Source organism: Rattus rattus, chromosome 8 (assembly GCF_011064425.1).
Source record: "Rattus rattus isolate New Zealand chromosome 8, Rrattus_CSIRO_v1, whole genome shotgun sequence".
Classification (NCBI taxonomy): Eukaryota; Metazoa; Chordata; class Mammalia; order Rodentia; family Muridae; genus Rattus; species Rattus rattus.
This window is the reverse complement of record NC_046161.1, coordinates 110,634,929-110,777,056: the sequence shown is the minus strand read 5'-3', so window position 1 is coordinate 110,777,056 and position 142,128 is coordinate 110,634,929. Positions and strand designations below refer to the sequence as shown.

General features: G+C 51.6%; 4 protein-coding genes across 14 annotated transcripts in view; 1 reads left to right on the top strand and 3 right to left on the bottom strand.

Annotated features, from left to right (window-relative positions):
• The window catches only part of Scn5a (sodium voltage-gated channel alpha subunit 5), a 98,092-nt gene extending 41,222 nt beyond the window's left edge, over window positions 1-56,870 (top strand). For 2 of the 9 annotated variants that reach the window (XM_032911121.1, XM_032911123.1), the window contains 22 exons: window positions 286-516; window positions 2,118-2,181; window positions 3,492-3,633; window positions 4,068-4,265; window positions 4,975-5,154; window positions 5,675-6,046; window positions 9,624-9,756; window positions 10,589-10,827; window positions 17,296-17,469; window positions 18,636-18,992; window positions 22,736-23,176; window positions 24,425-24,583; window positions 27,361-27,481; window positions 28,121-28,275; window positions 39,510-39,683; window positions 41,929-42,051; window positions 44,953-45,234; window positions 47,024-47,077; window positions 48,084-48,221; window positions 48,764-48,868; window positions 50,260-50,530; window positions 53,413-56,870. In XM_032911121.1, coding sequence (XP_032767012.1) covers window positions 286-516; window positions 2,118-2,181; window positions 3,492-3,633; window positions 4,068-4,265; window positions 4,975-5,154; window positions 5,675-6,046; window positions 9,624-9,756; window positions 10,589-10,827; window positions 17,296-17,469; window positions 18,636-18,992; window positions 22,736-23,176; window positions 24,425-24,583; window positions 27,361-27,481; window positions 28,121-28,275; window positions 39,510-39,683; window positions 41,929-42,051; window positions 44,953-45,234; window positions 47,024-47,077; window positions 48,084-48,221; window positions 48,764-48,868; window positions 50,260-50,530; window positions 53,413-54,653 — 5,354 coding nt within the window. In that variant the 3' untranslated portion in view covers window positions 54,654-56,870. Of the gene's footprint in view, window positions 1-285; window positions 517-2,117; window positions 2,182-3,491; window positions 3,634-4,067; window positions 4,266-4,974; window positions 5,155-5,674; window positions 6,047-9,623; window positions 9,757-10,588; window positions 10,828-17,295; window positions 17,470-18,635; window positions 18,993-22,735; window positions 23,177-24,421; window positions 24,584-27,360; window positions 27,482-28,120; window positions 28,276-39,509; window positions 39,684-41,928; window positions 42,052-44,952; window positions 45,235-47,023; window positions 47,078-48,083; window positions 48,222-48,763; window positions 48,869-50,259; window positions 50,531-53,412 lie in introns of all 9 variants that reach the window. The other 7 variants (XM_032911120.1, XM_032911122.1, XM_032911127.1 and 4 more) reach the window with 5 other exon arrangements.
• Window positions 56,871-75,666: 18,796 nt separating this feature from the next.
• On the bottom strand, window positions 75,667-96,491 carry Exog (exo/endonuclease G). Its single transcript, XM_032911119.1, is given in 7 exon segments — window positions 75,667-77,020; window positions 77,022-77,060; window positions 86,986-87,100; window positions 89,228-89,304; window positions 90,516-90,655; window positions 94,407-94,556; window positions 96,302-96,491. Coding segments are annotated over 7 exon segments (1,107 nt in total). The 5' UTR covers window positions 96,465-96,491; the 3' UTR covers window positions 75,667-76,597.
• Window positions 96,492-98,949: 2,458 nt separating this feature from the next.
• On the bottom strand, window positions 98,950-109,305 carry LOC116908269 (40S ribosomal protein S27-like). Its single transcript, XM_032911518.1, has 3 exons — window positions 109,299-109,305; window positions 107,976-108,151; window positions 98,950-99,207 (listed from the first exon to the last, which is right to left on the bottom strand). Exons 1-3 carry the CDS (start codon window positions 109,303-109,305, stop codon window positions 98,950-98,952), a joined length of 441 nt encoding a protein of 146 aa, XP_032767409.1.
• A 2,305-nt stretch (window positions 109,306-111,610) lies between these two features.
• On the bottom strand, window positions 111,611-141,732 carry Acvr2b (activin A receptor type 2B). 3 transcript variants are annotated; one of them, XM_032911116.1, is made up of 11 exons: window positions 141,230-141,732; window positions 117,453-117,660; window positions 117,037-117,146; window positions 116,763-116,914; window positions 116,547-116,690; window positions 115,233-115,376; window positions 114,888-115,036; window positions 113,941-114,055; window positions 112,628-112,766; window positions 112,409-112,539; window positions 111,611-111,942 (listed from the first exon to the last, which is right to left on the bottom strand). In XM_032911116.1, the coding sequence occupies exons 1-11, from the start codon at window positions 141,279-141,281 to the stop codon at window positions 111,748-111,750; spliced, it is 1,539 nt and encodes a 512-aa protein (XP_032767007.1). In that variant the 5' UTR covers window positions 141,282-141,732; the 3' UTR covers window positions 111,611-111,747. The 3 variants fall into 3 exon arrangements, with proteins under 3 accessions (XP_032767007.1, XP_032767008.1, XP_032767006.1); XM_032911117.1 differs by having other exon boundaries at window positions 116,763-116,890; window positions 141,230-141,620; XM_032911115.1 differs by having other exon boundaries at window positions 116,547-116,914; window positions 141,230-141,620.
• Window positions 141,733-142,128: the final 396 nt, after the last annotated feature.

Here is a 142,128-nt window from a genome sequence, read left to right as displayed (position 1 = left end):
TTCCTATGCTAGGCTGATGGAGAATAAAGAGTTCTCATCTCCTGTGAAAACACGAAGCTGGGCTGGGCTCTTTGCCCTTGGCAGTCAGGAGAGACTCCGCTGGCCTTAAAGGCCCAGGAAGCCACCTCCACTATACCCCTTCATTGTGGTTACAGTCCCTAGCCACAGCCCATTCAGTGCAGGACTTGGGGAGGCCCAGTGCCCTTCTGCAGGCCCAGGTGCCATCCAGAAGATCATAGAGCGGTCTCTCTGTGGGTCACCCCATGCTCCGTCTCGCTTCGCCAGGCCTGAAGACCATCGTGGGAGCCCTAATCCAGTCTGTGAAGAAACTGGCCGATGTGATGGTCCTCACTGTCTTCTGCCTCAGTGTCTTTGCCCTCATTGGCCTGCAGCTCTTCATGGGCAACCTGAGGCACAAGTGTGTGCGTAACTTCACCGAGCTCAACGGCACCAATGGTTCCGTGGAGGCCGACGGCCTAATCTGGAACTCCCTGGACGTCTACCTCAATGACCCAGGTATGTACTCACCATGCCTGTGGAGAGAGAGAGAGAGCTAGGAGACCATCGAAGCTGGTGTTTCCCACCCAGGCGGGTCTCCAGGACCATCCCAGTGTGGCTGGGACTCAAAGGAGGCTAGAGGAGGATCCTCCTGGGTTCCCAGGTTAGCTGGAGAGATAGCATTGAAAGGATGAGAGGAGAGGGTAGGAAGGTGGCTCAGTCAGCAAAGTGCTTGCTTTAAGCATGAAGACCTGAGTTCAGCTCCCAACGCCAGCATCATAGATAGATAGATAGATAGATAGATAGATAGATAGATAGATAGAAAGATAGATAAATAGATAGATAGATAGATTTAGATAGATGTAGATAGAGAGAGAGAAAGAGAGATAGAGGTAAGTAGGTAGATAGGTAGGTAGGTAGATAGATAGATAGACAGACAGACAGACAGACCCACCACAGGGGAGGTATGGGACAGGGACATTCATGGAGGCTAACTTGCCAATCAGACTATCCAAACCAGCAAGATCCAGGTTAAGGAAAAGACCGTGCCACAGTTTGGGGATAGGCTGAGTCCAGACAGCTGGGGATGGTGAGGAGACCAGCTTCCCTGGGGCCTGTGAGACGTGAGTGACGCCATGCCTGAAGTAAGAGCCTTCACCTCAGTGTCGGTGCTGAGTGCCCAGGCTGCTACTCCAGTGTGCACACACCCTAGTGCGCTTCGAGAAGGATGTGGTTAGCCTGGCTTGTGTGGGAATGGGCACCCTCCATTCCATCACTTCTCTAGACGGCTGGTCACCTCCTCTTTCAGTAAATACCGCCCATCCAGATCAAAGAAAGACCCTGGGGCAGGGCCGGATGCCACAATGTGCAGAGGGCTCTTCTGAAGTCAGGGCCCCTTACATACACGAACTAGCACCCACTGGATGGATGGATGTGGGTGTGGTTCTGTGGTGGCCTCATAGAAAAAAGAATGGCTCCAAATTTCAGCATTTACCAGAGTCACCGCCTGAAAGGTTCCAGAAAACAGACTTCAGGCCCTGGTCTACTTCTGAATCAAGTGTAGCTTGCATTTGGGAAGCTTTAAACCATCCAGTCCCCAGACACTAACATTACAACACTTAGTGACCACACATCAGGACCACACTTAGAGAAGCGCTTCCCAAGACATAGGTGGGTCGTGGTGACTGGTGGAGAGACGGCAAGGAAGGTGGGCTCGGCCTCACCTGGTCTGGACCCAGCCCCATCTGAACAGACCGCAGTGCCCTCCCCAGACCCTTGCCTCCTGGCTCAGGGCTCTCTTGGCCCTGGCCGACCCCCTGAGTAGCTTGGAGCTGGGTTCGGAAGCTGCTTATCGGGACAGAGAGACACCTGAGCCCTGCCCGGGACTTGCTGCGTCTTCAAGAGTGTGTGACACTGGCAGAGGGGCGTCGGTGAAAGGGACGGATGGGTTAGAGAAGCAGCCAGGGCCACCAAGTCCTGGCCGGGGGGCCATGAGTGAGGATCAGGACAGTGGCCAAGGAGAGTGAACAGTAACGATGTCTTTTCCAGAACCTGGTATGAGGTGGGGCACCCTGAATTGGGCCACCCAAGCCACTCACACCCAGGCTTTTTCTTTGCAGCCAATTACCTGCTCAAGAATGGCACCACGGATGTGTTACTGTGTGGGAACAGCTCTGACGCCGGGTAGGTGGGACAGTCCTCCCGGTGGCTTTCCGTACCCCGCTGCTCTGAGACGTTCCCCAGCCAGGAGCCTGAAAGTTTCTCGCACCCCTGCCCTGTCACACAAGAGAGAACCGGTAAAGACAGACAGGTCTTGAGGGACAGGAGAGGCCTAAAGATGGGTTGGGGTAAGGAAGTCACCCAGGGTCCCCACAGAGTCCTAACCAGACCTTGTCTCCATCTCTGCTGTTCTGCCCTTCAGGGGCGAGTGTTACCCCAGGCTTAGCAGCTGGACTTTGCTCGTGGCCAAGCAGAATGTGAGCCCACAGCCTCGCATGCCCTGTCTCCAGGGGCAATCCTCAGGGCTCTGCATGGCGGTCTGGGGCAGAATGGGGGTCGAAGGCTCACCACGTGGCAGTGGGTTCTGCTGGGAGGCTTCGGACTCGCTTTGCTGTCTCCTTCCTCTGTGGGGGAGATGTCCGCAGTGTCTTGGGTTTTCAGCATCTTTAGGTTCCTGACGCCTGCCAAGTTTCTCCAGCAGATTTCCCTCTACTCTCGTCCTCTCCCCCCAACCTCGGCACATACACACGTACATACCCTGTCAAGGAGAGAGACTAAATAAGACGTCTCTATGTGTGTGCACATGCACACACACTCATGCATACATACACCACACACACACACACACACAAACACACACGTGTTAAATAGTTTTCCAGATGCAACCCAGTCCAGCCCCTCACCTGCCTCCACACACACTTACCCGAGCCTTGCGGGTCCTCTTCTCCCTCTGGAGCTCTGAGTGTGTTCATCTCCCCAGGGGGTGGACAAGTCAAGGAAGGAAACCTGGGCTTCCTCCAGGGGAGGAGGCAACAGCAAAACAGCAGCAGGAAGGGCATGTTGTGCAGATGGAGGGGAACTCGATGTGGGCCTTAGAAATTCCAAGTAGGGCTGGAGAGATGGCTCAGCGGTTATGAGCACTGACTGCTCTTTTGGAGGTTCTGAGTTCAAGTCCCAGCAACTACATGGTGGCTCGCAACCATCTGTAACAGATTCTGGTGTAGCTCAAGACAGCTACAATGTACTCATATACATTAAATAAATAAAACATTAAAAAAAAAAAAGGAATTCCAAGTAGGTCTAGGGGAGAGAAAGATGGTGACCTGGCCAGTCGTGAACGTGGCAAGAACAAGATCGTGGGTGCAGGACCCCAAAACCCTGGCACTGCGTTGGTGATGCAGCCTCAGAGCTCATGAGCATAGGTTGGGCTGCCCAGGGAAACGAACCAGGGTCCTTCACAGCATGAGACAGAGTGTGTATGTGTCTGGCTATAGGACATGTCCTGAGGGCTATCGGTGCCTGAAGGCAGGTGAGAACCCAGACCACGGTTATACCAGCTTCGACTCCTTCGCCTGGGCCTTCCTTGCACTCTTCCGCCTGATGACACAGGACTGCTGGGAACGCCTATACCAGCAGGTGCACGGGAGCCCGGGCCAGCAGAGGGGTGCTAGGCATGGGCTCCAGGGCAGGCCACACAAATAGCCAGCCGGAAATGTCCCCAGTAGCTTTCCACGGGTGAGGGTTACGGAGGGGGCAGAGGAAAGGTTTGGTGACTAAGTTCCAGTCCGTGATAGAGGACACTATTCTGTGGATGAACTATCCCTTTGCCCTGTACAACAGAACATTCTCTGTAGATACAACAGTCTCCCCGTAAGGTGAGGTACCTGCCTCCTTCTAAGTGGGACTCTCTCCTGTGGGTTGTTAGCAAGTGACCTTCCACAGGTGGGACACGCTTTTCTCTGCCTCCAGGCTTTAGGACACTGAGCCCTTGGCCTAGCCACACTGATGACTTAGAAATACCATGACTTGGGCCCTCAGTGAGGGTGACCTCTGGCCCCTTGCTCCTCCAGACCCTGAGGTCCGCAGGAAAGATCTACATGATCTTCTTCATGCTTGTCATCTTTCTGGGCTCCTTCTACCTGGTGAACTTGATCCTGGCTGTGGTGGCCATGGCCTACGAGGAGCAAAACCAAGCCACCATCGCCGAGACGGAGGAGAAGGAGAAGCGCTTCCAGGAGGCCATGGAGATGCTCAAGAAGGAACACGAGGTGAGCTCTCGAGCGGTGGCTGGAGGTACGGTGCATGCTGGGTAAGACTGGCAGGTGGTGCATTCTGAGTGGCAGGCAGTGCATGCTGGGTAAGACTGGCAGGGGGTGTGTTCTGAGTGGCAGGCAGTGCATGCTGGGTAAGACTGGCAGGGGGTGTGTTCTGAGTGGAAGGCAGTACATGCTGGGTAAGACTGGCAGGTGGTACATTCTGAGTGGAAGGCGATGCCTGCTGAGCGAGATGGCCCTGTTGGTGTGGTGTGCAATGGGTAAATTTGGTTCCTATGCCACTATGTTTTCAAGGCAAAGGTAACACAGAATGGGTGGGGTGCAGGGGACAGTGTCTCGGTAAGCGTGGCCTCTGTGGGCGTAGCCCGTGCCTGGTCAAGATCCTTGTCCATGCGTGTAGTCTGCTCTGGTGGAGGGATACTTCCCGATAGGCTAGTGAGGAAAGTCCAAGGCTGAAGAGGAGCATGGGCCGCCCTGCCCTGGCTCCCACATCCAGCTTCCCTCATGGTAGCTATCAGACTTGGCTACTTGCTCTCCCTTCCAGGTTCTTGGTCTTCCTCAAAGCATTGTGGGTCTGCCTGGGATCAACTCTGTGAAGGCCACACTCTGAGTCGATCGTGAAGTCTGATGGGGCAGCTCGCCTAGGCCTGAAGCTAACCAGAGTTTCTCCATGACCAAACACCCTTTCTCCATCCTTTACCAGGCTCTCACCATCAGGGGTGTGGATACCGTGTCCCGTAGCTCTCTGGAGATGTCTCCTTTGGCCCCAGTAACCAACCATGAGAGAAAGAGCAAAAGGAGGAAACGACTATCTTCGGGGACGGAGGATGGTGGGGATGACAGGCTCCCCAAGTCGGACTCGGAAGATGGTCCCAGAGCATTGGTAATCCCGATGTGGTTCTGGCCTCTGCAGAGCCCATCATGGTGGGCCCCTAGTGTGGTCACAGCCCTAAGCTTAATCTCCACAAAAGACAGGCTTGGACCCCTCCCATCCCTTCCAGTTTCCTGTAGTCATTCTTAAAGTGGGGGAGAGTTAGGGTGGATTTATGTGTTAATGCTCCTTCTACCTGGAACTAGTCCTCAAGTATGGGGGCCAGCACTGGGAATGGGGGCTTGTGGGGTGGGGTGAAAGGGGCCCAAGTGCTGATCCTAGCTCTCCTGCCCAGCCAAGACCCCCTCCAGGCCCAGAGCAGCTTCAGAGCCAAGCCCAGAGATACAGGGATGAAGTGAGCAGAGACCCCACAAGATACAGGGGACACCCCATCTCTTCCTAAGTCCCTACCTCAGTCCTCCCAGGCTCCTGTGGCCAGCAGAAGCCTCAGTGCCCTCAGAACATGAACTGGGCTGACACCAACCATGATAGTCTGAGCCCTGTGGGTCACGCACTATCCCTGTGCCCTCAGAATCAGCTCAGCCTCACCCATGGGCTCAGCCGGACATCCATGAGGCCCCGCTCGAGCCGAGGGAGCATTTTCACGTTCCGAAGACGGGACCAAGGCTCTGAGGCGGACTTCGCAGATGACGAGAACAGCACTGCGGGGGAGAGCGAGAGCCACCGCACATCGCTGCTGGTACCCTGGCCCCTGCGCCATCCCAGCGCCCAAGGACAGCCCGGCCCTGGAGCCTCAGCTCCCGGTTACGTTCTCAATGGCAAAAGGAACAGCACCGTGGACTGCAATGGGGTGGTTTCCTTGCTGGGGACAGGTGACGCAGAGGCCACCTCCCCAGGGAGCTACCTTCTCCGCCCTATGGTGCTGGACCGACCCCCAGACACGGTGAGCCAGCCCCCGGCCTACGAGCACCAGCCCAGATCTGTCTCCCAAACTGGTGATAGGTACCAGCCTCAAAACTGCCTGCTGAAGGTTGATCGAGCATCTAGCGTGTGCTCCATTCCCAGAACATCTCTTCCCTTATAGCTTCCGTGCCAACTGGGCAGGCAGACAAGTCAAGAGGAAAAGGAGAAGACCGAAAGAAAAGCGTCTATGTAAACATGTGTGGTGTAGAAGTGAGGGAAGGAGTCAGGTTTCACACCTGATGCAGAGTCCGTGCCAAGGTGCCACAGTAGAGCAGTGTCCCAGACCCCGTGTGCTGTATCATGTGCCTTCTGCATCAGAGGGACAGGAACAAGACATCCAGGCAAGCCCGGGACCAGGGCTAGGTCGCAAAGGGGCCCCACAGAGGATTCTAGACAGCACTCACTCAGTGAGTAGGAAACAGTCCACTACTTTACTTTGGCTAACTCCGTGTCAGCCAAAATAGTAAGTGCTGGGAGTGGGGAGCAGGAAGAGTAGAGGCATTTAAGCAGCAACCACAAGAAGAGGAGCCGGGGTTGTTTTCTATGTCTGGCAGGGCTGGTGGGTAGAGTGGTTAGTGCCCAAGCTCCGGACATTAGCCTAGGTATGGATTCTAGATCGCAGCTCGACCACTCTTGGCACGTGTTTTTGCTCCTCTGGATTTTAAGTGCCTCATCTGTAGAATGGGAGAGAAATACCCAATGTGGCCAGTGTAGGCAGGGCCAAAGACATAGAGGAACATAATCAGCACTGTTAAAAATGTCACTTTCCATGCCAAAGTGCGCCACACGCGGCAAAAGGGCAGACAGCCCGGGGAAGAGCCTGTCTGGCTTGTGGCACCGTGAGGGCAGTGAGGCTGGAACGGAGGCAGCCAAATGAGCGGTTGTCAGCAAGGTGGTCACAGTCACGGAAGGTCTCTCGAGGCACACTGGTGACTGCCCAGTCGGCCCCTGCAACTCCTCATACCAGTGCCTGAAAAGCCCGCTCAGGAAAGGCCTGAATGTGTGGCTCACACATACACAGGCAGGATACAATGATGGGAAAACCACAGGATGATGGGATGTTGGTCAGGAAGGTGGAGGGCCCGGTCCACATGGCCACTAGCTGTGTGTGGGTCTTTATATGGGTTAATCATCCGAGCCTCAATTTCCTGCAAAGTGGAAATCAGATTTAACACGTACGTCAGCAGGTGGTAGTGGGACCAAGGGAGCTGAAACAGGTCCAGGGCTTAGGCCAGATCTGGCCGCTTGAGCATGTTACTGGTTACCGTTACTGTGTGCTGCTGACACGAGTGAGCAAAGGCTTCTGGGATGCTTCGCCAAGAGTCCAAGCCCTACATAGGGAGTGAGGGGAGGAACTTCAAGACCCCTAAGGGCTGCGGAGTCATCTGGGTCCTTCAGGACCGGTCACCTGGAGGGTGAGGTATCTGGCTTCCAGTCTGGCTCTGGAGCCCCAGCCTCAGGCAGGCAGAGCTGGAGCGCTAATAGAATTTCCTAATCCCATTAGGGAGAAAATCATCTCATTGTGCTGCACATGTCGGGAGGAATCCAAGTTCACACACTTCATTACCGGGAACTCTGACTTCACCCATTCTCACTTCTGCAGGGCCCATTTGTAACTTTAAAGGGATTAGCAGGCCGAGGCGGAGTCGTTTGTAAGGTTAAAGGAATTAGCCGTCCAAGATGGAGACATTTGAAAAGTCAAAGAGATTAGCCAGGCAGAAGCCCCTGGGAATGCCTTCCCCACTCCCTGCTGGTCCCCTGTGAACCCATTTCTAGTCTGCAAACAGAGCCCTGTGCTGGGTACACAGGGCCCCAGTCAGCGTGGGGGGGGGGCTGGGGGTGGGAGGAGGCCTCTTGGTTCAGGGTGGGTTGGAAGGAGCCTAGGGAGTGCCCGCCCCGCCCCTTAGCCAGCAGTCAACTCAGCGACTACTGACTACACTGAAGCTCATAAAGTGAGCAGGGACCTGTCTGTCACTTTCCACTCTGCTCAGGCCCCAGTTCCACAAGTATCAGCACTTTGACAACTGGGTGTTCATTCTCCAAACCTTTGTCTTGCTCTTACGTCTAACTCTGCCTTGGAGACACGCTCGTGGGCGTGTACCCAGATCAGCTCCTCACTGTTGTCTGTGTCAGAGTTCAGGGTTGGGCTGGAGCCATGATGGATTTTAGTAATCTTCCATCGGCTGGTCGGTTCGTTTAGTTACTAGGAACAGTGCGCGCGAAGGACTGTGCCTCTCTGCATCTTGGGTGTGTGTATAAAAGTGTTTATGAGGGCAAATTGCAAGACAAGGGATCTCAGGACCATTTAAAAATTCTAAGTAGGGGCTGGAGAGATGGCTCAGTGGTTCTGAGCACTGGCCGCTCTTCCAGAGGACCAGAGTTTGAGTCCCAGCACCCACGTGGAGGCTCACAATTGTCGACCACCCCAGTTCCAGGGATCCAATGTCCTGGTCAAGTGTTTACGGACACCCAGCACACACATACACACACACACACACACACACACACACACACACACACACGATGCACCGACATATACACGCAGGCAGAACACTCATGCATATGAAATACAATCATTAAAAATTAAAATCTTCTGGTTTAGACCCAGGCACATCTCCATATGATGCGGCTGCCACCGGTCTCATCCGGGCACCGTGCTGGTTTCGTGTTTCTGTGAATGCCATCCTAGGGCATGTCAGACCTTTTCAGTCTCTTTCTGTCCTTGACAATACAGAGCTTTGATTAGGATCATTGCTGTGCGTACTGACGCTTGTGGCATGCTGGTCCTGGAGGGGCCTGTGTGGTGTGTGGACACTGAGAACACAGAAGGAAGGAGATATGGTGGTGGACGGGAGGAGCAAGGATCGGGGAGCTATCAGCTGGAGAAGGGTTGGTTCTCCGAGTCCAGCATTCCTTATCCCAGCAAGACCTCCATCCTCAGGACTATGTTGTAGCTCCGTAGGGAGAGCAGTCAGAATGCTTGCCTAGCATGCATGAAGTCCTGGGTTCGATCCCCAGCAGAGCCTGAACTAGATGTGGTGGCACACACCTGTAACCCCCGGTGTAGGAAGTAAGGATAGAAGGATCAGGAGTTCAAGGTCATCCTCAGACACATGTCAAGTTCAAAGCCAGCCCGGGCTATATGAGACCCTGTCTCAAAAATAGGTAGGTAGGTATGTAGGTAGGTAGGTAGGTAGGTAGGTAGGTAGATAGATAGATAGATAGATAGATAGATAGATAGATAGATAGATAGATAGATAGATAGATAGATAGATGGGCCAGTGGATGGTTAAGCGGGCAAAGATTGCAGCTGCCAACCAACCTTTACAACCTGCGTTCAATCCCCGAGACACACATGGCGGGAGACAGCTGACGCCCGCTGGTCGACCTCTGACCTCTGCATGTGCACACACCCACAAGAGTGAATGGATAAATGAGTGAATGCAATTTTAAAATTAAAGAGCGAAAACCCAGGAACAAGACTTCCACTCGTCCTGAGTCCTCCCCAGCCTGAGCCCCTCCCGGGTGCCTGACGCATGTCTCCTGGTTGCACGCAGACCACTCCGTCAGAGGAGCCCGGTGGGCCCCAGATGCTGACACCTCAGGCTCCGTGTGCAGATGGTTTTGAGGAGCCCGGAGCACGGCAACGGGCACTCAGCGCCGTCAGTGTCCTCACCAGCGCCCTGGAAGGTTGGTGTCCTTCGCTCTTCCCTCCCCATTTAACCACCATTCCAGCCTCAACATCTCAACATCTTGTCTGCCCTCACCCCTGGACCCCCGATACCTCTTCCAGGTGTCTCTTCTTCCAGCTGTGAATGTCTTTGCCTGTTCTCTGGTCTCCTCTCTGCTTCTGCTACTCCTTCCCCAGGTACCCCCACATCTATCCTGGACTACCCCCACCTCATCCACCCCTCTCCCAAGCATGCCTCAGTCTGTCTAAAGCCACCCTGTCTCTTCCTGCCTGCCCTTCCTGTACTAGCCTGTCGTCAGACATGTCCACATCCACGTAGACTATTACAGCAATCCTGGATGCTAGTCCCACCCTAGGCAACTCCACACACCCTCCAAGCCAACTGGGCACCATGTCTTGTGTCATCCTGCCTCAGGTGTTCATGCTTGTGTTTCATACCCTATCCCAGCACCTCACCTCAGACTCCCCTGTGTACTCTCACATCAGAACTTGGCTGTTCTACTCCCTGCCCTCACTTGCAACCTGCCCTGCTCAGAGAGCACCCATATCTGTGGGACGGAGTTGTCTACATAAACCTACACTGGCCTACTCTGTCATAGCCTCCTTTCCCCACATCCACCTTAGTTTCTTATCTCTGCAGCCCTTTCCTCCCACATCTCCAGAGTGAAGAGCTGAAACACAGGCCACCCACTTCCCTAGCCTTCCCTCAGCGTGCCACAGCCACTTAGCCCCCCTGCTAACCTCCTCCCAACCCCACTTGAGTCACAAGACCTTTCTAGAACGCCACCAGACTTGGTGGATAAACCTAGTTAACCCCCTGGCTGTCCCCAGAGTTGGAGGAGTCCCATCGGAAGTGTCCACCATGCTGGAACCGCTTTGCCCAGCACTACCTCATCTGGGAGTGCTGTCCACTCTGGATGTCCATCAAGCAGAAGGTGAAGTTTGTGGTCATGGACCCATTTGCCGACCTCACTATCACCATGTGCATCGTGCTCAACACGCTCTTCATGGCTCTGGAGCATTACAACATGACAGCAGAGTTTGAGGAGATGCTGCAGGTCGGAAACCTGGTAAGGACCGCCTGCCATCAGCTCTTAAGTAGGCATCCCTGAAGGGCATGGCTCTCAAGGGGAAGGGATTCTGAACATCGAAGGGGCTTTTCTAGGGAGCGGTCCTGGAGACACCTTGGAGGAGGGAGTTTTGGAGTCTGGTTTTAAGGAGCAAAGGTATCGATTTGAGTGGGAGGGTGGGGTTGAAGCTTGTGGACATGCTCAAATGCCGTTAACAAAAGTGAGTGGGCGCGTCTGAAATGCGTGGAGCCCAGCCAGAGGTGAGCAAACGCAGGAGGGAAGCACAGGAAGGACGGGCTGCTCTGCAGGGCAGGGATTGCACTGGATGCTGAATGCGGAAAAGGAGGGGTGAGTGAGTGGGCAGAGGAGAGAAGGGAAGAATAGAGAGATGAGTGGATGATTAGAATTCATGAAAGATAAAGGGATGGATGATTCAATAAAGAACAGAACAAAAGAGGGATGGTGGGTGTATTAAGTATGGAGGAGAGTGAGAGACAAATGGGCGGGTGGGGGGATGGGTTGGAGGATGGATGAGAGGTGGGTGGGAGGATGAATGGGATAGGTGGGAGGATGGATGGAAGAATGAATGGATGGTGGGAGGATGATTAGAGAGGAGTAAGACTAGAAGGATGGACAGATGGATAATTGGGGAGAGAAGAAAGGAAGGATAAAAAGATAGACAAATGATTAGAGATAATGGGATGAGAGGCGGATGGGTGAGTGCATCAATAATTAGATTGGGAGAGAGATAGAAGGACGGAAGGAAAGATAGTTGGATCTGTAGTGATGGTGAGCAGATGATTAGAGGGCAGCAGAGAGTGGGAGCAGGATGGATGGGTGGTTGGGTGGGTGGATGGGTGGGTAGATGGATAGATGGATGGATGGGTGGGTGGGTGGATGGATGGATGGATGGATGGATGAATGGATGGATGGGTGGGTGGGTGGATGGATGGATGGATGGATGGATGAGTGGGTGGATGGGTGGATGGATGGATGGATGGATGGATGGATGGATGGATAGGTGGATGGATGGATGGACAGGTGGGTGGATGGATAGATGGATGAGTGGGTGGGTGGATTGATGGGGTGGGTGGGTGGATGAATTGGTGGGTGGGTGGATGGATGGGTGGGAGGATGGATTGATAGGTGGGTGGATGGGTGGATGGATTGATGGGTTGGTGAATAGATGGATGGGTGGGTGGGTGGATGGATGAATGGATGGATGAGTGGGTGGGTGGGTGGATTTGATGGGTGGGTGGGTGGGTGGATGGATTGATGGGTGGGTGGGTGGATGGATGGGTGGGAGGATGGATTGATGGGTGGGTGGATGGGTGGATGGATTGATGGGTGGGTGGATGGATTGATGGATGGGTGGGTGGGTGGATGGATGGATGAGTGGATGGGTGGGTGGCTATATAGAGGAGGAAGAAAAGAGGCTGGATGTGTGGATGGACTGTAGGGGCCTGTGGGCGGGTAGAGATGGCAGCCCGTGGGCGGGTAGATAGCCGATGGATAACTGAGTGTGCTTAGTCAGTCATGGACATGCAGAACCAGGTTTGAATTCTGACTCAGCTCTTACTGACTGTGAACCTCAAGCAAGCATGACTTAATCCTGGTAATTGGCACGATGAGTATTTGCTGAATTTAATAAATGCAAGAATCAGACAATATGAACTTCATCAGAAGCTAATGAGGCTGAATAAGATAATGCCTGTACCGTGCTTCCCTCCAACTTGCACGAACAGCAAGCCATCAGCATACATGATGGCTGTAGTAGTTGTTAGACAGACTGACCCCACATCTCCATTTTGCAGACAGAGAGACTGAGGCAGGAGGGGTGGCATGGGGGGAGTGGAATCAGCCATGCATCTACTGTAGGCTAGCACATGGACACTGCCAACCTCTCTAGAGGTCCTCAGCAGAGCTGGCCAGAGCCCACTGCGCCAGCCAGTGGGAAGGACCCTGGCTGGATCTCAGGTCCGTCTCACAGTAGACCTGGCCCTCTCTCAGACCCAGCTGCTCCGATGGCTCACACGGGCACGTAGACCTCACACATACTGTGAGCTGTGGATATTTTCTTCCTTAACTGCCTTTTATAAACCCAGGACTTTAAGTGGTCATTTGCAGAATTTATTCAACATTTTTACAGTCGTTTAAGCCCATTTAGCTATTCCTGTACTTTTCCTTCTTGTAAATCAAGGGGGAGGTACATCTAACGTGTGGCGTCTCGTGGTGCAGCCGGGGGATATTTATTGAGTGGTCTTTGGTACATCTCGGCATGCAGTCTCCTGTGCAGATGTTACATGCCCATCGGATGGCCATTGCAGGACATAAAGAGTAGTTTGCTGGGCTGGACTGGGCAGTGGTCGGATGTGATGGAGAACTTACCTGCTCTCCCAAACTGTCAGCGCGTGACTGACAGCTGTACTAAACCGATGTTCGTCACTGGCAACAGCTGCGTTTCGTGCTGTTTGGATAGCGTTATTGCTGATATGAAAGGCTTTGGTTTTCTTGGATTTAATATAGTCCAAGTGGCTTAAATATTAATGTAAAGAAACAAAATCACCAAAATAAACACAGGTAGGTAACTCTTGGCGCGGCGGCAGACTCTTCAGGCAGATTCCATAAAAGAGGAGGCTGGCCGATTAAACCGCTCAGGCCATTGCATAATCAAAGGCAATATTGAGGAGAAGATAGCCTCCCCTTGTGAAGGTTGGGTTGGGGTTGGAGAGGTGGCTCAGTGGCTAAGAGAACTTGCTGCTCTTGCAGAGGATCTGGGTTCAATTCCCAGGTGGTGGCTCACTACTGCCTGAAGCTGCAGACTCCTCCTGCCCTCAGCAGGCACCTGCATGCACACATGTGCCTGTGCGTTCTCTCTCTCCCACCCTCCCTCCCTCCCCCTTTCTCCTCCTCCTCCTCTTCCTCTTCCTCCTCTTCCTCCTCCTCTTCCTCCTCCTCCTTCCTCTCTCTCTCTCTCACACACACACACACAGACAGACAGACAGACAGACAGTCTTGGGGGAAAGGTGGAAGTTTTCTACCATCTATTAAGATATTTTATAAAACCCCAAAAAGTTATGGCATCTATAAAATGTGATCAGAGCTGCAAGACTACAATATTAGGAGTAAAGCAATCCTGTTGGAGAATTGGCAACAGCACTATAATCCATAAGCAAAGGCTGAGTGAACTGCTCCACAGAGGATCCTGGGAGGAACGGGTAATCTACACAGGGAAAAACTTGACCTGGGTCCCTCTGTCAGGCCGCGCTCACTAACGGGAAGCTGAGGACTTGGTTTTGACAGTTAACTATGATAAAAACTTCTTTAAAGTTTACAGCATGGACGGTCATGGTCATTCCCAGTTTCACTCTGTTGCTGTGGAGTGGAAACCACTCAGACCAGAAGGAACTTCAGAGAGTTTGTTTGGGCTTACGGTTCCTGCGGGTTAGGTGTTCATAAAGGAAGGAAAGGCCTTGGTGGCAGGAGCAGGGAGCTGAGAGATCCCATTTCTACCCCCAAACAGGAAGTAAGGCAAGCATTTAATACGGAGGGCCAGACATTTAATACAGGAGCCCGTGAGGGACATTTCTCTTTGGCTTACGCTTCCAAGTCACCTATTACCTATTGTTCTTGTGCATTTGGTAGGGACATGGATAGACGCTACACATCAGATTTGGGGTAGCGATTACCTTGAGGGAACTGCAACACCGTGAATGGTTTTGTAAGTTACCTATGGTGGGAGATAGGAGGCAAAACCACAGTGGGAGCTGCTATTCGGGCCAATGGCTTAACCTCTCTATATCTGTTTGTTTATTTATAACAGGGGAAACAGCAAACATACATATCACACAGGGTTCCTGTGAGGATTAAATGGTGGAAAGTATGAGGAACACTAGAGTGCCCACTGTAGCGTACCGCAAATACAGGTTCAGTCTACTACTTCTACCACCACCATCTTGTGAGAGTGAATAAAACAGCATTGGCTGTTAAATTAAAGCATTGGCTTTAATCCCAGCACTCAGGAGGCAGAGGCAGGGGGAGCTGTGAGTTGAAGGCCAGCCCGGTCTACAGAGTGAATTCCAGGACAGCCAAGGCTACGCAGAAAACCCTGACTCAAAAACAAAAACAAACCAAAAACCAGCACTGGAAGCAAATAAGAAAAACGTTAACATGTTATTGCTTTGTTTGAGGCAGGGTCTCATGTCCCTTGAACTGGCCTTGAACTCCCTTTAAAGCTAAGCATGACCTTGAATGCCAGATCCTCCTGCCTCTACTCCCCAGTTCTGGGGTTATGAGCATGAACTATCATACCCAGCTTCTAAGTTATTTCTTGACTTAAAAAATAAAAATAAACAAACGATAACAGCAGTACGTATAGTGGATTGGGAGATAACATCCCTAATCTAAAAGGTATGTTTATATACAATTCAAAAACGAGCAAACGCCGTGATGGGACGGTCAACAACGACTGTGAACAGCAGTTTGTCAAGAGAAGAGGCACAGAGATAAGGAATGGCTGATAAAACAGCTGCATGTGAGGGGCAGCAGCACAGGATTAGCATTAGAGGGAGGCAGTTGTCACACGCTGCCCGTGGAGTTGGTTCAAATCTGTCTCTGGGGACCAGTTAACCATATCAGAGTCCCCACCCATGGCCATTGACACCGGTCCAAATTGAACAATACATCTGCAAAATGGTACTTACTGTGACAGTCCTTCTAGAGGAGATTGCCTGCGGTCGAGAATTGGTTGAAATGGTGTGGCACATCCCTGCTGCAGGATGTGCCACAGATGCTAATAACAATACTAGAAAAGCAAAGGGAGCCGTAAGCTGTATTTAATTAGCATGGGAAGGAGTCACGGTGTCACCTGTTCAGCCGGGGTTTACACTGTGCATCGTCGTGTAGTCTCATGAAAGATGAACGCCACGGTCGAGAAGAGTCAGGATTGAGGCCCGTCTGGGCTCCGTGAAACCTTATCTCAAAAGGACCCCCACCCTTGTAAAAAAAAAAAAAAAAAAAAGATTCTTCATTGTGTATGAGTGTTTTATCTGTATGTCTGTATGTGTGCCATGTGTGCGCAGTGCCCAAGGAGGCCACAAGAGGGTGTCACACACACACACACACACACACACACACACACACACACACACACACACACACACACACACACACACACGGACCTGGTGTTATAGCCAGTTTTAAGCTGCCATGTGGGTGCTGGGAATTGAACTGGATACTCTGGAAGAGCAATCTGTGCTTTTTTTTTTTTTTTTTCCAGAGCTGGGGACTGAACCCAGGGCCTTGCACTTGCTAGGCAAGTGCTCTACCACTGAGCTAAATCCCCAACCCTCAATTTGTGCTTTTAACGATAGAATCATCTCTCACACTCCAAACTCCACTGTCTAAGCAGTGAGGATGGGACCAGAGCCCACTTCCTCAGAGTGCCATCTGAACAGAGACAAAAGGCCATGTGGTCTGTGCTTTGGCAGCGTTCCTGAGAGTACCCGGCTAACCTCCCAGTACCCATGCTGACCCCTATGTCTCCATGTCTGCTACAGGCCTGGTACAGTTCCCAGGGTGTGCCACCTAACACCCTTCCCTTCCAGAAGCTCCCAAGTGCCTCCTTGGGCCAACCACCAGCTCCTCACCATGACCAAGCTGCCCCTACCCTCAGCAGATATACCTTCCTCTGGGGATCATGCCGGTAGGACCTTGGGTGGTCATGGCTGCCTGCCAACACTACAGGCTCCTGTATTTGGAGCTGCAGAAGCCAAAGTTGGGCTGTTTTGTCACAAGTCAACAAACCTGGGAAACCGGCCACATTGTTCCTTCCCTCAGGAATGTCTCTGGGACAGCGCATCCAGCCTTAGACATTGCAGCATGACGTTGTCATCTAGGAAGCTCACACTCAAGAACTAGGAAATTAAAAAAAAAAAAAGTTTAATTTCAACTTTTAAGTTTACTCGTGTTGGGCCTCAGCCACATGTGGGCTGCAGGCCAGCAGTCGGGCCAACCTGTGACAATGGCCTTCAACAGGCTCTTGAGCTCTCTAACTGTGTGACCCTAGACAGCTGCTTCATCTCTCGTTGCCTCGATGTCCTTACCTGTGAAATGGGGACAGTGATACTGTCTGGCTTTTGGATGAGTTTTCTTAAATACACATGGGCTGGGGAGATGGCTCTGCGGGTAAGGGTGCTTTCTGAGGAGAAAGGTGGAAACCTGGGGAGAAGAAGAAGCAAAAGCCAGGAGCTCTGGAGCTGTATAAGGATGCTACGGCTGCCCCAGCTGCCCCTCCTGTTAGACCCTCCTGTCTGCAGAGCCCGTGATGAGTACAGGTTTTTCTGAGCCGATGAGCCTAGCCAGTCGCCAAGAGGCCCTGGGGAAGACACTGGCAAGGCAAGAGTCAGGAAGCATGGTGCTTGCTGGCCAGGGTCTTCAGGCCCCACCGACTCCTTCTCTCTTCTTCAGGTCTTCACGGGAATCTTCACAGCGGAGATGACCTTCAAGATCATCGCCCTTGACCCCTACTACTACTTCCAGCAGGGCTGGAATATCTTCGACAGCATCATCGTCATCCTCAGTCTCATGGAGCTGGGGCTGTCCCGCATGGGCAACCTGTCTGTGCTACGTTCCTTCCGTCTGGTATCTGCCTGGACCCACTGCAGAGGGGGGTGGGGGCTTGAAACACCTCTCTACAGCCACTGTCCAGATACTCTTGCTCTGCTCTGTCATGTCCTGGTGAGGTCAAGACACTGATAAGTGTTCCTGGGTGCCTGCCCCAGTGTGGGGATGTCAGGTGGAGGTGGGCATTCCTCGGGGGTAGACAGCTGGCAGTTTCATAGCCTTTCATGTACCTCCCTAGTCCCAACAGGAACCAGGAGTGGGGTGCGTGTTAAGACATTCCCAGCTCACAGATGAGAGACAGAACTCAAGAGATAAAGCCATAAGCTAATAGGCACACCCAGGTCTATGGGTGACCCACTCAGGACATTGCATTTTTTTAAACTTCCAAGTGCTTAAATTACCCAGGATCTTTTGACACTGCAGAGGCAGATTCGGTGGGTCTCAGATGTCACTGAATCTGCCCTGTGGATTTGGAGCTCAGAATGCCTGAGGTCCACTTGGGACTGGTGGTATGATCAGGGATAGTGTCCTAGAGGACTGTGGCTGTTCTCGTGGGGTATGTGGGAGCAGCAGGGAAAGCCCAGAATCTAAGCTCTAATCTTCGTCCCATTCCTGTGAGCCACAGGACTTAGAGTCACTTTTCCTTTGAGGACCAAAGGAGGGCAGTAACCATGCCAACCTTACGTGGTTATCAGAAATTGAGATTAACTCAATCCATCCTAAGCAGGGGTCTGGGACAGCCCGGGTGTGCAATAAATAGGAAGTACCCGCCATCTTTCTCTGTGCTTGCAAGATGAAAGAAAGATGGCGGTGACTGGTGAGTCAAATGGCCCATGCTGGCCTAAAGTATCTGATGGGAACAGTTCCAAAAAAGGAAAGACACACCAGGCTGGGAGAATCCACTAGGAAGGTCCTGGAGATGAGAGTAACAGGTAGGAGGTTTAGTGTGGGGCAGAGAAAGGGCTAAGGGCTAAGTGGGCTAAGGGCTCAGACTGGAGCCCAGCAGGCTTTCCACAGACTGTGCCGAAATCTAACAGGAATTCCCTAAGTGAAACTAATTGGGGTATGCGTTAGGAGAACAGGCCTCCCAGGGCTTTCGGGCAAGAGCTGGGGACATTACAGTGTCCTTGAGAAACAACAACCCAGGTCTACCACAAAGACACCTCCTCTCCCTCCTTCTTCAGCTGCGGGTCTTCAAGCTGGCCAAGTCCTGGCCCACCCTGAACACGCTCATCAAGATCATCGGGAACTCTGTTGGCGCCCTGGGGAACCTGACCCTGGTGCTGGCCATAATCGTCTTCATCTTCGCCGTGGTGGGCATGCAGCTCTTCGGCAAGAACTACTCAGAGCTGAGGCACCGCATCAGCGACTCCGGCCTGCTGCCCCGCTGGCACATGATGGACTTTTTCCACGCCTTCCTCATCATCTTCCGCATCCTCTGTGGGGAGTGGATCGAGACCATGTGGGACTGCATGGAGGTGTCTGGGCAGTCACTGTGCTTGCTGGTCTTCCTGCTCGTCATGGTCATTGGCAACCTTGTGGTGAGTCAGCCAAGGGCCTCAGAATGCACCCTGAACTTCCCCAACACATCCATCCCATCATCCAGTTACCACCATTTCCTTCTCTCTGGCCAGTCACCTAGCTGTCCGTCAAACTGTCCACCTTCCCATAAGCCTCTGCTCCATCAACCCCCTCATTCTTCTGCTTGCTCATTTACCCATCTTTTTCTTTCTACTCAATTGTCCATCCTGGTGCCTGTGCACACACTTAGCCATCCACCTGTGCAATTAACATGAGCATATCAATTCACTACTCACTTTCATCTGTCGACCTGTGTCAGTATGTTCACCTGTGCAGCCGTCTATCCTCTTAGTCACCCACTCACTATCACTGTCTCATCAGTCTGTCTGATCAGTACCAACCATCCATCCATCCATTCATGCATGCATGCACCCATCCAACCAGCCATCCATCCATCCATCCATCATCCATCATCAATCCATCCATCATCCATTCATCATCCATCATCAATCCATCCATCATCCATCCATCCATCACCCACCCACCCATCCATCACCCACCCATCCATCATCCATCATCCATCCATTCATCCATCATCCATCACCCACCCACCCATCCATCATCCATCATCCATCCATTCATCCATCATCCATCCATCATCCATCCATCCATCATCCAACCATCCATCCATCATCCATCATCCATCCATCCATCATCATCCATCATCCATCCATCATCTATCCATCCATCTATTCATCCATCATCCATCCATCATCCATCCATCATCCATCAACTTATCCATCTATCATCCATCTCCATCCATCATCCATCATCCATCTATCATCTATCCACCCATCTATTCATCCATCATCCACCCATCCATCATCCATCCACCCATTATCCAACCTCCCATCCATCATCCGTCATCCACCCATCATCCATGCATCCATTCATCCATTTGCCACATCCACTCATTCAGTCATCTGTCTGCCGACTTCCCATTCTCTCTCTCTCTCTCTCTCTCTCTCTCTCTCTCTCTCTCTCTCTCTCACACACACACACACACACACACACACACATTCATGTCTGCTCATAGACCCACCCATCCATTCATCCCTCGCTCATCTCTCTCCCCTCTCTTCTCCCCTCCACTTATTCCTCCACCGTATCCATACCCATTCTTTGTTCATCCTTTTCCATTCATCCCTTATTCAGCCTACCCACCCACCCCTCGTTCACTGCTGCCATTCATTCATTGATCCACCCAACAAGCCGTTCACACTGACTCGGTCACCCTTCCCTGCGTTTTGCCTGTTAATTCATCTACATGCCATCTACACGTGTGTCCGTTATTTGCTTGTTTTTGATTCATTCACTTGCTTATTGATTTGTCCCTCGTTACCAGTGAATTACTACATGGTTTTCAACTCAGAGTAACAAGTCTCATTAAGGTTTCTTGCAGGCCAACCATTATGGTGGTGTCGGTGGGCTTTCAGAGGGAAGTGTGGCCTAGCCCACACACTCTTGGCACTCAACCAACTTGAGAGATGTGGGGGAATGACCCTCAGACAGAAAGAACTGGTCAGTGCCCCAAGGGAGAAGCCCTGAGAACCACCCCTCCCCAGCTAGGAACGTTAAGCAAGGCTTCCTGCTCAGAAGAGATGAGATCAAAGTTAGTCATCGGCTCAGGATGGGAACCACCTTATTGGATACATAGGTGACCAGCACAGGACACTTGCACAGTCTGACCCCACATGACTACCATGTCCCTTCTGAGCAGCACAGTGCCTCACCAGCCAGCACATAGGCACATAGGCACATAGGGGCTTTAGATCCACTTTCCAGCCTGCTGTGGAATCAGAACTGCAGAGCCATTCCCCAAACCTGCCTGTTTTCAGTATCCAGGTGCCTCAGTCAGGCCCGGCCAGGACCCAACAGATTGTCCACCCTCTCAGTCCCCAGACATAAAGCTCAAGGCCCCATCATCCTCTTTGTCCCCTCAAAAAGCTGCCCCTTGGGGTGGAGCCTCACTTAATCCCTTACCTGACCCCAAGGGCTGCCAGATTCTTTTCTGCTCCAAAAAGAAGCAAAAGCAAAATGTGCCCGCGGCGCTCAGGCCAATGCCAGGCTGAGCCGCCCCTCACACAGAGCCTGCCATTTCTGAGCGGATCTGCCTGGGGACAAGAAGATTAGAGGCTCTGGAGGAGGGACGATGCTACTGCCAGCCCACGCTGCCGCCTCGGGAACTGGGCCGCTGCTGGGGCCAGCCGCGTGGGTGGAAGCGAGCTCGCTGCTGAAATGGGAAGGGACCAGGCAAGGCCGGGAGCCACACATGATTGACAGGGGAGCCCTGGAAGAAACCAAATTTTGGAAGCTGGAGATGGGAGGCCCTCGGGTCCCGAGTGGGTGGACAAGGCCTCCTACCTTGCCTGAAGCTTGGATCCAGGGCTCCCTGGGGAGTCAGGATTTGTGGGACCAGGAGTTGGTGAGGGACGTGGGCCACAAGGAGGACCTACAGTGGGTGGTGGGGACATGCAGGCTGCGCTTAGACTCGGAGGAAGCCAGAAGCCAGGGGCCAGGCTGGAGGTCAGCGGTTTTGATTAGTACTAAATCCTGAGTCCCTGGTAAGGACATGAAAAAGGTCCTTCTGACCAGGCATCGGAAGCGGTCACTTCTCTGTAGAGTTGGCCCAGAAGCACCTTTAGCTGTTGCTGGCTGCGGGGATGCATGTTAGTTTATAATCAATGGTTCCTTGCCGAGGCCTGGTCCTCACTGTCACCACCACCTTCACCACAGTGCTCACCCTCTGTCTCCTGGCAGATATGGACTCCCTGAGGTGGGACGCATCCCTCTGGAGCTAGAGAGGGAGAGGGGCAGGGGCTTGGAGATTCCCGTGGCCACCTGGCTACAGGGCCCTTTCAGCTGAACTCTTTCCTGGGGACTGACAGGAGATACCTGGTGCCAGGGAATGCCTACAGGCCTACTGCCATCCTCTTTCCCCTCAGTGGGGCCAGGCAGTATCCTTGTCCCGGGACATCCATCCAGATGTGTCACACCCCACAGTCGGTCTGAAACACACGTGTTCCCCACCTCCTTTCTCCGCTCGCTTCCCTGTGACCCTCACATGGATAGGTGTCAAGACCACCTTAGGACAGGCAGAATGCTCCACAGGTAAGCCCACCTCTGCTGGGAACTGGAGCTAATGCCTCCCTCTTACCCAGGCTAATGACTCCCCAGCCCTTCCAAAGCTCTTTAAGTTGGGAGTGGTTTCTCCGAGGACCTTTTGCCTTGTCTCCTCACTTCCCAGGGGGGAGCCCTGAGGCCTTCCCTCCGTGCCCATTGCCTCATTAGTCCAGAGGGGCCGGGAGAGAAAAGGAAAGGCCAGAGTGTAGAGGCCGGTGCCTGGTTAAAGCTCTTCCTCCACCAACCTGTGTAACCGTGGCCAAGTCCCTCATTGTCTTCTCATCTCTAGCCCTCGACACTGGATGACAGATGCTCTCCCCATGACCCTGAGCTGTAATACAAGGGACCTGAATCTGCAGTCGGGCTGCCTGAGCTTTTCGCAGAAAGAATTTTGATTCACTTTCCTTTCATAGATAAAGCTTCCGTACAGAAGAGAAGGAGAGGGGTGGGTGAGAGCCCAGTGTCCTGGGCCCTGTGCTTCTGAGCTTTTGTCGTCAGGAGTATTCAAGTCTCTTAGGGCCTCAGTTTCCCCTCCAGAGTCCAGCAGTGCCTGGGTGAACTTGAGCCGTTGCCTCAACAGGTCCTGAATCTCTTCTTGGCCTTGCTGCTCAGCTCCTTCAGCGCAGACAACCTCACGGCTCCTGACGAGGACGGGGAGATGAACAACCTCCAGCTGGCCCTGGCTCGCATCCAGAGGGGCCTGCGCTTTGTCAAGCGGACCACCTGGGACTTCTGCTGCGGGATCCTGCGGCGGCGACCTAAGAAGCCCGCGGCTCTTGCCACCCACAGCCAGCTGCCCAGCTGTATCACAGCCCCCAGATCCCCGCCACCCCCAGAGGTGGAGAAGGTGCCCCCAGCCCGCAAGGAAACACGCTTCGAGGAGGACAAGCGACCCGGCCAGGGCACCCCTGGGGATTCGGAGCCTGTGTGCGTGCCCATCGCCGTGGCTGAGTCAGACACTGAAGACCAGGAAGAAGATGAAGAGAACAGCCTTGGCACAGAGGAAGAGTCCAGCAAACAGGTCAGCCACCCCTCCATCCCGTCCTGATGGGACAGCCACCTGCTTGTATGGAGTCCAGAGTGCAGCTCCTAGCCTCAACCAGACTACCTCAGCCATGGCACAGGAGGGGAGAGGAAGCCCCATGGCAGCTGGCCCCTCAGGAGGGAGCCAACACCAGCTTGCCCATTTATCCTGTTAATCAGTATTCACCCCTGGCTAACCTTACAGACCGGCATGCCTAAGAACTCTTGATGAATCTCCCAGTCACCCACCCCACCCCCAGCTCTGACCGTGGTCCAGCCCCAGGCCAGCAGAGACAGATGTCCCTGTGAGAGAGGGCCACGGTTCGGTGACCTCACAGCCATCTCTTCCCCTCCTCCCATGCCTGAGGCTGATTCTGAGATTTAAAAATAAGTACCCCTGAGACGGAGGTGTCAGGGACACCACTATCTTATCTCTCAACCTGTTATTTTTAACACTTAGGACCAGAGTCTGGACAAAGCAGAGTGTCTGCCCCCCAGGTTTCCCTTGACCTGAGCTGGGCTCCGTGCAGCTCCTTAGGTCCCTAGGTCAAGCGTAACCAGTTCTCCCTCCGTGTCAGCATCCCTTCCTGGCTGCTTCCTCAGCTGGCATTAGCTGGGCCAGGCCCCGGGGCTCTGCCTCCTCCTGCCTCAGTTGGCCTCACAGACCAGCCTTGGCTCTTTTACTCGAGTTGTAGGGCTCTAACAGGGGTGGTTGAGGGAGGGAGAGCTGGGGTCACTAGGACCAACATAGTGTCTCCTGCACAGGAGATGAGAGTTGGATTCTGGCTGTTCCCTCTTTCCCTTTCCCCTGGGGCCAGGACAAACGTGTGTGCTTGGGCACACTCACGTGTGTGTGTGTGTGTGTACGTGTGTGTAGACATGCGTGCGTGCTTGTGCGTGTGTGCGTTGTGGGAATTGATGCAGGCTAACTGCAGTATCTTCAGAACTTGGGAAGTCAGGGCATCCTCCTGAGGAGAGTTGGTAGCATTTGTAAGATGGGCATTGTGGCCGGGCCACACCCGTTCAGGGAATCTTAAATAAGTTGAGCTTTGGCCATGGGGCCTTTCCCATACTTTCCCGGAACCTCTCACTTACTGACCTAAGTCTGCAGAAGAAGGGTCTTTAGTAGACGGAGGTTCATGAAGAGGCCAGGAAGCAGTGGGCAGAGGCTGCAGCCCACATGGCCAGGGCCCTGGAGACCCTGTGCCCGGGTGTTTGGGCTCTGCTCATGGGGTCTTTTCAGCAGGAATCCCAAGTTGTGTCTGGTGGCCACGAGCCCCGCCAGGAACCCAGGGCCTGGAGCCAGGTGTCAGAGACCACGTCCTCTGAAGCTGGGGCCAGTACATCTCAGGCAGACTGGCAGCAAGAGCAGAAAACGGAGCCCCGGGCCCCGGGGTGCGGTGAGGTAACGGCGGGGTCTGCTGCTGGGGCCAGGGCCAGGCCATGAGGCCACAGAGCCAGTATGTCACAGACAGCATGGAGGCGTGTTACAGAGAGGAGGGTGGGAAACCAGTGTCCTGACAGGGAGAGACGGTACCCACCCCACGGCCACGCCATGAGGAAATTGCGAAATCAACCAGCTCAGGACTCTGAAGCCCGACTGAGCCCGCGTGTTCACCCTTCTCCTCACGCTTTGCCCTCGTGTGTTTGTGCCGATCAGCAAGCGTTTGTCCTGTGACTCCCCGTATCCAAGGAGGACTTGACTGATCTTCAGAACAGTCCTCACCACATCAGTCAGCTTATGTCTTTCCCCTGTCTTCCCTGCAAAGAAAAAAAAAAGGGGGATGGGGCGTCTCAGCCTGTCATCAGGATTTACTGTGGCTTTCCTTTGGATTAATTGCCACACACTTGGGAGCTTTTGTGGGTTTTTTGTCCTTTTTTTTTTCTTTCTTTTAAATCTGCATTTCTTGTTTCTCTTGAAAACTTGAGAATGGCACTCCATGTTGCAGACAGGAGGTAGCCATTCTTCAGCCTCCCGCTGGAGCTCTCTGGTTTGCCTCAACACCGCCTGCCCGATTGCATGTGTGACCTGCCTGGCCCCTCTGCCTATCTGAGTTTTAAGGCCCCAAGTCAAGGGCCAAACAACCGTGCTGTTCGGCCTCACTTGCTTCAAGCGTGTGGAAAGGAAGTCATGTGCTCAGAGAGTGCAGGGTGACCTCCCTCCTCAGCCCTGTGCTTGTGACTTTGGTCCTGTAAGACAGGTCCTAGGATGCTCCGCCATCATGGCTGATCTTGGAGCACGAGGCCCTGGTGAGTGTCCTCACTGAGTGGATCAGCCTTCTCCCTAGATGGCCTAACACTTGACGTGGAGTAGGAGGATCCAGGATCCCAAGCCTCGGGAGAGAGTGTGAGCTTTAAGGCTTCTTCCCTTCAGATGCTTGTGTCCCGGGAGAAGAGGCGAGAGAAATGCTGTGGTAGTCCCAGAGAAAGGACTTCTTCCAGGCTGGGCCTGTAGCTGAGTTGGTAGAATGCTTGCCTGGTGCACAAGCCCTGGGTTCCAGCCCTCGGACAGCATAAACTGGGAGTCACGGTCCACAGTTGTAATCCCAGTGCAGCCTCAGGCCCAGCGGAGGCCGGAAGACCAGAAGTTCTAGGTCTACAGCAGCTGCAGTGAATTCCTGTCTCAGACAGGAAGAAGGGAAGAGGCAAAGGGAAGGAGCTTCCTCCCTCCTGCAGTAGGATCCCAAGAACTCCCTGACAGCCTTCCAGGCCTTGCTCAGCTCAGAGCCTGCAAAAACCCCACTTGGGATAGCCAGCCTCAAAATCATGGGCCAGGAGACACAGCCCCACCCCTCTGGCCACTCCAAGCAGGCTGTCCCCTCCCCTGAGACCACCAACCTCAGAGGTGATGAATCAGGAGAAACAGGAGGTGCAGATGGGCAGATGGGGATTCATCCCAGGAAGGGGAAAGAAGGCAGCAGGAGCCGCAGGGCCAGGCCCCAGCCTTCAGTAGAGAGCCTAGACTGGCCGCAGGCAGCCAGCTGAGAGGGGACCGAAACAGGATGGAAAGAGATGGGGTAGGGATAGGAGGGTGGGAGTGGAGTAGGACGGGATGAGGGGGTCCTTTCTCTACAGAGGCCCTCCTGACTCTTATGTTGTTAAGTTCTGTTTCCCACAAGCAGAAGTAGGGACAAGGACCTCTGTGTAAATGACTTATAGGGTCAGTGCTCCCTAGAAAGGCCAAGAAGGACACAAGCGAAGCAGATTCAGAGAAGAAAGGAGCTAGACCGAGGCCAAGAGCAGATTTGCTGAAGTAGACTTCAACGTGTGCTAGTGCAGAGCTACAGAGTATCAAACCGCACCCTTGTGCTATCACCAACCGGCAGTCCACTGGCTAAAGTGTTCTGGAGAAGGGGCCAGCTAAGCAACAGGTTTCACAGTGGTAGGGCAGGGTGTTCTACCTACCCATAGACATGTGGCATTACCCACAGTCACGAAGCGCAGACACTCACAGGTTATCAGATGTCCTATAGCAGGGGTTCTCAGCCTTCCTAATGCTTTTTGATACAGTTTCTCGTGTGACCCCCAACCATAAAAGTTACTTTGTTGTTATTTCATAACTATAATTTTGCTACTGTTACCAGTGGTGATATTTGGGGAGATAGAGGTTTGCCGAAGGGGTTGCAACTCAAAGGTTGAAAACTGCTGACCTAGAGCCTCCCTGGGGACCAAACAAGTTATCAAGGTCTAGGGCCAGGGTGGAGAGGTTCCAGCGCTTTCTCTGCCCCAGTTCTAACACCTGTGTGAGCTGAGTGGGAAGCATGGTCCGCTGCTGGCATGTTCTCTGCATGTCTGACCTGCTGCTGTGTGCCTGTCTTGGTTTTGATTCTGTTCTGGATCTGTGTCTGTGTGCCAATGGGTGCTCCTATAGTCCCCCCACTTTGTCTGTCCTGTCCAAGCTAGATGCATTCCTTACCCTGAGTAATCCCCAATCCCCTCACTCCAACACACCCCAGCCCTAAACCCCACACACCAGAATCACAGACCCTGGAGTCCTGAAGCCCAGCCTCCACTCCTCCCTCCTTCAGTAGCTCTGTGGCAGGCATTGACCCACCTCCACCTCAGAATCACGGTGTGCAAAGAGGGAGCCCTCTGGACTCAACCTAGGCTTCCCCCAGATGCTAGGCTGGCGCTGGAGGCTGGTCCTCAGCCCACCACGGCTATCCCTCCCCTCCCCCACAGACCCCCGAGGACAGTTACTCGGAGGGCAGCACCGCTGACATGACCAACACCGCCGACCTCCTGGAGCAAATCCCAGACCTTGGTGAGGACGTCAAGGACCCAGAGGACTGCTTTACTGAAGGTAAGGGGACAGGAGAACCAGAGTTCCTCAGCACCTAGGCCGTGCCATGCCTCACCCTGAGCTGGAGTCTGCTTTCCTTTAACATTCTCCTGTGACGTGGGTCAGAGTGGGCCTGCTCATGGTGCAGGGCTGGACAGGATCACTAAGGGATGACAGCCCCGTGCTTGTGGTGTGGCAGGCACGTGTGAGCCAGCTTACCCCAGGTCTGCCGCGCCCTGTACATGGAGTTTCCCTGTGTAGCCAAGGGACTGTGGTCTATGGCCAAGTTGGTGACTGACACCCACACCTTTGTAAATGGGATCATAGCTAAGGTTTTTCATCATATGCCTGTCGCTGCAGTGCTGACGGTCACTTGGGGCTCTGCCATTCCCAAGGGGGTAGGTCATGGGAGATAAGTATTTCCAGAGTTCATTTCCTAAGGGGAGCAGGCCGGCACCCATGCCATTGCCAGCCCTGCCCCCTGCTCAGTCCAGCCAGTCCTCTGAGTGTGTGTCTCTGCAGAGAGCGCCCACAGACCTCCCGTACTCTGACCCCACACCATGCACCCCATCATCCCAACCTCTTGGTCATTCCCTCAAACAGGCAGCCTTCTGACAGTCAGACCAAAGTGTTCACAGGCCTGTCGCCCTTCCCTCACAGGCTGCGTCCGACGCTGTCCCTGCTGCATGGTAGACACGACGCAGTCCCCGGGGAAGGTCTGGTGGCGATTGCGCAAGACCTGCTACCGCATCGTGGAGCACAGCTGGTTCGAGACTTTCATCATCTTCATGATCCTGCTCAGCAGTGGAGCGCTGGTACCTCCTGGGGATGCAGGGAGGGACAGGGAGGGCTGTGAGGAAAGGGGGGAAGGGACAGAGGGAGACATCTCCAGCTAGAGCACCTGGTCAGAGAGTGGGCAGCACCTCTGTGCTCCCCAGGCACCTTGGGGCAGAGCAGGCTCAGAAATCCAACACCCACAGCAGCTATTGCAGGCCAGAGCAGAGCCCCTGCCCTGTGTCCAGCCCACTGCCTTGTTCCATGAAAGGGAAATTATTTTCTCTGGATCTCCAGCCTCCCACGTTAGAGCTCATCCACCTGCCCTCTTCATCAGATGTGCTGTGAGGCCATTAAATTACAGCCATGACTGATTAGGCATAGCAGCTCCACACCACCCATGTCTTCTGTGTGGGCCACAGACCGATCCATGTAGTTCACACGTTGACACATTCTGTGGGTGCATCAGCTTCTATGGAAACACCCGTCACTCACCCCTACTATTCAAAAGCCTCTGGTTAGGTATATGAACACAGGCAGGTGTGGCCTTAACCTTTCGTTTATTCAGTGGTCTTCTCTAAGCTCTCTGTGTTTCTGGCCTCAGGGTCTTCCACTCACCTTGGAGAACCCAGACCCCACAGGTTTGAAATGTCAAAGATCCGAACGAGGTAGAAACAGAGTGAGAATGGAAGGGAGGACTCTGAGTTGTGAGGTCAAGTGGAGGAGGAGCAGCTGGGGAGGACTCCCTGGAGTAAGCATGGAGACTCACGGTGGAGGACAGCCGAGGAGGAGCCGAGAAACACTCCAAAGAATTCCCATCTGGCTTTCAGGCACCAGCTCTGGGCCTACAGACCTTCTACAAAGATGGGCCAGCCCTGGAGGTGGTTGAGGGAGGTGCCAGTGAGCAGGGAGTAACTCAAAGGAAGTAGGGTGCAGGCATGTGTGTAGTTGGCAACAGGAGAAGAGGGAGCACCGTGCTCACCCCTCCCTGCCTTAGAGCGGGCCTGGAGCCATGACTTTGCAGCCCGCCCCGCTGTTTTACCATCTGCAGCCAGAGCCAAGTCTCCGTAGGCTTCGGAGAAGTATGATTTGACAATATGTTAACAAGTTTTGTTTTTAAACAGCCACAAACAAGGGCAGCCAGAGCCATTTAGTCTGGGCTGTGCGGGGAAAATCTCAGGCTGGCATAAGTGAGGAGGAGTTTTGGCAAGCATCTGGTGAATCTAATCAGGGTAGTCAGCCAAGCACTGTTGCTAAAAAACCACGTCAAATATATATTGGGAAAAAGAAGTCTGCATGTGTTGTTTAAAGTCATCGACTTGTTTAACAGAAAGCAAACTGTATCCCTTCCAAAGCGCTGAGGTGGGGGAGGAATTTAAGAAAACAGAGATCGAGAGAGAGAGAGAGAGAGAGAGAGAGAGAGAGAGAGAGAGAGAGAGAGAGAGAGAGAGAGAGAGAGAGAGAGAAACAAAGAGGAAGTGTAGAAAACAGAAAATTATATAGCCCGGCAAGATCAAGCATATTTTAATAATAAATGTAAGTGGATAAAATTCACTTTTTAAAAGGTAAAGGACTCTGATCTTGAAAAAAATATCAGCTATGTGCAACAAACTGACTCAGAAATACTACACATAAAACAAAATTTAAATTGGCTGAATTCCTTCATCCAAAATGCTTGGGTCCAGAAGTGGTTCTGATCTCAGGAGTTTGGGCATTTGAGATCATTTGCATGAAATTACCAGTTGAGCAGCCCAAACCCAAATTTCATGAATGCCCATATCTGGAATTTTGGTGTTATATCAGCTCTCAAAAAGCTTCAAATTTCATATTTCATTGCATTAGAGATGTATATTTTATACTTCTCTCCTCAATATCTGATCAAAAGCACCTTAAGAGAGGAAGGCCTGCTTTGGGGGAAGGGGGTCACACGGTGAGTGCGTGGTCCATCACAGCTGGGGAGGCCTGCTTTGGGATCACACAGTGAGAGCACACAGTCAGCCCATCACAGCTGGGAGGCCTGGGCTGGAGCACAAGGCTGCTTACCCACATCTGGGCTGACGCAGAAGCAGAGAGAGGTGGCTTTCATACCTCATCCTGCTTTTTCGTTTCTCCCCCCTCAACCCTATGGGAGTAAAGCCATTCACTTAGGAGCGAATAGATTAACTGCCCAGTTAATCCTGTCTGGAAACATATTCACAGAGGTGGCTAGGGGTGCTTTTAAGGGAAGTTTAGATCAGGTCAATTTAACAATGAAGATTGTCTCTGTGTGTGTGTGTGTGTGTGTGTGTGTGTGTGAGAGAGAGAGAGAGAGAGAGAGAGAGAGAGAGAGAGATGAGTATGTCTTATGTACACATGCATGTATATATATGTGTTTGTGTACCTCTCTGTGTGTATCTGTGTCTATGTGCACATGTATGCAGGAGTTAATAGAGGCCAGAAGGGGTCATCAGGTCATCCTGGAGTCCCCTGTGGTCGTGAGCTGCCCAATGTGGGTGCTGGAACCCAAACCCTAATCCTCTGCAAAGCAGTTCTTGCTTCTGATTCTCCAGCCCCACGTGAAAATATTTTGTATAACAATAGAATTATCTTCTTCCCTCAGAACCAATTATTTTCTCTCCCATTAGCAGACATGTCAACAGAAGAAAGGACATTTTTGTTGGTGTATCGATATTAAACAATGCTTAATTCAAGGTAAAAAGCTTGAGATAAGACAGTGAAGGCCCCAACCTACAGTTAAAGTACAACTACTGGGACTAGAAAGATGGCTGCTCTCCCAGAGGTGTCCATGTCCCCATGAGCATGGTGTGGCTCACAGCTCTAGCCTGTTTGGATGCCTGGGTCCACATGCATGTATCTCTCACACATATATGTAGTTAAAAGTAAAATGCATGTAGAAATGCAATGTTGGAGCTAAAGAGATGGCTCAACAGTTAAGAGCACCGGCTGCTCTTCCAGAGGTCCTGGGTTCACTTCTCTCCACCCACGTGGGAGCTCACAACTGCCTGTAACTCCAGCCTCAGGGGACGTGCTGCCCTCTGTGGCCTCCGTGTGGACCAGGCAAACACGTGTTACACAGACACACTCAGGTAGAACATCCATACACATAAAAATAAATACACTAATTTTTTTTCAATTTAAAATATATTATGACCACGACTCGGGATTGCATAGCATTTGAACCTAAAGCAAAAAAAAAAAAAAAAAAAAAAAAAGACTGGGAGGAAAACAGAAAAAAGGCAGTCAAGTGCTGAATCCTCCCAGCAGTGGGCTTGTGACAGATCAAGTAGAAAGAGCAGGACAGCAAAAGACGTTTTTTAAAAAGTTAGTAAATTATTGACATTTAAGTAGCACTGCATACGAGACACTGTTTTAAATATTTCATAAATATTAATTTCAGTTAATTATCACAGGAGCCCCAGAAAATGAAATCCACTGTTAAAACAAGTCCCCAGATAAAGAATCTGCTATAAATACCAAACTAGAGACCTGGGATGCATTTGCCTGGACTATGCAAGCTTTGCTTTGATCCCTAGCACAGAGATAGGTAGATAGATAGGTAGGTAGGTAGGTACATACATACATGTGTGCATGCATACACATGTACATATACACATAAATATAATGTACATATATACACATGTACACACATACATGCATACACATGCCCATACATATTTACATACAATGTATATGCATTTGTACATGTGCATGTACATTCACGCATAATACAGACATGTACATACATGCATGCATACATACATGTATACATACATATACACACGTACACATGTACATACATGCATACATATATATGTGCATACACGTGTACATACATACATAGAGAAAAAATGGACTGGGGAAAGCTCAGAGAGAATGCACTGAGAATACTTTGTGTGAAGCAGCCAGTGCTGTACTCAGAGGAAAATTCATAGAGAAATGTTTTTATCAGTAAATGAAGAGAACAGATTAAGAAAGTTTTCTGTTTTTATCAGATTTTTTTGCAAGTATTTTCACAACCGTTGAGATAATTTTATGCTTTAAAAACTGTTTAGTTCACAAAAATAGATTTCCTGAAGTGACACTGTTCTGACATTTCAGGATATATCTATGATATATTATTTTAAACCTGCTACTGAATCCTTTTGACAAGGTCTGTTTTTCTTTTTTCAAAAGTTTTTGAGTGAACAGTTCTTGCCACACAAACCTTGCATCTGAGTTCCTTCCCTCAAACCCGTGTAAAGATGGGAAAAGAGAAGCACCTTTGTAAGATTGTTGTCTGACCTCCACACACCAGATGACCTCCACACACACCAGGTGACCTCCACACACCAGGAAACCTCCACACACCAGGTGACCTCCACACACGAAAGTGACCTCCACACACACCAGGTGACCTCCACACACAAAGGTGACCTCCACACACACCAAAGGACATCTACACACATGAGAAGATCTACACACGCACCAGGAAACCTCCACACATGCCAGGTGACCTCCACACACTCCAGATGACTTCCACACACATCAGGTGACCTTCACACATATCAGGTGACCTCCACACACATCAGGTGACCTCAACACACATCAGGTGACCTCAACACACATCAGGTGACCTCCACAGATGCCAGGTGACCTTCATACACACCAAGTGACCTCCACACACACCAGGTGACCTCCACACACACCAGGTGACCTACACACACACCAGGTGACCTACACACATACCAGGTGACCTCCACACATGCCAGAGGATGCCATTCACCAACCCCTATCCCACTCAATTTTCAATCAATTAATAAAATTGTTTAAAAATTATAAACATAAGAACAAGACAATCCTGAGCAAACCAAAGGATGTGATTAATTAAATAAAAATATAAATTAATGAATTAGAAAGAGCCAATTGGCATAAAATTCTATAGCTAATCCCTTGAAAACAGGATCAGAAATCACTAATCTAGTTTTTCATGTTTCCCAGGATGGAATCCATCATAGTCTGAGAGGAGAAAATAATTCCATTGCTATTTAAACCATTCTAACATGGAGGCTAGAGATGCGGCTAAGAGCATGCAGTGCTCCTGTACAGGACCAGACTTGGGTTCCCAGCACACATACTGGGAAGCTCACAGGCACAGGGCACTCCAGAGAGATCTGATGCTCTTTTCTGGCCTTCATGGGCACCTTTACACACACGCACGCACGCACGCACACACACGCACAACCTTAAAGAAAGGAAAGGAGGGAGAAAGGGGAGTGGCCATTGCTCATGGCTCTGGTAGAGAATCTTTAAGTTCAGTTCCCAGCAAAGGAATAAACTCCAACAACAAAAGGAATAAAACATTTCCTTAGTTTACTGAAAAACTCAGCCTCTGCCCCCTATTAGAGATAAATCACTTGAAACATTTCCATTAAAGTTGAGAATATGGAGAGAATCATTTAACTACTCTCCAGTCACTAATCATCATCTAACGGTAATCTTTAAGTCCTTAACAGGATGATTGATTCGGTATAGGGAAGAAAAATCAGTGAATATAAAAGCAAGAGGTCAGGCAGTGATGATGGTGCACACCTTTGATCCCAGCATTCAGGAGGCAGAGGCAGGGGGATCTCTGAGTTTGAGGTCAGCCTGGTCTACATACCAAGTTCCAGGCCAGCCAGAGCCACATAGTAAGGTAGTAAGGCCCTTTTTACAACAACAACAACAATGAAAAACAAAGAAAAAGGAGCAAAGGAAGAAAAAGAAGTGAAAAAGAAAGAAGGAAAGAAAGAAAAAGACAAGAAAATGCAAGAATTTAAAATCAGGCCGGGAGATGGTGTGGGGGAGGGGACGTGCTTGCCACACTTGAGCCAGGACCTGAGTTTGAATCCCTCCCACTCATGTGAAGCCGGATGTGTTGGCATACATCTACAGTCCCAGCACTTAGCAAAATGGGAGGTGGAGACAGGAGAAACCCTGCGGCTCTTGGGCCAGCTAGCCTGCAGCACACAAAGCAAATAAGAAACCCTGTCTCAAACAGGGTGAGGATTGACACAGGGTTGTCTGCCTGACCTCCACATGCATGGTCTCACACACATGAACACGCACACAGCCAAATACTTGTGAACGTGGCAATCACACAAAGGACTTTAAAAAAAAAAAAAAAAAAGCAATCATGAAAGGACTGGAGAGGGGGCCGGAGAAATAGCTCAGGGGTTAAGAGCACTGGCTGTTCTTCCAGAAGACCTGAGTTCAATTCCCAACACCCACATAGCAGCTCTAGTTCCAGGGGATCCAGCGTCCTCTTCTGGCCTCTGAGGGCACTGCATGCATATGGTGCACAGACATGCATGCAGGCAAAACTCCCATACACATAAAAATAAAATAAAATATTTTTAAAGGGGGGACTGGAGAGATGGCTCAGTGGTTAAGAACACTTGCCAGCCCTCTTCCCGAGGGCCTGGGTTTGATTCCCAGCACTCGCATGGTGGCTCTCCACCATCTACAACTCCGGTTCCAGGACAGACCCTATGTCCTCTCTGAGGGTCCATAGACACACATGCAAGCAAATGTTCATACACATAAAATAACAAGTAACCATGATCAGATGGGGGCCGAGGCTGCAGCTCAGTAATAAAGCACCAAGAGAGGCCCTGAGTTAACGTCCCAAAGTGGCAAGAAAAAAAATCCAGATTTTTATTTGTGGATAATACAGTCACATAGGGAAAAGATGGGTCCCACTAAAAATACTAAAATAGGCCGAGGAGGTAACTCAGATGATGGAGCCCTTGCCATAAACCTTGAGGTCTGAGTTCAATCCCTGGAGCCCACTGGAAGGTGGACAGGAGAGCTACTCCACAGAAATGTCCTCTGACCTCCACACGCATGTCATGCACACCACGCACATGGATCACGCAAACAGCCTTTTAAATCGACTTTTTAAATTAAAAGATGGGAAGAGTTTGAAATGGCTCATATTAAAACAAAAAAACAAAACAAAAAAAAAAAAAAAAAAAACTATGGCCAGCTGTAAAACGGGCTACAAAATGCCTCTGCTGCTGCTGCTACTGGTTCATATGGATGGGGAATGTAGTTCTCCGCCATCTCTTATTTTCCTGTTGTCAAAAATGACACCCAAAAATATTGCTGGTAACAGATATAACAAAAGCGTAAGAGAGGTTGTTAGGGCTCTAGAGTAGTTAATTCAGGCTAAGAGGGCTCAGTGAGGAAAAGCCGTTTGACACCAAACCCGAAGGCTTACATTACCACCCCTTCCCCAACCCTCCCTCCCTCTCCCCCACCCCCTCTTCCCCCTCCTACCTCTCACCCCTGACCTACATGGTGGAAGGAGACAATCAGGTCCCTACAGTTGTCCTCTGACCTTGACACATGCCCTATAGCATGTCCATGTCCCCACCCCACAAATAAATAAAAATAACACTTAAAAAATGAAATAGTGGGACTGGAGAGATGGCCGAGCAGTTAGGAGCACTGACTGCTCTTCCAGAGGTGCTGAGTTCAGTTCCCAGCAACCACATGGTGGCTCACAGCCATCTGTAATGGGGTCTGATGCCCTCTTCTGGTGTGTCTGCAGACAGCGACAGTGTACTCATAACATAAAAGAATAAATAAATTTAAAAAAATGAAATAGTACTACATTCTAGTAATGATTTGGAATGAACTTGATGAAATATCACAAAAATTTACCTTCAAAACAAACCAAAAGGGTCACGGGAACAGACAGCATCCAAGGAATAGCAGAGGGGTTTGGGGTGTGGCTTGGTGACACTTGTCTAGAAACAGGTAAGGCCCTAGGTTCCATCCTAGCACCAAAAGGAACCAAAAAACTAACACCAGAAGGGTGTGTGGGGTAGATCTACATAAATAGAGAAATGTCACACACAGTAAGATTGACCTCTGATTACTGGATTTTTACATAGACTTTTTTTAATAAAACGTTGCAGCAGTTGACAAACCCCTGAGAAAAATTTATTAAAATTTACATATTTACTCTTTACCAAATACATATTAGATTTTTTAAAAAATCATAATATAAACAACCAAACTTTAAAAAAGAGGAGAGAAGAGAATTCTTTTTTCTGGTCTCAGAATAGGTGGGGACTTTTTAAAACAGGGGTTCCTTTTCAGTGTTTGGTTGTTCTGCCTGCATGTATGCATGTGCACCATGTGTGTGCCTAGAGCCCAGGGGGGCCAGAAGCAAGTGTCAGATCCCCTGGAACTGGAGTTACAGATGTTTGTAGACCACCGTGTGGTTGCTGGGAATTGTACTCAGGACCTCTGGAAGGGTAGCCAGTGTGCTTAACCGCTGAGCCATCTCTCTGGCTCTCAGGTGATGGCTTTCTTAACACAATACCAAAGATTGTGCTAAGTGAACATTAGAACCAATGATATCACTATATTAAGTGTGTGGTAATGGACGTTTAGCATAGCAAGCAAGCCTCAGAGGCACAGAGAGTGCTCCATGCGTGGATGGAGTGCCAACTGATCTGGGGCTTGCCTACAGACTGTCCCCGGACCACACCTGTGTTCTGACATCAGGAATCTGGAACTGTGTCCTCAAGAAATAGACACGTTGGTGGCTCCAGTGTTGCCCCTGGTAGACATTACCAGGGCAAAAGACTGAGAGGAATTAATGTATTCCCGTTAGCGAGCAAAGGTTCCGAACCTTTGGTGAAAATTACTGTGATGGAAAAAGTAATTTCTTTGGTTTTCTTATTTGTTTCGTTAAGGGTTTGTCTTTGCCTTTGAAAGGGTTGTTTTAGAAGTTTACTGCATCGGCCTGCGTGCACATACATATTCCATGGAGAACCTGCAGGATGTTCCGTCTGGTGGCTCCCAAAGAGCTCAATCACCTCTACCCTCTGAGCCATCTTGCTGGGCCCAGTTGGCTGGTTTTTGAGACAGGGTGTAACCGTGTAACCCCATGTTAGTTTGGTAAGCCCCCTGTCTCAGCCAACCCAAGTTCTGGGGTTACACCCAGCTTTTTACTACTCTTTCAGAGGATCTAAGTTCAAGCCCCGTGTCTCACAACCAACTATAACGCCAGCCCCAAGAGATCTGACGCCATCTTCTGGCCTCAGTGGGCGTTGCACTTACACGCGCATACACATAAACACGTGACTAAAAGATAAAGTAATTTCAACGCAAATGTTTGATGTAGCCTATAAGACTACGTTGTGCATCTGTGTGTGCACACACGCACATACACGAGTTCTCAGAAAGTGGTATCTGCATGATAGCGCCCATTCCAGTTACGTTCATGACGTTGGAAATGCCAATTTTGATCATTTCTGGTGTGTGTGTGTGTGTGTGTGTGTGTAAATTTATTTAGGGCTCTAAAGATTGAACCCAGACCTCTATGCATGCTTTTTACTGAGCTATGTCCCCAGGTCTTGTTTGACTCATAAGCAGCACTTTTTTTTAAAAAAAATTTCAGCAGAAATAAAGACATAGACATAAGTAGACCAATGAGTCTCCTTTTATTTTGAAGATTCCCGAGTCCATCTGAGGGCCTGATCGTACCGCCTTGCTGCCCACACAGGCCCAATTAGCCATACAGAGGCCTCATCTGTGTGTCCCCAGGCACCGCATACACTACTTATCCCTGGATCACAGCAGAGGCCCTGAAGTCAGACGGGCCCAGGGGTGACAGAAGGACGCAGCTCCCCAGCATCCCCAGTGACATGTTGCCTAGACAGGGAGGCTCAGAGCACTCGAGCTGGAGAGAAGAGCAGGGGAGGAAGGGCAGCGGAAGCCCCAGCCACTTCCCCGGTGGCTCAGAGGGGATGCTCTGGTGGAGGGAGGCAGGAATGGGGAAGAGGGAGGGGACCTTTTCTCACCTTTACAGTCCTGGGGCAGGAGATCCCTGAGCCTCAGCTGTGCAAGACATGGGCTCCTGGCTGAGGCTACACATTTGCCCTCTAGATTCTGAGGAGAGCCCATCTGTCTTGAACGTCAGGACTTGTTGAAAATTCTGCCTTGGCTGGCCGTGGTGGTGCACTCCTTTAATCCCAGCACTTGGGAGGCAGAAGCAGGTGGATCTCTGTGGATTCAGTGAATGCCTGGTCTACAGAGACAGCTTCAGGCCAGGCAGGGCTATAGGGTGAGATCCTGTCTCAAAACAAGAAATAAGGAAATCAATTAATTAAAAATAATAAGTGTCTCGTGGCTGATATTTGGGGAATGTCTGAATATCTGTAATTTTTTTTTTTTTTTTTCGGAGCTGGGGACCGAACCCAGGGCCTTGCGCTAGCTAGGCAACCGCTTTACCACTGAGCTAAATCCCCAACCCCTTGTAATTTTTTTTTTTTTTTTTTTTTTTTTTGGTTCTTTTTTTTTCGGAGCTGGGACCCGAACCCAGGGCCTTGCACTTGCCCTAGGCAAGCACTCTACCACTGAGCTAAGTCCCCAACTCCCTGTAATTTTTTTAAAGAAAGAAAATTCTGCTTTGGATCAAGTGTTGCTGGGTTTTTGTTTACTAAGTGTGTTCATTACAAGGGGACCTTGGTCTTTGTTAGAATGGGGTCTGATAAAAATCCCCATGGAAACTGGCAAATATACGAGATGAGTAAATTCAAAACGGAGGGGAAGCCCGAGGAGGTTTGCACACTGTGTCCAGCGGAAATCTGCGAGCTGAGCCTGTCCTCTCTCCCTGGTTAAATGGGCATGTTTGGGAAGGCTTAATTAACTGTTTTCTACGTCTTATTTATTATTTAATTCAAACGGCTTACTTTTACTTTTGCCGTGGTGGGGATCAAACCGGGAGCTTTAACCCATGCTAAGGAAGGGCTGACTGCAGAGGTGCAGGCCAACATTTATTTATTTATTACTTTTTATTTTTGAGGTAGGGTCTCACAGAGCTCCCCAAGCTAGCCTTGATAGCTCTCCCCCGCCCCTTTTCTCTCCCCTCTTCCCCTTCCTGTCTGTCTCTCTCCAGCTAAGGCTGGCCTCCTGTCATCCCTGCCTCAGCTTCAGTTGGGATCACAGGCCAGCACCGCCAAATCCAGCTGGGAAAGCGATCTTAACAGCATGCTATCCTGTAACTGATGCTTGCCCTTTTGCGCAGAGGGGACACCTACAATGAGGACAGTCTCCTGACCCATCTGTGGCTGAAGGGGAGGCCATAACAGTTGTGAAAGGAGCCTTACCTCCTTGACGGGTGTCTGGCCTCAGTTTCCCCACTCCTGAGCAGCAGTCGTTGCTGGGAATTGTGCCCCTGCAGGGTGAACTGCTTGGCAGTGACTTGGACTCTCAGCCCCTCTGCCTGTCTTGCCCGCAGGCCTTCGAGGACATCTACCTGGAGGAGCGGAAGACCATCAAGGTTCTGCTGGAGTACGCGGACAAGATGTTCACCTACGTCTTTGTGTTGGAGATGCTGCTCAAGTGGGTGGCCTACGGCTTCAAGAAGTACTTCACCAACGCCTGGTGCTGGCTGGACTTCCTGATTGTGGACGTGAGGGCACGGAAGGGGCCCAAGAGGTGGGCAGCTCATGGCAGTGCAAGGGATAGAAAGACAGGGCCAGGCAGAAGCACCACATGGAATTGGGGGTACTTAGCTGTGCCGTAGGGCAGGTGAGCAGAAGGAAGAGATGTGAAACCCACATCTCCGGTCAGGAAGGGGGAGGGTAACTGAGAGAAGAGGCCTGCCTCAGAGTGGGATCTGTGGGAGACAGGCAGAGAACAGAGACCGTTCGGGCAAAGTCTTGGGACAAGAGCAACAGCTAGACATGCTGTCGGGACGACCAGAGGTGGGAGGTGAACAGATATTACTGTGGCTGAGTGGACCATCTGACCCCTGAGGACCTTGTCTGCCCAGGATGGCAAGCGCAAGAAATGGGCTCTCAGTTGAGAGCTCTCAGACGAGAGACTCAGTCAAAGGGAAGCCTCTTTCCTGGACTCCTGAGGCTGCAGGATGAGGATAGGCCTGTAGGTCAAGTTGGGAGGGCAGACAGAGCTGGGAAGAGACAATGCCCAGGTGAGGAGCATCCCTGAATCTACTTCCAGTGAAGGAAGAGGGGCTCAGGAGCCCACAGGCATCCCTGGGAAGAGGGGCTGCTAAGGCCAGGTCTACATGCATCCCTGGGAAGAGGCCATCAGGGTCTGCAGCCGCTTCCCAGAAAGGATGGATTTGTCGGTGGTCCTTGGGCTTTATACACCGCAGGGCTGACTCATTGGCGGAGAAGAGACTCAGCCCAATAGTTCCTAGCCAAGACCCAACGGAGGCCACCACCTAGATTGGGAGGTCAAACCGTGGTGTCTTTACATTCAGACACACAGTAGGGTAGAGAATATATGGAGAGCCAGGTGCCTGGACCTCCAGCCTAACCTTTTTCTGTTACCCCACGTGGTCAAGAGAACACTGAGTGTGTGGGCCTGGGCTGGGGGTGGGTGCAGCCTGGCCCGGCACTCTCAGCCCTGAGGTGAAGGTTCTGTTCAGGGGCCAGAGTTGGGCCTAGGATCTTCTCATAGCTGCCTTGTGGACTCCTGACCTGCTTTTCCTGAGGCTTTCTTGGGAAGCTGGGCCAGCTGACAGATAGATACTCTGTCTGGGGAGGGCTAAGGATTTCTGGGGAAGCCCGCCAACCAAAATCCAGGGGACCCAGGTCTGAGGGGGATCAATAGTACTTCCAGGCTAAAACAGGACAAACCCTGCTGAGAAGCAAGCTGAGGTCGCAGCAGGAGATGAGCCTCCTGCTGCCATCCCAGCTGAAGCAACCTCGCCATACTGCCCAATAGCCTAATAGAGGTGGCCTCAGCCTCGGGTGGTCCCAGGTCTCCAGTGGCCTCAGCCTTAGGTGACCCCTTGTCTGAGGAGGTCCCAAGCTTCAGGCCGTCCCAGGTCTACTGCAGTCCCAGGCCTCAGGTGATTCCCAAGTCTCCATGTAGTCCCGGGCCCATGTTCAAGGACTATTGTAGTCTAAAAGTCTCAGCTCACCTCGACACAAGTGACAGCAAACAATAAAGTAAGTCGATCTAAGCCACTTAGGGCTGACAAGATGGCTCAGTGGGTAAAGGCATTGGCTGCCAACCTTGACAGCCTGGATCCCTTGAACTCGCATGATGGAGCCTGGATCTCGGTTCCTGTGCACAGCCCTTCCCACCCGCAGCACCAGGGTGAAGGGCAGAGGTCCAGGAAAGAGACCTTTCCAGAGCACGATCACGGGAGGATAGAGAAGTACGGGCGTTAGTTAGCTCTCGGACCTTTGGTGGGGTTCACAGAAGGGGAGTGCTGGGGGAGGGGATGGAGGGAGAAGAGAGCAGAGTCCACTCCCGTGTCACCCACCCTGCCTAGGTTACAGAGTTCAACTTAAGGGAAATGCCCTGTGACCCTTTGCTGCTTGTATGCTACCCAGGACTGTCCGTTCTTCCTTCCCCAAAACAGAAATTTCAGGGGGAGGACAGAACTAACTCAAAGGTCAAATGTAGAAGCCCAGGCTGTGCCTCGGCTCGGCCACACAGGGTAGAACAGAAATGACACGTCCCAGGTCATGGGGTTAGTGGTTGTAACATATGTGTAGTGGGCTCTCCAGAGGGCCTGCAGTCAGGATTTACCCCAGGCCTTCAAGGCTCTGGGAAGCCTGGCCTAGCAGTTCACAGGCTGGTAAAGGAAAGTGGCCAGTCCCATCTTGATGAACTGAGAGCCTACGGCCTGTGTCTGGAGCTGCCCCCGCCTTTCCACCCTCACCCCTTCTCCATAGGTCTCGCTGGTCAGCCTCGTGGCAAACACCTTAGGCTTCGCCGAAATGGGTCCCATCAAGTCACTGAGGACACTGCGTGCACTTCGACCCCTGAGGGCCTTGTCGAGATTTGAGGGCATGCGGGTGAGTGGAGCCTCTGCCATCCCAGCAGGTGGAGGAGGGTGGGGACACACGCCCAGCCTTTGGAACAAAGCTCGATGGTCTCCTCACTGACTTTGAGGAACATGGTCTGGAAATCTCCAGGAAGGGTTCTTCAAGCCCTCGCCTTCGGGGAGGAGGTGAGAAGTGCTGGAGCACAGCCTTGCTGTCACCCAGGCCATCGGCACTATGGCCCTCTACCTCTGCTCTGCCACGGGGGCCCAGCACCCTGCGTGCCACTCCGCAGGCTGGCCTGAAGTCCCTCACTTCCTGGCAGTCACAGGATGTCCTCCTGTGATGGTGAAAGGCAGTGTAGCAAGAGCCAAGGAAGGTGTTGGGGAGTGAGTTGTGCGCTCACCTTCAGAAGACGGTTTGCCAAGTGCACGTTCCTGGCTTAGCAAATGCCTGTTTGATCCCATAGACATCTGGGAGTGTTACCACATTTCACCAAAGAGTGCGAGCATGTAAGGCAAATTTTAATATCTTTTTAAAAATGTATTAGTGAGTATGCATGTGCGTGCGTGTGTGTGTGTGTGTGAAAGTGAGTGTGTGTGTGCATGAGTGTGTGCGTGTGTGTATGTGCGAGATGTGTGTGCGTGTGAGAGTGAGTGTGTGTGTGCATGTGTGTGCGTGTGTGTGTATGTGCGTGCGTGTGTGTGAAAGTGAGTGTGCATGTGCGTGTGTGTGTGCGTGTGTGCGTGTGGGTGATACTTGTGAGCATGGGGGCCCTTGTGCCAGCAGATGCATTTGGAGATCAGAAGACAACTTTTAGGAATTGCTTTTGTCCTTCCACCCTGGGTTCGGGGGAACAGACCCGTGTTCTCAGGCCGTTACCGGCTGGACTGTCTCTGCAACCCTATTTCTTTTTTAAAATAATAATTTTGGTTAGCACGCAGAGTAACAGATTTCTTCGTGGCATTTTTATATAAACTTAGCTCCCATTGGTTCCCCCACGTCCCATCTCCCTGCCCCCAGCCCTTCTTGTCCCCTTCCCAGTTTTGTACCATGTTTGTCTGTTACCCTCTCTCTTAAAGCTTCTCCCTCCTCATGGCCCCTTTCCAGGTCTATCCACGCTTACTCCCACATAGATATACATATATAAAAATTAGGAGCTGGATCCACATAGAGGGGGACAAACAGCATCTGTCTGTCTGAGCCTGGGTTACCTCGCTTCATCTCTTCCAAGTTCCATCCATTTTTAAAGTCCTCAAGAAAAACAATCAGGAGGGCTGGGGAATGCGGGTCTGTAGCCCAGTGTTTGCCTCAGTGTGTAAGGCCCTGGGTTTTACACCCTGCCCCCAACACTGAAAAGGAATTAACCATGATAGTCACAAGAAAGAAGGTGTGTGTGTGTGTGTGTGTGTGTGTGTGTGTGTATACTCATGTGTGTGTACATGTTTGCATGAGTGTGTGTGTGTATGTGTGTGCATGTGTATGCACACAGGCATGCATGAGTGTGTGTGTGCGCATGTGTGTGTGCATGTGTGTGTGCGTGTGCACATGTTTGCATGAGTGTGTGTGTGCATGAGTGTGCATGAGTGTATGTGTGCATGTGTATGCACACAGGCATGCATGAGTATGTGTGTGCACATGTGTGTGTGCATGTGTGTGTGTGTGTGTGTGTGTTACCATACCCAGTTCTTCACAGCCTCAGAGAACAATGTCTGTCCCACCACCTCAGCAGGTACTGTCACACAGCTCATCACTGGCTTGATGGCTTTGAACCTCGCCCGCGCCACCAATTAGACTGCCTGGTCCTGGCAAAGGCTCCCACCCACAAGGGAGTAACGGGACCAGAGTTAAATGTCTCTTTGGGAGCCAAGGACACTTGATTCCAGAGGGACACACTGATGCCAGTTGCCAGGAATGCCTCTGATGTGGCTGCTGGCTGCAGTGCCAGCCAAAGGCAAACTGTGGAGAAAGCTTGGTGCCCTAGGGAGCACTAGGGAGCACGGTTTCCCACCTGCCCCAGGGCTGTGCTGTCTGCTTCAGAATGTCATCCTGTATCCTGACAGTGGACCCTCCATTTTCCCCAGCTTCACCCCTATCTGTGTGGTAGACAGCATCCTGGCTCCCGGGCAGCTTGGACCATGTTTGGGGTGGAGCTCCCCAGATGTATCTGTCAGGGAGCCACCGTATGGAGGCTCAGGAACAACAGCCTGCAGACATAGCACATGGGTCTCCTGGGTATACTTCAGGGGAACCGTCCCCTCCCTGTAGCAGCAACTCTAAAATAAACCAGAAGTTTGGTACAGAGAGTTAAGGGCTCGCAGGACTGACACAGGGCCTAAAGCCTTTGGTTGTGTCTAAGCCCATCCTGGCTGTTGGACTCCTGGCAGCCTTGGCCAGCAGACCCCATTTTATGGAAACTGGGTTTTGTAGATCATGGGTGAAAGCGAAAGAGGGCCTGGGAGGGAAAAGGGTGGTGTGTTCCAGAGTTACCTAGCACTTAGGGCGAGGGTTAAAAACGCCTCTCGGGGTTGGGGATTTGGCTCAGTGGTAGAGTGCTTGCCAAGGAAGCGCAAGGCCCTGGGTTCGGTCCCCAGCTCCAAAAAAAAAGAATAAAAAAAAAAAAAAAAAAAAAGCCTCTTGATTCTCTCTGATTCCCATTCCCTTGACGACAGAGCTCTAGCCTTCATAACTGGAAGACCCTCCCCACCCCCACAGACACCCCCACCCCCACAGATACTCCCATAGCCCCCCACCCTTATGGCCACCCCCACTCCCCCACCCCCACAGCCACCCCCACCCCCACAGACACCCCCACCCCCACAGACACCTCCACCCCCACAGACACCTGTGGCCACCAAGCAGTGGGGGCGAGGTCTTGGAAAGGGCATATGTTCTCGACAGACTCAGGAACTACGTCTCCTCCCTGCCCACCAGGTGGTGGTCAACGCGCTGGTGGGTGCCATCCCCTCCATCATGAACGTCCTCCTCGTCTGCCTCATCTTCTGGCTCATCTTCAGCATCATGGGCGTGAACCTCTTCGCCGGGAAGTTCGGTAGGTGCATCAACCAGACGGAAGGGGACCTGCCTCTGAACTACACCATCGTGAACAACAAGAGTGAGTGCGAGTCCTTCAACGTGACCGGAGAGTTGTACTGGACCAAGGTGAAGGTCAACTTTGACAACGTGGGGGCCGGGTACCTGGCCCTCCTGCAGGTGGTGAGTACGGAAGAGTAGGACTCCCCTTCCTTCCTCCATTCAGAGATCTGCCCTTCACCCGGGTGTGGGCAGGAGCAGGGCAGGAGTGGACCCTGCAGTAGGGTCCCGGGGCTCAGGGTAGTGGCTCTGTGTAAAGTCCTCAGACTCTCGGTTGTAGATTGGACACAGGGTGTCTGGCATGGGGGCAAGCCAGCGTGAGACAGGACCAGCTCCCTTGCCACCACCCTTGCCACCAATCCAGTTGACCTCTTTAGGTCTAGACACAAAAGACGGCTGAACTGTTACTGAAATTGTGACTGACCACCCTCTGTTATAAAATGTCTCGGACTGTTTGAAAGACTACATCTGGGATGGGGATATGACTCAGGAGTGAAGCACTTGCCTGCCACCTGCACGGCCCTGAATCCTCAATCCCCACCCCACCCAACAAAGAGTGTGTCTGCTTCCGTCTTTGATGATGTGCGGGTGCTCTGACTGCCCATTTACCTTATGGGCAGGGTGGAATAGCGGTTATAACACCCACCGTAAAAAAAATCAGCCCCCACACATGGCTCAGTCAGTGCCAAAGCGCTTGCCACACACGCATGAGTTCAGATCATAAGCCAGGTGTAGCGGCACACGCCGGTAAACACAGCACTAGGGAGGTAAGGACAGGAGGATCCCTGGGGTTTGCTGGCCCACCAGTCTACCAGATAAGCAAACTCCAGATACAGTGAGAGGGGTCTGGGGAAGCCACTGCCACCAAGCCTGGTGACCGAGTTCAATCCCTGGGACCCACGCGGTGGACGGAGAGAACCAACTCCTGCAAGTTGCCCTCCGACCTCCCCGTGAGTGGTATGGTAAACACACGTGTGCATACTCAGAGAGAGAGAGAGAATGAATGTGCAGAGTGAATGAACCCTGTGACTCCAGAGGAGGCCTGGGGAAGGGTTAGGCTTTGCTGAGGACCCAGTGGGAGTCCCCTGGGAAGTTGGTCTCACCACCAAGAATGTCTCCTGAGCTCCTTTTGAATTCTCACAGCAGCCCCAACTGTGCAGACACCCAGAGCCATGCCAGGGCCTCATCCCTTTCATGTAGCCTCCTTCCCTCATGGCTGCAGCCTCGGTGAGGTCTGCTAGGTTCGGCTGGTGCCAGCTCACTGGACTTGAGCGTCACATTTGCAGTCACGTTTCAAGATGGTTGTTGACACAACCTTTACGAGAAAACTAAACTCTATGACTAAGAGAAGCTACAACACGTGAGCCCGATGTGCCTTTTTACCACCCAGGCCTCCGGGGTGGCCGCCATCCACTCTGCCCGTGCTGTGTGCGCTGTGACACTGTGGGTCTTGCCTCTCTTTCCTTCGGTCACATCACAGTGCTGGGAATATTCACATCAGAGAATCCGGCAAATATGTTAGGAATTTTTCTTTTCCTTCTGGAGAGCAAGTCGCCCGTACAGTCGTAGAAAGGATCCATGTTACAGACGAGATGCTGGTCCTCTGGGAAGCAGGACATAGCTCACCAGACCAGCCTTGGGGTCTAGAGTCTGAAATGTGTGTTTTTGAGGAGTGAACCTTTTCCCGGCCTTACCAGACACGAGGCCTCCATTGAGAAGCCTAACATGGCCTTCTTAGGATTTCTGCTAAGCACCTCTCCTCCATCCCCAGCCCCTACTTGAGGCCTTCCCCCAGGTGGGCTGGGCCTGCTTGCTTCTTGCAGGAGGCTGTTTCCTGGCCTAATTGAGAGGAGTTCTTTGTAGCTGGAGCAGAGTGCCAAGTCTGATGACCTTCACGCTCTCTTCCTCACAGGCGACATTTAAAGGCTGGATGGACATCATGTATGCGGCTGTGGACTCCAGAGGGGTAGGTCACCACTAGCTTCTCCCAGCAGCACCAGTATGTGGGCCCCTGGTCTCCCAGCCTGAAAGGCCAGCCTGTGAGCCGAGCAGAGTGCTCCTAAGGTTCAACTTCCTAGTGCTCAGGCCCCGGCCCTGGAGCAAGGCTGTGGCTCTCTCGTGCAGTCCCCAAATTAAACACGTTTCAGATCCAACCAGATCCGGCACACCGTGATTTGTTCATTCTTGCTCAGGAGAACAAGTGGAAGCAGCAGACAGAGAGAATTTCTCCTTGGTCCCTGTGCCCCACCCAGTCATACTGATGCTTGAGGGGAGAAGACAGAGAGATCTCAGTGTCACTCAGGCTCCCATTGGCCCAGGGCCTGGACACGCATTGATATGGGGTCATGCCTTAGCCTGTCATTGCCAGCCACCATCCTCTCCACTCAGCTCTAACACACACACACACACACACACACACACACACACACACACACCCCACAAACTTGATGGTCTCACTGCAGACACATACATGTGCACAAATACACACATACACACTTGATGGCCTCACTGCAGACACATTCACACACGCACACATGCACACACACATGCACACATACACAGACACATGCATGCACGTACACCACATGTGCACATGTGCACACACACTTGATGGCCTCACTGCAGACACACATGCACACATACATGCACATACACACATAATCAATGGCCTCACTGCAGACACACACATACACACGTATGCATGCACACATGTGCACATGCACACACACACATAAATACACACACACACACACACACACACACACACTTGGTGGCCTCACTGCAGACATACATGCACATCACACATGCACACATGTGCACATGCACGCACTCACATACACACACACACACACTTGGTGGCCTCACTACAGACACACACGCACACCACACATGCACTCATGCAAGCACACATGCTAGCCCCACTTGGGCCCCACCCAGCCCTGTGACAGCCCTGCCTGGCTTCTCCCCCACAGTATGAGGAGCAGCCACAGTGGGAAGACAACCTCTACATGTACATCTACTTTGTCGTCTTCATCATCTTCGGCTCCTTCTTCACCCTCAACCTCTTCATCGGTGTCATCATTGACAACTTCAACCAGCAGAAGAAAAAGATACGTAGAGTACTGACTCTGGTGGGGGCTGGGGGGGTCACGGGGAGCCAGAGGTCTCCATCAGACCTCAGGGATGAGCCTCTTCTTTATCTGGATGAATACGTTGGGGAGGGAGGTGGAGGTGGCCATGAAGAACAGAAGGGACTTTGGTGGGTCTCTGCCTGCCCTCATCTCGCTAAGAGATTCAGGGTGAGAGTGTGAACTGTTAACTTGATCTGTGATTGCGAGTCATGGGTGGGGTTGTGTAGAGGCCCAAGGAGATGCACCAGAGAAGCCATTGATTAGCAGCAGCCAAACCAAGTGATGCTCAGAGAGGAGCTGAGCTGAGCCAAGGGAGAGGGTCAAGTGAACACTGGATCTACAGATCACAAAACCAGAGAACAGGGGTGGAGGTGGGGACCCTGGAAAGGTAGATTTTGGGGGGAAATCTCTCCAGATATACCTTTGAGACAGGAAGTTACAAAGTGGCTGAGCTTGGCACCTTCATGTGGGAAGCAAGGTCCTTAGAACCCCAAAATTATGCGGGTGCTGTCTTTCTATACTTAGGGGGCCAGGATATCTTCATGACGGAGGAGCAGAAGAAGTACTACAATGCCATGAAGAAGCTGGGCTCCAAGAAACCCCAGAAGCCCATCCCACGGCCCTTGGTGAGCCAGGTTCCCTGACATAGTCAGGGAGGGTCTCACGGGAGCCTCGGGCTCCTCCGTGGAAGAAGCCCCCATCAAGGGCTCTCCTGCTGCTGCCCAGCCGAGAGTCACTCTCAGATTGCTCTCCCACAAGAAGTCTGAGCTTCATGCAGATAGTGGGAAGGAATGAGGACACAGGTGGTGACATCTAGGGCTCACTGCATACTCACAGGAACTCAGCTGCTTTCAGTGGGCCCCCCTCATTCCTTTCAGGAGTGCATGCTCTTCCCAGGCAGTGTAGTGGGAATTCACATCCCTACCCCCACTCAGTCTCCTCCTCAGAACTCTGGGCTCCTCAGAGAACTGGATCTGTCTCCTCCAGTACTCTCTGCTAGTCTGACTTTCTTGGCCCTGTCAAGCCATTCTTTTTCAAAGTGGGATGAGGAAGGAGTTGGGTTATGGGGCTACCTGCCTGTGATTTCAGTACTTGGGAGGCAGAGGCGGGAGGATTGCTGTAAGTTCAATTCCAGCCAGGGCTACATATTGAGACCCTGTCCTGAAAACAAACAAGCAAACAAAAAATGGGAGACTTCTTCAAAGCACTTAAGTGAGCTGACCCTAAGCCACCAACTGATTGGACAAAGCTCTCTCCTCCTCCTCCCTACTCACCCTCCTAGATTGCGGGTGGCGAACAGAGGGAGGTAAAGAATGAACATATTTTTAATCCTCTCTTTTCCTTCAAATAATCTGGGCTCACTTACAATTAATGGCACATGGAAGACCTGGAGAATGGCTCGGTGGTTAAAATGGTGTGCTATTCTTGAAGAGGACCTGACTTCAGCTTCCAGCGCACACATGAGGCAGCTTCCTCACAACTGTGCAACTCCAGCTGCAGGGGCCAATAATATCTTCTGTATTCCACAGGGACCTAACCTGCACTCACATGTGCACATACCTACATGCGGGCACACACGTACAAATTTTAAAAATAAGATGTTTTTAGAAGCATACAAATATAAAGTAATTTTAGTCAGTAGAATAAAAAAACCATCTACTCCATAAAATAGCATGGAGAAAATATATTAATTTTAAGACACATAAAAGTACTAGGATTGAAGTTTAAATTTGACCTTGAACCTCCAGATTGTGAGGATAGATGTTTACCTGAAGGTGCAACAGGGTGGCTTGGTGGAGGAGGGAGCCTTGGCACTGGGCCTCTGCCTAGAGAGCATGGTATATACAGGCAGGAGGGCCATCTGGTCTACCTCCATGGTCTCCTCCTCTCCGTGTGCTGTGTGGTAAGGGTCTGGGGATTGGGGTATAGTCTCATAGAGGGTGAGTACGATGTAAGTGACTGGGCTGGTGAGTTTTCTAGGATCTCTGTGCACTGAGCCCCTCACCTCTTCTTCCAGAACAAGTACCAGGGTTTCATATTCGACATTGTGACCAAGCAGGCCTTCGATGTCACCATCATGTTCCTCATCTGTTTGAACATGGTGACCATGATGGTGGAGACAGATGACCAGAGCCCTGAGAAGGTCAACATCTTGGCCAAGATCAACCTGCTCTTCGTGGCCATCTTCACAGGCGAGTGTATTGTCAAGATGGCTGCCCTGCGCCACTATTACTTCACCAACAGCTGGAACATCTTCGACTTTGTGGTGGTCATCCTCTCCATTGTTGGTGGGTATGCAGGATGGCTGGACAGGGACGTTCTGCCCAGGCCATGTGTCTGCTCCAGCCCTCTGCACTCCACTTAGTGCCTTAGCTCCTCATCTGCTCTGCCTTCTTCAGTTTCCCCTTAAACACACACACACACACACACACACACACACAGAGGCACACACTCATACACAAGCAAAAAGACATCACACACAAGCATGCACACATGCATGTGTATACCCACTCACATGCACTCTTATGCACACACGCACAGACCTACACATCACTCTAAAAAGAGCTTGTCTGGGATGGCCCATTCAAGGCCTAAGGCCAACCTGAAGAGAACTCAATATTCCATCTTGACCTTCCCTCCCTAGAGCACAGTTCTGTGGCTATTCAGAAAACTTTAAGGTTGAGGCTAAAAAAAGGAATGACTACTACCAAGCCTCTCCTACCCTCTGAACAGAAGTTTGCAGCCTAGACTGAAGGAAGCAAGTCGGGTCCCTAAGAATGAGAGGTAGATCACCTGATAATGTAGAAGACAGCAGTCATTTCTGGGGATGGAAAACTCTATAGTCCAACATGTGTGCTAGGTTGCAGAACCTCCTGCAGTTCTCTTGAGGGGGGACAACATGGGACAAGAGCATAATACAAAGTCCCCACCATGTCTATTCAGCCCCAAACCCAAATTATTTTTGGGGGGAGGAAGTTCTAGACAGGGTTTCTCTGTGTAGCCCTGACCATCCTGGAACTCACTTTGTAGACCAGGCTGGCCTCGAACTCAAAGCTCCACCTGCCTCTGCCTCCTTAGTGCTGAGATTAAAGGTGTGCTCCACCACCACTCAGCTAGAATCCAAATTCTTACATGACCGCTTTATTGAGATGTGACTCGTGTACCATAAAACTCACAGAAGGTTAACTTACAATTCACTCGACGGTGTGCATGCTGCGGGTTTCGATGTCATTTGGTATCACGTAACCAGGGAGATGTTCTGGAAAATGTGTCATTAGGCAATTTCATCATCTCGTGAACATCACAGAATTTACCTAACACAAAGACAGCGACCAGGTCCCTAGGCAGTGTTGACCCTGTAGGAGCGTCTACACTACAGTCTGCCATTGGCTAGGTTGAGCGTGACTGGACCGTCCCAGAACTGAGCAACCATCAGCAGTGTAGAAAACCCACTTGGCGGCGTGAGCTATGCCCACTCGCCCTCAGCTCCTGGCAACCGTCCATCTGACATATTCAAGAGTCGCCAAACCATTTTCCAGAGTGGTCCAACCATTTACCTAGTCACCATTGGTGGTCGGAGCTCCCGTTAATCCACCTCCATCCTGGTGATACAGAGCTACCTCACTGGTGTCTGGGTTTCTAATGCCCTGGTGGCTAACGGCACTGAATGTCTTTTCCTGCATTTATTAACTATTTGTTTATCTTGCATAGAGAGCAGCTATTCAAAACTTTTATTCATTTTTTTTTATTAGTTTGTCGTTTTTATTGTCATGTCGTAAGAGCACTCTGTCTCTTCAGGGTTCTAATCCCTTATCAAATATACAAATCAAGTGTCTCCTCCCTTTCTCTGCTGTCTTTGTGGTGCCTGTTGAAGCAGAAGTGTTTTTGTTGTAATTTTAATGAAGTCTAATTTGACCTCATATATTTATCTTTGTTGCTGTGCTTGCAATGCTCAAACATTTCACACACACACACACACACACACACACACACACACACACACACACTCCCATAAGTACATGTCTGCCTTTGGAGTCATTCTGACTTTGCTTTTCTGCCATAAATGTCATCTACCTCTGGAAAATCCAATCAGAGCTTAGGGCAGAGGCTCGCTTTGCTGCAGTGATGGGCGGGCATTTCGAACAGGAGGTAGGCTCAGAAACGTCCCAAGGCCCCAGGTGGAGGTTAAGGGTGGCAGTGTCCCTTGTGAGGAAAGCAGTGTAGGGGATGCAGGATGTCATGTAGAGTGCACCACTGGCGTGCGTCTAAGAGGCTTTGGGAGGCACAGCGTGTATTTCTGAACCACCTGCTAGCCCTGGTGCTGGACCAACCCAGAGTGCGGCTAAGAGCTTTTGTGGAGCCAGGGTGTCTGGGTCCCATCCCAGCTTGTCACTTGGGCCAGTTAACTTCTCTCAGCTCCATCTGGGCGGGAGATCCTGCCTGTGGCTGGATTTCCCAGGATTCTGGGAAGTCTAACGAGATGAAGGCTAAAAGGGGCATAACCCAGTGCTCCTGGCACGTGCCAACCATCCACACTCCTGACAGAGCCAGGAGTCCCTGCACCCCCAAGAGGCAAGTTCACCTCACTCTTTCTCCGGTAATACACCTGTGCCCTTAGAGTAGAGACCCCGAAGAGGAACCGTCCAGAGCCAGAGAGCAATAGGAACCATGACACAGACACGGAGGCCTGATCTGTGGATGACGTTGATCCTGTGCAAGTGTGTCGTGACTCCTCGTATGCACCTGCAGTGTCTGTGTTTGTTCGGAGGAGATGGGACTTCTCTTTCCAGTGAGCGTCCCTGAGATGCCTAGGTTGCTGATCCCCGGGGCATGCTTTGAATAGTGAGGAGCTGGAAGCCTTGAGCTCTGGTTCCTGCTAGCCTACTGCAGTGCTGAGGACACTCTGGTTTCAGAGTCCATGTTTAGCCGATGTCCAGGTATACCTCCACTGTGCAGGTGTGTCCTTACAATTAGCATAACAGAGCTGAGAAAGCACCTTGCAAAACGCAGTCTTCATCTCCAGGGTCATAGAGGCGAGAGGAGACCAAGTCCTAGAACGTCCCAATGACCTGGTCTTCCTGGAAGGGCTTTGTCCTTTACAGACATGCTTGCCCTTGGTGAACCAGGCTGGGAGGAAGGCAGTGGCTGCAGTCTTGCTTGTTTCCCACAGGCACTGTCCTCTCTGACATCATCCAGAAGTACTTCTTCTCCCCGACGCTCTTCCGGGTCATCCGTCTGGCCAGGATCGGCCGCATCCTCAGGCTGATCCGCGGAGCCAAGGGGATTCGCACGCTGCTCTTCGCCCTCATGATGTCCCTGCCCGCCCTTTTCAACATCGGCCTCCTCCTCTTCCTCGTCATGTTCATCTACTCCATCTTCGGCATGGCCAACTTCGCTTACGTCAAGTGGGAGGCCGGCATTGACGACATGTTCAACTTCCAGACCTTCGCCAACAGCATGCTGTGCCTGTTCCAGATCACCACGTCGGCCGGCTGGGACGGCCTCCTCAGCCCCATCCTCAACACAGGGCCCCCCTACTGCGACCCCAACCTGCCCAACAGCAACGGCTCCCGGGGGAACTGCGGGAGCCCGGCGGTGGGCATCCTCTTCTTCACCACCTACATCATCATCTCCTTTCTCATCGTGGTCAACATGTACATCGCCATCATCCTCGAGAACTTCAGCGTGGCCACCGAGGAGAGCACGGAGCCCCTGAGCGAGGACGACTTCGACATGTTCTATGAGATCTGGGAGAAGTTCGACCCGGAGGCCACCCAGTTCATTGAGTATCTGGCCCTGTCCGACTTTGCAGATGCCTTGTCTGAGCCGCTCCGCATCGCCAAGCCCAACCAGATAAGCCTCATCAACATGGACCTGCCCATGGTGAGCGGGGACCGTATCCACTGTATGGACATACTGTTCGCTTTCACCAAGAGGGTGCTCGGCGAGTCTGGGGAGATGGATGCCCTGAAGATCCAGATGGAGGAGAAGTTCATGGCGGCCAACCCTTCCAAGATCTCCTACGAGCCCATCACCACCACCCTGAGGAGAAAGCACGAGGAGGTGTCGGCCACGGTCATCCAGCGTGCCTTCCGGAGGCACCTGCTGCAGCGCTCGGTGAAGCACGCCTCCTTCCTCTTCCGCCAGCAAGCGGGCGGCAGTGGCCTCTCCGATGAGGATGCCCCTGAGCGGGAGGGCCTCATCGCCTACATGATGAATGGGAACTTCTCTCGGCGCAGTGCTCCGCTCTCCAGCTCCTCCATCTCCTCCACGTCCTTCCCCCCGTCCTACGACAGCGTCACGAGAGCCACCAGTGATAACCTCCCGGTGCGTGCGTCTGACTATAGCCGCAGCGAAGACCTTGCAGACTTCCCTCCATCTCCAGATAGGGACCGAGAGTCTATCGTGTGAACCTGGCCAGGGTGGCCGGGACGTTCGCCGTTGTGCCCTGACGAACCTTATGCAGTTAAAACCAGTGTCGGCCGAGGCCTTCCTAGCTCTGCAGATGAGCCTCCGGGAGGAGGAGCCGCGAGGCAGAGTTCTGCGTCTCTGTGTGGAAGCTGGAGGCAGCCGGAGGAGCCCCGGCTGGTGGAGGCCTAACCCTGGAGGCCTGGCACACCCTAGTAGCCGGGTCTGGCCAGGCAGCACCGCATGGCTCTCAAAAGCGACTCGGTCCCAGCTTCTGAGGCGGAATGGGAAACACACTGTACATGTTGTGAACAAGCTTCCATAGATTTATTATATTTGATATTTTTTTACTTGAGCGAAGAACACCTTTTTTCCATGAACATCTGCAGCAGGTTCACACTGCCTCTCCTTAACCCTGAGCAAGTGTCAACGGAGGTGCCCGAACTCTGCTCTCGAAGCTAACGCGGGGATCCATTGTACCCAAGGGGAGGGTCGTGCGTGGCTCCTGTTGCCTGGGCTGAGGAACCAGGAAGGCCTAAGCACTCCACTCATACACGCGTGTGTGTGCGAGCACACTTCACATGCTAGGGCGGGACATAGGCCTCGGGGTCTTGGGGGGAGCCGGGATCGCCTCAGGCAAATGTGGTCAGCGGCTCTGAAGGAGGCAGGTTTTTCTTCCCAGCCCCCAAGCGTGGGGTTCTTCCGGTGGAACTCAGACTGCGCTCCTGTGGTCCCCAGGATTCTGTTCTCCTGTTTTCTAGTCAGGCTTCACCTGAGGACAGTGCTGACAGAATTAAAAGCTCTAGAGAGCTGCCCCGGTCTCAGAGATGAATTCTGTCCTTCCTTCCTCTCCTGGAAGAGTATTACTGTTGGGGTACGAGGGAGGCAGCACCCCCTCACAGCCGGGCACATAGGTCTCCCCTAGGACACGGCGGGCCCTGTCCAAAGGCTAAGGGAAGAGAAGGCTGTTCCACGTGGGCCACTGAATTGTGTCCAGCTGTGGGCAGCTGCACAGCAGAGGAAGCCATCTCCGTTTCCCAGGCTCCCCTGGGGTCTCTGCCTCTGACCGCGTGTGAAGGGGATTCCCACTGGGACTCCAACTCCTCTTCAGACACTGTGGAAGTGGGAGGGTAGCCTGGCCCTGCCTAGGAGAGAGGCCCTGGGTGGTCAGGCATGGTTCTGTGCCCTGGAAGGGGACAAGCCCTTCATCCCACCGGTAGGGGAGGCCATGTGGCGTCTGGGCCCAGCCCGGGGTCTGACTATCCCAGGCGTCTTCTGAGAAGGCTTTTTCAGGGAAAAAAAAAAAGATTTTATAAGTCCAATTATCCCGTGACCTCTTCAGCTGCTGACAATCCTATTTAGCATATGCAAATCTTCTAATGTAGACAACCATTGTCGCTGCTGAAGTGACAGGCTGGTGCAGCCAGAGTTGGCAGGGGCTTGGCTGCCCAAGTCTAGCTCTCCCAGCAGAGCCACCCTCGGCTGGGGGCGCCCACCTCACAGGTCACCTCAGTCGCGCCTGCCCACTGCAGGCTGGCTGCTCCTACCTACCTCGCTGAGAGCTGCTGTCCGAGGGCTGGACGCCCCTGGCAGTGCTGAAGGAGGGGCACTGCGGGGGTGAGTCAAGTATTATGTTTCTTGTCACCTCAGTTCCCTTGGTGGCAAGCCGGCTCCCGCCCCACCTGCCCCTGGAGGCTTATCCAGTGTCCCCGCTGAGTCCAGTGACGGTGGGGGGGGCTTGGTTTTAACTGTCCTGGTGATGCTTCTCTGAGTGAAATCTTATTTTTGTAGGTCTGTACTTTGCTCTCAAGGCTTGGAGAGATGTGTGTGTCCCTCCCTGCCACTCAACTTCAGGCTGCACAGGCAGGAATGTGGCCTGGGGCTGGCTGGGCTGGCAGGGCTGCCATCCCAGCTGGCCGGAAAGAGACTGCGGTTTGGAATATGCAGATGGCCTTGGGGCCTGAAGACAGGTGCCTGAGCTGGCTGCAGACGGGCGGCTGAGGGGAGGAGCAAGCTAGCCCCAAGTCCTTGGCTTAGCATGGCACCCTTTTCTAGAACTGCACAGGGGGGAGAAGAGAGTAGGCTGTAGACGGAAGGAGGGAGGGGCGTGCATACAGGTCAGGTGTTGTCTGGAGTAAACGTGCACTTCTCACTAAGCTTCATGTACAAATGGAGTACATTATTTTTCAAACAAACAAATAAATGGCTTACATGACCTGGTCTGGAATCTCTTCTTGTGCCGAGGGGTGATGTGGGCACCGAGGAAGGGGCAGGGCATTGGAGGCCGGAAGAAGCTGTAAGGAGGTCTTGACCTGAACGGGGCTGGAGAATGTCAATGATGGTGGTGGGGGCAGCAGTGATGATGATGATAGCAGTGGTGACAGTGGTGGTGGCCACAGAGTAGTGGTGGGAGAGAGTGTTCAGGACTGGGGAATGACTTCAGGCTGTCCACGATGGAGAATGGCCAGAAGCAGAGACCCAGGTAGCATAAGTGGGGATACAGACAAGGCGGGCAGCACGTTCCCCTGGGAGAAAAGATGCCTAGCCCATCCCAGGAGGGCCTTCTAGTCTAGGGCACTGCAGAGAGGGGAAACTGCACCCCCAAAGTGCCAAACCAGAGACAGCCCCAGGGCAGGGTCACTGGCTGCTTTGGACCTATGACATTTGACATTGGCCTCCTGGTCCTCTCTTCCCCTCATTCCTTGCCGGCAGCCCAGTTACCGCATGCCCGTGTGCCTCCTTACGGCTGGTCTCTGTGTTGCCTGCTCTGGCCTCATCTGCAAACCCTTACCTCAGGATACAGCAGGTCGCCCCAGGAAGTGAGTCCCTCCCCTTCCTAGAAACCACCTTGTCCAGGCTTTCGCCTGTGTCCTTCTCCTGTTTTAATCATAGCAAGATACACACGGCACTGAATCCGACACCTTAACCGTGCTGAGTGCCCAGTTCGGTGACAAGTCAGCATGCTGCTAACTGTCCCTGGTTCAGCTCCAGAACACTCTTTGTCTTGGAAAATGGAGCACGCGTGTCCAGCAAGGCTGTCCTCAGTCCTGTTCACCGCTTCGCTGTGCTCTCTCTGTGACCGTGACAGATCTAAGGGCCTTATAATTGACCCTTGTGGTTGGTTAGTTGGTTGGTTGGTTGGTTGGTTGGTTGGTTGGTTGGTTGGTTGGTTGGTTGGCTGGTTAGCTGGTTAGTTGGTTTTGTTTTTTCTCTTTTCTGCCTCCTCCTGGCTTTTGATTGTACCTTTCCAGCCACCACCAAGGCTTTAAAGAACCTGTCCCAGGCTGAGGCCTCGCCACTGAGCCCCAGGCCAGCGTTCGGTAGTCTACTCTGGGTATTTCTAGACCTTCCAGCCTGACCACCCAGTGCTGAACTCAACTCCCTTGCCTTGCCAAGGCCCGATAATGCCCTCTGAGATGCCTACCCTGGCACCGACACACCTCACTCAGGCCCTGGGGCCCCACCTCCTCAGTGACTGAAATCCCACTGTTTGGTTCTAATTGTGCTCGTTCGGGTCGGGGGCCCCTGTCTTGCCTCTTGGAGACAGCCAGCAAGTGCTCTGCTGTTTTCATCCATTCCAAATTCTTCTCTCTGTGGCCAGGGTGATATTTCAGTCCAAGATTACTAACCCTGGATAGAGTTGCTCCGTGGCTTCCTGTTGCTTCAGGATCAAGGCAAACTGTCCCAGGCCTCCAGCCCCAGCAGCCTCCCTCGGTAACCACATCTCTCTAGCCCCCCAAGGCTCTGGGCTCTCCCAGCCTCACCAGCTGCTGCCCCCTCTACCCAGAACACGCCTTGCTCTTCTCAGGGTCAGGACTCTCCTGCTCCTCTGAGAACTTTTCCTGGCATGGCCCAGCTCCCTACCCATCACTGGCTCTCATCCTAAAACCACTGTCACAGCTCCCGTCTCTACAAATGCCAATGGAGCGGGAGCAGACAGGTGAGGTCCCAGAGACCAGTCTCGCTGCCCCTCTCTGTCCTCGCTATCTCGCTCCGCAGGAACCCCTCCCTGGGCCTGGGCGAGAACAGGCAGAGCCTCTGGCGTTGCTCTTGGGGAAACACAGTAATCAGCAATAGCCTACCGTCTCAGCCTGGCATGAGCGTGCCCAGAGTTAAGAGCAGAATGGCCGGGTAGCTTCTCCCAGGCCAGGTGCAGTTAAGGACACTTTTGTGAGCTGTTAGGAGACCTCTACTGTGCCTTCTCCCTGCAGTTTCCCAAAAGATGTCCCTTTTCCAGGACCCCTGCTGACCTTTGACCTTGTCTTTAGGTACTCATGAGTCCACCCAGCCACCTGCCAACATGGTCACCATCCATTATTTGAGCTAGCTGAGGCCCAGCGAGGCCCCACCCCCCATGGCTGATGTGTCAGCATTCCCCAAGAAGACTCCTGAAGTCCCCTGCCTCCAGAAAGCCTTGGCTTAGGGAACAGCACTCACCTGTCTCCCAGGCCCTTCCTCAAGAGGAGGTCTGGCATCCTGGAAACACTACATTAACAAGACTCCAAAGGAGCCTGCCCACAGCGCCCTCAGTTTCCCCTTCTCGGACTTATACCCAGGCTGAGACAAGACCAAGCGATCTGAGCATCACTCCCTTATAAATGACTACCGTGCGAAAGGTAACAGTCTGTCACTATTAGTCACTCCCATGGTCACCTTCTTCACTGTCTTTCTTCCAACCACCCAGGGCCTTTTTAAGGGCAGTCCACGCCCTAGGATGGTGGTCCAAAACCAGCTTTTTAATAAGCAGCAGATCCCAAGCCTCATGACACGTGCGGGATGTGTGACCTTGTGGGAACATCTTACAGACATATGAAACTTGTGGGGATGCATGTGTGGTCCCCGCTAAGGGATGTCTCATGAAAACATCCACAGGAGAGAATGTAAAAAGAAATCCCAGTGGGGCTCTGTGGTTAGGAGCACTGACTGCTCTTCCCTAGTTCCCAGGTTTGATCCCCAGGCTTGTAACTATCTGTAACTGTAGTGTAGTTCCAGGGGCTCTGACACACTCTTCTGACATCTGTGGGCACGGGGTACACATGTGGCCTACATGTATACATGCACGAAGGCGTCCACATATAATAACAACAAAACAATAATAATGATGATGATGATGATAATAATAATAATAATAATAATAATAATAATAATAATAATAATAATAATAATAAAACAAGGCATAAAATAATAACACCAGGAGTGGGTTCATGTTCCTTTTCCTCATGGCTGTGTCCTGGGGACCTCCCTCAGAGGCTGGGTGTGGAAGGAACCTCACTGACCATAAAGTGCAGATGACTAAGGAGCCTGAGGCTGCAGACCCTCCATAGGACTGTACATGACTGGGTCTTCTCTCTCCCATGCTCCAGGGACACTAACTACCGGCTCAGACGGGATCCGCATCTCCTACTGTTCTTGAAGTCAGGACTGTGGAGCTGGGGTTCTTGATCTCCTATCTGTAGGGCCTTCCCCAGCTCCCTGAGGTGATAGCCTTCCACTGTTGTGACCCGGCTTGAGGCTGTGAGGGAAGGCCTGTACCTAATAAAATGTCACAGCTGTCACCAGGCCAAATGGGGATGAAGCTGGGGTCTGGGTGGCGGGTGACTCTGTGAGGGGCAGATGCCAGCTCCTGTGTAAAGTGGGAAGGGCATGCAGCCGGGAATCTCAGCCCTTGGCAGAGAGAGATGCTCCAGGACAGACGTCAGCTCTCACCCCAGGGCCACGGCGTTGGCAGCAGCCCTGCCACATGCCGGCAGCCCTCCACCAGCAGCCCTGACAGCCACGAGACTCGGTGTCCAGGAGGTCGGGGAGGGGTGGGGAGAAAGATGCCTGGGCCCTCCTGAGGCAGAGGCCATGGTGAGGGAGATGACCAAGGACAAGGCAAGGGTGTGACGGATCTGTGTTGGCCTCAGGGGACGACCCCCTTCCCCCCCCCTCCGCCAAGCCTCCCAACCCTGGCAGCTTCTCGGGATTCGTGCTGCCACAGTGCCTCTCTGCCCTGCCTCCAGTGCTCTGAGCACATATATCCTATCCATTTACCACACTAAAGGCTGCGGCTGACCAGGCCTGCCTGTTTGTTTGCAATCTTGTCTCCGGCCCTGGCTTTGGCGCCCAGCACAGATGATGTGTGAGGATGTTTGTAGAATCAGTAGGTTTGAACCAACCCACCGTGGTTTCACCTGGACCACTCCATCTGAGCCTTGCCTGTCCCTGGGGTCTCCAGCCCTTTCCCTTCCCAACATTCCTATGCAATACTGTTTTTCTGGAAGAAAGTTAGACGCAGGGATCATCGCCTGGATGGATTTACCTATATCCAAAATCCGAGGGATGAATCTTACTCAGGCTTCCTTTCCCAAACCCACTCAGGCCACAAGTCCACAAGCCTCAGAATAACCTCTCCCCCAGGGACGGAGGTAGGCAGAGTGAACAGGGAGGCTTCAAGTAGAATGGGTGCTGAGGGACTCTGCTCGGAAATGACAGTCAATGGTTGACAGCTGCCCGGCGAGCGCTCTGAGCTGCAGGGTGTCTCAGAGGGACCTTAAGGCTGAGCAGTTGGCGCTGTTCTTCGTGGTATCCCAATCACCTTGAGCAATAGCAGTGAGACCTGAGGCAGCCTAAGCCAGCACGGGTAGTGACTACTCTAGCAAGCACTTCCTCCTATGCCAGCTCACGGGGCTGGCATCCCGGGCAGCTGCCAGGCACCTGCTGCTGACAAGAAAAGACCCATCATCCCAGCCTTTGTGGAGAGACAGGCTGGCTCGGATTCCTGAGAAGCGTGTGAGAAGCCCTTGCCCGGATGTGGGCTGACTGGGTGGCGGTATGTCCTGTCCTCCTGTCTGTCCCAACCTATGCCTGGCTGTATGTGTGGCACAGTATATTGGGGCACATGCTGAAATGTAGGTGTGAGCAGGAGAGGGCCATGTCTTTAAGGCCACTTCTTTGTGAGAATCATCTGTCTGCTCACCCCATCAGGAGGGGACCTGTGGACAGCCAGAGCCAGTCCCCTTCTATGTGCAGGGCTGTGGAGACATCCCAAGGTAGTCTAAGGGAGGAGAGCTAGCCCAAGAGAAGAGGCCAGTTCAGCAGCTCTAACTGGGCCTCCCGCATCCTGTACCAATCCGTCACGTTCACAGCCTTCAGTCCAGACAGGAGACAAGGAAATGACAAAGCCAATGAGGCCATAAATAAAAGTGTAATGGAATAACCAGGATGCACAGCCCATCCTGAGCCCAGAGCCAGGAGCAGGGCTGACCTGAGCCTCCCTCTGCCTCTGCCTTGACTTCACCCACAGGCCCCTGGAGACAGCTAAAACCACTAAGCGGTGCCCACGGGGGTGCCCGGCCGGATTATCAGCTTCCCAGACCAAAAACCTTGATGTCATCCTTCCCTCCTCTTTCCCTCGCACTCCATATCCGATCCGGCAGGAAATCCTGTTGGCTCTGCCTTCAGAACACGTCCCAAGGCCAGCTGGTTCTCAACACCTTCAAGGCCACCATAGTGCTCCCAGTTCCTTCCCTGCATTCTCGTGACGGCCTCCTAACTGGTTCTTGTTCCTAAGTGCTCTTAGGGTATCCGTCGGTAGGGGACCAGTTAACATGGCCTGCTCATACCCACAGCTCCACTAGAACTCTCTAGGACTCCCCATCGTGGTCCTCTTAGGACAGGTGTGGCTCCCCACCACCTCTCTGAAGCCCCCACAGCCTTTCTTGTACATCACACAGCACTCAGCCATGCAGGCCCCTTGCTGGCTTCTGGATGCACCAAGCTCCCACGGCTTAGGGCTCTGCCCTGTCGGTCCTCACAGGCAGGCTGGCTTTTCCCCCAAGGGAGTCAGGCTCTCCCTCTTCTAACTCCAAGTCATCTCTTAGTCCACTCTCCGCGTGGCACGGTGACCCTCCAGGCTCCTGCCCTTTCCAGATCCAGTTTTCAAGTCAGGTTTATTTAGTGAAGTATAATTTGCACACAATAAAATTCACCCCTTTAAACATTTAACAAGTGTGTACAGGGGCACCTCTGGAGGTCAGAGGGCAACCTGTGGGCGTGATCGGACTGATGTCCTCGAGCTTGGCTGCAAGCACCCCTCCCACCAAGCCTTCCCACTCGCCCTCCCACTCTGGGTCGTGCCCATCTTTACCTGTTCAGGTGGGTGTAACTCTCGTTTGCTTGCTTGTTTGGGAGACAGGGTCTCACTATAAAGCCCGGGCTGGTCTCAACCCCACATTGCCTCTGCCTCCCTGCCAGGTGCTGGTAATTAAAGGGCACGTGCCACACTCAGATCTCAAATGTTTTCTGGTTGGTTGTTTTCGGTTTGGGTTGTTAGGGTTGGGTTGGGTTGGGTTGGGTTGGGTTGGCTTGGCTTGGCTTGGCTTGGCTTGGTTTGGTTTGGTTTGGTTTGGTTTGGTTTGGTTTGGCTTGGTTTGACTTGGTTTGGCTTGGTTTGGCTTGGCTTGGCTTGGTTTGGCAGGGTGTTTTCTGGGCTTCTGTTTTGTATCTCAGCCATTTTAACCTGACTTTCCCCAGTGGCTAATGACTAAGCTTTGTTGTGTGTGGTGATTGGCTGCTCCTCTATCTCCTTTGGTGAAATGCTGACCACTGTTTCTAAAGCTCTCTCTAGAGCTTAAACACTTTCAGTATCGTTTGGAGGTACAAGACTCCCTGCTGGTGCCCTGCCAGGGCTTGCTGTATCATCCGACTCAACCTTCTCATCTGTAAAATGGGAATGGCAGTGACATCCTTCCTGGGTGTGTGCGATTGTGCACTCGCAGACACGGAAAGGACGCGCAGTAACCCCCAGGATGCAGTGAGCGTCGTGACTGTCCAGTGTGCTGGTGGTCATGACTACCTCCTGTCTAACCCCGTGTCCTTTCAGATCCTGAGTTTCTGTGTGAACGGTTGTGTCTCATGGACAGCAGGCACAGAGCTAGACAAGCAGTGTCTCCCAACCACTGTACCACCCGTCAGTGAGTAGCAGAATCACTGTTCGGGGCCATAACTCCAACAGGTTCTTCTCCCATCCCAGGCCCCAGGCAATCAGCATGGAGCACTGCAGCTGTGTACACTGGGCAGCAAGCAGGTGACCTTAACACCCCACCCTACCCCACAGCCCCGGCCTCAGTTCCTCGTGAGTGGTGGGGAAGATGGCGGCACTGGGCCTTTCAAGGTCTCCTCTCTAACACTGTAGGCTCCATATACCAGTCAGTCTACCTTACGGCTCTGCCCTAGTCAGCTCCACTGTTCTGTGGAGGACCCTGTGACATCAGGAAAACTGGGCCCCTTGGGGTTGGGGATTTAGCTCAGTGGAAGGGCGCTTGCCTAGAAAGCGCAAGGCCCTGGGTTCAGTCCCCAGCTCCGAAAAAAAGAAAAAAAAAAAAAAGAAAAGAAAAGAAAAAAAGAAAACCGGGCCCCGACTTCAGTATCTCTCACGCCTGCCCCCTCCCCCGGGGATGGCAGTGGGGTTGGAAGGAGGGCAGCTACATTAGGAAATCGGCACAGGCAGATGTCGGGCCAGTGCCAGCATGCCACCGAGATGGAGGGCAGGTGATGAGAGGACACTTGGGCTCCATAGAGCCCAGGCCGAGGGAGGGGAAGGAGTGGACATGGGGTGCTAGGTGCAGCTGGAGAGCTGGAAGAAGGAAGGGGTTCAAAGGTTAAAGCTTTGAGGCTCTGGAAGATCAGATCAAAGCAAATGAGAGGCACTCAGAGATCAGGGTGCGGAAGGGTGCGCGAGACAAGCGATGGCAGGGACCGGGAAGAGGCTGGGGGAACCCGGCTTCTGTCCCCACCCCGCCCCTGCAGCCCTTCCATCTCTACTGAACATGTTCTCCACACTCATTGTCACCTCCTCGACTGTGGGCAGTGCCGCACAGCCCTCTCTGTCACAGGTTCCTACCAGGGCCGTCTTGGCACCCTAGCAACCCCACACCTTGTTCTTCCCCCAGCTAGCTACCCAGAACCTACAGCCTCCAGACACTAGCTTCGGCCTCCAGATGACTGCTACCCAGAACCTACTAGCTTCGGCCTCCAGATGACTGCTACCCAGAACCTACAGCCTCCAGACGCTAGCCTCGGCCTCCAGACACTAGCCTCGGCCTCCAGACGCTAGCCTCAGCAGACCTCAAAGACAACCAAACCCCTTTCCAGCTGAAGAACAGCCAGGTCAGGGCTGGGAGGTCGAGCATCTGCTAGCCTCACAAAGCATTCTCTCTCCTTCAGAGACTGTGACGTGTGAGGGGTGGGTATGGGCTGAGCTGTGGCCATCGAGGCTGATGCTAGCAACCACTAGCAGAAGGCCCCAGGGCCTCTGTCTTAAAATTCAGAAAAACAGGGGCTCAGCTGCTAACGGTGCTTTCTTCTAAGCCTAGTGACCTTAGGTTCAATCTCTAAAACCCACACAGTGCGTTCTGTGGCTACACCTCTACAGGTCTCCTTTACTTCCACCCCAGGAGACAGCCTTCTTCCAAGAGGCTCTTGGATCCTTGTCTACCTGTTTCAGGGACCCCAGCTTAGCACAACAGGGACCTCAGAGAAGAGGAAACTTTGAACGTAATCTCAAGAGTTAACCAGGGGAGAAATTACAGCTACCCACCATCCCACAGTTGCATAATGAAGGAAAAAAACATTTGAGTGGCCTTCATTAGATTGTCATTTCTGACCTCCACTGTCCCTGCTACCTGTGACAGGAGAGTGACACCAGCATTCAAACCCCTCCCAGCTGGTTCTCGGAATCCCGAGGCTTATATGGAGAGCAGACCTCCCGATGGATGCCCAAAGCCGCCGGCCAGGTGGGTTTAAGTCTGAGTGCTTTCCTGCAGAAGAAAGGAGCATTTCCATGTGGAAACCTTCCAGATGTGTCTTCCCTGTCACCTTGTCACCGGATTGTCCTAAGCACAAACTTTCTCAAGAATTATCTTTGCCTTTGGTTCTTCACACAGAAAGGTCGCATAGTTGTCTGCCTCTGATAGATAGCACACATGTAGCTGGGGGAAATGGCCTCAGAGGTTTCTACCACTGGAATGCCCGAAGGAATGCTCGACTGAGAGAGGGGAGATGAGGTCATGAAGACGGAAAGGAAAGGAAAGGAAAGGAAAGGAAAGGAAAGGAAGGAAGGGAAGGGAAGGGAAGGAAGGGAAGGGAAGGAAGGGAAGGGAAGGAAGGAAGGAAGGGAAGGAAGGGAAGGAAGGAACTCACACTGGCCATCTCATTTTGACGTCCTTACCTAAGCTACATTTTCTGTAGCAGTTCCCCCGCCGCTGCGTGCTAGCACACAGGTGCGGTGAAACATCAGCTAGAAGCAGGGACACGCCAGTGTCAACCAGCATATCGGCATCTAAATCTTGGTTTCTGGTATCATTGCCCACTAAAAAGGACCAGAGCTCCTGGTGAAATGGCTAATTCAGAGTTAGAGCAGGAAAAAAAAAAAATACCCAATGTGCCTGGAACATCGTGTTATGCTAGAACATGATGTGCCTGAAGACTGATGGGAAGATGTCAAAGGACACAGGAGCCTGCTTGAGTGGGCCAGCGAGGAACTTAGGGTGAAAACCTACGGGAAAAGTCCCCCGTGACTATGTGTGCGGAACAAAGAAAAAGGTGCACCCGGCCGATTCCACTAAAACCAGGCAACCAATGGTCAAATTTCCAACAGACAGAAAAGGATACTTCGTGCTGCCTAACATCAGGGGTGTCCGACGCCACCTCTACAACAATCTTGCCCAAAACCCATAGCCTTAGATTACCAGACATCGAATTTCCATCTGAACAGTGGCGGTCCACAAAACTGCTGTCCAAACATCATGCCCAAGACACACAGAGAACGGGTGCTGATCTCTTCCAGATTGAAGGAGGCTAAAAGTCCGTGACAATGAAGTGCAGCAGGTGCCCCAGAGGTAGCAGGTGACAGGATCCATGTTAGTGACGGCCATGGACTAGACGACGGCATCGGATCCATGTTAGAATCCCTGAATTTGGCACCGTGCTGCGGTTTTATAAGAGTATACCAAGAGACAATGAAGAATTTAGGTGACAGAAACCACAATTGTGTTTAACTTAGGGAACTCAGAAAAAATGCATACGCGGTTACACTGTATAACGTGTCGCACACAGTATTACATACAGGTGCATAGTGAAGAGACTGTGTATGTATGAAGACAGAATGATAAACTCAGGGAGTAAGATGGACAGTGGCGGCCTGCTGTCACCATTGGAATTGGTGGGAGCTCCTCCAATGTTTCCTTGACTTTGTCATGGCATTAGAATAAGATTTACTAAACCGCTAGCTTCCAACAGTCGCACGGTGCTTGCTATGAGGACGGTCTGAGTTCTGCTTGGTATTCACATGGTGTTCTGGTGCTTGTTCCACGGGGCTGGCTTCCGTGAGAATCAGGAGCCTCAGTTTGCAGAGGGTGCAGTGGAGGGACGTGGCGGTGAAGCTGTGTGCTCCAGCTTTCCTATCTGCTAAAATGACAAAGCTAGGATGTGACACCAAGTCAGGCTGTCTGGCTTGGGTCTGTGCTCTTCGCCAGGAAACTGCCCTGGCTCTTGAGCCGTGCAAGAAGCTGAGTGTGCAAATGCAGACAAGTCGACAGAGCCTCTCTCTCTCTCTCTCTCTCTCTCTCTCTCTCTCTCTCTCTCTCTCTCTCTCTGTCTCTCTCGTTCTCTGTGTGTGTCTGTCTCTGTCTCTCTTTCTTTCTGTGTCTCTCTGTGTCTCTCTGTGTCTCTCTCTGTCTCTGTCTCTCTGTCTCTCTCTCTGTCTCTGTGTGTCTCTCTGTCTCTATCTCTCTGCCTCTGTCTCTCTCTCTGTCTCTCTCTGTCTCTGTGTGTGTCTCTCTCTGTCTCTGTCTCTCTGTCTCTCTCTGTCTCTATGTGTGTCTCTCTGTCTCTGTCTCTCTGTCTCTGTCTCTCTGTCTCTCTGTCTCTGTGTGTCTCTCTCTGTCTCTGTCTCTCTGCCTCTGTCTTTCTCTGCCTCTGTCTGTCTCTCTGTCTCTCTGTGTGTGTGTGTGTCTGTCTGTCTGTCCATCCAGCTCTCTCCACACACACACCCGGTCTCCCCCACCATACATACAGCACACAGCTGTCTGGTACAGAATGTTTGCAGTCTGAAAATTCCAGATAATCTTCAGACCTGAGGCTTTTAGAAGGTGGACATTCAGCTTACGACCCTAAGCCTAGATGGCTTAGAGCGTAGGGGAACGGGGACCTGCAGAGACCCTAGGTCCCGAGGGTTTCCTCTGGCTTAGCACTATTTGTCTTCTCGGGGGCTCCACACGTCCATCTGTCTCACCAAGGCTTCTTTGCCCATTCCATTCTCAGGAACCTACCAACGAGGGGTCTTGACCTTTTGAAATATTACTGGGGGGGGGTGAGGGGACTGGTTGTATGAGTGTGCACACTCAGGAGCATGTACACACAACATAGCATGTGTGGAGCTCAGAGGACAACTTGAGAGAGTTGGTGTGGATCCTGGGGATTGAACCCAGCTTGTCAGGTTTGACAGCAAACACCACTGAGCAACCTCCCTGGCCTGAAAAAACGGCCTCCTGGGCAATGGCTTGGGCCTTAGGGGAAAATGTGGACCCAGACAGAGTGGCTGTATGGCTGGCAGCTGACTGAGGAGACAAGAGGACCAGTCATTGAGGTGATAAGAAATGTTGGATGTGCCAGCCCCAGCAACAGGGGTCACTGCAGGAACCAACCCTGGGGGTGGGGGATGGGTTGACTACTCTCCTAGGCACTTTGCCAGAAAACTGGGGGAGATGTAAAAAAGACATCTTGGAGCCGAGGCTGGGGGTCAGGAATAATTCCGTGCCTCTGGGACTGTGCAGTCCCTCGGGGGAATGAGAGGGAAGAAAGATGCTGAGGTGAATTCTGACGTGAAGTGGACCCCTGCCATCACCCTCCCTGCCGAAGGGCCTGTCACAAGGCGGCCATGCCTCACACCTGCTTATCAGGGCCGGGGTGTGGAGAGGGTGTCTCAGACGGGAGATAGAGCTGGGACAGGGCTGTCCACACCAGCCCTGCTCTGCCTCCCTCATTCACACCTCCTCAGAGGCCCTCAGCCACTCTGCCCCTGCGGCCTCCACCTGCACCACCGTGCCTCCTCTGCAAACCACCCCTGCAGGCCTTTCCCCAAGGAAGGCTCTGCCCTGTCCACCTAAAGGATTCTAAGTTGGGAGGGACCCTGGAGGCTGTCTAACCCACTTCTTTACCTAACAGGGAGGGAAACAGGGATAAGGTGCCCCTTGCCTGAACTCCTATCACGAACATACTCAGAAGCCAGAGTCAGTCAGGGTCCAGGTTCTGACCCCAGACCTGACATACAAGGGTTCAGGCCCCAGTCTACAACTCAAAGGCTCTGTGCAGGGAGAGCGAGGGGCACACCTCCTGTGTGTGGCTTCGTGCTGTCCTGGCTCCATTCACCTGAGACAAGAGGGCCAGTGTTCCGTCTCAGTCCACAGACTAGAGCAGGTCTCCTTCACTGTGGCAGATGGCAAAGGCGGGCAAGGGCTCTAAGGCTGTCCCCAAGGGGTGAGAGGGCAGGGAAGGGAGATTCAGGGCACACACACTGGACGGCCGGTGGGAAGCAGGGCCTTCTTTTGAGTAATGGGAAAAACTGAAACACTGTCCTGTCTGCTGGTGAACAAAGAGCTGGCGGTGTCCAGGAACTCAGGCCACTGCCGGCCATCGCCCCCACCCCTACAGCTCTAGAGGACATTTGGGTAGAAAGGACAAGAGAGCAGGGGCAGGACATTTCACCCTGTCTGATGTGCCCCCCGCCCCCCAGAGGGACGGCAGACACATGCTGTGATCCCGGCAGGGGGCAGAAGGAAGGGTGGGGCTTCACACCTGCGCACAGCTAGAAGATCTAACTTTAGCTCTGCTTCCCCGGGAAGCCACACTGCTCTACACCTTGGTCTCACCTTCCCACCAGGAAGGACCCCCACCTCAGGCCAGAGACTGGAACTCTGCAGAGCCTACAGCTTGGGGGTTGGGAAGAGGGAGAATGTACCTCAAGAGTCAAGCCATGGGGTCAGCAGTGCTCAACTCTGGTCTCATCACCCCATAGTCTACTGTACTCAGACTGTCCCCAGCCTCCCTGGGTCCCCCGCTGGGAGAATGGGAACACCAGGACTCAACAGGATTCTGTTTCTCGGACTTGGTGGGTAACCCCCAAAACATTTAACCAGATATTATTTGCAGAATCCGATGGAGACCCCAGAAAGGAGTCAACGCTGTTTGCCTCTAGCACATTAGCGGGGCTGTGGGGGGATACAAGAACGACTGAATTGAAACCAAGTGAAAACTACTGCACCACTTGGGAGGCAGAGGGTAGGCATTAGACCGAAGGCTGGAAAGCCATAAACTCCTAGATTTGAGTTTCCTTATAGTACCTCCTAAGTGGTGCCCGGAGGAGGCTCTCCTGGGAAGGGGCCCTGAGAACTGTGAGCGGTGATACAGGGTATGCAGTGATGTGGTACGGTTTCAGAACTGCTTCTGCCTGGTCTGCAGCTTGACATCACAGGCTGCCCTTGACCTCCCTCCTCACTGACCTTCACCAATCGCCTGCAAGCTGGTAACTCATCAACCCGCATACTGTGCATCCAATTCTCCCGTTTGTGGTGCCTCATTCTGAAGGATGGCCTCAGCTGAAGCACGAGAGGATGGGATGGGCCCCCACCCCAAGGATACCCCATCTCCAAAGCCTGGACCCAGCCACAGCCTATGGGCCTTCAGATGTGACAGGCCTTCTCCGGAGTGAATCTCTACTGTCCTGGGGACTCCTTTGTGTACTGTGTGTAAATTTATTCTCGGTTTTGATTTGGTTCTGTTGTTGTTACTGAGACAGGGAGTCACCACGTTAGCAGTTACTGGCTGGTCTTGAACTCACAGAGATCCACCTTGCCCGGAAACAAATATGAACTTACATGAAACAGGTGCGTGTATGGTACGGGTTGTAGTGTAAGACAGATTCTCTACCGCCAGGCTCTCCCCTTTGGTCTCCATTACATTGAAAGCCTGTTTACTTAATCTGCCTGCCGTGTCAAAGTTGAGAGGCACAACTAACATGTCAGTCGGCTAAATAAAACTGGACTATCACGAATGTGAACTCGCTTGGTAGAAACTGTACCGAGCTTAACAGTTGCTGTATATAAAACTCCCCCTTGTGATCCGCACACTGACGTACGGGTGGGGTGCGTGGCGAGGCGCTGATCTGACGGCCGGTGAGTTGAAAGACCTGGAGCAGCTTGGTGATGTCGGTTCTTGGAACCAGTATACGGTGAGAGAACTGGAATCTGCTTACGGGATCAGCCACCCCTGGACTCAACGCAGCACATCCCGACTGCTTTACTGGGAAGGGCCCTGTAGGAACCTGTAGGGTCGGTTGCTCCCACGTCTTTGTGAGTTTCCTACCCTAAAAGGACCTCAAGCAAAAGCCAGTATCAGTCAGGAAGGTGAGGGTGTCGAGGGAACAGCCTGGAGCCCCGCCCGGCTGCTCATCCCAATCAGCGTTCTTTTTAAATGACATATTCCAGGGCTGTGGAGACAGCTCGGTGGGTACACAAGTATGAAGACCCGAGTGCCAGTTCCTCAGCACACATAAGGCCAGATATGACAACGCGTTTGTACAGAGCATGCCTAAGGCAAAATGGGTACACAGAGCCAGAACCTCCAGGGACTTTTAAGCTGCCTAGGTATCACAGCAGTTAACAGGCCGAGCAGAAGGCAAGGACTGATGCCTGAGGTCAGCCTCTGATCTCCACACAGTGTGGCAAGCAAATCCTGACACCCATACACAGGTTATGCATATGCGCGCGCGCGCGCGCGCGCGCGCACACACACACACACAGGCAAACACACATGGGCATATATGCACTCAAGTGTACACACACACATGCATGCATACGCACACACACACAGACAAATACACATGTGCATATATGCAATCAAGTATACACACACACACATCCATGCATACGCACGCACACACAGAGGCAAATACGGATGTGCATATATGCACTCAAGTATACACACACACACACACACACACACACACACACACACACACGCATGCACATATACACACCGTTTGGTTTTTTTTTAATTAAAAAATGCAAATTTGGGCTGGAGAGGTGACTCAGTGGTTAAGAGCACTGGCTGCTGTTCCAAAGACTCTAAGTTCAGTTCCCAGCACCCACATGGCTGCAGCTCCAGTCCCAGCGGATCTGTCCCTTCTAACCTCCTTGGGCGCTAGGGACGCACATGATACACACACACACATAAGTGAAACAAACACACACATAGAATAATTTGTTAAAATGTAAACCCTAGCCTCATAACAGATCTCCAGAATCAACCTCAAGGAGCGGGTAATGGATCCATGTTTTCTAAGTCAAGCAGATTCTCTGCTCCAGAGCTGTGGTTCTCAACCTTCCCGATGCTGAGACGGTGGCTCCTCACGCTGTGGTGACCTCCAACCATCAAATTATTTGTTGCTACTTCAGAACTGCAATTCTGCTGCTATGGGTCATAATGTAGATCTCTGTGTTTCCTGATCTTAGGCAACCCCTGTGAAAGGGTACACACACACACACACACACACACACACACACACACACAGAGAGAGAGAGACACACACACACACACACACACCACACACACCACATATACACACACACAAAGACACACAAAAAACACACACACACACACACATAAACACACACACACACACACACACACACACACACACACACACACTACACACACTACACACACACACACACACACACACACACACACACACACACACACACACATACACACACACACACACACCACACACACACACCAAACACACACACACACACACACACACACAGACACACATTCACAGATATACACACACACTCACAGATACACACACACACACAGACACACACTTAAACACACACACACACACATACATACACACACCCCGAGGACCACGACCCACAGGCTGGGAACCTACTGTCCTACATTACTAAAACACGGCTTAATTGAAGCCTTTGAGTTTAAAAAGCGTAAGAAGGTATTTTGGATAACTTGTCTTAATAGGGAATATTAACATGGATTCTTGATCAATCTTCTTTTTCCAAACAGGATCTTGTACACAGTCTGGCTGATAAGGCTCATCTGCCTGCCTCCCCAGTTCTGGGATTACAGACATGTACCAAGCCTGGCAGAAGTGTTGATGATTTTTGTTTTAGATTTGCTAGTGTGTTTCAGAGATATGGAAGAATGTCCTTATTCACAGAGTACGCTAAGTTCACGTGTGAAGAGTGACCTGCCGTGCCTCAACCTACTTCTCAGGGGGACAAATTAATTTTAAATGGTTCCATATCAAGAAAAACTAATGAGACAAAACAGTGGGGGAAGGGACAATCACTATACGCGGCATTTCTGTCGGCTTGGCGTTCCTGAACATACGGTTGAAGGAAAGGAAGCTGCCAGCTTCCATGGAGTGAAAACCTGAAACCTGCTGGACAGATAACCTCTGCTCTCCTGCCAAGCCTCAGGCTACAGCCTGCCTGCGAGGCTGTGGCCGCCCAGCCAGGCTGTCTCTTGTGCAGATTAGACCATACTGACCCCTAGAGGTACTCTGCTCTCAGACCAGAGCAACCCGAACCCCATGCTGGCAATGTCCCTGATGGATTCCATTTACAGGAGGTCAAAGGGCAAAGCACCCGGCTTAGCCTTCTCTGGTAAGCTGACTGATTTCTAAATGGGAGGCGGAATACAGGAGAGCCGTGCCCGCTGTGAGGCCAGCCTCGTCAGCTCCACCAGGACAAACCAGAGTGAGACCCTGGGGGCTTAAAAATAGAGGCGTATGGGAAAGAGGCTCACAGCAAAGGAAGAGGGTGAAGTGTTCAGGGCCAAGCAGGAGCAAGGACTACTGTGTGCAGGGCATGGTTAGGGTGACCCGTGCATTACTTCTGTCACTGTGACCGATCACCGGACAGAAGCAACTGCAGGAAGGGTTTATTTGAGCTAATGGTGCCGGGACTCCAGTTCACCATGGCGTGGGAGGCACCACAACAGGAATGGCTGTCTCCCGAGGTTTGAGCAGTGAGGTAGAAGGTGTTTACACAGTGGCAGACAGGAGGCAAAGCACACAGGCCAGAACCAGGGGGGAGGGGTTGACCTTCAAAGCCTGCTTCTCCTGACCTACTTCCACCAGTCAGGCCTCCCCTCCCAAGAACTCACAGCTTTCAAAGCCGCACAGGCTGGGGATGTGTTGGTGAGGGACACGTCACATCCTAGCCATCCACCAGCTGTTAACAGGAAGTCGGCCATGAACGGAGGAAGCTCAACAATACCCTCAGAGATGGGGCAGGGCACACAGGTGACATGGCAACACAGAGGATCATGCCAGTGTTGGGCTGCAAACTGAGCGCAGCTCTGCAGGAAGCCATTCCCTCAAGAGCAGACTGCCTTTCCTGCTGGGCACTAATCAAAGGCCAAAGAAGACAGGTTTCTGCTGTTTAGAAGTTAAGTGCAGAAATGGTAGCACATAGCTTGGGGTGGGAGTGGAGTGGGGTGCTAGCCCTGAGCTCTCTAACTTTTAGTAAGGCCTTCCTTTGCTGTATTCAACTTTAGCCAACAGCCTTAGTCCAAAGATCAAAGAATTTGAAGATGTCACTAGAAAAAAGACTGGGGCTGGAGAGATGGCTCAGTGGTTAAGAGCACTGACTGCTCTTCCAGAGGTCATGAGTTCAAATCCCAGCAACAGAGATGGCTCACAACCATCTGTAATGAGACCTGATGCCCTCTTCTGGTGTATCTGAAGACAGCTACAGTGTACTCACATATAATAAATAAATAAATAAATAAATAAATAAATAAATAAATAAATAAATAAATCTTTAAAAAAAAAAAAAAGATTAAGGATTAAATCCCCTACCCACAGCCAGGGACTTCCCACAGCAGAGCCCACCCAGCATGGCCATTTCTCCAGACCAGGAACTGGAAGGGTAAATGACCCAGAAGGCAGTGGTCCAGGCTCGGTCCAAGAACCTGAGGGGAACCCACTGAGGTAGCAAATGGGTAGTGGCCCCACTCGGGTTTGGCAGGTTACGGCGTTTGTCTCTGACACACCTGGTACTCAAGCAAGGCCCAGGGATCTGCTGCACTGGAATCCAGGGAAAGGACGGCCACACCAAAGGGGCCACAGTGACCCGAGCTAGAGGAAATTCCAAGTGTTTGATTTGGGCACTTTTAATGGAAATGTTCACAGACAATTCAAGCATCAGTGTTGTTACCAATGCACTACATTTCACACCTAAACACCGAGGGCAGGGCTTCAGAGCACTGGCTGCTCTCCCAGAGGACCCCAACTCGCTGTAGAGAACCCGGCATTCACATGGTGGCTCAGAACCATCTGGGAATCATTTCCAGGATATTCAGTGAGCTCTTCTATGGGCATCAGGTACTTGGTATGCATAGATGCAAACAGGCAAAACACTCATAAAGACACAGATTCAAATAAAAAATAAAATAAAAAATGGTCAGGCACACTGTCTTTTTGGTTTGTTCTGATCTCTGTCTCACAATGACCAGGTAGCATCTTTCACAGGAAATAAAATCCCAAGCTTCTAAAACTTACTGATGAAGTCAGACAAGATTCTTCCTGAGCCGGGAAAGCATGGGAAGTAAGTCCAAGGCCACTGGCAAGCAGAGGGGAGCACGGCCACGGGAGAGGGGGCTCGGCTGCATGGATACATAGTGGGAACCTGGGACACAGCCAGGAGGAGCCCCAGCTTCCTTCCCAGGGCTCCTGGAGAAGCGCTCAGGCCCCACCATCACCTCTTTTCTGAGGAGAGAAAGTAACAGGTTTTTTTGGTCACAGTGACATTTTGGCTTTCTATCCTCAGAAGGACTGGCACAAGTTAGTGGGGAACAGGAAGATAAAACAGAATGGCATTAATCAGCCACTGCGTCCTACACCCGATTGTTTCTTTTTATCCAAACGAAGGAGCAGAACAGGGCCAGCCACTGCCTTCTTGTCTTTATTGTAAAGCCATGGCATTTCCATCAGAGGCAAACACAACGCCACAAAGATCACTCTCGTACTGCTCAGAAGACAGAGGCAGAGTGGCAGATTCAGACAAGTCCTTCTGCCCGGAAGCTACTGGGCCGAGCATACTCAGGACAGCTCAAGATCTGTACACAGCAGTGTAGGTCAGCACAGAGAGCAGCTGCTCTTTCCCCTGGGAATGAACTGCTCTGGAGCTTGGGCCCAGGCTAGACCTACCTGTGGTGTGCTGGCCAGGCAGGTAGCAGGAAAGAACAGAGGTACCCGGCGACTCTCAGCACGCACCTTTCTTGCGCTCCCTTAGAACGGCCCCCATGAAGCAAGAAACACACTTATCTGGCACCACGTGATCCCTGGAGGGAACCACAGGCTCTGGTGAAACCCACGAGGTACCTCCATCTTTCAAAGACCCGCTGTTTCTTCCCACAGAGATGACGTGCTCACTCTTCTGAGGAGACAGACCCTTCTCACCAGGAGGGCCTTGGCACCAGAAACAGCCGTCAATACGGACTGAGTCAAACCCCATCTACTTTGTCTTAACTCTGAGGCATCCGGGAGACTGCTGTAGAACACCAATGGGGGACATGAAGCTCCCTGAGCCTTGTCTTCCCCACAGGTAAGATGGGAACAGCAGGGTTTGCACAGGGGAGGAGCAGTCATCGGATGCTCGGTTGCAGGATCTCAAGGCCATGAGAGAAGAAGCATGCAAATGCAAATCGGAGAGAAGAGAGTTTTAAAACCACCTCAGCCAACTCCGGTCCTAGGGAAAACAACACTGAGTTTTGAGCCAGTGGGTTTTGGTCAGGATTCCATCATTTCTTGAAAACGCCTCTGCCCGGAGAGGCCTTGCCTGTTCGTCTCAGACGCTGAGCGCACACCCAGGCAGACGCTAGGACTGCTTTTCCAGCTGGGCGTCCTTCTGCTCCTTAGCCTTCAGTTCCTCCAGCTTTTTCCCATAGCGACTCAGGAAGTAATCGTCAGGTTCCACCCCGGAGCTCTTCAAAGCTTCCAGAACCTTCTCCAGTCTGGCCACAGACCGGGCTCCGTCGATCTTCCTTGTGCTCAGGTACAGAGTGAACTCCTGGAACCCCAGGAGTTTGCAGGTGTCCACGGAGCAAATGTTCCGGATGTCCCTGGTTCTATCCAGATGGGGGAAAAACACCAGGCCTGACATCTTCTCTAGGTCATGGAGGCTCACCTGGAACTCGGTTAACTGGGACTGGAACCCGATGGCTTTATTTGGTACCACAAAGGCCCCCAGTGCCAGTGGCTCGGTGGATTCTGGGCTTCTGCGAGCCAGGATTACCTTGTAAAAGGTGTGAGGGGACTGCCACATTGTCCTCACCGATCACCTAAAAGCAGAGTAGCCTGGTTAGTGCACTGAGCTGAGACCACAGCCTCCCGGGCTTTGCTCACACAGCTCTGCAGATGAATTACAGGAAACACCCTGTGAGCGGCCTCAGTGTAGCCAATGCATTCAACCAAGGGCCACAGAAAAGGAAAGGCATTCAAACCAGCTGAGTACTGACCAGTTCTAGCCAGTCTTTAAAACACTCTGACCTCTGCAAGGCGGTGGCTCTGGAGGATGAAGCAGGTGGATCTCTGAGTTTAAGGCCAGCCTGGTTGACAGAGCGGCCAGGGCGATGCAAAGAGACCCGGTTTTGAAAAACCGAAACAACAAAAAAGCACAATGTTACCCCAAAGGGCAGGGGTCACAGTATGCTCACAGGAGCAGAGAACAAAGGGGTGCTACAAGCAAGCACTGAGCTTCTGGTGGAAAAAAGAGCTGTCATTTCCTCTTCGTTGGCTAACCCAAACTTGTAAACCGCTCTAAACACAGAAGTCCAAACTGCTGGCTTCAGCACTCCCAGCTCACAGTAAAAACAGCCTAAACTCCCCAAGAAACAACAGACAGCCCTTGAAGCAGCGGCCAGACATGGCCGGGACAGAACTTTCTAGATTACCTCCTTGTGGCTCCCTTCTTACAGTTAACTACATGCAAACGCTTTTGCTTAGTTCCAAATGCCCATGGATGACCAAGCATTGAACTTCTAAACTATGCTGTCAAACCGGACGCTTTAGAAAAGCAGCCACATGACGAGGAAGGCAGAGGCGGAGACACGAGCCGCTCTGGAGGTTGGCCTAGTAATGAAATAACAGTGTGAGGACGCCTCTTCGGATGTCCCTCCAATAGGCTAAAAGCCTCCGTCTGTTGTCTAAGAAACAAAAGCTGAATGTCCATTTACTTAATGGCCCCCGATAAAATGACAAGCCCCAACTGAGCATGCTCAAAGTGCTTCTCTGTACAGGCCTTTGCGGCGGTTGGTAGGTCTTCTCTCCCGGTCAGACAGTTGTAGCTGCAGAGTAGATTCCCTGTCAGAAGCCCAGAAGCCCAAATATGGCGGGCGAGGTGAAAGCCAAAAGAGAGGACTTTTTTCCTATTTTTACAAACTCCTATCCACATTGCACAGAGCCCAGAAGCCCATGGTCTGTCACACTACCACAGCCAGCGATGGGACTTCAGGGAAGACCCCGCCCACCCACCCGCCACAGGATCTGCAGCCAATCGTTTTCGAACGTACTGAAAGTGGTTGGTGGGTCAGGGCTCAGACAGAGCAGGGTTCATGAACCCGCACTGTTCACAGGTTCAGGATTCTGGGCCCCTGGAGTGCCTTGTGCAACTAGGATGTGAGCTCATCAAAGCAAAGGGTGAGGAGGGCAGCTGCTCTTCATCCCCTGGCCACAGATCCCCAGCGATGCTGATGATCGTCCAGCATAGTATAAAGGTGGTGTGGCACCCAGATGAAGGCAAGAGGGTCAGAAGTTCTAGGTCATACTTGGCTACACACTTAAGAGCTCAGGGCCAGCCTGGACTACAAATCTCATTGCAAAGGAAAGAGGAGAGCAACAGAATTCTGCTCTCAAGCAGCATCACTAACAGCCAGGGAAGCCACGGCTTTCCCTACAGGCAAAGTGCTCTATGTGGCCAGCTACTAAAACATGACAGTAACAACACAGCCAGAACCAAGGGCACAGCTCCTGTGGAACCACCTTCACAGGGGGCAGGAAACGAGCTGTAAACACCCCACAGTGGCTGGGAACCCACTGGCAAGCCAACTCCTGGCGCCACCTGGTGGGCTTTCCGTGTCACTGCAACATAGCGTGAAACCCTTGGGGCTCCTTCTGTACCATTCCCTTGACTATTTCTATCGTGTGGGCTCTTTGTACACAAATGGTTATTTTCAAAAATAATTAACTGGTCACATGCACTGGCTGCCAACCAGAGCTGCTAACTGAGTTCCTTCAATTCCAGTGAAAGGTATAGATGATTGATATCTTATGCTTCCTTGGTAGTGTGCTGTTTCTATAGTTGCGGGGTTTTGAAATCACGACAGCTTGAGGACCTTCAGTGCTGCAGTCCCGAGGGTGTGAGGGATGCTGGGCACCAGTCTATCCCTCAGCTACCCTCAATCCTTGACAGTGACCCTACTCAGAAACACAGCATGTGGCCCTTCCATCCAAGACCTCCCCACAGGTGAGTAGAAAACGAATCCCCTTCCACTTTCTGAGTTACCTTGTCTAAGTCCATCTACGTTGTTCCAGCACACCTACAGGGTGCCATGCCTGTTTGGAAATTCAAAAACCCAGTGTTGGTTCCTTAGCTTTGGGACTTAGGGCCAGGTGGTAGTGGCGTATGCCTTTAATCGTAGAGCTTGAGAGGCAAAAGCAGGCGGATCTCTGAGCTTGAAGCCAGCCAGGTCTACAAAGTGAGTTCCAGGACAGCCAGGGCTACACAGAGAAACCCTGTCTCAAAACAAACAAAAAACTTGAGACATGAATAATCTTAAAATAACTTAGGGTCCTCTTTCTTTAGGTAACTCAGCAATACACGTTAGCGTTTGCTTTGAGGAAAATCGCTACCAGAAAATGTCCCTGGACCGTGTGCACTGAAGCATGAGGTTCAACTGACCAGGCAGACATCTGCTCAGGTTATGACAGCAGACTGATATGGTAGGGGACAGAGAGAGAGAGAGAGAGAGAGAGAGAGAGAGAGAGAGAGAGAGAGAGAGCGCGAGCGCGCGAGCGCAAACATACCTCAATCCTAAAAGGCCGGAGATAATTGTGAGTTTGAGTTTGGGGCCATCCAGGGCTATACAGTGAGACCCTGAGTCCAAAGGGGAAGGGGGTAATGGTGGTGCACAGATAAACAATCCCAAAACCCTGAGGTAGGGGTAGGAGGACCTGGAGTTCAAGGCCAGCCTGGGCTATATGGAACCCTGCTCAAAACTACAACAACTACAACAAAGATTTCAGAATCACCAAGACCTATTTTAAAACCTATTTTTTGAAGTGGACGTCATTCAGAAGATAGGTTTTGCAGAGGTAGAGTGGGAAGACGTGGGCTCCAGCAAGATTAGGGCAGTTAAAGGTCAGCATGGAGAGATCAAGTTGAACACAATGGCCGCAGACAAAGGATTTCTGTACGGCTTAACAGGAACCAGGCCTTTAATATCAGTACATCAGCAACAAACCTTTTCACCGAAGATTTGGCATAAAAATGCTTTACAAAGGAGAACGCTGTTGCTATTAAAACACTCAGAAACCCTGAACCCTTGTCAAGGTTAACAAAAGTTGGAGATTGACCAACTGGAAGCGAGTGGAAAATACAACATATCTAACGGCCATAAGATGGACTCACATAGGGTTGGGGATTTGGCTCAGTGGTAGAGCGCTTGCCTATCAAGCGCAAGGCCCTGGGTTCGGTCCCCAGCTCAAAAAAAAAAAAAAAAAAAAAAAAAAAGATGGACTCACATGTAGGTTGGTCATTTCCTCAACACTGGCCGGAGCAACTCCTTCCTTCCCTCCAAGTGACAGAAGCAGCACCTTATCCCTGTCATAGCCACAAAACCACCCCAGATCCAGAAGAAGTTGGAAGAAACAATAGACTTAGCCTGCTGTTTGCAATGTCATAGCTGTTGTATTGAGTGACATCCTTAAGATAAACATATCTAGTGACAGACACCATCCCCAGTAAAACCAGAAGGAAAAAAGTGAGACCAAAACTAAAACTGCCGGGACACTCCAAGGGACCACGCCCTTAGGATGCCAATTACATGAAGAGAAAAAGAATGGTGGTTTGAAAACCATAGGTTTTGTGCACACCTACAAGGACAGGAGGCAGCACCAGGCTCCGTGCACACCTACAGGAGGGGGAAGTCAACAGGAGTGTTGGTCAGCCCTGTGCATTAGTCAGCCCTGTGCCAGGACCAGCAGAGCCAGCAGGCACCTGCTGGTAAGGCTGCATAAACCGCATAGAGCCTCAACCGGCCGGGAACTGCTCCTGGCAGTGGGTAGATGCCTAGATGAACGAGCATTCCCTGCACTTCAGAAAGAAGCTTCCTGTCCTACCGGGATGCCTCTGGACTCCTGGGACAGGTTTCTGATTTTCTCCCCGCTAGGAGTGGCTGGGAGAAATCTGGAGCTTTAGACATGGCTCACCTTACACCAGCACTCTCATCGGATCGCTACGGTGTTCAAACCCAAATCTTCAGGTACGTGTCACTTCTCTGGCTCTCTCTCAGAAGGGGAACGTCAGAGAAAGCACATGGACAGCCTCGGCTACACTACGGGCGACTCTGATTCGAGCTGTCGGATGACTCACTTCTGATAAAATCACCGCTACTCTCCCTTCCCGAGGGCTACACGCACTCAGTTCTCGGGTGCTGTGATCCATCTCCTCAGATCCTAGTGGACATTTCTGCCTGGCTGTAAGGAACCCTCCTGGCCCATTTTCTGCTATTTCTGCATGCTAGCAGATCCCCCTTGCAACTGGGCTCCACAGAGAACGTCTTTCATTACTGACGGACTCGTGCTCTGCACGGGACACTCAGTTATCCCTGTGGCACAGACCTTTGACAGCCTCAAAGGACGATGCTCTCACTGGGCATCAGGTGTGGGAGAGGACAGCTCCAGGCCTGGATCTCGCCTTGTTATGAGGAGCCGTACGACCTGGCTGACCCTGCAAGCCTCCGTTTTCCTGCGTGCAAGAGAAGAGCTGCAACCTTTTGCCCTCACTACACGCCGGTGCCTTTGCCTCACTTCTCCAGAGTGTACACGCACACGCTCCACACCTGCACGGCACTCAGGGCGTACCCCACGTTGGCTGTGTGTGCCCTCCTGAGGGACAGAGTGTGTGTGCGCAGCTGAGAACAAGCAGCAGTCTTAAACATCGTGTGATCAGAACCATCATGCTTAGCTGCCAAGCACCACTCCAGAGCGGGGGCTCACGGCTCACGCTGCTCCTTCAGAGGAACAGAAGCTCCCGAGAGCTGTGCAATGCGCCAGTGTTGCCCACAAATGCTTGACCGGAACGGATACCTAAAAGGTCCCGCATGCTAGAGAACCGCCAGGATTTAGCTGGACATTCAGATTTCAGCATCCAGGCCTTCATCTCTTCGGCGTCCTCTGACTAAATCTGCTCGCTGCCTCAGCACAGGCTGCCCCTCCCCTTCTTTTCCAGTCTCACCGTTCCTCAAATGTGCTTTCCTTAGTGAGACCACAAGCTTGCATCTGTGTGTGCATACAAATACATTTTTGCCCAACTGAATTGATTTTTTTTCTTTTACTGAAAGCTATCTTTTTCTCACGTAATATATCCTGATTCTGGTTTCCCCTCCCTCTACTCCTTCCCGTTCCTCCCCACCTCCCTCTCATCCAGGTCCAGCTCCTTTTCCGTCTCTCATTGAAAACAAATGGGCTTCTAAGGGATAAGAAGAAAAAGTGAAATAAAACAAAACCAGCAAATAGGACAAATAGGACGAAACAACAACAGAAGGAAAAGAGCCCAAGAAAAGGCACACGAAACAGACGCAGAGACTCGCTCACACCTCCTGGAAGTGTCCTGCCTCCAGAGTCCGTCCTCGCCCCACCCCCGTCACTACTGCACACTGTAGTCACACCGCACAGGGCCATGCTCTCTGAACATCAACCCCGGCTTCTCCCTCACTTCAATCAGGCCTCTGCAGCTGGGACTCCCCAGGTGACCAATCCTGTCTTCTTCTCCCCCTCCTTCCTCTTCAAAGATCCCGCACCATTATTTCCTCTATGTTGTTTATGAGAAGCAGCCGGGGTGTCCAGGCAAACCTAGAGCTTAATTTAAATGTGCTGAGTGGCTGAGGTAGGTCCCAGCTACTGAGAGGCGACCTCCAAGGATTGCCTGATTCCCAAGGGTTCCAGAACAACCTGGGCAGCACAGCCAAACCGTCTCTGCAGATAAGGAAATATCGTGTTGAATGAGAGGAAGAGCAGGGGAAGTGGGGAGGAAGAGGAAGCTAAAGGGCTCCACGAATGCTTTCCGAAGCCTACTGCCTTCTCTTCCTGAAAGGGGGTGAGGTTGAATGGCCTGAGCCATCTGAACCAGGGAGGGCTGTTAGATCCACCGCAGTACTGCATACTGTACACATTTCAATCAGCTGCTGCTTATTACTCAGTTTCCAGTTTTGTTTTTTCTTCTTCTTTTTTTTTCGGAGCTGGGGACTGAACCCAGGGCCTTATGCTTGCTAGGCAAGCGCTCTACCACTGAGCTAAATCCCCAACCCCCAGTTTTGATTTTTTAATAAAATTATCAATTTACTCTCATCCTAGTAGAGAAGTTACATGCGGTCTCCCGATCACTAACATCACCAACTACTGAGCAAATGGCAGGTGCATCATGTCATCGGCTAAAACCCTCTCTGAGGTGTGTGTCATGGAAAGCCTCTGTTCACATCTCTGCTGTAGACAAAACAAAGTCTGTGACCAGCAGACTGGACCGGCAGAAACCAGAGGTGTGCGAAGGGGCAAATGATATAAAAATTAGGCAGTTCCTGGAGAAGAGATAACAGCCAACAACTCAAGCTCAAGCCTAAAACCCCTGTGAAGATGGAAGGAGAACAGACTCCACATAAGCACACGCGTGTACACGCATGTGTGCACACACATACACTCACACACAGACACACACTCACATACATACACACAGACACACACACACTCACATAGACAGAGACACACGTGCACTCACAGACACACACACACTCACATAGACAGAGACACACGTGCACTCACACACAGACACTCACATAGACAGAGACACACGTGCACTCACACACATACTCACATAGACACAGACACACACACAGACACACACATACTCACACACACACAGACACACACACACACACACACACACACACACACACACACACACACACTCACACACACACACACACACACTCACATACACACACACAGACACACACACACACACACACACACACTCACATACACACAGACACACGTGCACTCACACACAGACACACACAGGAAAGGAGGAGAGAGAAAGCAATCAGGACCGGAATTTGAGGACGTCATTGCAGGTGAACACCTCCCTCCCACAGGACAGGCCCTTGAGGAAGCTGAAGGGAAGCTCCGCCCGTGTAAACGTCAGGAGGCCCTATCTATACATTAAGAGACCTGGAATGCTAAGGACTCAGAAGCCCAGAAAATGAAGACCTAAGACAAGGAAGGCTTTAAGACAAAAACAACAGCCAAGACCCTCACTCAAAGCACACCTTCAGGAAGCTCGGACCGCACGCATCTGATGAATGTGAGGAAAGCTGACAGGTCTCTAGAAACCCTTCAGGCTACTTGAACCTCTCGAGCATCATGTACTGATAAGCCAACGGCCAGCATCGCATGCTCCAGTGTAATGGACACTGAGACCAGTTCTGAACTTCAGACAGACTTCACCCAAGCCCAGTGGCTCACTGGCCTCTGAGTTCATGGCATGAACCCCTCTTTGATAAAGCACGCAGTGTGTTTTACAGTGTCCTCCCCTGGGCTCTGCCTGCTATTTCCACACCGTGTAACTGAACGTTACTCATTTTTTTTGCAGAAGTGGCATTTTCTCCTCATGTAGCATAGTGGAGGCACCAATTATCAGGAAGTCCCATTACTAGAGATAAGGACTTTGGGCATTTGGTTTGGAAGTTAAAGTTATCAATTCTCACCGTTTCGATCATTCAAGGACTTGTGGGAATGATGAGCACACGCCCTGCTCCTCACAGAACTTCTGTTACACTCAGGCATCCGCTGACAATATCTGGTTGAATAGCTGTCACTGTGACGGCCACAAAATGATCCCTGAGTTTCCCACTCGCGACAACTCTGTGGCAGACGTCAGTTGGGAGCGCCCTGGCCCCGTGAGCTCACTCACCATCGGTACTGACTTAACTCGGTTTACACTCCATCTGGTTTTCATAGTTACTCACGGATAGGGTAAGGCTGCAGTGGAAGACTCTGGCGGCTTAACCCAACCTCCTCCCAGCTCACTCCTATGTCCTTCTGACAGGTCTGTTTGTTCAAGCGCTTCCTCACCTCGTGCACGCTGGCAGGAACCAGACAGACACTTCTCTATGTGTGTGTGTGTGTGTGTGTGTGTGTGTGTGTGTGTGTGTGTGTGTAGTGGGAGGGATATGACAGGGGGACATTTAGCAAGTGTATGTGTGTGTGTGTGAGTGTGTGTCTGTGTGTGTGTGTGTATGTGTGAGTGTGTGTCTGTGTGTGTGTGTGTGTGTGTGTGTGTGTGTGTGTGTGTGTACGTGTGTAGTAGGGGGTGTGAGACATGTAGGAGGGGACACTTAGCAAGAAGTGACTTAGAAGACAAGAGCTGCCAGTGGCTAAAAGTCTGTGTCACTGCTTCAGAGCCCTCTCAGCACAGGAGCAGGACACATAGTTTGTAAATTGTAGTTTAGAAAATCACAGCCAATAAGAAAAGCAATAAATAAAACAGATGTGTTCTGCTATCAAATTGGAACGTCACAGGTAAATAATTAAAAAAATAAATAAATAAAGCACACCAAAATAAGTAAATAAAGTGTGCACGCTGTCTTCGGGTATTGTTTTGTTTGTTATGCTTTCTTGATTTTGAGGGGTTTGTTGTATTAGGTATTTGGTTTTGTTTTTTTCTTGAGAAAGAACTTAAACTTGGGTGTGTAGATATAGGGAGATGACCTGGAAGGACTTGGTGGAGGGAAAGAATTGTGATAAAAATATATGGGGTTGGGGATTTGGCTCAGTGGTAGAGCGCTTGCCTAGGAAGCACAAGGTCCTGGGTTCGGTCCCCAGCTCCGAAAAAAAAGAAAAAAGGAGAAAAAGAAAGAAAAAAATATATATTTAACTTTAAAAACCATTTTATATAATAAAAAAACATGTAGCAAGACACTCTTAATTGAGTTAATTTTCCTTTTATGCTGTGCAAAATTTTATTATACACAAGTTATTTATGAAACACCCCCAGTCTCACACACACACGAAACACGAGCGAATCGCTCTGTGTTTATGGGTCACCAGCCTCTTCTGGTGATGGGAGCAAGAGGGTTTAGGCAAAGCCAAAAATAATTATATTCCCAAATTAAAATAATAGACAGCTTTAAGCACTTTGGTTCTAAGATCGTAAAAACAAAACAAAACAAAAAACCAAAACCCTAAAATTAAATGAGTAAGTTGGTCAGAAGGGGAAGCTCAAAAGGAGTCAGTCTTAAAGTACGAATTCTTTTGCTTCCATCAGCACCTCAAAGGGCTGGACTTCACAACCCTGGAACCCACGTGGAAGCAGTGGGCATGGACACAGCATGGCGCATCCAGACAGCCAGCATAGGCAGGTGCAGAGCAGCCCCGGTTCTGCTCACAGGCTTTCTAGCTGCTCCCTAAGCCTCTGATCATCTGGCAGCTTAACCCAACTGCATTTACTAAACACCTGCTCTATCCCCAAATCTCAGTGTCCCTCCCCTGCACCGCCACACAACGCCACCCTCCTGATACAACTCTCAGGGTGCCTCTCCACAGAGGTGCAGTCACACTATTGGTAGAGCCCTCAGCCCTGCTGAGGCGCTCCTTGGTAGAAAGTCCTTGAACCCTCGACACTGGAGCCTTCCGTAGCAGTAGTTATCGTCTTTCTTTCTGTCACTAAAAGCTCTCCGACACTTGGTGTGTTTCCTGCGGTCCGTAAGTGTTCCAGTGTCTTGAACGTACACAGCTGGGGGGTCAATGCCTCCCTTTAGCTGTGAGCATCTTGAAGTCAGCAGTTGTTTTCTCACCCCTCACTAGATCCTCTCCTCCTATAACCCTAACAGGCACCCAGTAAATAATGCTGAATGCGTGACATTAAGGAGCAGGACATCGAATGTGATTATGAGTTCATAGAGCGACATAAGCTGGAATGATACACGTCCTTACCTGGTAACTAACTGTCTTTGTTCCATCGTTTCTAGTATGAGGTAAGGTTAAAGGTCCCGATACTATCCAAACATCTTCAAATCTCTCCGTCAGCTCACGGCAGTACATTTCTATCCTGAAAAACAAACCAAAAATAAACGTTTCACGCTCGCGGGCACACATGTAAGAAAGCAGCAAGTCGCCCAGTCCCTAGGAAAGGCTCTTAAATGAGACGTCTCCTTTAAGAAGTTAACTTCGGGAGAGCCATAGTGGCACACACCTTAGCCCCAGCACCGGGAAGGCAGAGGCGGGAGGATCTATAACGGTTAGAGACCAGTCTTGTCTACATAGCAAGTTCCAGGGCAGCCAAGGCTACATAGTGAGACCCTGTCTCAAAACACAGTATTTTTTTTTTTAATTAAGAACAGTATCAAGACTGTAGCTGTGCACCCTGACCTACACAAGCTGAAAGTAAGGCTTACACCGAGACGTCTCTCAGACCACGTCTCCTGCACTTACCCATAAACGTCAAAAGCTAAACTGTAGTTCCCCAAGTCATGGCTATTTATAGAACGTGTACCATGAAAGACTACTGGATCAAATGACCGTTCTATTGTCTCTCAGCACCAGGATGGACCCTGTCCTAGGCTAAGGGCACTAGGACCACGGACTCCCTCACGTAGCCGAACACAGTGGACTCTTAGGTTCCGGCTGTCCTGGGCATCGACTGTCTCCTGAGTGAATCTGTAGAGCTGGAGGCTCATGGTAGGACTGTCCCTGCGGTGGCGACACGCACTCTTTAAACTGCACTGTGTGCGACCTACAGGGGATGGAGACAGCTGCCACCATTCCTCTCAGAGTTTGGCTGCCTGGTCACAAGGTGAAGTGGTCTCTAGGTTTCCCTCAGGAGAAGGACAGGTGAGAGGCTCCCATAGGTGTGCAGTGTGCAGACACAGCATCGACAAGGAAGGGGAAAACCGCTTGCCCGGAGCTTTAACAAGCTGAAAGGGAGAGCTTTACTCAGGACGGAGTGAGGAGACCTGTGAGTTAAACTGGATCCCTTAACCGAATCCCAGCAGCGATGACACTCGGGGGACTTGAACACCATACTACTGGCACTAAGGAATTACTGTTGATTTTTTTTTAGGTGTGACAGGTTAAATATGGTGGGTTACATTTAAAACAGGTCTTTCCTCCTAAAAATAATACATTTATAATCATATATCTTATAATCATCTGAGCAGGTGGTAGGGATTAGGGTGGACGGATGAAACAGATGTGCCGGGACTTAGGGAGTCTTTACAGATTCGCTTCATGGTCCTTTATGTGTCTGTATGTGCGCAGGGGACAGAAGAGGGTGTTGGACCCCTGGAGCTAGAATTACAGGCAGCTATGGACTACCTGGCACAGGTACTGGGAAGCAAATTCCTGTCCCCTGTGAGCTCCTAGTCATGAGCTCCTAGCCATTCCTCTTTTTATTTTACCTGCATCTAAGTGTGTACTATCTGAGACCTGAAAACAACACAGGATCCCCTGGAGCTAGCGTCACAACTGTGAGCCGCCACGTGGTGCTAGAAACTGAACCCAGTTCCTCTGGCCGAGCATCTCCTTATCTCCCGCTAGACTGTTCTGTTTTGGTTTGGTTTTGGTGGTGGAGATGGACGCCAGGACCCCTGTGCATCTGAAGCGAGTAGTCTAGCAGCGAACTACACCCTTGGCCGTACCCTGAACTGTAAAATATTGCACAGGAGAAGCGTACCTGCCTGAGGCGACCTCCGTCGTCACTAAGCCTCAGCCCGGCAAAGTGAGCAACCTGAGAGGCAGCAGAAGCCTCAGCAGCTCCACAGTACCCACCACTAGAATGTCCAACTGCACCACACCGGAGCTTTACTCTTGCAAAGCTCGGAAGCAGACCAGGCAGGGGGTGGTGCCCATGCGTCATCTCGGAAGTCAGGAGGCAAGAAAGGACAATCGCAAGATGAAGCCAGCCTGGGCAGCTGACAATGTGTCTCCCCTAGAAAGCTTAGGAAGAAAGTGCCTTTCCTGGACACACCGCTCTGTTACTAGCAGGAGTATTATCTCGAGGAGTTTCTCTCGAAACCTGACCTTTGAACAGAGGCAGATGGACCAGAGAGGCAGGCTGTCTCTTAAACACAGCAAAGGGAGCAGCCGTTCAGGCAGGATGGCACCTGAGGAGCGGACACACAGGCAACACAGGCACGCTGGCGGTCCAGTACACCGCCCGCCGTCCATGCATACCTACCTATTCCAGTAGCCGGAATTATTCTCAAAATTCTGAGGCACAATGTTAGAAAGGTAAAAGGTTTCTGCCATGGCTTCCTGGGAAGGAAGAAAGGAAGCAGTGTTATTCTAGAATGTCCGCTCTAGATTAGCTCAGACGGCTAGTCACTATGTCTGCTCATCGGTGCTGGGATCTAAACCACGGCCCCACTCGGGCCTCAGCCCCCACCCACTGATGTTTATTTAGATCAACAAAGACACAAATGGTCCAAGACAGAAAACTGTGGTGATGCAAAGAAACACCTCCGGGCCGGAGAGATGGCTTGGCACTGGCCCATCGGGTAAAGGCGCTTGCCCTGCAACCTGGTTACCCCTAATCTGGTTCCCAGAACCCACATACAGTTGACAGAAAGAACAAACACTACAAAGATATCCTCTGGCTTCCACATAATACGATCCATGCATACACACACAATATACACAATAAATTTAAAAACTTTAATATGTGTGTGTGTGTATGTGTACATGCATGCTAGGCACAGTGTCTGTCATCCCAGCACTTCAGAGGTAAAGGCGTGGGGATCAGAAACTCAGGGTCATCCTAAGCTACGTAATCGGTTCTAGGCCAGCCTGGGCTACCCACGCATGTCTCAAGTAGTGGTAATAATAAAAAATAAAAACTACAATGCAAGTAGTTCAGTGTGTCTGGCTTTTATCATTTATAGCATCCGTCCAAACACATGTTCATGAGCTCCAAGGCCTCTGGGGAAAATAAGAATAAGTTCGGGCTTTGCACATCTGGAGGAAAGGTCACCTTCCGGGGATTCTATTTAAGAGGTGTAAAAACCAAATTCTAATTCAAAGGTAGGAGAGGAAACCTCCCTTTCCTCCCGGTTTCTGCCCACTGTAATGTGTCCTCTCTGCACATCTAATCTATGTGCGCAGAGCTCCGCCCGCTGACTAACCAATTCTGCCACCCCCGGCAGCCTGGCAGCCACTGGGTCAGATTTGCTGTGTTTCAACTTTTCTTCATCTCTGAAACCTCTCAAAATAAAAAAATGAGCTAGGGGCTGGGTGTAGCTCGTTGGTGAAATGTTTGTTTAGTGTACACAAGTTAAAGTTAAAAGTGAAGTCCAAGACCTGACACCCTCACACGGAGAGATGTGCGAGGAGGAAAATACGAATGTGCATAAATTATAATTTTAAAAAGGCACCGAAATAACGAAAACAGACGAGGACATTCACAGGCTTTACAATTTGGTTCCTAGATCATCAGCCACACAACCTCATCCTCTCCAAAGTCTGCCTACACTGGAAAACTTGTTATTTCCTGCCGGGGCCATGTGGCCTCGTGACCAGCCACTTCCAATATAGTCTTCATTGAGGGCGCTGAAGGCTGAAGGGACAGTAGGATCCGGCTTGAATTTACAGTGCTTCCTGTCCGCATCACCTGAAGAAGAGCACACAGAATGGTTATCAGTGGGTCCTCTAAGGCGGGCAGGTTGGCTAGTGTGGGAAGGTACAGTTTCAAGCAGCTGGCGTCAGGGACCATATATATGCCTCAAGGTCCCTGAACAGCTTGGATAGTTCATCTGAGCTTGGCAAGGCTGGCCTAGGGCAGGATGCTCCTCCTACAGTGAAGCTCCCTCTCGTTCTCAGACTCTGGCCTTTCCAGTTAAAGGAAAACTGCCCTGGGCAGTGTACGAGAGAAAATGGTGAGTGGTAGGGAACAGAGAAAACTTCACCACCAAATCAACTTGTTCCACATAGCTTATAGGATCATGTAGCTTATAGGATCCTGGGAGCACACACAAGCTCAAACTAGCAAAGGGGCAGGGAAGTCACAAAGTTCCTCTTCCCATTGAGGTGCCACTGGCAACTGATGGCCCTTAGGAGGAGAGTCAGTTTTTCAAGAAGGCTGGGCCCTGAGAAGCAAAGCACACTCCAGTGCACACACAGATAGCACTAAGTGGCCTGGGGGGGGTTGGGGGAGGGGACAGGAGGTGGAGGGACAGGGTGGAGGGGAAGGGAGTGGAGGGGGCAGGAGTGGAGGGGACAGGAGTGGAGGGGACAGGAGGGAGGGACAGGAGTGGGGGGGGGGGAGGGGACAGGAGTGGAGGGACAGGGGAGTGGAGGGGGGCAGGGTGGAGGGAGGGCAGGGTGGAGGGGCAGGGGAGGGGACAGGAGTGGGGGACAGGGGAGGGGGGGACAGGGAGGGAGGGGACAGGAGGGAGGGGGCAGGAGTGGAGGAGGGCAGGAGTGGGGGGGGCAGGAGGGAGGGGCAGGGAGTGGAGGGGGAGGGGCAGGGGAGGGGACAGGAGTGGAGGGGGGGGAGTGGAGGGGACAGGAGAGGGGGCAGGAGTGGAGGGGACAGGGGGGAGGGGCAGGGGGAGGGAGGGCAGGAGGGGGCAGGAGTGGAGGGGGGGGAGGGAGAGGGGACAGGAGTGGGGGGGAAGAGTGGAGGGGACAGGAGTGGAGGGGGAGGAGGGGGACAGGAGTGGAGGGGGAAGGAGGGAGGGGGGGGGGAGGAGGGGCAGGAGGGAGAGGGGCAGGAGGGGAGGGGCAGGAGTGGAGGGGCAGGGAGGGGAGAGGGCAGGAGTGGGAGAGGGGGGGAGGGGCAGGAGTGGAGGGGGCAGGGTGGAGGGGGCAGGGTGGAGGGGCAGGAGTGGAGGGGGGCAGGAGTGGAGGAGGACAGGAGTGGAGGGGGCAGGAGTAGAGGGGACAGGAGGGGAGGGGACAGGAGTGGAGGGGGGGCAGGAGTGGAGGGGACAGGGTGGAGGGGCAGGAGGGAGGGGACAGGGAGGGAGGGCAGGAGTGGGAGGGGGCAGGAGGGAGGGGGGGAGGGAGGGGCAGGGGAGGGAGGGGGCAGGGAGTGGGGGGGCAGGAGGGAGGGGGCAGGAGGAGGGGGAAGGAGGGAGGGGGGCAGGAGGGGAGGGGCAGGGAGGGAGGGGACAGGAGGGAGAGGGCAGGAGGGGGGCAGGAGGGAGGGGGGCAGGGGGAGGGGGCAGGAGAGGAGGGCAGAGTGGAGGGGGGGGTGGAGGGGAGGGGGAGGGGGAGGGGGAGGGGGAGAGGGGGGGGAGGGGGGAGGAGGAGGGGGGGGAGGGGGAGGGGGAAGGAGTGGAGGGGGAGGGGGGACAGGAGTGGAGGGGGCAGGGAGGGGAGGGGCAGGAGTGGAGGGGCAGGGAGTGGGGGGGCAGGAGTGGAGGGGCAGGAGTGGGGGAGGGGGGGTGGAGGGGGCAGGAGTGGAGGGGCAGGAGTGGAGGGGCAGGGGGAGGGGAAGGAGTGGAGGGGACAGGGTGGAGGGGACAGGAGTGGAGGGGACAGGGGGAGGGCAGGGTGGAGGGGGGGGCAGGAGTGGAGGGGACAGGAGGTGGAGGGGGAGGAGTGGAGGGACAGGAGTGGAGGGAGGGGGAGTGGAGGGGAGGGAGTGGGGGGGCAGGAGGGGAGGGGGGGGGGGAGGGGACAGGGGTGGGGGGCAGGAGTGGAGGGGGGGAGGGAGGGGCAGGGGGGGGGCAGGAGTGGAGGGGGGCAGGGGTGGAGGGGGCAGGGGGGGGGGGGGGGGAGGGTGGAGGGGGCAGGAGTGGAGGGGGCAGGAGTGGGGGGGCAGGAGGGGAGGGGCAGGAGTGGAGGGGAGGGGGGGAGTGGAGGGGGCAGGGGGGAGGGGGCAGGGGGGGGGGAGGGAGGGGCAGGAGTGGAGGGGGCAGGGAGTGGAGGGGGCAGGGGTGGAGGGGGAGGGGGAGGGGGGAGTGGAGGGGACAGGGGTGGGGGCAGGGAGTGGAGGGGGGCAGGAGTGGAGGGGACAGGAGTGGAGGGGGCAGGGAGTGGAGGGACAGGGTGGAGGGGGCAGGGAGTAGAGGGGCAGGAGGGAGGGGACAGGAGTGGGGGGACAGGGTGGAGGGGGGTGGAGGGGCAGGAGGGGGGAGGAGTAGAGGGGGGGGAGGGGCAGGGTGGAGGGCAGGAGTGGAGGGGGCAGGGAGTGGAGGGGCAGGGGGAGGGGGTGGGGGGGCAGGAGTGGGGGCAGGAGTGGAGGGAGGGGGGTGGAGGGGGCAGGAGTGGAGGGAAGAAGGAGTGGAGGGGACAGGAGTGGAGGGGGCAGGAGTGGAGGGGGCAGGAGTGGAGGGGGCAGGAGTGGAGGGGGCAGGAGTGGAGGAGGGCAGGAGGGGGGGAGGGCAGGAGTGGAGGGGGAAGGAGGGGAGGGGGCAGGGAGGGGTGGAGTGGAGGGACAGGAGGGAGGGGGCAGGGTGGAGGGGGGGCAGGAGTGGAGGGGGGCAGGAGTGGAGGGGCAGGGTGGAGGGGGGCAGGGAGGGAGGGGTGGAGGGGGCAGGGTGGAGGGGCAGGAGTGGAGGGGGCAGGAGTGGAGGGGGCAGGAGTGGAGGGGGCAGGAGTGGAGGGGGCAGGGGGGCAGGAGGGGGGGCAGAAGTGGTGGGGGCAGGGGCAAATGAGGCAGGAGGTTGGGGATGTTAAGAAAAAAAGAACACATGAAGTTATACGGAAACAGCACTGAAAGGGACAAGGTAGTACTGAGGGGGAGGGAAGAGGGAGTGGACCTGATCAAAACCCATTAGATGCTTATATGAAACGCTCACATATGAAACAAGTAAAGCATGTATATGAAAATTCATATATGAGACAATTAAAAATAGACACTTGTGTACTGTGTTTTAGCAAATTATATTCTGGCAAGCTTTGTACTGAGTCAATGGATAAAGGATACAGACAGACAGGAAAGTTGTTTCTGGACATGTTCACGGGGGAGGGTGTCTCACAGCTTGTCTGTTGGCTCTTAGGCCATGACCAATAAACCTCTAAGGTAAGGACTCCAGCCAGAAACCCCCGAAACAGATGTCTTAGTGGGACGAGTGTTTGTAAATAATGTGGCAGTTAGAATGAGAATGGCCTCCACAGACAGTATCTGTCTGCTAGTCCCCACCCGGTGGACGGCTGAGGGGAAAAGAAGGGTTGGGGGGTGTGGCTTGCCTCATCGGACGAGCTGTGCTGCTAAACCCAGTCTCTTTTTTTCCTCTGTCTCTCTACCTGTGGACCAGACGTATAATAGCTCCCAGCTGCTTTTCAGAGAGCAAACAGACATCATTTTCAATGTGCGCTGTGAGATACAATGATTGAAAATACCATCGACAGTCTTCTTGTTTCAAACATGAAACCCTTTAATCGGCACCTGTTACTTTCCCCCAACCACCTACCGATGATCTTGTCCTTGGATATATGTTCAAGAACCCATCTGGGCACCCGCTTTGCCTGATCATACGACAAGGCATGGTTGGTGTAACGCCTGGTCTCTGTTCCAGTTAAAGGAAATCCAAACTGTTCCAAGACAACTTTTTCTGCAGATTCTAAAAAAGAAAGAAAAAAAAAGGGGGGGGGGAGTTATGAACAGAAAAAAGTAATTAGTGACTCTTATTAAGAGCAAAAGTTTCTAAAGACAACAGTGATGTCTAAAATCAACCGGTTCAAAAGTCTCATCATGGAGTCCGATTCTGAGTCCTTGGGAGGGGGACACGGGTCTAATCAAACAGGCCTCGTCTTTGCCATTATTTATTAGGTCAAAGGAAACAGTTTAGCAAAGTCCTCCTCTGCCTATCATCTGCTGGGTATTCACAATAAGCTTCAGCGATAGGGGTACGTGATTGGCGTTGTTGCTGGGGAACAAACGCAGGATCACTCATAACTAAATACGAAGTCACTCCGTGGCCTAGGCAGGCCTTGAAATTTTGCTCCTCCTGCCCCTGCCTACCACACGCTGAGTTTACAGGCATGTGTGTCACTACACTCAGTCGTGGTAATGACTGAATAACTAAATAAAGGCCTGGCTGGAGGTGTGCAGGGTGGAGGAGGAGCAGAGCTCAGTGACAGAGGTGCATGTACTAGAAGGCCTAGCTTCATTCCTGGTACCAAAAATGAACTAAGAGCCCGATCTTACTGGCGTTTCACATCAGTTTCCCAAATCTGTCCGTACCACAAACTGCGCACACATGTGCATGTGTGTATGGATGAATGGATGGACAGACAGACAGATGAATGGACGGATAGATGGACAGACAGACAGATAACAGATAGAACTCGAAGGAAACCATAGTGCCCCTACTAATTATTAGTCACTGACAAAGTTGGACGGGAAAGTCTTGCTACTTATAGAGACAAAAATGGCCATAATTTTAGTTTTTCATCATCATGATCTATCAGCTGCCGGGTTAAGTATCCGTTTAGTTTTTAAAAGACCCTAACTCCATGAGTGAGTACATACACCTGTTACTCCAACAAATCTCATGCCTGGTTGGGTCACAGTGAGTACTAGCTCAAAACAAAACAAACAAACAAACAAACAAAAAAGCCCACCTAAACTGTCCCTCTCGGATACTTCCCCAGTGTTTTAGCTCAAGGAAGGACTGCGGCTGGGAAACTAACACTTCCTCCTAGTGGACTCGACTGGAAGCTGCTTCCAAGGGACTCCTCCCCATGCCCTGTTAATTTAAGGATGTTCACAAGAAGACTGGCTAGCAGGTATTTACGGAAACGCCTTCAAACATACTTGCTGTGATGGTTAACGCTGTCAATTTGACTGAATCTACAAACACCTAAGAAACGGGCCTCCGGGGAAAAGGATGATCTTGATTGTATTAATTGATATAGGAATCCCCAGTTTAATTCTGGCTGGGGCCACTCCCTAACTGGGATCTGCACTATATAAACTGGGAGAAAAGTAAGCCGAACAGCAGCACGCATCTGTCCCCGTTTCCGGACAGTGGAAGCGATGTGGCCAGACGCTTCGAGATCCTTTCCGGCCAGGATGAGGTGCACCTCGAACTGGGAGCTAAAACAGACCCTTCCCTTAAGTTGCTTCTGTCGGGTATACATAGTCACAGCAACAGGAAAAGAAACTAAGACACTTACTGAAGGCCAATTCTGTACCAGGCACTGTGCTGCACCTAAGGTGGAGAACAAACATAGTCTCAGCTCGGGGTGGAGCTAAGGATGGAGGGGCGATGACGTGTGAGCCCGCAGCCGGGTGAAGAATTTGGGGGAGCAGGGGGAGCAGAGGGAGCCGAGCACCAGGGACAGAGCCGGCCCGCAGACTCACCGTGCGGCTGCCTCGCCGGCCTCGCGGACCCCGCGTCCCGACGCTGGAGGAACTGCACCGCCGTCAGCCCTGCTCCTGCGGCGCCCACTACAGCCCCGGCCAAGAAGCCATTCAGAAACAGCCGCGAGTCCCTGAGACGCGAAGCGAAGCCCTTTGCAGCCATGATTCTGGGCCGCCAGCACTTTGTCTCTGCCGCGCATGCGCACGCGGGGACTTCGAGGCCAGAAAGGTCCAATCGCCCGCTCGGGAACCAGGCGCGCACGCGCCAACCCGAGCCACCTCCCAGAGGCTTCCTCTGCTGAGGGCCTCGTGCGCCCCCTAGTGTCCAGCGGGGCTAGCGCGCCTGCCTCCATCCCTGGTCCAGGCCAGTTGAAAGCGTCCTGGCTTGTCAATTTAATGGTGCGAGTGTACGGTCCTCTGAAGAAATTGCCTTAAGTCTCATTTGATAGTGAGTAAACGCGTGCTCATGATCCACCAAGGATCTCCTAGACTGGGATCCAACTCGGTGTGATTCCAAAACCTGTACCCCATTGTACTGTTTGTGACACCTGGCTTCAAAGTGAAAACACACACACACACACACACACACACACACACACACATACACACACCGTTAACTCCTAAAGTGTTTGTACCTTCCATCGAGTCTCTTGGAAAAACAGTACTTCGTGGTAGCCAGAGACTCTGAACCAGAGCTCAGAAATTTAATTCCCTACCAAACTACTCAGGTGTGTTAGTCCATGTTTCTTCTTTTAATTCGTGCCTAGGCCTGCAAGGTGGCTCATCCAGTAAGGGTGCTTGCTACCAAAACTGACACCTGAACTCAATCCCTGGAACCTATCTGGTAGAAGAGAACTGATTCCTGAAAGCTGTCCTCTAACTGCCACAGGCATGTGCTTGCCCTCCTCCATGCACAGGTATGTATAGACAGACATAAATGAGTAGATGTAATTAACTGTAATTGTGTTTGGTGGAGCCTGCCTGTAAGCCCAGCACTAGGGAAGCCGAGGAAGGAGTTCCAGATCAGCTTAGACTCCATAGTGAGTTCCAAAGGAGTCTCAGCTACATGTCAAGACCCTACTCGAAAAAGAAGTTAACAATACGGATTCATCTCAGGCCTAAGACTGTATACACAGGATGCATGCCGTCAAACCCACTACAAATGTTAGCCACTTCATGGTACCTCTCTACTTGATCGTAGACTACAAAACTGATGGGCAAAATTACCCACTGATAAAGGGAGAACATGAGGGCTGGAGAGATGGCTCAGTGGCTAAGAGCACTGTCTGCTCTTCCAAAGGACCTGGGTTCAAATCCCAGCGCTCACAACTATGTCTGACACCCTCACACCAATGCACATAAGATAAAGTTAGATAAATTATTTTTTAAAAGGAAGAATATTTGTGTTTGACAGATCCCCACTCAGATAAATAGGTCTTCGCCTGCAGCAGTCTCCCTCCGGCTTCCCATGAAAAGAGAGCATCGGCCCAAGCCAGGCTGACTCCATGACGGGAACAACCGGGCTTACACAGAAGGGACCCCTCTCCAGTTTGCAAAAGAATAGTTAGGCAAACCTGCAGCCAAGAGGTCAAGAGCTACCCCTCCTTGGCAAGAAGCAAGAATAGTCAAGCAAGTATGCTTGAATCAAGATCCTAACCAATCATAGCACGGCCCAGACCCCCAGAGATAGAACCGACCAATCAAGATACAGACCACCTAACCCTCCCTAATGTTCCTCTTTTTTGGCTTTAAAACTGAATCTTCGAATTCAGTCGGGGTCCTTTCATCTCGATGGAATTAGGCCCCAGCACACAGGAGTTTGTCCAATCAATGTCCTTTGCTTCAGCATACTGTTTGAGTGTAGGGTATCATTCTTTAGCGATTCACTGACCCGAACACCCACATGGACTTAAATTTGCTGGTGTGAAGGTTGCCCACTTCTTTAATCCCAACACGTGGGGAGGCAGAAGCAAATGGATCTCTGAGTTCAAGGCCAGCCTGTTCTACAAAAAGTTTCAGGACAGCCAGGGAACTCCGTCTCAAAAAAAACAAAAAACGGGGTTGGGGATTTAGCTCAGTGGTAGAGCGCTTGCCTAGCAAGCGCAAGGCCCTGAGTTCGGTCCCAGCTCGAAAAAAAAAAAAAGCTCAAAAAAAAAAAAAAAAAAAAAAAACTCATGCCATGGGACTCAGACAGAGGACACCGGACTCTGGTACTCAGGAAGGCACAATGACAGACAGACACAACACACTCAGGGTGGTTTGAATCTGCTGCGATTTTACTGAAATCTGCTTTGTGGTTATAAACGATGCTTGAACAGGAGCTAATTTTTTGGCCCCTTGCCAGGGTACACTCAAACAATAACCAAGAAAAAGTTTAACAGTTTACATAAAGTTCAGAACAGAAAGCAAGACCGGAAATAAACTTTCCTGAGAATCAGACTGGTGCCAGGCGGTGGTCATAAACCTCATTTACCTCAGTCTCTAAATATCATCTCTCGGGTAACAACAGGACAGATGGCTGTAAAGAGTCTTTAGTCTTTTACTCTCTCTTAGCCAATATTCATGTAGTTGTCTTTTTTTGGGGGGGGGGTTATATATCCAAAATGTGTTTGCTGGGAAGGTTCCCACTCATCTTGTCTCGGGGGCTTTCAGCGCTGCTTCTTCCTGAAGGAGCGTCCCTCTGTCAGCCTGGTCTTTCCGCCTGTAGGCTGACAGAGCACAGTGGAGCAGCCAACACACGCGACTACCGTTTGTGCGTGGCTAAAGACCGTGGTGATTTTATAGCATTCTGGGCATTTCACATCCATAAAGCAGGAATCGGGGCTCTGCACCAGGCGCTTTTTCTTGTGTTTCCTCTTCTCCTCTTCTGGAGAGGGATGAAGGAGATCCTTTGAGAGAGGCGTGTTCTCATGGGGAGGTCGTCACCACCGGAAAGGCTATAATTGTCTTTTTAAAGATAGGATAGTTCCTTTTGATAATAGACAAGCATGGGGACGTGATCTGGCCAAGCATTCTATAAAATTTAAAGAATAATATAATACTCTGTTTCCATCAATATTAACCCATCTATCCCCTTCTTCATCATGTGTCCCTGTGTAGGGCAATGGCTCTGCAGTAGCCCTGTATCTACTCAGGCTGTTTCTATCTAAAGGAGCGGCCCACTCCTTCCTCTAATTAGGTAATGTTTTCTTCCACATAACTACTTGATAGGAATTCCTAAATGTTTGAATTTTCCACAGTTAATTCTTCCTGTTGTAAGTTATTGATCACAACTCTTAGAGTCTCATTCTGATTCTACTTAATTTTTGCTAGAGCTTTCAAAAGAGGCATGGTCCATAAAGACCAAATCGGGTCTCCATGTTCCTGTTAGTAGAGAAAGAAACAAAAGAGCAAATATGTAACTCCCGATTATACCCATTGGAATCGGCTAGGCAGAAAGTCAAGGAGGAAGTGGCCAAGTGTCTCCAGGAGACCACGTTCCGAGGAACACATATCTCTGGCCTGCTGACCACAGTTGTTTCATGTCAGGCTCCCCTGGAGCTGGCGCAGCACCCTCACCCCCAAAATTTGCCATTCTCCCCCTTGAGATGGGGACTCATATCCTAGGATAGCCTGGAACTCTTCATGTAGCTGATGGCCTTGAACATGTAATCCTTCCGCCTCCTCACCCAGAATGCTGAGATTACAAGTGCACGACACTAGGCCCAATTTAGTCAATGCTGGGGGTTCTAACTCAGAGCACGCATGCTAGGCAAATATTCTACTGAATAACCCACATCTCCAGCAATTCCCAGTTCTTACTGGAGAAAATACTGACCTTAGGACAATCACTCAGCAAGAGGCCACTTCTACTGACCAGCTAAGGAATTTCGGCATTGTCTTAAAAGCCTCAGAGAGAAAGCTGTTTGAGAAATCCCTCCCCAAGAATGGCTTCTGTGAAGTCACAGATCAATCCCATAGGTCTCTGACCTTGATTTCTTGATCTAGGTCTCACCTTTTCCAGGGAGGTCGGATACTCTCTCCCGGCCACAAACCTGTGATTTAACAAACTCAAGCTGGATCTACAGACTAGTTTCCAGCCCAGTAAACAACTGAGCAAATGTGTCTGGCCCCCACTGAGCAATTACAGAAGAAATGCTTTCCTACTGGTCTGCAGGGCTTTCAACTCAATGATCCCAGCTCTCAAGGCCCTGGAGCCCACACTCCATGTCCTGTTCCATGACAGGTAGCTGCTTCACCTGGGTTCTTACACGACAGCCTCTTTTAGCCTAATAACTTCTGTCACGTGCAATGGATAGCCCTGGCAATGCAACCAAAAAACTACTGGTCTACCCAGAGGCTACTTCTGTAGCTCTGGCTAGAATTTGTCACGCAGTCATTTAAGTGTAGATGAGGCTGGAGCACTAGACTGGGTCCAAATCCTGGACCCCACATGGAGTCTCATAAGCTAGAAGTCCATCCCAGGGAATCTGATGACCTCTTCTGGTTACTATATTCTCATCACACACAAAGCACACAGCCATAGATACAAGCAAACCACCCATACACATTTTTTAAATGATTTTACTTACTTTATGTATATATGAGCACACTGTCTTCAGACACCAGAAGACAGCATCAGATCCCATTACAGACGGTTGTGAGGCACCATGTGGTTGCTGGGATTTGAACTCAGGACCTCTGGAAGAGTAGTCAGTGCTCTTAACCGCTGAGTCATCTCCCCAGTCCCCATACACATTTTTTCCCCTTATCCAGGCCCTTTCCTACAAAGCAACAGTAAATGCCACTTGGTCCCATTGGAAGGACACCATGGGGACCTGCTTGCCCACCTGTGAAAGGGTTAAATCAGTTTTTAAAGTGTGCAAGAAAGCCCTGGTACTCCCTAGGGCTGCTTAAGATTTATCAGTGGAGGACAAGCTCCCTGAGCTCTTTTCTACTTCTCAAACTAGTGTCAAGTTTGGTTGGTTTTGCCTGTTTTTTAGAGACAGGGTTTCTCTGCGTAGCCCTGGCTGTCCTAGAATTCACTCAGTAGACCAGGCTGGCCTTGAACTCAGAGATCCATCTGCCTCTGCCTCCCATGTACTGGGATTAAAGGTATGCACCACCACCATCCAGCTAAATGTGAGTCTAAAGTTCCTTTTCTGCACTCACTAGTGAAACACGACCTTTCTATATGTCAAAGACTAGAAGGGGCCAAAGTTTGCACAAGTGGACTGTAAAGAGCCACTAGGAGCTTTCCAGCAGGTGCTTAATAAGGGCTGAGTTAAAAGGCATCCACCCGTTCAGAAATCTGACTCAGAAAACATTTCTCATGTCATAGGTCCTAAGATCTGATCTGCAAGGGGAGCAAGCTGGTTTCCAGAGCTGTCTTCTCTGCTAGGCAATGGGAACCAGTAGTATATTGTTCTTTTGAGGACCTGTGTTCTCATTTGGTGATGTTATTTCTCCAGCACCTCAGCAGCGAGTCCACACTTAGCCATGCCTAACAGAGATCCTCTGTAAAACCAAAACCAGAGCCTCTCCAATCCACTCACAAGAATCCTGCTCAGCGTGGACTGAAAGGCACGAGATGGCTCGAGGTAGGGTTCCATGTGCTTTCGGCAAACATCCTCCTGCCTATGAAGAACTTACTGTTAGTCCCAGAAATAGTCCATTTAGGAGATGACCTTGAGCCCCTGTTCGCCTTGCCTCCATCTACCAAGTGCTAGGGTTACTGGGATGTACAGCCTGCCACTAGTTGATGGTTAAGCATGTAGGTTCTCCCCTTACACCTTTATGTCGGTCCAAGGGACCGAACTCAGTTCTCCAGCTTCTGCAACATCTTTAGCCGTCTGAACCAGCTCAGTAGCCCAGCTGGCGAAAGTGGAGAATGGCGAGTGTCTTATGGTCCAGCCCCATAAGACAGTGGTCCACACATCTGTCAAACAAGGGCCCACAGGCTGACCAGAACCAGCCCATGTAATCAGGACAGACCGCACTGGGGCTGCCATCAGCAATGACTCAGGAAAGAGCACTTGATGCTCCTCCAGAGAATCCAAATTCGGTTCCCAGCACTCATGTTGGGAATATAGGACTACCTAGAACTCCAGCTCCAGGAAATATGACACCTTCTTCTCACTGCCCTCACATGCAGGTACCCCACCACCCACGCCCACCACCCACATAATTTAAAGATAAAAACTAAAGCTGGGAGGTGGTGGCACACGCCTTTAATCCCAACAGTCAGGCAGAGCCCAGGTAGGCAGATCTCAGTATTCATTCCAGGCTAGCCTGGTCTATAGAGTGCATTCTAGGATAGCCAGAGCTGCAGAGAAACTTATCTTGGGAAGGGAAAGAAAGAGGGAAGGAAAGACATACAGATGGACAGACAGACAGATAGGTTGTGGGAAACAGGATGAGTTGCTATAATTTTAAAAAGTAGTAAATGCCTGGCAGTGGTGGCACACACCTTTAATCCCAGCACTCGGGAGGCAGAGGCAGGTGGATCTCGGTGGGTCTGAGACCAGCCTGGTTCCAGGACATCCAGGGCTACAAGGAGAAACCCTGCCTCAAAAAAACAATAAAGAGAGAGAGAGAAGAGAGAAGAGAGAAGAGAGAGAGAGAGAGAGAGAGAGAGAGAGAGAGAGAGAGAGGATCCAAGTTCAATTCCCAGCACTCATATGTCAGCTCACAACTACCCATAACTCCAGCTCCAGTCTGGTCACCAGTTCTGGCCTCTCTGGGCATCCACACATAGACGGCCTACCAATACACACATTCAGAAATATCCATACATTTAAAAAAAAAAAAGAAAATACGGACGGACAAGGTTATTTTATTTATTATTATTTATTTTCATATACAAAAAGATAAACCTTGAGATACTTCTAGACTTTTCCTCCTATTCTGTTGGGGGTGTGGCTGCTCCTTCACACAGGGGTGGGGAACTACATTCACATCGGTTTGTTTGGGGACCCAGTGCAGAATCAGGCAGCAGAACCCCAACTTAGCAGATCTAATTTCAAACTTGACACTCGTTTCTAAAATTACCACAGGAAAAAGGAGCGAGGATTCACGCAGATGAATGAACTATGGTACAATGTTCTTTCTAAAACGTTTGCACTTCGCAACTGTAGTTGCATGAATGTCTGCTTCAGGCCATTATAGCTCTGTGTGTGTGTGTGTGTGTGTGTGTGTGTGTGTGTGTGTGTGTGTGTGTGTGTGTGTGTGTGTGTGTGTAATATATATATATATAAATCAGCACACTTTTCAAATCCAGACAGGGTGACAGCAACAAGCTTAACTCTGTATAGATATATATAGATATATATATATATTTTAAGACATGATACTTTAGTATAACTTTTGTTAATTCAGTAGTACAAGCTATTTTCTGTTCTACAAAATGTTTATTTTATAGCTACAAGGGTGAAAAGTACCCCACTACATTTACGCCTCACATACTCCGGCATACAGTCATCGAATTTGAGCCCAAAACTGGAAGTTTTAGTGTTTCAGCACTTCAGAGAGCTATGTCACTTCTACAGCTCGAAATCGCAGACTAGTCACATCTCCAGACCTCGCGACGACTTGTCGTTTTAAACCGTGAGAAACAGATGAATCCGAACTCTTAATTACAATTCATATATACAAGTTAGATAACACAGCTTAGTGAGACTTAGTTACCCATCCTAAGGGCGACACACACATTTCCACTAAGTTAGACAAGCCTTACGGTTTCCCTTCCAAATAATGTACAAATTCAGAAATAGCCGGTAAAACTGATACATAAGATGGTAACTAAAAAGTGACACTTTCTGCTGGTTCCAAAACTGTCCCTGCAAGAATTCTGTGCTCTGCTGTGTTTTGTAATTCACTGTCTGTCACGTGCCCAGAAGCTCTTCTTCACGGGAGTCGACATCAAACTCGGCACAAATTAAGCTTACGGTACTACATAATGCGACTCAGATTCGAGGACAGATGTGGAGAGATATTAACATGTGGGAAAACGTGGCCTCTGACATCACCACCGGGATGATGTCAGGTTGATAAGCAGACTCTCTCGTACAGTTGAAAACGGCATCGTGTGCACCTGTGGCATGAACTGAAGTCTAGACGCGTGTCTCTAATCTGCGGTACCCTCTCCTGCGGTCCTCAAGTACCACTCAGCTTTCTTTGCATTTTTACAGAATTGGGGGGTGGTGCGGGGAGTGGAGGGGGAGGGAAAGCAAGCCTCTGGCGTTTTTTTTTAACAACTGCACCCTTGCTGGTGGGCCTAGCATTTCAAATGAGATCTCCTGCCCGAGTGAAAACTGCTTGCTCCCAGACAGACTCACAACTAGTTTTTCCTACTCCGGTCTCTTTCGAAGTAGGTAAAATTTCCGTGATAACGCTTTTCCCTGTGGAGAAATTATTTGGCTAAACTCATACACTTGTGGCACTGCTCTGGGGAAACCCCACTCAGGCTAAAGCACTTACAAGGACTGGGGACTACAGTCCGCTAAGTGGGGCAGAGACCAAACACCGCAGAGGGCTGAGTTGAAGCCCACTGGGAAAACGCCGACCCTGGTGTCCCATGGTCAGCAGGACAGCAGGACAGCCCAGGGCAGACAACTCACAGCTGAGGTACCACTTTTAGTCTCGGCCTGCCTTCGATGCCCCAGAGACAAAAATTCAGGTGTGGTGACAGCTGGTTAATTAAGCTTTTGAACTGGTAAAAAAGGCTCTTTAAAAATATATATATATTTATATTTATATATTTATTTATTTAAAATACATCAAAATGACAAGCAGCCATATCCCACAAGGCCTAATCCCACAGCAATGTATACTACAGACATCTTCCCAGAATGCACTGTGGCGGTGGATGGGGGCTTCTACCCTGCTGTTTGAAGGAATGTTCTACATCTGAGCTCTAGCGACTGGAAATGTGTTAGGAAGAGCTCATCTTTGGAGCTGATTTGCGTGCGTGCGTGCGTGCGTGCGTGCGTGCGTGCGTGCGTGCGTGCGTGCGTGCGAGACCAGCCAGTCTGCCTCTCCAGACTATGAGAATACTGAACACGGCAGAACGCACAGGAAGCACCATTCGGATGACACTCCCGACCAGTCCCACCGCAGTGCCCGCACAGGCTTGCCAGAAGCCCCTGGTTCCAACCTCGGGAAGAGTTTTGCTTTAAAACAAGTCAGTGTCCGCGCTCAGTGGGCCTCCTGCATGTGTGGTAAGAGTTAGCAGGACGGAGAGGGCCGGATGGTGACACTGTTGCACATCGGGTCTGAGGTAACTGGTTCTTAGAGTACCTGGACCACACAAGTGCATCCAGATATTGGGGCTGGAACAGGGGGAGCCGGAGGAAGGGGTGGGGCTAGAAAAGATGGGTTAGAAAAAAGCTTACAGCAGTTGCTTTTGAGGGAGTGGGTGACAGAAAACAAAGGCACAACAGAATTACATTCCAAGACGGGTGGTTGGTTGCAAAGCACAGAAGTGTTTTTTTTTATGGGGAACAAAAGTTGTGTGTGTGGACGGGGAGGAGGAAGGTGCTCCAAGGATGCAGCTGGATCAGGAACTAAGTGTCCCAGGTAGAAAGGAAGGGCGCGCACAACAGCATTCTAGCCAGGGGGAAGGGAGAACACAGCTGGTTTGGACTGACATACTAAGGGTCTCTTAGCAGGGCCACCCCATCCAGTGTAGTTCTGTAGCAGCAGGCTGGAGCTGGCAGACAGGATGTAGAAACAAGCCTTTAGCTGGACCTCAGATCCAGCCATGGCTGGCTTGGCCTTTGCAGAATCGCTCTGCAGGACTTGGAAAGATGCCCTGCAGTGAGCCTGGGGTTCTGAGCTTCCTCCCTGGTTCCTTATTGACTCAACAGAGCAGAAAGCAGCCTCTGGGATGACCCTGACCAAAGCGGGCAAAATGTGCTCGTCAGCTCCCCGCTTAATTCCACCATGATACCCATGCGCCCACCGTGTCCAAAGGGCTACTCGGTTTGGTCCTAGACAGCTCTGGCTGGTGGAACTCAGCCACCATTCCCCATTTCAATGGCTTCTCTAGCCCAAATCTTTCTCTAGGAGTGGGGCACGTGGCTTCTGTCCTACCCCAAACACTCCTCCTTCCTACGTAGCCCTCCTACTTTCCACCTCAGAACCCTTTGTTCAGCAGAAATCAAACCCACTACAGGGCTCCTCCCCTGGCCCAGCCGCTGTCACCTCTACAGGCAGGGAGCAGGACAGACACCACTGCCAGAGGGGGACCCGTTAGCCGACTCCGGGCTGCCAGCGTGTTCAGGAACCCATGCATGCACCAAGCTAAGCTTCCCCGCACTCGGCTCCAGTGTGCACATAATCCTGACGGTAAAGCTCATTGGCTTGGGTGACAGACGCATCCTCACTCGACTCACTAGTTTATAAAAATAATCTGTGGTATAAAACAATCTCCACACCGCGTGGAGGCAATCTGACAAGAGATATAACTAAATATATGCATGGAGCTATAGGCTTCTTAAAGTAAAATTTCAAGTGGCGTCTGTCATAGAACCTACTCTTATTTACAGTGCTATCTAACAACACTGGTGTAGACGGGGAGCCGGGAAAGGGCCCGTGCGGGTGGGCGCCCCAGGACTTGAGGTAACTCGTGTTCGTTCACAGAAACCCACCTTCACGTGCGGGGGGGGGGGTGTGACGGGTCGCACTTCTCCCAACTGTAAACTCAAAAGCACAAAGTCTACACATGAACGTAGTAACTGTTCTCTGCGGGGGTTCAGAACACCCATCTGAATGGTATGCCGCGTGCACCCAGACGGGGCTGCACACACTAACTCAGCCTAACAGTATAGACGCTCGCCCAGAGAAGAAGAGGTCAGTGCAGAGCCCACGACCCCACACTGGCATCTGAGGAACATGAATTTTAACTCTTGAGGGGAATCATGGCCGCGGTGCTGCCGTGGATGGATGGGGGAAATGGCGCTGGTTTGGATACTGAGGAGCATGGTCCACGGAGCGCCAGGGGGACAAAGTCTTGCTTCCTTCACAGCTGGAAGATGCTGGCATGAAAATGCTACAGCTTGGTTCAGGGGGGAAAAAAGATGCAGGCATTCCTGATCTCGCTTCAAATTGTCAGTCCAACAGTAGTTCACATTAATCACAGATAGGTCCAAACAGCACTATCCCAAGGGACCTACCAAAGGACCTGGGCATACTTATTGATATGTTAGTTCCTGTGCCTCTTGAACTCTCTTTCCTTCTTTCTTTTCTTTTCTTTCTTAATGCGGTTGAACCAACTAAGGGAGTGTTTTAACTTTCTTTTTCCTATAAAACTAAATCAGTATCTCACAAGCACTTGCTATGCACCTCAATGTCTTTCTAAAGGTCTAGGGTACATTCCCAGGAGGGCTGCTAGTTACAAATCAACTACCCAGAACTGTGTGTAAAGAACTAGGCATTTAATCTTGAAGGCATGGAGAGTTTAGCATCTAGATTCTGAAAAGCCCCGCAGCTGAGTTACTGAGCCTACTTCTCTAAAACAACGTTAGCTGAGATTTAAACTCATCACTAGGCCGGTCGAGCCAGCTGCCCAGTACTCCTCCATTTTAGCCTTTACAAACAGCCGGGGACGAAGGAAAACTCATGTCGCCCGGGCTGGGAGGAAGGGACCCCTGGGACACCATCCCTTCCTGGCGGTTTCCCGTTAGTGAGGGCACACCGCACTTCTGGGAAAGTCATCCTCTGCCATCAGTCCTGCCTGAAATGCGGATCGGGCTTCATCATCTCCAAAGCTGTGTCGCAAAAAGCCGAAAAAGATGCAACAGCTGACGCTGGAGGCCAAGGCGAGTGACCTGGAAAACTCCTCAGACTCGGACTCATCTAATGAACCGAGTCCTGACAACAGCAGCAGGAATTCACCTCAGGTCACCATAAGCTTTTGCCGGGGGGTGGGGGGTGAGAGGGGTGTAGTTATTTAGGAAAAACAAACTGGAAGCTCCACACGCTACAAAGGTAAAATTCTGTGTGAGAGAGAGCCAACCAGCCCTCCAGCTCCGGTCCTCCACTTCGCCTCAGTGGCTGAGCATAGGAACTACCACACAACAGGCTCTCTGAGCCGAAGAGCGCATGGCAACCGTTAAAGACCTACGTAGCCTGGCCACCAAGAAAAGTCCCTCCCTCAGCCTAAGCCCTAGGGCACAGTAGGGTACAAGACAGAGAGAGTCAAGGGTGTGGTCAGTGTCTGGGATGAAGGGAGACCAGAGCAGACAGGATCACACACCTAGCCTTGTCAGGAAGGCCAGCCCAGCAAGCCTGGTAGCCCAGTGGTGAGAATGGGATCGAGCCCTTGCTGTGAATGTATGAGCCCAGCACTTCCCCTAGCATCTGATGCCTGTGGTACCAGGCTAGCCCAGATGCTAACGACTGTTGACAGCCTCCCTTGGTAGCCTTACCAGCAAGCATCCATGACTCAGCCAACCCTGCCTTCACTTGCTTTGCCTCTCTCTGACTCACAGATGTTTCCCGAAACAGGTGACTGCCCGTTGTCACGGGTATTTTCAACCAGAACGTTCTCTGCCAGGGCCTGTGCTCACAGGAGCCTGTCTGGAGTGAAGGAAGAAGCACTCGTAACCGTTTCTCTCTCCTGGCGTGTCTCATCCTTTGCCACACAGAGAACTTCCTGGGTCTTCCAGAAAGCTCAGGGAAATGGGGAATAGGAAGTGGCACAAAGTGAGGCAGAGGCCCCAGGATTCAACTGGGCACGAGAAGAGAAGAGAAGTTTCCAGGCCACACCTTGGAATATCACCCACCTTCCAGCTCTGAGCCAACGGGTGTGTTATCTGGAGGCCAAGAGGCAGTCCTCAGTCCCTATTCAGACACCAGCACCCAAACTCCCCCGTTTCCTGGCCACACCAAACAGGAACTCCCTCTCAGCAATCCGTTCTGACAAGAAGGTCTGACAAGGGTTCACTGGGATGTCCCAGACCAGAGCTCAGCCAGGCCAGGTCGCTTCTGACAACAAGCAACACAAGAGAAAACCCACCCGGCATCATGGGACGGCACAGGACAGCTAGTGTTTGGCACAGCATGTGACTGGTGACTGGGCCACTCCTGCAGTGAAACAGCTACATTCCTTAGTGGGTTGGTTTGTTAAGGGTCAAAAGTAGGTCCCCACTGCCTGAGGAGAAAGCTAAAGAAGGTAGACATATGGCACTTCTCAATAAATAGTTAAAGCTCCTTAAAGAAACTTGTGGAGAAGAAAGCAACTGCTCCAAGACTTGCTTTGCCAGTGGAAAGTAGTCTGAGACAAAAAAATACCACAGCACAAAAATCAGATGGGGAGGGAGGGACAGACAGACAGAGAATACCTGTCCCCCTAACTACTCACTCGGCCAGCCCACACTGACCCCAGGAGACAAAGACTACGGTCTGAGAGGGAGGGAAGCCAGCTGGCCTTCCTCAGCACCCAGTGCACAAACACCCACAGAGAAGGACAAGCCCAGGACAGCCCCAGGCACCATACACACCCCGCTGTGCTGAGGGGGCGACTTCCCAGCTGTGAGCCTTGCCCTCCCCGACGTCACTGCTCAGTTACAGATGGGACAGACCCCACCTGCTGCTGAAAGAACTGAAGGTGGAGCACGGTTACCTCGGTTACCTCGGGTGGGTGGGCTGTGCTGCCGCCAAGTGAAAGTGGGCGTGTCCTTCTGAGTGCTGCCCAGAGGACACAGGGAGCAACGCTTGACCTCTAAGCAACCTGGGAGGAAGCGGCCTACCTACCCTCAAGATCAAGAGATGTGCTGTTTAAACGATACCGTCTAAACCAGAGTGATGGATGCCCGCCCCGACTCAATCCAGACGGCCAACCTACATCTGATGCCGATTATTTACAAGGGAGCTTTTATCAAACAAAGATGGTAGTGCTGACTAGAAGACGACAAACTTTTTTTCTTTTTCTCTATTTAAACTTCCTTGTCATAAAAGTCAACTCACATTAAAATATACTTCCTACGAGACAGCACAACTAACAAAATATATAATTAATAAAACATACACAAGTAGAAAATTCTGAGGTATTTCTGGTTTGAGGTGGTCTGTGGTCGTGAAGTTACTTCTTTTACTCTTTTAAAATCTAAACCTCGGAAGCCACACAGCAATGCATGTGTATATGTGTGGATGTGTGTGTGTTCTGTCTGGAAAAAAAAAAAAACAAAACTTTAGCATGTTTCATAAATTAAAAAAAAAAAAAAAAAAAAAAAACAACTTCCAATGTGGAAACAGCAGCTTTGGGAACGTCCACTGCCTGGAGCAAGGTTACGGCGTGAGAGAAACACAGTTGTAGAATATGCACCACTTTAAAGGGTTTGGAGAAAGCCGTGTCCGTGAATGAGCCTCAGAAAGGAGTCGGTTATGCCGCACTGCATGGGGTCAAGCCAGAGCTGCAGGCTGGCGGGGTCCCCACTCGGGGATCCTCTGGCCCGCCCACGCTGTGCAGGGGGCACCACAGGCATTTGCCCAAACTGCCAAGAGGAGACTGCAGCTCGGTGTTTCCTCCGTGAAAGATCTACAGCATCATGTCTAATGAGTGTCCACTGAACTTCCACACCCTCGCCTGGTCCTAACCCAGGCAAGGCAGTGTCTTCTCTGATGGCCAAGCCCGTCAGTGAGGAGAAACTGGGCAGGCGGGGGCGGCCTGGCCCTGCTCTCGGTCCTTCTCCAAATCTGTGCTTGCTATTATTACTGCTCGGCCTCCACAAGGTCCTTGCCCTCAAATCCCTTGTTACCTGAGAAAGTAGCCTCCACAGCCAAGGGGGTTGCTCCAAATGTGCCCAAGTCCAGTGTAGCTCTGCTCTGCACGCACCCTACCCAGAAGCATCGTCCTCCCATCCGGCTTCAGACTAGACCGCCCTCCTCATCTCGGTCTCCAGTCACTGGGTCAGGATGACACCCATCACACCCACGAGGACGCACCTGCCCTTTCTTAAGCTCACTGCCTGAAATGGGAGAAACACAAAATAAAGGGGGTAGAGGGGGAACCCTCTTCGGAGGAAGGGTGTGTCCGTGTAACAGTCTTCAAAGGTTCCTCTAGTAGAGAACTGCAGCATTGAGTTTCCTAAGACAGGAGACGAGTTTCTTTGTGTTACAGATTCTGAGACGACAAAGAGAACACGAAAGACAGGAAGTGGCTGAGGCTCTTCAGCATGGCGCCGCTTCTGCGTTCACAGCTCAGCACCTCAACGCCTGCTGACGTGTCCGCTGTTTGCGATACAGTAGAACAATATGCTGGTAAAAACTGATCCAATCCAAAAATAATATTATTAATAATAATTATAATAATTATAATAATAATAAAAGTCAAGGGAAAAATAGCAGCTGCACTTTATGTGTTTGTTGGTTTTATGGGATTTCCAAAACAAAACACAACTTTTTTTTCCTTTTTTTTTTTTCTTCTTCAGATCCACTGAGTCTGGAGAAACGCTAGTGTCCTGGGCTTAGATGCTGGACTCTTTAGGGAGCAGGTCCACGTTGGTGACGGAGGTCACCAGAGAGACGAGACAGTCCGAGGTAGAGCCATTGACCGACCTCCTGATCAGGGATACCCGCTCTTCCACACAGCCTGCAGACAGACGAGCCTCTGCATCATGGTCCCAGCACTCCTCGATGGTCACGCAGAGCTGGGCCAGGCCCTGCGGAGGAGGGGGAGGGAGGAAAGAACCCTTGTTAGGGCTACTCAGCAAGGGCAGCCAGTGGCTATGAGTCAGGGGATTAGGAAGGGCCTACAGCCCAGGCCCAGTTACAGCCATTATAGGTGGATTAGCAGGCTGCAAATTCCCTGAAACTCCTCTCCTCCCGCTGGTTACCCCACGAGCCCAGGCCCAGGAGAAGGTTCGCTCCCACTCCCCGCAGGCAGAGCTGCTCATCTTGGAACACTGGAACTCAAGTCAAATAAACACAAAGCCCAAACACAGAGCTTTGTCCAACGTTTCCCAGTTGAGCCACAGAGGGGACAAGAAGGAGGAAAGGGCCTACCATATTTCCCACAACCTCAGGGATATGTCCCTAGAACCCAGGGAACATGGTAGCCTTCCCTCCTCAGTCCGAGGCAGGTCTCCTTCACGTACCCCTGTTGACTCCAGAACCCAGCTCCCTCACCGGATGTTTCAGCCAGTGATCCTTAATGGTGGGCCTCATCTTCTTGTGGACAACCACCTCCTGAAGCTCCTCCAGTGAAGGGTGTTGGCCAATCTCTTCCTCGAAGGGCAGCATGTACTCATCGACAGGCCCTGAGTGACGGGTGGGGGCTCTGATGGAATCACAAGGCCCAGCTCCAAGCCCCCAGCCCAGGGTGTCCATAGTCAACAAACCACTCACCATCTGCGGCCTTGCAACGAGAAACGAGCTCCCACAGCACCAGGCCCATGGCGTACATGTCGATACGCAGGAAGGCGTCTCTCTGGAAGTTGATGGCCCCCTCCAGCACCTCGGGGGCCATGTACCGTCTGGTGCCAACCTACAGGAAGACAAAGGACAGGATCTCCAGAGACCAGCTACACTCAATGCAGTTGGCTGGGAGAAGCAATGGGCACCAGGCTGGGTAAGACTGGAATTCTGAGCACGAAGCGTTGGAGCCGAAGCCCTGGTCCGTCCCTTTGAAGCAGGGTTAAGATTCTATCTGACAGTAACTGCAATGATAGCATGGACTGGAGGCAGTGCTTGTTAGACAGCTGTGCAGCCCTGGAACATCTCAAACAGGCTACTCGGAGGCTTTGTCCTCCAACGGTGCCTAAAGTAAAGCCAGACACTCGGAAGGCTGAGGCAGGAGAACCAAAAGTCGCAGACCAACCTGAACGACACAGAGACAGACCCTCTAACAGACTGGGGGGAGATAAAGAGGTGGTGTAGCTCCTAAGGCACCAGCCACTCAAGTGTGAAGACGGAAGTTTGGATATCGAGAAGCTACATAAATGCAGCCTGCCTGCAACACCAGCACAGGGAGGGGACGACGGCGTCCCCAGAGAAAGCTGGCTAGACTAACTGATAACAAGCAAAGGACCCAGTATTAATCGACAAGGCTTGAGGTGATCAAGGAAGATGCCCAGTGGTTACCCCAGGCCTCTACACCCAGATAAGCAACTTGTGTGGAAACGGGAATACACAGGTTAAATAAACAATGAAGCAACAATCAAAAGGCCGAAGCAGAATGTGGAGAACACGTTTAAACCACAGGGAGACTCCCCCAGGATGACTGCTGCTTAATTTTCATGGCCTTTTCTACATGTTTGGCTGGGATTCTCAGCACCCTTCTTTCCTCTTTAATCTCGCTTAATGACTACAACTGAGGGCAGGCAGGAGCCTCCGTGGTAAAGGCTTGCTGCAAGCCACACGACCCAAGTTCAAGCCAAGGAACCCACATGCCTTACACACCACACACACACACACACACACACACACAATGTCTTTTGGGAAAATAAAATAAAATTACAACAGAAAGAGAAAGACTGAAATACCAGGATGAGCCCAAATGAAGGATGGATCCCTCAGCCGGGTGGCTGGAGGAAGCCTCACCAACCTCTCTATTGGTGAGTTAAGAACCTGGTTTCCAAGTTCCCACGTAGCTCTGCAGTCACCCCAGCTGAGCCCAGAGCTCTGTGCCAGCCTCTCCTTCCACTGCCCAGGTTCCTTACCTGCCCATGGGTATCCCCTGGAGGCTTCCCCGGCTCAAACCGAACAGCCAGGCCAAAGTCGGCCAGCACCGCGGTGAGGTCGCTCTTCAGCAGAACATTCTTGCTTTTGAAGTCCCTGAGGAGACCAAGAGCCAACTATCACACAGGATCAAGACCCAGCCCACCCTGAGATGGCTGATCGAGATCCTCCTCCCACCCTGCCTCTCAAAGTACTAGAGTCCATGACCTGTAGCTCCTGGGTCAAACTATCCCCACCTCTGTGGGGCAGGAGACGAACGGCTTGGGAGTTCTGGAAGGATCTGCCGGGGCCCATACAGCAGGTCCCACTCTGGCAGCTGGGTAAGACCCTATACCACAGCACTAGAAGCTGGCCCATAAATCTCACAGGACATGGCACACAAGTCTTACAATGTTTGGAATGTGAACAAGAATTTAGAGTCGGCTTGCTAAAGCCGCACAGGCAGGGCAGTGCTCGAGTGGTTCAGGCAGTCCACTCTGCCTAGACTAGAAAAACCAAAACCGAACCAACCAAACAACAGCATGGCTCAGAAATCCTAAAAGATCCTAATCCAGAGCTCCGTGAAGTTAGGCACTTGTAATCGCCTACCGTTTGCCCTTTTAAATCTCATCGGTATAGAGTGGGGCTCCCCAGGGGAATAGTGGACAGCTGATGTTATCGTGGCGACACATAAAACACGTGTGCTCTGTGCTAGCAAGCATCAGCAAACATGGACATAAAAGGTTCTGGACCACAATCTGAGAATTTGAAGAGCCAGCTCTCCAGAGTCAGCACTTTCTCCCGTGCCCAGCAGAGGGCGCAAGAGCACTGGCCTGGAGAGCTAGCTATCTCCAGCAACGGGAGAGCCGGGTTTACTGGGACGCAGCACAGGCACATTCAAGGAAGCAGAGCCATGCTCTACAGCAGGGAGGGCTCCTTAACCAGGTACCTGTGGGCAATAGAAGGCTTGTGGCCCTCGCCACGACACCATGGCACATCCTCATGCAGGTACGAGAGGCCTCGTGACATCGTCTCTGCCACATGACACAGTTCGTTCCACGTGATGATGTTCCCCTTGAGGTAATCCGTGAGGGAGCCCTAAGAGAAGGCAGCCGACTGTGGGCAAAGACTCCAAATGCAGAACAGGGTGCAACCCAACCCAGGCCCAGCGGGAATGTCCTGGTGCAAGCGTGCAGAGGGGACAGAGGTGCGGCTGACACGGGGGTCGACTCATGGCAAAGCCACCGTTGGGACCTCCCTGTCCACCCCGGGGCCTTGCTGGGGTGTAGCTCACCTTGTCGTGGAAGGCTGTGATGAGCCACAGCTCCACCTCCAGGTTGGAGCCTCGTTTCTCTGCAGCAATGAACTGCAGGAGGTTTTCGTGCTTCATGCCCGGCGTGCTGAAGATCTCCCGTTCACTCTGCCACGACTGCTTGTCCTGAGGTAGGGAGGCGGCTCAGCCCTGCCACAGCACAGCCACCCCAACACGCCCTACTCCATCCCCACCCCTGGTCTCCTGGCCTCCGCATGCACGTGGAGAGCCAGGCCGGCCCTGATTTACGAACGCTGAGTGAGGTGCCCAGCCGGTATCAGCCAGTAAGTGCTCGACTCCACAAGCACCCTGGGCGACTAAGTACAGGCTTGCCAGGTGTCAGGAGCCTCTGAGTAGACCATAACGTCAACTACCAAACTCAGGGACCGAGGAGGGGCTCCGGGAGGCTAAGGGCCTGCCAGGCAAAAGCATGAGGACCCAAGTTCAGATCCCCAGACCCCTATACACAGAGTTTAACCCCAGTGCTGGAAGCAGGAAGATGGGGAAGGCAAACAGGGGGAGGATACCTGGTGCTTGCCAACTCCTCTACCAAACCAGTCAGTCCCAGGCTAAGTGAGAGACCTTGTCTCAAAAGAACTTTAAAGGGTAGAAGCCTAGAGAGGTGGCTCTGAGGTTAGGAGCACTGGCTGCTCTTCCTGAGCACCCGGGTTCAATTCCCAGCATACAGATGGTGGCTCACAACCTCTGTAACTCCAGTCTCAAGGACCCAACACTCTCTTCTGGCTTCCACAGGCACCAGACATGCATGTGGCACACATAGATAGGTACATGCAGGCAAAACACCTGTACATGTAAAAAATAAGTATTTTCATTAAAATAAATAAAATAAAAACCTGTAAATAAGTGGAGAACCGGGCACAGTGTACACACCTTTAACTCTAGCATTTGGGAGGTGGAGGCAGGTGGACTTTTGTGGGTTCAAGGCCAGCCTGGTCTGTATGTCAAGTTCACTGAAATCCTGACTCCAAAAAAACCCCCAAAAAACAAAAAACAAAACAAAACAAAAAAAAAAAACCAACAATAAAGAAAATCATTCAGTGTCGATCTCAGCCTCCACACATAGGCCTTTGTGTACATAAAACATGCAAACTGCATACACACATGGAAGTAATGGCAAAACCCAGAACCAACGTGGGTCAAAGCCTGGCAGCGTCTGACCCTAATCCTGTGATGGACTCTCAGTTCTGATTCAGAATCCCGGCCTGCCCTATGGGGAAGAGACTCCAGCTTGGACCCCAGTGAGAGAAGATGGTCTGAAGACCCCCAAAAGCTCACCTGAAGTGGGAAGATCTTCACAGCCACAAAGTCGTTCATGAGCTGAGCCTTCCAGACACAGCCAAAGCGACCTCGAGCCTTGATCTCCAGCAACTGTAGCGGCTTCAGGCCCACCAGAGGGGATGGGGGAGGAGGCCCAGGGTCCTGGAAAAGCAAGAGCTTAAAGGAGTCTGCGCAGCCGTCCCTACCCCCGCCCCCACGCTGGCACTGTCTCACCTCATGGATGTCCACGTGGCCGTAGGGAGGCTTTCGATGTCGGTACATCCAGAAGGCCAGCAGGACGATGAGAGAGAGGCCTCCAATGGGCAGCAGCGAATAGGCCAGCACCGTGAGCAGGGTGGGGGCTGTCGGGGGTGGCTCGTACGTGACTGGGGGACACATGGAGCCCTGTGTCACACAGCCCGCCCACTCTAACACTCCAGTTGGCCCTGCAAACAATCCCCACTGGCTCCAGAGTGCCACTTAGCCCCTCTTCCCACAGGCCCCTCACCTTCTGGGCCTCCAGGCTCCGGCAAATGGGTGAAGCGCTCGTTGCAGAAGTTGCCTTCACAGCAGCAGAAATACACCTGGGGGTTCTCCTCAGTGGCCACACACTCCTGCCTGAAAACCCAGAGTCCCGGTTAAAAACTCCACAGCAGGGACAGCAAGACTCTCCCAGGCCCCTCCCCTCAGGCAAAGCAGCTTCTGAAACATCAGCAGGTAGGGTGAGCCCACTTTCCTTGAAGAGTGACCCAAGGCTGAGAGGGACAGGCAGGCACTGAAATGCTACCCGAGCTGAGGAGGGCAAACACCAGAACAGGGACTTGGGATCCAGGGCAGTGCCTTAGAAGATACCCCGAGATCAGTGGGTGGCGCATGCGCAGCTGGGCTACGGAGGCAGCAGCAGCGGAAATGTGCCCCGGTTACCTGTCGTAGCAATTGAAGTCATCTAGCCAGCAGCCCTTCTTCACCAGCTCGATGGTGCCCGAGCTGTTGCGCCACGAGGCATAGCAGTGCAGCCGCTTGTCCTGTTCCCCCTCGCAGCGCTCCAGGCCGCTCTGGTTGGTGCGTTCCAGCTCCCAGTTGGCGTTGTAGTAGATGCACTCCCGAGTCTCAGCTTCCCCTCGCCCGGAACCTGCGCCCCAAAAAGGAGAGAGGCTGAGCGCTGCCCAGTGACTTTTAACCAGTCCTGAAGATGCTGAAGGTGCCTGGAAAAGATGCCAACCCACCCCCCTTGCCACCCACACATCAACACCTCCTACGAAGACCAGGCTAGCGCTCCATTCCCTGCCCACACCAGCCTGTAGGCGGGGCCTTCCTGCGCGAATCTCGCCTGTGTTCACCAGGTGCTGCAGAAGAGCTACGCTTACAGGAAAAGGGTATGCTCCCAGGGTCACCAAGGGTTCTTTTTTCAGACAGAAGGGCTAAGCTGCGATCACAGATCAGCCTTCCAGCTGGGTTTAGCTGCACACCCACAGGTACGACCCACCCACTCTTACATATCTATCTTTTCCCAAAGAAGTTCCGTCCAGATGGCTGGACACAGCCATTGGAATGAACACTCGTCATGGCCTCGTCCACCCACTCCACCCTTCTCATCAACCCCACCAATAAGCTGCAATCCCCACCGCTTTGCCCACTAGGATCCCATGATGTATCCCGCTTTGGATCCTTCCAGTCCAGGCCTGACTCACACCAAGCCTGCCTGCAAGCTTTGCACCCCATGTGACATTCCACACCCCTCCCACACCACACCCAGGCCACTGCCAGCTGGAGACCCAGGGGCCTCCCATTTCCTCTCCTCGCTGGCCCCATTTCTTCACACTCTCACACCGCCTATTTATAGCATATGGCAAAATTCCAACCACAAGGCCACAGAGCCTTTTAATAGATGAAGGCCTCCCGCCCACAGCCCAGGAGCCAGGTCAGGAGTCTCCCCAACTGGCCCTGCCTCCTCACCCATCCCAACAGAGAGAACCCTACACAGCTACATTTCCATCAGTCCCCAAGACCACAGCCAGGGTAGCTAGGGATGGGGAGCCTACAGAAGGGGAAGGGTGGGAAAGGCTGGAGCATGAGAAACACACAGGCACGCGTACGTACACACACACACACACACACACACACACACACAGAGCACACGTGCGCACAGAGCACATATGCACGAATCCTGCATTGGTAGACTGGGGGGGGGGGAAGACCCGTCAAGTACCTACAGTTTATCTTACAATCCTTCACCGTAAGCACAGAGCATGATTCAGTGGTTACAAACATTTATGCTTTGGTTTAAAACAAATGGGTTTGATTACCAGCATCCACGTGGTGGCTCACAACCACCTGTAACTCTGGTTCCAGGGGTACTGCATACATACCATGCACATTCACATGCACATGCATGCAAAATACCAATACCCACCATAAGGTAAGTTTCCTTTGAATCCTTACTCCAGAGAACCAAACCAATTAAATTTTGCTATTTGGCCTCACTGTGTTTATGAGTCACTCAGACTGACACCCACTTGGCAGCCCATGCCACACCCAAGTTACTATAAAACACAGGAGAACCCTGAGTGGGCCACTTCACAAACGGCAGAACTAACTGAAGCAGAGGTTCAGGCTCTGTGCAAGTAGCACCCTGAAATTCCATGGTTCAGAGCCCTGGGCCTGCCCAGTGTAACCTCACCTGGTTCACCTGCTGACCCTCAACTTTTGACGTGGTGCATACTGCCAAATCCCTCTCCAAAACAGCTGACCCAGTTTCCCAGAGCAGCCCACCGAGCCACGCCCTCAGCCAAGCTCCCCTGGGAACACCTGCTCAGCCAGACTTCTACCCATGTCCTGCCCAGGTAGGTACCTTCTCCTTATGCTGTGGAAAGTCCACGCCCTTGAGAGCAAGGTGTGTTGCTGCATAATGACCGTCTCTGTTCACAGAGCCAGGCAGTGGTGCTGCACACCTTTAGTCCCAGCACTCCAGCCCTTGGGAGGCAGAGGCAGGTGGATCTCTGAGTTTGAGGCCAGCCTGGTCTACACAAAGAAACCCTGTCTGGGGGTTAGGGGAGTATGTCTATCAGGTGCTGACGCGCCTAGAACGTTTCTTGTGGTGTTTTCCCAATTTATCTTTTCCTTCCTACTTTCATTTTAAAGCTTTCTGCCCACTTTAACTTTCTACAATTCAATCTAATGCTTCCTTACAACCAGACATGAGTCCTAACACATTCATTATTAAATCTGTATTTTCTCTATTCTCTGTTGTTTTCTTTTCTTTCCTGCAGTTCTGTCTGTTGATCAAACACAGCACTCCATGCAAGTCAACCACATGCTCTACCACTGAGCAACATGAATCACCTTTTAAAACGTCCTACGTTGCCACCTGTGGCCTGGAAGCTCGGGGTTCCCTTCAATTCTGGCATTAGCTTGTGTATGAAGTGTACCTTAGACTGTACGTCTGTGTTAGTCAGCCTTCCCCTGGGTATATAAGCTACCTTTTTCAGGATTCATTTTGGCTCATCAGCTGAGGGGAGGAAGGAATTGGAGGGCAGGAATGTGAGGCCACCAGCAGCCATCTATGGGCAGGGGCAGGAGCTTGCGTACTGGGGCGCTGCAGGAAGCAGGCACAGGCTGGAAGGAGGGTGGAGCTATCAAACCTTAGGGCCACCAGCAGTGATCCACTTCTTCCAGCTAAGCCCTGACTCTCAGAAGGTTCCAGAACCTCTGAAAACATCCGCAACAGCAGAACAGTGTTCCGACACATGAGCCCACAGGGACACTTCACACACGAACCATAGCAAGGGCTCTTACTGTTTGGGGGTCCAAATGCTGCAAATGTTTAAGTTTTGCTTCTTTGCTTATTGTTTTAGGATACAATCTCCCTCTGTAGCCCTGGCCAGCCACAAACCTGTGATCCCCCTGTCTCAGCCTCCTTGGATTCCAGTTAAGTGTCATCACACCCAGGCTTCTCCTGGAAACTTAATCCCCAATTCGATGAGGTTGGACAGGTGGGGTTGGGGGTCTCCTAAGAGATGACTGGCTCGTGGGGACCCTTACTTCATGAAAGGGTTAATCACAGAGAGGGTTGGTCATCACAGGAGTTATGAACAGCACCCAGCCAACCCCTTCTACTGCAGGAAAGTACAGCACTGAGGTCTTCCCTAAACGTTAGCACCAAACTCATTTACAGCCTCCTCGACTGCTAATAAACCGTCCAGCGTGTGGTGTAACGATGGCGGTCTGTGTTCTCTCACAGCAGCAATGGACTAAAGTATCTGCACCCGCTGCTTTTCTCATCACTGTGGCCAAACACCTGACAACAGGTAACTTAAAGGAGAGGAAGGGTGTATTTGGGCTCACAGTCCATCACAGCAGGGAGACATGGTGACACAGAAAGCCAGTCCTCAGCTCACTGCGCTTCCCCCATCCCCCACCCACCTTGTAAGTTAGTCTAGCACCTGATTCAGGGTGGGTCGTCCCTCCTAGTCCAACCTCTCCGAAAATACCCTCAGATACACCCAAACCTGGACCTTGCTGACGGCCCAGGTCATTTCTTACCCGAGTCTAGCTAAGGGTGGAAACCCGCCACCCCCCGCCACCCCCTTTTCATATGGTCCTGCCACTTGGTAATTCCTTAAGCTCCCTTACAAAGCACTTTTCTTCCTTTTACTGTGTCTAATCTGGGTATCTCCTCTACTTAGTCTATTTTTACTTTAAGACAGGCTTCTCTCCGTAGCCCTGGCTGTCCTGGAACTCCCTATGTAGACCAAGCTGGCCTTGAACTCAGAGATCCTTCTGCCTCTGCCTGTCAAGAATAGTATCAGGCTTGCAAAGTATGCATGAAACCCAGGATCTGATGTCCAGCACCAAGAAAAAGGGAAAACACAAACACACACACACACACACACACACACACACACACACACAGGGGGGGGGGGGCGACACCATGTGTGCCAGGAACAGAACTCAGGTCCTCTGGAAGAGGTCCTGACCACTGGACCATCCCCACAAGCATCATCATCTTTTTTTTTTTCTTTGCACCTCAGATTGGAAAAGTTGTACTCATCATCCATGCATGACTCATACAACACCCGCAGATTGTAGTCATCATTGAACCCACATCACCCATCCATTCTCTAAAGTTGGCCATTAATTGAACAATTGATCACTAGTACTGTTGATAGGATAGCCATGAAGAAAAAAAGAAAGAAAGAAAAGGAAACCCTAACTACCAGATCCTTACCTTAAACTTTACAGGACCTTTTGCAATGACCACTATCTCTTTCATTGTACACTCTTAATTTGGAATAATTGTATTGAACGTTTTGTTTCTACACAGACCATATTAATCCTTTGACTAAAGATCCTCTTCCAAGATAAGAAACTGAGACGCAAGAGACATTAAACGCAAAAATATAAAGAAAATCCAACTGAAGAATATAGGAAAAACTCATACTGTCTCAATTCAAGCATCATCTTCTTAAATCAATTTTTATATTCTATTTTTTGGGTATCTCCGAATCCCCTTACTTTTTAAAATTTACTATCATCATCATCATTATTATTATTATTATTATTAATTTTGGTTTGTTTGTTTGTTTTGTTTCCGAGACAGGGTTTCTCTATGTAGCTCTCCCTGCCTATCCTGGAACTCGCTCTGTAGACCAGGCTGGCCTTTAACTCAGAGTCACCTGTGTCTGCCCCCAATACTGGGATTAAAGGCGTGCAAATTGTGTGTATGAGTGCAGGCGTGTACTAACAACTTTGGAATTTTGGTTTCTTTAAAAACAGAAATATTATAAAAATGTGTTTAGTTTTAGTCCCAGGTATGGCAATACGGGGCTGCTTTGGACCTTACACAGCAGCTGACTACGATGTGTCTGGCGCCCTAGCAGGGGCACGGTTTTGCCAGCTGCAGGTGGTTTCTACAATTGTGTGATGTTTGGATTCTTGAAACTTTTCAGAGGCTATATAAATGCTTTAGCTCAAGAAAAAAACCCTCTCCCCCTCCCTCCTCTATACTTCTTTCTCTCCTATGTGGTGATAGGAGGTGAAACAGGGGTGAGGGGAATAAAGGGTGGGAAAAGAGGAAACACAAAGTAGCAAAGGCCAGCTACCCAGGTGGGGACAGGTGAGGGCCAGAGGCATTGGACCCCGCCCCGCCCCGCCCCGCCCCGCCCCCTCCCCATCACAGGTGATCATGAGCTGCTAGGATCTGATCTCTGGACCTCCACAGGAACGGTGTGCACTCTTAGCCAGCTCTTTCCAGCACCCTCCTTTTCTAATTTTAAAATTTACTACCTCTGTCTGTTTGTTTCTGATGACTTTCACTTGGGCAGATTTTTCTTCCTCACAGTTTGAATTTTAGACATTGAGCTTATGTCCAGATGGGGCCTTTTCTGTGCAAATGCCACCTTCCAAGGGGAGGGGGGGCACCATTTTTGCTTCTGCCAAACCCCATGCCGATTGGAACACCTTTACTTTCTGGTTTAGCGTTTCCCAGAACAGGATAACATGAACATCTAGCTTCCAGGTCATGCCTGCAGTTACAGTCTGAGGGAACTGCATCTGCCCCCACTCCCCTCCCCTTTCCTCTTGGCCGAGACAATTATCCAGTCCTCTGCCAGCCCCAGGCTACACTGCTGCCCTCACTAAAGATGCCAAGGGAGCCTTGGGGCAGGAGGACCCTAACCTCACTTCCACACCTACTCAATCCACCTGCAACTCTCAGTTAAGGCAATGGGCAAGACTGCAGGAACAAGCAAGACGTGTGTGTGTGTGTGTGTGTGTGTGTGTGTGTGTGTGTGTGTGTGTGTGTAAGAGTATAGACGTCCTGTGTGCAGGTCCCACGGAGCCTGGCAGGAGCCGGCGGCAGACGCCCTGGAGGTAGAGGTACAGGAGCTTGAGAGCCACCAGATGTGGGTGCTGGGGACAGAACTCGGGTTCTCTGGAAGCCCCGGGTGCTCCACTGGACCACGCCTGCAGCCCAGGATGGGCACTGTGACTGGTGCAGGCACGTGCCTCTGTGCCCTCACACTGGGCCTCCCGTTCCTGCACACGCAGCCATCTGGCTCCACTGTGAGGACGCTCACTATACTCTTAGCATTCCATGGGGGCCTTTTAGCTCACTCTTCCTCTGTAAATGCCACAGGCAGTCCAAGAGCACTTTCCAAAGTGTCAGGAGGAAGCCAAGACATCTCATGTCACCTCCTGACCAGACATCATAAACAAGTCCGACACCACCGTTCCACAGTACAGGGCCCAGCCCCATGATTCCTGAAGAACACCAGAGAGCGTCCTTCCAGGTGAATGCCAAGGGTTATAAGCATGTCCTCTACAGAGGGAAGTTTCCTAAAGCAGAAGCCTCAAGGAATAAAAGAACCCACAGAAAGGAAGACTCGGAGCTGCAGAGCAGACGGAGAAGCGGGAACTGACCACGCAGAGCCCTCAACTGGCCGTGGACAAAGCCAGGCGGCATGATTCCCACCACAGAACGAAGCATCCAAGACTTGGCACGGTATGATGCCAGCTGTCACTGTGAGAATGGTGTAAAAAGGCAGAAAGCGGACTCGTTAGCGCAGTTGGGCCTCGGATGCTCTCACGACTTGAAGCTGCAGGTCGCCTTGCCCAAACCCACAGGCGGAGCCAAGCTGATTCCTAGAGGCATAAAACAGAACTGGGCAGACAGGAGCAGGCCAGCTCAGGCCTGAGTCACACTAGAACTGAAGGACGAGGGGCATCCCAAACACAGGCCCTCGGCACTCTCCTATCTGCGGCTTCCAGGACCAGCCTCTCCACACACAGACCAGAAGACCCTCCTCAGCAGAACCTAACTGACTCCCAAGACTGCCTAACCAAGTCTCCCAGCCTGGCCAGCTCCACCCACTGGCTCAGAGCTGTCAATCAGCACTCAAGCCTGTCCTTAACATAAAAGGCTAAAGAGCAGCGAGGGACACCAGGGGAAGATGGTGGGACAGCAACAGTTTATAGCCCCAGAGCAAAAGCAAAGCCCAATAAACACATGAGAAGTAGGGCAGTTAGCCGTGTGTGTGTGTGTGTGTGTGTGTGTGTGTGTGTGTGTGTGCGCACGTGTGCACACGTGTGCGCATACACAGATATCTAGTAAGAAAGAAATGGCACCTACAATGCTACAATGGATAAGCTGACTGACCTTTGACCTTCCAACAACCAGTACTTACTTGCAAGTCAGACTACCGTTGAGGCGATGCCTTCCACTCACAAGCCCAAGAATGGCAAAGGCAGAGGAGAGAAAAACAAAATTACCTACAGGGCTGGAGAGGTGGCTCAGTGGTTAGAGCGTTGGCTTGCTCTTGCAAAGGACCCAGGTTCTATTCCAGCACCTGCATGATTACTAACAACCATCTGTAACTCCAGTTCCAGTTCCGGGGGATACGAACAACCTTTACAGGCCCCAGACATGCACATGTACATGCAGGCAAAGCACTCATAAACATAAAATAATAAAATTAATAAATCCTAAAAAAAAAAAAATCCCTCCATCTGCTCTTTACCAGAATATACTAGCATCTGGTTGTGATGGTGCAGGCCTTTAATCCCAGCACTAGGGAGACAGGCAATTGGATCTCTAGTTCTAGGCCAGCCTGTTTTACATGGCAAGTTCCAGGGCAAGCAGAGCTACAAAGACAGACCCTGTCTCTAAATAAATATATAAACAAATAAATGGTACTAAAGGGAGGGCTCTGACTTTAAGAGCTTGTTCTGATCTTAGAAAGAACTCACACACAGACTCACACATGCGTGCACGCATGCACATGCGCACGCACACACATGATTCAAAATAATGTCCTGGAGGGTAGATGCCACCAAAATAAAACCAGGAGTAAAACAGAAAACAAAAACATCAAGTTCCAAACAGAGACACAACTGATAGGTATATTCTGGGGGGGGAGGGGGGGTGATCACGAAAAATTCAGAATGACAAAGCCAGGCCAGGATGGATGCCAGCAAACCACTGAACCCTCTAGCTGACCCTAGAACTAACTACCCAGGAAGGGGACAGACTCCATACAGTCAAACAAGTCCCAAAGACCTGGGCAGGTATTTCGGCAGCTGCTCACCACAGAAAAATCCAGTCAGCAGAATTACCTGCCATTACAAACGGCGGAGGCACCAGGAAAACAGGGGGAGAGCACAATCTAGACTGTCCTAGCTGTCATTCACAATATTCTGACAAAGCCAGCAAACTTGTAAAGTCAGGTTATCATCGACCCTCCAAAGAGGAAGCACAACGAATGCGAATGCAGAGGGCGGGACGTTGGAATTACCAGAGTTTAAACTAACGCAAGTGAAAGCAGAGAGGCAGCTACATCTGGGGCTGGGGGATAATGCAGCTCAGCGGAGAGAGAAGAGCCCGGTCCGGGTCTGTAAATCTTCACTCTCCTTAGCTACATGATGCCTTCAACCAGAGATGCTGTTGTCTATGGCCTGTTCCAGGTGCCTTCAGCAAAGAGATTGGCCCTGATGAGCAGAAGAGGGAGACCCCGTATCTACTTTCTACCCAGCTTCCTGACATCTCTTCAGGGCCACAGTGTACACCAATGCAAGGGTCCTCTACACAGGAACCGAAAGAGCCTGGATTCTAAGCTTTCCCTTCCTTCTATCTGTGCTTCAAACACTGACTCATGTCTGGGGATGCTTCCGGATCACTCCCTCCCACCGTGCGGCGGCTTGCCAACCTCCACGGTGAGCTGAGCGCATGGCATGGCCGGCTTTCCTCTCCGGGTCCCCTCAGTCGCTGAGATTTACAGCTGCATTCCCTCAGACTACGGTAAAACTGCCTTAGGGCTTTAAAATGGAATGGAGGGAGGAGAGACAGGAAGACAGAGCCCACCGGTTTATACAAAAGAGCCCAGAAATTGTTACGGACGGGCGCGCGGGAACAGAGACCTCAGGACAAACCCCCAACATAGTAGCTTCCAGCTGAGCTAACATAACCTGCGCCTTCACTCCCAGCACAGGGCCAGGCAGGCAAATCTCTGGGAGTCCCGGCCAGCTAGGGCTACATACCTATCTGAACAATAACAAAGCGACTTCCACTGCAAAAATATAACCCAAAGGAAAACAGAACTCACTTTCAACCATCACACATACTCCAAAATGTTACGGACTCAACTATGACCACAACATACATCCACAGGTTAGAATATAAGTCTTCAGTGTGTTTATATTTAGACAGGTGAAGAGCCCGACCTGGTGGTGCCTGCCATTAATCCCAGCAGAGGCAGGTGGATCACTGTGAGTTAGAGGCCAGCCTGGTCTTGAGATACTGTCCCAAACAACAGCAACAAAACAGATACGGTGATGGAGGAGTCATGGGGAAGCTCTGAGTGTGTACAGAGAAAAGGCCGGCCATGGTGGCAGCCAGCCTCTGTAAGCCAAGAGGAGGGAGGTCTCTTCTCTACCAAGCCTGTCAGCATCTTACTCTTGAATGACTCTGCAGTGCTATGTGATTTTCCATTAAGTCTACAGTGCAGACAAAGGCACATATAGTGTTTGTCACCAGGATGATGTGGAAGAGCCAACTGGGGCATTGTGCAAACTAGAGACGCTGCCACAAGTCCAGTGTCATTGAAACCCATGAGCAGGGCCTGGCGAGTGGGCTTAAATGGGGACACCTGAATCAAGACACCAAAGAGGAGCTGGGCTTTGGAAATCACACCACCCCAAACTGCCTTCCCTACTTTTACAGGCAATCATGGCAGAGGGCTGTATAAAAGAACAGGACGCACACAGAAACTCCAGAGGTCCTCTGCCATGAGATCTTTATTAAAACTGTAATGCAATCAGAATTCTGCCACACCAACATTTTGTTAATGCACTGTGCCTCCAAGTGCTGCTTCCTAGAGTTCTTCAGTCACCCTCCCTCGGCAGTTGTCACAGTCCATAAAGAGGATAAAGGTAACACCCAGAATGGTAATTGGTGCATGCGAGCGAACGAACACACACACACACACACACACACACACACACACACACACACACGGACCCCCACACCCCAGACAGACCACTGCCATGTCCCTCCTTAGCCCTGACACAGAATGGGAAGCAGGCTGGTGCTGGCACCTTCGCCAGATGTGGCTTCTTCATCCTCCATAGCAAGCACTTTATGAGGTTGAGGCTGAAGTCCAGACCTCCAGAAACCCACACTCTGAGATCAACCACCACACCACACGGCTTCTGCACCTATTTGCAACTACCTGTCACTTTCACTGCCTATTAAAATGCAAACTACGCACATCTTGTGTTCCCAGAGTTATTCTTGTCACCAATCTACACAAATGATATACAGTCAGAAAGCCCACCGACATGGGGTCAATAAAGCCCAGCCTATCTCTGCATCTGAGAACTTTTCATGACTATTATAAAGAGTGAAACCGGCATGGTGGCCACACCTTTAATCCCAGCACTTGGGAGACAGAGGCAAGAGACTCACCCCAAATCTGAGGCCAGCATGAGCTACACAGTAAGTTCAAGGTCAGACTAGGCTATAGTAAGACTTTGTCTGAAAAGTCAATCAATCAACTGATCGATCCACCGTGATCTAATTCCTGCCCTAAAAAAAAAAAAAAAAAGCAAAAGACAAAAACCAAAAAGATCTTAGTAGATATGTGTATTAGAAAGCTTGCCTACATGGATCTGAGTTTAAAAGGCATCTTGCTGACAGTGAACAAGATGAACACACACACAAACCATTCAAAGGTGTGAATATTGGCATATAAAATATAACAAGCAAAACCAGTTTATGCTGCTGGATCAAGAAAGTAGCTAGTTGGGCTGGAGAGGTGGCTCAGTGGTTAAGAGCACTGACTGCTCTTCCAGAGGTCCTGAGTTCAATTCCCAGCAACCACATGGTGGCTCACAGCCATCTGTAATGGGATCCGATGCCCTCTTCTGGTGTGTATGAAGACAGCTGTAGTTACCCTTCCAGATGGATGCAGCAACCAACGTGGGCTGAGATGGCTGCAGAGCACACTTAGCATTCACCAGACCCTGACTGTGGTCCTAAGAGCCAGTGAGACAGGAGGGGAGTCTGGGGAGACTCGATCCGGATGCTGACTGTACAGGTGCACTGGGTTTTCGGAAACATCAAGATCTCACTCATAATTACACTTCCCATCTTTAGAAAAAGGTTTTATATCATTATTTTGTGTATCATTCTTTTTGCCTGAACCTATGTCTGTGTTACCACGTATGTGCCTGGTACCCATAAAGGTCAGACGAGAGCACTGAATCCCCTGGGACTGGAGTTACAGATGACTGGGAGGCACCCTGTGGGTGCTGGTACTCCTGTCTGGGTCCTTAACCACTGAGCCTTGTGCATGGGAAGCGCTTTCTACACCCACTCCACACACACATACACACACACACACACACACACACACACACACACACACACACACACACACGAGGCTATGCTTCGCTCATCATCAGACTTCTGTATGCGTCTTATGCCTACGACCAGACCAGAGTGACAATTTTGGAATTTTGGTTTCAATAAAAACACAGAAATAATAAGACTGTTTTTGTTTTAATCCCACGTGTGGCGATAGGGGGCTGCTTCAGACTTTGCCTCGCGCTCTGGCAGAGGCGTGGTTTTGCCAGCTGTAGATAATTTCTGACTAGGTGACGTTGGAATTCTGGGAACTTTTCAGAGCATATATAAATGCTAGAGCCCCGAGAGGCAGGGTGCTGTTTGCTGGTCGTTCAGGGATGCTGACTGTAACTTGTTGGTAGCCATGCCCAAAGAAGAAATGAAATTAATTAGATTCAGGGTCTCTCTCTCCCCTCTACCCTTTCTCTCCATGTCCTTTCTAGTGATAGGGGGTAAAAGCAGAGATATAAAGTGGGGGGGAAAGAACCCACAGAGTAGCACAGACTGGCAACAAGTGGCACCCGAATGTGGGGATCAAAAGTTAAGGTTAAAAATGGGAAATTTGGGTAGGGCTGCGCTTGTGGGGGAACGCTGACCTTGCCTCTGCCCCGCACACACTCAGATCAGTTCCTACTATACGGTGCCCGCAGCAGTACCAGCTACCCTGCTCCTAGGCCCTCCTTGATGCCCTGACTCCTGAGTGTCCACCGAAACATGGAGAACCAAAATGAACCTCCAGGCCTTTCCCAGGGCAGTGCGTCCCTGCAGATTGCTCCCCAGTTGCTGAATATCATGTTACTGCAGACCTTGCAGCACTTGGGCAACATCTGACAGTTCTGGGCCCTCTGCTGCATCAGCTATCAACCCTGAACCAGCATCTACGAGGATTCCCTGGCTGTGGGCTTCATTCTGGGCAATGTGGGGGTGGGAGGAGGCGGGGGACGGGGAGTCCTTGGGGACTCACACCAATAAAGCTTTGTTACCAGCCCTCTTCTCTAAAACCGACCCCTAGTCTACCTTGACCCCAGTTACTGGCCCCATTCCTACCCCAAACCTAGGTTCTTATTAAAATAAGGTTTGTGTTTTCTACTTTTTAAAAATGGGAAATTTGATTTCAAATGGCCATAGAGGAAACCGCAGGGAAGTAAGGAATGGATATTTCCTTTTCAAGAGGCCAGCAAAAAGTTTACTATGGCCTCTACTGCTGGGATATCACTTACTTTGCTCCCAGAAGGGATTTTTCTGTTTTCTTTTTTCCCTTCTTCAAATATTCTGTTTCAAAAAAAGGTTGGAAGAATGGCCGAGCAGTTGGAAAAATTGCAGGTGGAAATGGAGGGGCCTGGGTAACAAATGGCTGAAGTGGGGAAGGAGAGGGGAGTCTCGCTACTCGATTTTCTGAACCAGTTGCAGCTTTAGTGCTGCAAAGTTGGAGATAGAAGCTCTTGAGAGGCAAGGAGCGCCAGAAGAGAGACACAAGCTCAGTCCCAGAGACTGAGCAAGAGACCAGGAGTTTCCCACAGGAAGAAAGAGGAAAAGAAACTGGCAGAGGGCAGCCAGGTCAGAGAAAAGCTGAAAAGTCAGGACGATCCGATGACAGTGCCAGAGTGGGAGGAGGGGTGGCCCAGGGTTCCACCATCACCATCAGCTTTCTCTGTAGTCAGTGTACTCCTGCTAATGATGTGGGGCAAGGTTAGGATGTGACAGGATGGTGTCCTACAGATTCGATCTAGGGCTTTGTAAAGAGGCTGTGATTTCATATGGGATGCACTCTCCTTATGTGAAACAAATTCTAAGTAACTGGACTACTCAAAATGCTTCAAATACAGAACAGAGAAATAGAGGGGAATGGATATTGTAAAAGACCGTTGCGGTCCCCAGCTCCAAAAAAAAAGAAAAGAGAAAAAAAAAAAAAGACCAGTTGCTAGGTGAAGGGCAAGAACAGATTCAATCTGATGAAGTAACTATAGGAAATGTTGCTTCCTGGCCTTAAGCTTGGGACAAGGTTGAGGCCAGGGGGGAAAAAATATCCACTTCATTTAACAAAAATTACACAAGGCACTGGAGAAGCCATTGCTGGCTGTTTTTTTGTTTCTTTGTGTGTTTGTTTGTTTGTTTTTAAACAAAGATTAGTTTTGGTTGTAAATAAAGCTGTATCAGACCCTGACCAAGGCAGGTGTTTGTGGAAACCTTGGCATTTGGAACTTTGAATATTGGACATAAAAATGTTATCGAACCATTAAAGGTGTGAGCAGCACCTGAAGATGAGTGGATAAGGGATATATGCTAATAGTTCTAATAGGTACCATGCTAATATCATAGGCCAAACTAGAACTAGAGTTCTCCAATATCAAAGTGCCAGGTGTTTCAATTTCCAGAAATGCATTCATAAGCAAAGAGACTTTGACGAAGCAGCTAAAGGTCTCAGAACTCAAAATGCCCAGTGCTTTAATTGTGGGAAATATGATTGTCCGCAACAAAATTGTGAACAGGGGCTGGAGGGATGGCTCAGGGGTTAAGAGCACCGGCTGCTCTTCCAGAGGTCCCGAGTTCAATTCCCAGCAACCACATGGTGGCTCACAACCATCTGTAATGGGATCTGCTTTCTTCTGGTGTGTCTGAAGACAGCTACAGTGTACTCATGTATATAAATAAATCTTTAAAAAAAGAGGTAACCATCTTACTGTATCCCCCAAAATTTAATGTTATAAAAAAAGCCACTGGATATGGTCCCTTGCCCTCGGGGATTGTAGGAAGGACCGTGGGAAGGAGTTGACCGACTTCCCAAAATTTTTACATCCAAAAATTATACATGAAGATTTCACGGGAGAAATTAAAATTATGGCCTATACAAAAGGAGAGATGCGGTTTAACCCAGGTGCCAGGGTTGCTCAGATGCTACTGTCTCAAAGGCAGAGCTGCTCCAGGAGAAAGAGCAGGAGAGGTCTCCTGAAAACCTTGGGCCGCTGACCCGAAAAGCTCTTAAGCTTACTGAAAATGTCTGTTGATAATTTCCCAACACACACAGCACAATTAATGGCTTAGACAGAAGGGGGAAGACATAGTGACAGCTTTGGAATTCTGGTTTCTTTAAAAACACAGAAATACAGTAAGAATGTGTTATCGTGGGGTTGGGGATTTGGCTCAGTGGCAGAGCGCTTGCCTAGCAAGCGCAAGGCTCTGGGTTCGATCCCCAGCTCCAAAAAAAAAAAAAAAAAAAAAAAAAAAATAGAAAAGAATGTGTTATCGTTTTAATCCCCGGTGTCGGGATATGGGGCTGTTTCCGATGTCTGCAGCAGCTGACTATGATTTGCCTCGCGCTCTAGCAGAGGTGCGTTTTTGCCGGCTGCAGATAGTTTCTGCAATTGCGCGATATCTGGACTTCTGGGAACTTTACAGAGGGTATATAAATAAACCCTAGGGTCCCAAGAGGCAGGGTCAGTGGTTGTTGGTCATTGTGGTGGGGGGAGGGGAGTTTAATTGTACTTTGTTATGCTCAAAGGAGAAACAAAAGGAAGGAATCAGATTTAGGGATCTCTATCTCTTGTATCCTTTCTCTTCTATCTAGTGACAGGGTATGAAACTGGGAAAAGGGGTTGGGGCAGGGGGAAATAAAGGGTGGGAAAGAGGCACCCGCAAAGTAGCAAAATCCAGCTACATACGACAGTGGTACCAGTAGGGGCTAAACAAGAAAGGCTAAGGTAAAGGTTTCGTGGGTAAAAGCACACGCCGCCAAGCCTGGAACCTGTGTTTGATCCTGGGCACTCATAAGATGGGAAGAACGAGCCAACTCCCACAGGCTGTCCTCTGACCTCCACACGCATGCCACGGCACTGACAAACACACACACTACACATCTTAAAAATGTAAATAAATGGGGTTGGGGATTTAGCTCAGTGGTAGAGCGCTTGCCTAGCAAGCGCAAGGCCCTGGGTTCGGTCCCCAGCTCCGAAAAAAAGAAAAAAAAATGTAAATAAATAAATAAATGAATAAAAACTATCATCATCGTCATCATATTACCTAAGTATTACCTATAGTTGCCCTATTGGGAGAAGAATGCCTGAAAGAATATGTACCAACCACAAAAGACTTAGCTGAGAGAGATGAGGACATAGTTCAACTGGGAGAGCATTTGCCTGGCACTCACGAAGCCCTAGGCTTCATCCCCAGCACTACAGAAACTGTATGTGGTGAGGCACACCTGTATCGCCGGCACTCGGGAAGTGCGGGTTGGAGGACCCTAGTTCAACACCAGCACGGTTGGTTGGTTGGTTAGTTGGTTGGTTGGTTCAAGGAGAGACTGGACTACATGAGATCTTATCTCAAAAAGGTATGGTGCAGGAGGGTGATGGCTCGGTAGGTAAGAGTGGTGAGCCTCTCTTGCAGGGGACCTGGGCTCCGTTCCCAGCAGCCACATTAAGCAGCTCACGACCACCTGTAGTTCCAATTAAAGGGGACCTGACATCCTGTCTGGCCTCTGTGGGCAATGCTTGTACATGGTGCACGAGAATTTACAAGGGTATGTGTGTGCACACACACAAACATACATACATATATAAAAATAAATCACTTCTTAAGGAGGAGAGCTTACTCAGGAGATTCCACTATTTTTTTTTTTTTTTTTTTTAGGATTTACTTATTCTATATGAGTACACCATAGCTGTCTTCAGACACACTAGAAGAGGGCATCAGATCCCATTACAAATGGTGTGAGCCACCATGTGGTTGCTGGGGTTTGAACTCAGGACCTCTGGAAGAGCAGTCAGTGCTCTTAACCGCTGAGCTATCTCCCCAGCCTGACACTATGCTTTTGTTTTCTGTTGTTTGTTTTTGACACGGCCTCCACAGCCCAGGTTGACCATTAAACTCCTCATCCTCCTGCCCCTCCTGCCCCTCCTGCCTCTCCTGCCCCTCCTGCCTCTCCTGCCTCTCCCATGAACGGAAGTCACAGGCACGCACTACCACACCCAACTTGAGACCCTGGTTGTACCTACAGCTAAATTTCTGCCACTGAATATATGTGTGTTACTTAAACAGCTATAAATTTAATAAAAGTTAAAAAGAGTTTAAAAAAAAATAGGACTCAGGTAACCTCTGCTCCCCAACAGAGGTTAACTAGGAGACCCCTGGGTAAAAGGTTTTTGTGCAAAGGTTTTCAGCTTAGAGGAAACAAACCTAGACCTTCCCTCAGGCAGGGGTCACTCACCTTTCTCAACTAACCTTGTGTCCTTGTAGTCTTTAAATCACTTGGTAGATGAACCTTGGCCCACATGTTCTGTACAGAGAAGTTAGATCTCCCAAGGGGCCTGGGCCATAGACTAGACTCCTACTGAACCCCACTTCAAATTCACATACAAAGGAAATCCTCCCCAATATCCAAAATGTTTCCCAACCCCTGACTGCCAGCCTAGGGCTCTCAGAACTCAGAAGCTCCTGAATCAATGGGCAGGTAACAGTGCGGTTGGAGGTAGAAGGTGAGGAGAGTTGGCATGAAGGCGGACACAGACAGCATGGTCTCCACACCCAGAAACACTCTGGACCACTGCAGGACCAGAAGAAAAAAACACCGTGGCATGACAGCTCCCAAGTCAGCCGCCTGCTTCCTTTCACTGGCCCAGGCAGGTCTGGAGGGCAGTCAGGCACCCCTCCTTCCACTCAGATGGACAGACAACAGCTGGTCTGCTCACATCCTCCCAAATACTCAGCCACAAACACGAGGGAAAAGGCTCCTGCACCTTCCAGCCAAGGGCTTGAGTTTCCAACAGCCTTCCTTTTCCTCCCCAGAACTAATTTTAGCCTCCTTAGTTCTCAGAGGTAGAACCGAAATAGTCTGCCTAGGAACACGTTTACCAACAAGAGCATTGGCTTTGCCTCACAAAAGTCCTCAGCTGTAGCCCGGAAACTAGTCAGGGAGAAGCAGCCCCATTGTCCAGCAGGCCAGGCCCCCTCCAGAACATTCCCCAGGGAGGAGGGCCACAGACCTGCCCGGTGGACCAGGCTTTCTCTCCAGCATCACGTGTCCATGAATTAAAACACCAGACCGAGCTGCCAGGCCCCGAGAGGGTCTGGAGAAAACGGCACATGTGTGTGCACAGCATGATGGGATAGAGCGGGACTATCCAAGGCCAGAAGCCAGGACTAGTCCCATGCCAGGAGGAGGCACCCTTGATCCTTGGAACATCCCAGTGGGTCTGATCTGTGGATTTCCAATCCCTACCGTTGTCAGAAGTATCCTGCCAACCTTAAGGACCAACTTGAAGAAGACCAGAGGATCTCCCAACCCTTAAAACCTGGGCACCCAGAAGCACCACCCGCAGGCCCGCCTGCAAGGAGCAACCACATCAGCACCTCAGGGCCTAGGGCTCATTTGTAAGTCTGATCCTCAATGAGACAAAAAAAGAAAAGAAAAAGCACAGAATAAGGGGTGTCTGGCCCAGAGCAAAAACCTGGTGATGACATGGGAGGAAGGGCCAGACCCACGAATTCTAGGAAAGCAACCACACTGTCACAGGGGTTGGGGTGTGTGTGAGGTGAGGGTTGTGTGTACAGAAGAGGTGGGGGTGTGGGGGTTGGATGCAGAAGAGGTGGAAAGAAGCCTAGGAAATCTCACCTCAGCAACACTTCGCAGGGCATGCGGAGAACTCAGAATGGTTGTCACAAGGCTTGTTCCACCCTGATGCCCTACCAGTGAGCAGCTCCACGCTGTTGTACTGAGTGGGGTCAGGAAGAAATGCCCCCCAACAACTCCGCATAAAAAGAACTCAGGGAGCTGCCAGCCTACGAGGCTAGCAAACAGGCCTCTGTGGCAGCCGGCTGTGTCTGTCACAGGCTACAGCAATACAGCCTTCTTAGGCAAGGCTTTCCCACCACATACCTCCCAAGCCCTGTGGGAAGAGACAGACCCATACCTTTGGGGTGAGGCTGCCCCCCTGCCCTGGCGTCCTGGCCCCGAGGCTCCAGGGCAGGCCCCCTGGGAGGAAAGGGCATGCCAGGATCCTGCTATGACACCGAGGTTTGGCCGACGGGTACAGCCTGGGCTCACCCAGATCCCAGGTGAGCAGAGAGGGGGTGTCAGGCAGGCAGAGCCCCAACAACAGGCACTTCCTGACATTCTGTGGGAGGGAGAGGCAGAAGTGCCAGCCTCAAGGCAAAGGCCAGAGCAGGTGGGCGGGTGCCCAGCCACCCACAACGAGCCACCTCCCTGAAACCCGAACCACTTCTGGGAAAACTCAAGGACGCCAGGATTCTCCTCCGTGGCAGCTGGTCCGCTGGACCATTGATTCTGAACCAAACACACACTCCAACAGGTTCAGAGAAGCAGGAGTTATCTACACTTTGAAGGAGAACCCAGCTCCCTACCCTACCCTGTCTCCAGACGGAGAAAGATGGATGGACATCTCCCACAACCGTCTACCCCAGTAAAGGCTGAATGTTCTAGACCACGCTCTCATCCTACCTGAGTATGGTTTTGGCCCTACCCTCAGAGATGCCAAGAGTCACTCCCACTCACCATGGTCTGAGAAGAGATAACGGCATCTGCAGTGTGCAGGCCTGCCGCTATACTGCCACAAACATTCCTCCCAGCAGACAGAAGCCATAGGTATAAAATACCAATGCTGTCAAGGTAGAGAAACCCTGTTCTAGAAAGGCCCGTGCAGCCAGGACTCTGACCCAGGGCTGTCTATCCAGACTGTCACCCAGACTGTGGTCTGGGGACATGACTCAGCTGGTAAGTATGTGCCACACAAGCATAAGGACCAGAGTTCAAACACCAGCACCCCCACCAAAAGCCACACAGGATGGTGAGCATCTGCAACCCTTGCTTTAAGGGTAAACTCCAGGGACAGAGACCCTGCCTCAAAAATGAAGTTGGGGCCAGCAAGATGTCTCAGCAGTAAAGCCTTGCCTGCAACCAAGCCTGAGAACCCGAGTCTGACTCCTCAGGACCTGCTGTGGAGAGAGCCAACGTCCACAAGTTGTCCGCTGACCTCCACGAACACAGCGAGCTGTGGCACACGCCCACGAGCTAAAGCAAAATGCTTTTAAAAGGAAGAAAAAACAAGGCGGAAGAAATTGTGAAAGACATATGATGATGCTCTCTAGCCTGAACATGCACCCACATACATGTACAAGTATACACACACACAGGCACTCACATGCACAGGTATACACATACACAGGCACTCAGGCACTCAGATGCACAGATACACACACAAACACACACACAGGTACTCGCATGCACAGGTACACACACACACACACACACATACATGCACACAGGTACTCGCATGCACAGGTACACACGTGCACACACACACACACATGAATGGGGAGGAGGTAAGACTGAAAACATGACTGGTCCTGAATGATCCAGATTTGCTCTTCTCCCTCAACCCACTGGATCCCAGGCCATGGTAATAGGTTAGGACCTGACCTGCTGTGGATCCCATGCGCACTCCTGACCTCTCAGGTAGAAGGGCTAAATACATAGGCACTCAGAGAGCCGGCTTCCTGGATGGGGAGGAAACCATGGAAACGGAGTGATGGGCAGAATCACAAGTAGCAGAAGAAAAGGCAAGGACATGTCCACGGACCAAACAGGCTAAGGAATATGTCCAGAGACTACGGAGTATGTCCAACACACACAACCTCCCAGGGACAACAGAATACCCCAAGGGGAGGGCTGACTGCAAGGTAGTTGGGATTTTACAGAGCCCACCAAAGATGTGCAACACTGCAACACTACAACACTACGTATGTATGTATACACACACACATACACACACACACACAAATGCACACGCTTGCGCACAAGCCCTGATTTACATTTTCTTGAGCTCTGATTTCTTAGATTCTCAGAGCATTAGGACAAGTGACCATGGGGCTTCCTCTGTGCTCCTAGCAAAAAATAAATAAAAAAAAAAAAAAAAAAAAAAGGCCTTAGGTAACTGCTAGGACAAGTCCAGAGACTTGGAGAATTCTGGGTGCCAGGAAGAGCAGCATAGGGGTACACTTCAAAAGCCTGCCTAAGCAGGGCACCCAAAGGGTTCTGGGTCTCAAGTCTTCACTCCGTAGAGTCTCGGAGGACGGCAAGAATCACATCTGCTCTGTAAGAGCCCTGAGAGTGGAGGAGGGGTTCCTACTCCTCCCAGAGGGTATGCCCACCTGACAGGCAGGCACCTGACCAGCAGACAGGACAGAGAGCAGAGGACATTTGGGAGGGAATTCCACAACTCTGTAGCCCTTGGCCTTGGCCTCTCCCACTAAAATGGACCAGAAGATTAAAGGCCATTCATACGCACCTCCAACCAGAGAAAACAGACAGGAAACATCCTGGTGTCAGTGGTCAGCCTATGAGAACACCACTGGGCAGTAAGGACCTGTTGAGACCATTCTTAGCACAGAGCTCTCTGCTCTGAACCCCAAAGACTGAGGCAGATGGCAGAGGACAGAGTGCCTGGTGTCCACTGCAACACAAGGCCAAATGCCAGCCTCCCAAGGACATACTGGGCCAACCTCAGATCTAGAAAGACATCCAGACATATCTGCGGGCTACTGCATCAGTCTGGCCTGTCTTTCTCAGCCAGTGCTGTCCGTTACGGAGAACTTCAAGTGTGCAGAGTTGGAACTGAGGTGTTCTGTGAAGGGTTAAGACGCCGACCACAGTTGAAGACAGTTAAAATTCTTTTCATGCCTCAACCAGGGCAAGGCAGCGGTGTTTAATGAGGGTGCTTGGAAGGCAGAGGCAGGAAGAGCTCTAGGAGCTCCATGCCAGCCTGGTCTACAGAGCGCGAGTTCCAGAACAGCCATGGTTACACAGAAAAATCCTGTCTTGGAAAATTTTCCCCCTTTATCATCAATTATAGCGATAGATGTTGAAATGACCAATCTTCATGTTAACTTAATTCTACTTAACGATGACAGAGCCAGCCGGCCTCTGACCGCCAATAACAACACAAAGGTCTTTGGAAGTGAGTGAAGAGAAGGAGTAAAAGTTGGATTAGATCTGTACTATAGGACTGGCTCTCTTAAGACTCCCTGGTCTTGCTTCTAGAACCATGTTAAAATAAGCGCTGCTGATTCCCTAAATATATATGGCTATTTTAACTGTAATTAACTATGTCTGGGTACCACATACACACCTGGTGCTCTCCAAGGCCAGAAAGCATGGGACCCTCCTGGAAGTCGAGTTCCAGGTTGACTATGACTATGTAGGGGTTAGACTAGAACCTGGGTCCCATGCAAGAGCAGCAAGCACTCTTAAGCACTGAGCTGTCTCTCCAGCCCCAACATTGCTGTTTGAACCACCCAGTCCTGTGGTATTAAAGCAGCCAGAATACACTAAAGACACAGCTATTTCTTTTACTAACATGACTATTGGGGATTTTTAAGTTGAATATATCTGCCGAGCCCATGTTCCCGTCAGCAGCACCAGTATACAGATCTCTTCTTTTTTACCACAGAGCTAAGCAATTCTGAGTATCAAGCCAGAAACATGAAGATCTCTGAAGCCAGAGGCACAGGAAGGCCAGCTCTACCCCCCAACCCTTCAAAGTTCTCTTCTAGTTCCTCAAAAGAGAAAGCAGCTGCCACCACAGCACAGGTGTGGCTTCCCTGAGGGCAGAACCACAGGTTGAGTCAGAACCCAAGCCTCCATATTCTCCCCCCTAAGAGTGCAGCATAAGTGTAGACACAGTACCAGGGATCCACTCTCACCGCGCCCCAAATGGGAGGTGACTGGTGAGGTCCAACTGGGACAAACTGGAGCTGTGATACACAGCTTTCTAGTCCGAGGCTACTGTCCAGAGAAAATGCTTTCAACAAACCTAAACTTGAAAGAGACAAGGCACACGTCCAGGAGTAGAGATCAGGCAGTCAAGAGACGTCTACAGAGCCGCTGTGTACCCTTGGATCAGCCTGCTCTTGCCCTCCCCAGAACAGGCCACTGTTTCCATCGCTTCCAGGCCCCCGTTCTTGGGGAGAAAAGTCTCAAGAACAACACTTCGGGGAGTGGCAGAAAGAAACAAAATGTTCACCCTGAGCACCACTTTGCCTCTACCACTCCAGGGCAGCACTGAAACTCCTTCCCAACAGTGGGCTCGGGTAGCAAAGAAGTGCTCTCTGCCCTCTGGTTCCTGCACTCATGCTCCACCGCTCCAGGCTCCTGCGAAAACTCTCAGGTCGGAATTAAACTAACACTCACTACCTTGTAATAGAAGGGAGAAGACCGAAAGTGAGGATCCCAGTGAGGGGGTGCAATGGCCATCTGGGATACCCACCCCCGCGGCTGCAAGGGGGATCCCAGCCCTTCCCTAGCACTCCGGGCCCCGCCCCTCGCGGGTTTCCCAGACTCCGCGCTGCTGCCACCTCGGGCGGCAGGGGACCCGAGCTGCATGTGTAATGGGGGTTGGGAACAAAGACGCGCAGGACCCAGAGCCCCGGCCACCGGGCACCAGCCGTCCCAATCTCCAAGATCTTTTCTCTGGAGTCTCAATGCCCGACTGTCCACGTTTCCTGGAACTGCCAAACCCGCCCCGAAGCTCATACAAAGTTGAGCATGCTTTAGCACCATCGGGACAGAGAAATCAGTGCCTGGGCTTTGGGGGAGAAAGCGCTTTCCCAGTACAACTTAGTGCGTACACACCCACAGGTCCTAGTCCCAAGCAGACGCGCACCAGCTATCCATAGCCCGCAGCCGCCAGCGGGCTCAGCGCAGGTCACTCACGCCCGCCACGTGCCGGCCGGAGCGATCTGAGACCTGTTGGTTCGCCTCTTCAACCATTCTCCACTCCCAGTTGCCCAAAACAAAAGCGGTCCCACGAGGGCGCATCTGCGGCCCGCTGCAAGGAAAGCGGGCGCAGGTAGGAGCCACTCGCATGAGGTTCGCGACGCGGAGTGGCGGGACGGGGTGCAGAGGACTCCAGGCGGGCTGTGAAAAGCCGTCCGCTTCGCTTTGCGACACCTCTGACTCTCAGAAGCAAGTAACCCCAACCCAGCCTCCCCCGATTAGATGCCCGCCTCGCTTGGCCGCCTTCCCCACGCTCAGGTTTCCCTGGGGTCCGCGCGCCCGCGGAACCTGAACCCCGACCCTGACGCTCCAGGTTCCCCCATCACCTAGCACTTCAGCGAGCCAGAATCGCGCAGAGGAACGGCACCGGCGAGCTCGCCTCTACGATCGCGAGCAGAGCGCCCCGCGCGACCCCGATCCCAGGCAGGTGGCGCGGCGCCGAGGCCGCGGGGCCGCCCTTTGTTGGTAAACACCGCGCGCCCCAGGTCCCCGCACCCCCACGACGCGCCAGGTCCTTACCGGCGCACAGCGATCCCCAGAGAAGGGCGAGGGCCGCCCAGGGCGCCGTCATGTTCCGCGGCGCCGCCCCGCGGACACCCGGAGCCCGCGGGCAGGCCGCGCTGCGCTCCCGGGGCGCGCAGGGCCCGGCGGCGGCTGCGCTCTGCTTCCCGCTCCTTCTCTGGGTCTCGCTTCCAGGCGCGCGCGCTTCTGCGCTACGGTTCCCAGGCAGCGTGCGGGGATAGGGGCTCAGGGCCGCTGCGGGCGGCGCACAGTGCGGCCCGGGCTATGGGGCGACGCGGGAGCCGGGGGGCGGCGGCGGGGCGGGCCAGGGCGCGCCCGGAAGCGGGCATGGCGCAACGGGGCTGGGCCCGGGCCCCGGGCGCAGGGGCCGAGTCCGGAGGGGCCATGAACGGGGGGGGGTGGGGGAGGGGAGCTGAACCGAGTCCAAAATGGCTCCTGAGCGGTGGCCACGGAGCCGAGCCAGCGGGGAAACCCGGATGTTGGATACAAAGAGGCGGGCGAGCTGGGCGGGGAGGGGGAGGGGAGGCGGGCCCTCCGGCCGCGTGGTCCGCGCCCCCCTTGGGGGCGGGGCCGGAGAGGAACAACAACACCGAGGCTCCGCCCCCAGCCCGCGCCCTCTGGAGACAGCGCTCAGGCAGCACCAGCCTCTAGGGCTAGGCGGGGCGCGCTCCCGGAGCTGGTGGGATTGGACTGCCCACAACTTGGCTGTTGCCTGCCCGGTGCTATGGAGCCCCCGCTACGGGATGCACGCTCCTCTGAGACCCCTGAGTGAGTGGGTAGCTCCTGGACCCCATAACCTAGGACCTCTGTCCTCCAGCTCCCATCTATGGACTAAGTAATTGGCAGAAAAAACGCTGAAGTCTGAATTGACAGCAGTTCCCCATGTCGCACAGACA

Excerpts from the sequence above, each read along its gene's own strand:
- LOC116908269 (XM_032911518.1), bottom strand. Across the intron at positions 99,208-107,975 it reads ATGACTTTCCCAGAAGTGCG|AACACGCCTCTCTCAAAGGA; the intron begins GTGTGCCCTCAC and ends CCTCCCCATGAG.
- Acvr2b (XM_032911115.1), bottom strand. The coding sequence starts at position 141,281 with ATGACGGCGCCCTGGGCGGCCCTCGCCCTTCTCTGGGGATCGCTGTGC. Across the intron at positions 116,915-117,036 it reads GGAGCCTGGAGGCCCAGAAG|TCACGTACGAGCCACCCCCG; the intron begins GTGAGGGGCCTG and ends TGTGTCCCCCAG. Across the intron at positions 115,377-116,546 it reads TGAAGATCTTCCCACTTCAG|GACAAGCAGTCGTGGCAGAG; the intron begins GTGAGCTTTTGG and ends TCCCTACCTCAG.